Source organism: Pseudonaja textilis, chromosome Z, assembly GCF_049901715.1.
Source record: "Pseudonaja textilis isolate UNSWEBS1 chromosome Z, rPseTex1.2, whole genome shotgun sequence".
Taxonomy (NCBI): Eukaryota; Metazoa; Chordata; class Lepidosauria; order Squamata; family Elapidae; genus Pseudonaja; species Pseudonaja textilis.
In genome coordinates this window covers 50889738-51033916 of record NC_142008.1, presented here as the reverse complement: position 1 = coordinate 51033916, position 144179 = coordinate 50889738, and the positions used below count along the sequence as shown (strand labels likewise).

Genomic DNA, 144179 nt, shown 5'->3' with positions numbered 1-144179 from the left:
GAATGTGATGTGGTGTTTGGGGCACTGTGCTGGAGTAGCTTTCAAATTTCATTGTATTTTGAATGCAGTGACAATAAAGGTATTCTATTCTATTCTAAAGGAAAGGTCTTCACCAAGCTAGATCTGAGAGAAGCTTACTATCGAGTCCACATAAAGGAGGAAGACCAATGGAAAACTGCCTTCGATTGCCCTTTGGGTAGTTTCCAATACCGAGTCATGCCTTTCGGACTCCAAGGCCCCCTGCAGTATTTATGCAACTCATCAACGAAGTGTTAGAACCGCACCTGTACCAGGGATCCTTGTATACCTGAATGACATTCTTATATTCAGTGAAACCATCAAGGAACACATCAAATTGGTCAGACAAGTGCAGAAAAAACTTTTATTTATTTTTTAACAAAGTTTTTATTTTTTACAACAAACATACGAACAAAACATAAAAACATAAAACCATCTTTCAATTATGTACAAACAGCGTGTCAGTTGGTTACTTTCTTTTGTACTATCCTTTTTTAACCACTACTCACAAGTTATATAAATTCTCACCTTATTGATCTAGCTTGTGCTTATATTATATCAATTATTAAACATTCGTTTGACTATTTTTCCATTATTTTATATGAGATATTCTAATTTTCATTATGATTTAATCTTATACATTCATCCAATGATTATATATTTTATATTGTATTCTATATAAATCTATTAACTTTTATTGGAAGGCTTACTAGTCTATTTCTTTACCATTTCTTTTCATCTAACCATTGATAAAATAAATCCCATATCATATAAAATTGTTTATCCTCTTGTTCTCTAATTTCAAATGTCAATTTACTCATTTTGGCACAGTCCATGATTTTCTTAATAATTTCCTCCTGCATAAGTATTTTTTCATTTTTCCAGTTCTTAGTAAATACAATTCTAGCCGCTGTTAAAACATTTACAATCAAATATTTCAATTCTTTATAATATATTTCCAGTATAATTCCCAATAAAAATATCTCAGGTTTAAAGTCTATGTGTTGTTTTGTCATTTTTTCCAACCATGTATAGTCCAATACCTTTTTGCATCTGAGCATGTCCACCCTATGCGGTAATATGAACCAGGTATCTGATGACATTTCCAACATTTATCCAATTTATCCTTGAACATCCTGGCAATTCTCATCTGGGATAAATGCCACCTGTAAAACATCTTATACAAATTTTCTGTATACGCAGTTGACATTGTCATTTTATAATTTTGAGACCAATTTTTGCCATTTATCTAAGTCAATCCCATATCCGAAATTTTTCCCCCATGCAATCATTGTTTCTTTTACTTGTTCTTCCTCTAATTTAAACTCTAGCAAATGTCCATAAAGTCTTTTGATTACTTTTTTATCAGTACCTGCCAAAATTTTATCTAAATCAGTCAATTTGTCATAGATACCTTCTGTTTTAACATCTTTATCAAATCTGGATTGTATTTGCAGATATGAAAACCAATTCATTTTTACACCTTGTTCTTCCAGCACTTGCATAGATTTAAGTTCACCCTTTTCATTCAATATCTCACCATATCTAACTGTTTGTTTCTTTTTATGTATTATTGGATAGGAAAAAGCTTCAATAGTAGATAACCATAGTGGAATTTTTAAATAATATTGCTTTTTTATCTTCTCCCAGTTTAGAAACAATGCTTCTCGAATATAATGTCTTCTAAAATACCCCTGCATTTTAGTTCCCTTATACCAGAGGAAGGCATGCCACCCTAACAGCAAGTCATGTCCTTCTAAATTCAAAAGTCTAGTATTCCTTAATGTTATCCACTCCTTTACCCACATCAGACTTGTCGCTTGGTAGTATAATTCCCAATTGGGCAAAGCAAATCCTCCTCTTATTCTTGCAACTTGTAACAATTTAAATTTTATTCTCGCTTTCTTCCCCTGCCAAATGTATTTTAGCACTATTTTGTTTAAATCTACAAAAGATTCTTTCCCTAATCTGATTGGAATTGTCTGGACTGGATTGGACTGGATTGTCTCATCTTAACTGTAGATATTCTCCCAATCAGTGATAATTGTAAATTTTCCCATTTTATCAAATCTGTCGCAATCTGTTGTTTACGTTTGAGATAATTGTCCTCCTTAAGTGTGCTACATCTTGGTGTTATATGTATCCCTAAATATTTAACCTTGTTTGTGACCTGGATCCCAAAAACTTCCTCCAATTCTTTCTTTCGTCTTACTAGCATGTTCTTTGCTAAAATCTTTGTTTTATCTTTATTTATTTTCAAACCTGCTACTTTCCCATACGCTTCTATCTTTTCTATCAGTTTAGGTGCAGACTCCAATGGATCCTCTAATATAAATACCAGGTCATCTGCAAAAGCTTGTAATTTATACTTTTCTTTTTTAATTTTCATTCCTTTTATTTCTTTTTCTTCTCTGATGTTCCTATTCAGCACTTCCAGTGTTAACACAAACAACAGAGATGACAGTGGACAGCCTTGTCTGGTGCCTTTTCTTATATCTATAAAGTCTGTTAACTCTCCACTTATCATATCCTTTGCAGTTTGTTTATGATATATCGTTTCAATGGCTTGAGTAAATTTTTTACCAAAGCCCATTTGGTCCAACTGTAACAGCATAAAATGCCAATTCACATTATCAAAGGCTTTTTGTGCATCTATAAACATCAGAGCCATTTGTTTTTCAGGATGTGCCTCATAGTATTCCAGTGTATCTATTCTCATATTATCTTTAATCTGTCTCTTCAGCAGAAATCCATTTTGATCAGGATCAATAAAATTGTTTAAATATCTTTTCAGTCTTTCTTCCAGAATTGAAGCAAAAATTTTATAATCTGAATTTAATAGTGATATGGGTCTGTAATTTTTAACTTGCTGTGGATCTGTGTCCTCCTTTGGTACAAGTGTTATATATGCTTCTGACCATGTTTCGAGTATTCTCATCTTTGTCATAACTTCATTCATAATTTCTAATAAGTGAAGATTCAATGTTCCCTGCAATGTCTTAAAAAATTCCACTGGTAAACCATCCGGACCTGGTGCTTTCCCAATGTTTTGCTTTTTTAAAGCTTCTGTTAATTCCATCATTGTTATATTACTTTCTAACATTGTTTCAATATCTTTGGGCATCTGGGGCAAATTTGCTTCCTGTAAGTATTGTTGAATTCTTTCTTCCTGAACATTCTCTTGATGATACATTTTTCCATAGTAATCTTGAATAATTTTTTTCTTCTCCGCATTTCCATAGCATACATGTCCTTGTTCGTTTATCAATTTATATGCTAGCCATCTGCCTGGTTTACTTGCATCTTCAAAATAGTTCTGCTTAGCATTTCTAATTTTTTGTGCTATTTCTTCTTTTTCCATTAGCCCCATTTTATGCTTAGTTATGTCCATTTTAATTTTAATGTCCTTTTTTTGTGGAAATTTCTGTAGTTCTTTTTTCAACTTCTTGTAGTCATCTTCCAATATTTTAAAGATTTTTTTCTGTTTTATATTTCTTTTCCTTGTACAGTCCATTATCAAACCTCTTGCATAAGCCTTCATTGTGTCCCAGAGGTTCTGTAATGATGTATCCTCCTTTGTATTTTCTTTAAAGAAAAAAGTCAGTTCTCTCTCAATTTTCTGTTTAAAGTCTTTTTCCCTTAATATCATATTATTTAAGGTCCATCTAGATCTCCTTTTTTGTCCTTTCCATAACAAGTGTTACTGGATTGTGATCTGCCCAGGTACTTGCTTCTATTTCAATGTCTTGTATATTAGAAAGCAATTCTGTTGACATCCATATCATATCTATTCTAGACCATGATGCATATCTATTTGAATAAAAGGTATATTGTTTATTTTCTCTCTCTCCATGCATCTTTTAAGTTAATCTCATCTACCATTCAAAAGAAGGATTTTGGCAATGTTATTCTAGTTTTCTTTGCTGTTTTTTGTGTTTTATAATCCAATTTGTTATTTATTATTCCACTAAAATCTCCCATCAAACAGATATCAACATAGTCCAGTTCAATTATTTTCTTATGTAATTTCCTGTAAAAATCTTCTTGATTATTATTTGGAGCATAAATTGCTATTAAAAGTGTCTTTAGATTATTGTCCATTATCTCCACCATCAAAATCCTTCCATCATAATCTATATATATTTGTTCCACTGGGATTGTATCTCTAATGTATAACACCACTCCTCTCTTTTTACAATGTGTTAACGCAGTAAATAATTTCCCTAATTTTTGTTGTTTCAATATATAATGTTGTTTTTTAATTTGTACTTCTTGTAGGCAGGTTATATCAAATTTTAATTTCTCTAACTTATGAAATACTTTTGTTCTTTTAATAGATGAATTAAGCCCATTTATATTAATTGTAATCAATTTTTTCTCATCCATTTTAGACTTTATAAGAAGGAATTGTTGCTCTAGTAGATCTTGGTTCTCGTTGTTCTCTGGGTACACCACCTACGGTTCCTTCCTTTTTTTCAATTACTGCTGTACATTCCTCTTGAAATTCAATTAACGACTCTTCTTTTCTTGTATCTTCCTCCCTTCCTCTAAAATATTCCAGATAGAATAACTCCGCTTTTTCAACTGTATCAATTCTGTGTCTTTGTTCCTGCCAGGTAAACATGAGACCTTCGGGTATCAGCTATATGTAATTTATTCCTCTCTTAAGTAAATCTTTGGTCAAAAATAAATATTCTCTTCTTATCTCTCTCACTCTTCTCGGGTCCTGTTTCAGTACCACTGTTTCTTTATCTTTGTACTTTAGTGTTTTTTCTCTTGCCACCTGCAGTATTTGTGATTTTATTATTTTCTTAGTAAATCTGATATGAACTTCTCTTGGCAGTTTATTTCTCATCGCAAATCTTGTATAAGCACGAAAAACCTCGTCCATTCCATCCATCATCTTCTCTTTAGTTACCTCTAATGCTTCTTCCAGGATTTCTGTCATCATTTCAGCAAGGTTTACCCTTTTCTTCTTCTATATTTTGAAATCTAAGATAGCATTCTGATCTATCAATTTCCCATCCCAATGATTGCAGAGATCTGCCCTTATCTCTTTCCACTTCACTCAATTGGGTATCCATATCTCCAATCTTCTTATCTCTTTGTACATCTTGTTCTTCAATTTTCTTAATTCTGTCCTCGTATTGCATCATCATCTGTTGAATATTTTCTATTTTTCATCCATCTTTTCCATTCTTTGCTCAATATTCTTCATTCTCTTTTCAATATTATCCATTTTTACTTGTATCTTTTGAATTCCTTGCATAATCATCTGCAGTGTCATTTCTTTCTCCTTCTCTTGTTGTAGCATCACCTGTATTGATCGTTGTCCTCCAGATGGTGAGGAAGAAGAAGTCATGATTGAAGAAGTTGAGGCTGGTATTTTTCTGCTCATCTTAAAGTACAATAGAAAAATTGAAAAGAAAAAGCAAGAGCAGCCAATTGCCATTCCAGTAAAAAATAAAGAAAAAATAATTAAAAATAAAAGAAAGAAGGGAAAAATCTTCAGGCACTTGAACATCTTAATCCAATTGGTTCCAATTATGTAGGAAAAAAGGAAAAAGATATAAAATGGAAAAAGGATGAAAAAATAAAAAAATTAAGAAAAGATTTTAAAAGACAGAAATCTGTATATTCCCCTTGCCAAAGAGATAAAACAAAGGGAGGAGGGAGGGGAAAAAGTAGTTTTATTCTTGCATAAGTCCAAATATAAAAATCCAACTGGGGGTGGGGGGAATAGAAAAAAAAGGAAAGAGAAAATGTAATTCTGTCAAGAAGCAAAGCGACTATATGTTCGAGGCTCTTTACTAAATCAAAAAACAAAATTTCCAGTTCTCTTTTCAAGGTCACTTCAATCTTCTTTCTTCAATTTCAAATCCAGACTCCAGCTGTCAGTAGTTCCACAGAAGAGCACCTGCAAACAATCGACATGCTCTTCCTACTATCTTTTCAATGAAAAGCACAGAGTCCTTGAATGTAACAGCAAATGTATCAACAAGAAAGGAAGAAAGGAAAACAATGTATCCAAGCCTCCAGGTGGCAGCACTACTTATTTCCCTTTCATTCCCCTTCCCCTCTAATATTAAAATCAGGAATAATAAAAAATATTTTTAAAAAATCTAAAATTATTAAAAAGAAAAAGCAAGAGAATAAAAAACTTTTCCAAAGAGTTATTTTGAAGGGAAAAAATAAAAATTAAAAAGGAAAGAACAGTCCAGTTTAAAAGTTAAAAAGTTGTAACAAAATCCAAAGTTCCAATTAAAAGAAAAAAAATCCTTCAGGTTTAATTTGTGCTTAATCTTGCCGCTTGAGCACTTTTATTTTCACTTTTAAATTTAATTTTTAGTCTTTTAGGGTGTTCATTCCAGAAAAAAATAAGTAGAAAATTATCTCACCAAACTGACCCACTTTCTTTCCAGCTTTCTTCCGTTCTGGAGCTGTCCCAGCTTCAGCAGCTTTAATGGTTGCCTCTCCACCGCGGGAAAAAAGGGCTTCTCCTGGATCTACCAGGGACTTTGCGATGTCCCTGGGATCGACAGGATGTGCCCTCCTCTGTCACCGTCTCTACGGGATGGCTTAGATCTGTTGGGACCGTCCTGCAATGGAGATATCAGCAGCGATCTTAGAGCTTAAAGATCGCATGCTGTATCACTGTGATGCAAGCTCTGCCCTCCTGGAACCACTCCTGAAAAAACGTTTTAAAAAAAGTTTTATTGACTTTAACAGCAAACAAAAACACATAAAACATAAAACACAAAAACCTCATCCTCCTTCATGAATTTACAGACAGTGTATTGGTTGGTTTACCACTTTTTTTTTGTGCATCCATTTCGTAGTCTCCATTGTAGTTATATTACATAATAGCTCATATTATCAATCAACAATTATATAGCCTGATATCATTATTAAACAATCATTTGACTGTAATTTTATTAATTCATACTTTAACGAGATAACTATAATTTACTTAATTTATTTTACAACAAATCATAAAGTCATGCCAAATCTATCTTAATAAAATTTTATGAAGATAGTATCAAAAAAAGAGAAAAAAGAAATATATATTCATTATTTCCTAAGTTTCTAAATATTCTATTATTATATTTTATTATCTTGCCATTGATAGAAAAGGTCCCAAACTTCATAGAATTGTTTATCCTCTTGTTCTCTAATTTCAAATGTCAATCTACTCATTTCAGCACATTCCAATATTTTCTTAATAATTTCTTCCTCTGATGGTATTTTCTCACTCTTCCAATTTTTAGCAAAAACAATCCTAGCCGCTGTTAATACATTTATAATCAAATACTTCAAATTTTTATTATATGTATCAGGTAAGATTCCCAATAAAAAATCTCTGGTTTCAAATCGATATGTTTCTTTGTCATTTTTTCCAACCATATGCGAATTCTAGTCCAATATTTTCTAGCGTCCTCACAAGTCCACCACATATGGTAATATGAGCCAGGTATCTGATGACATTTCCAGCACTTTTCAGATTTATTCTTAAACATTCTTGCTATTCTTGTTGGGGGGGAAATGCCACCTGTAAAACATCTTATACAAATTTTCTTTATATGCTGTTGACATTGTCATTTTGTAATTTTGAGACCACAATTTTTGCCATTTCTCTAAATCAATCCCATATCCAAAATTCTTCCCCCAAGCAATCATCATTTCTTTAACTTTTTCTTCTTCTAGTTTAATTTCCAGCAAATAACTATATAATTTTTTGATCACTTTTTCATCAGTACCTGTCAAAATCCTATCTAGGTCAGTCAATTTATCATAAAATCCCTTTGTTTTAGAATCTTTAAGATACCTTGAATGTATTTGCACATATGAAAACCAATTCATCTTTATACCTCGTTCTTCTAGATTTTGCATCGTTTTAAGTTCACCCTTTTCATCCAATATTTCCCCATATCTAACTGTTTGTTCCTTCTTATATGTTATAGGGTAAGAAAAAGCTTCAATAGTTGATAACCAAACTGGGATTTTCAAATAACATTATCTCTTAATTTTCTCCCAGTTCAACCATAAAGACTCCCGTATATAATGCCTTCTAAAGTAGCCCTGCGATTTAGTTTCCTTATACCACAGAAAAGCATGCCAGCCTAAATAAATCATGTCCTTCTAATCATGTCCTTCTAATGTCAACAATCTAGTCTTTCTTAATGTTATCCATTCTTTAGCCCACATTAAATTTGCAGCTTGGTAATACAGCTCCCAATTAGGAAGGCCAAATCCTCCTCTAGTTCTAGCATCTTGTAAAAGTTTTAATTTTATTCTTGCTTTCTTACCTTGCCATATATACTTCAACACAATTTTATTTAATTCTTCAAAATAATCTTTGCCAAGCCTAATTGGTATTGTTTGGAACAAATATAAAATTCTGGGTAAAATATTCATCTTGATTGTTGAAATCCTACCTATCAATGACAGTTGTAAGTTTTCCCATTTCTTCAAATCAGATGCTATCTGTTGTTTAAGTTTAATATAGTTATTCTCTTTCAATGTAGTACATCTTGACGTCAAGTATATCCCCAAATATTTAACTTTGTTCGTAACTTGAATTTTCAATAGGTCTGCCAGTTCTTCTCTTTGTCTTAATAACATGTTCTTTGTCAGAATCTTTGTTTTATCTTTATTTATTTTCAAACAAGCCATCTCACCATACGTCTCTATCTTTTCCAATAATATTAAGGCTGTCTCTAAAGGATCTTCCAGAATGAAAACCAAGTCATCCGCAAAGGCTTGCAATTTAAATTCCTCCTTTTTGACTTTCATTCCTTTTATATTTTGGTCCTCTCTAATATTTCTATTCAGCACTTCCAAAGTCAGTTCAAATAGCAAAGGTGATAATGGGCATCCTTGTCTTGTGCCTTTTCTTATGTTAATAGAGTCTGTAAATTCTCCCTCTATCATTACTTTTGCCGTTTGCTTATAGTATATGGCTTCTATTGCTTGAATAAATTTTCTGGCAAAGCCCATCTGTTCCAGTAGTAATAACATGAATCTCCAGTTCACATTATCAAATGCCTTTTGGGCATCTAAGAATATCAAAGCCATTTGTTTTTCAGGATGTGCCTCATAATATTCCAAAGTATCCAGGATTACTCTCATATTGTCTCTAATTTGTCTCTTTGGCAGAAATCCATTTTGGTCTGGATGAATGAAATTATTTAAATATTTTTTAAGTCTTTCTGCCAAAATTGAAGCAAAGATTTTATAGTCTGCATTCAATAAAGAAATAGGTCTATAGTTCTTGATTTGTAATGGATCGGCCCCTTCTTTTGGAATAAGTGTAATATAAGCTTCTGACCATGTTTTAGGTATTTTCTTATTTAACATAACTTCATTCATGACTTCTAGCAATGGAATGCTCAACGATTCTTGTAATGTTTTATAAAATTCTGCCGGAAGCCCATCCGGACCTGGTGCTTTTCCATTATTCTGTCTGTTGAATGCTTCGGTTAGTTCCATCATTGTTATAGTACTTTCTAACATTTTTTCAGTCTCTTCAGGTATCTTAGGTAGGTTAGCATTTTGTAAATACTGTTTAATTTTTTCCTCATCAAAATCCTCCTGTTTATATAGTTGTCCATAAAAGTCTCGGATAATTGCCTTTTTCTCCTTATTACCATAGCACATTTGGCCTTGATCCTCTATTAACAGTAATATTTTCCTTGATTCTTTCTCCTTTCTCAGTTTATATGCTAACCATCTACCTGGCCTATTTGCATCTTCAAAATAGTTCTGTTTATCACTTCTAATTTTTTGTGCCAGTTCTTCTTTCTCTATCTGACCCATTTTATGTTTAATTATGTCCATTTTAAGTTTAATATCTTTTTTTCTGTGGCATTTTCTGTAATTCTTTTTCCAGTTTTTTGTGATGATCTTCTAGAGCTTTAATAGTTTGCCTCTTCCTAATGTTCTTTTTCTTTGTATAGTCTATTATTAATCATCTCGCATATGCCTTCATTGTATCCCAAACATTCTGTATTGAAGTATCTTCTTTTTTATTTTCACTAAAGAAGAAGGCCAATTCTTTTTCCATCTATTGTGTGAAGTCTTTTTCCTTTAAAATAGTATTATTTAATGTCCATCTAGATCTTCTTTTTTGTCCTTTCCATTTAATTGTCATTGGATTATGGTCTGCCCATGTACTTGTTTCAATATTTATTTCTTGAATATTAGATATTAATTCTGTTGAGATCCAAATCATATCTATTCTGGACCATGATAAATGTCTATTTGAATAAAAAGTATATTGTTGAATTTTAGCCTTTCTTTCTCTCCATATATCTTTTAAGTTTAATTCATCTATCATTTTGAAAAAGGATTTAGGGAGAGTCTTTCTATTTTGTCTTGATGCTGTTGCTGTATAGTCCAGTTTATTATCTACAATTCCATTAAAATCTCCCATCATAACTATGTTAATATAGTCCAATCTCATTGTTTTCATATGTAATTTTTTATAAAATTCTTCTTGTTTATCATTCGGGGCAGGAGTGTTTTTGGAGTGTTTTTGTATTGTTATCCACTATTTCAACCATTAATACTCTTCCGTCTTCATCAGTATAAATGAGTTTTGTTGGAATAATTTCTTTAATGTACAAGACCACTCCTCTTTTCTTACAATGAGTCAGAGAAGTAAAAATTTTCCCTAGTTTTGGTCGTACCAATAATTGTTGATGTTTTTAAATGTGTACTTCTTGTAAGCAAATTATGTCAAATTTTGACTTCTCTAATTTATGAAAAAAATTTCTTCTCTTGGTAGCTGAGTTCAGTCCATTTATATTCATAGAAATCATTTTTTTTTCCTCCATGATTATACTTTGTATTTAGGTCTAACAGCTCTTGTAGATCTTACTTCACATTGTTCTTTGGTCTCCACTTGTCCACCTACTGCACCTTCTTCGTTTCCCATCCCCCTTTGGTCCTCTTGAGGTTCAGTTGAGATGGTCTCTTTTTCTGTCTCTATTTCTCTTTCAATAAATTCATTGTAGAATATTTCTGCTTTCTCAATTGAGTCAATTCTGTATCTCTGTTCTTGCCATGTAAACATTAATCCTTCTGGAAACAGCCATCTATAATTCACCTTTTTTTTCAATAACATTTTAGTCAGGAATTGATATTCTCTTCTCATCTCTCTCACTTTTCTGGGTACTTGTTTTAAGATCACAATCTCTTTGTCTTTATATTTCAACCTTGCCACTTGTAATATTTGTGTTTTAATAGTTTTTTTAGTAAATCTGACATGGACCTTGCTTGGTAGATTGTTCCTCATCGCATATCTTGTGAAGACTTGGTATATCTCATCTACTCCATCCATCAACTTTTCCTCTGTTATTCCCAAAGCTCCAGCCAGGATTTCTATCATTACTGCAGCCAAATTTTGTCCTTTTTCTTCCTCTATATTTTGAAATCTGAGATAGAATTCTGACCTGTCCATCTCCCACTTCAACATCCCACTTTTATCTTGCTCAACCATTGTTAATCTGCTATCGATATTTCCAATTGTCTCATCTCTTTGTTTGTCTTTCTCTTCAATTTTTTGAAGTCTCTCATCGTATTTCACCATCATTTGTTGAATATTTTCAATTTTTTCATCAGTCTTCCCAATTCTTTGTTCAATACTCTCCGTTCTTTGTTCAATACTCGTTTTAAGTTCTTGAATTCCTTGCATAATCATCGTTAAATCCACTTGTGCTTTATCTTGCTTCGCCATTGTTAAAAGTCATCCTCCAGCTGATGGGGAGGCAGGAGCAGAAGTTGAAATGCCAGAAGGTAAGATTTTCTTACTCATTTGGGTAGCTCAGGGTCTTCAAGCTCTTTTAATCCAGTTAGTAGAGTGGCCAATTATAATCCAATTAGGAAAGAGGAAAACATAAGAAAAAGCCAATAAAAAATAAAAAGCCCAAAATTAAAAAGAAAAGAAAATTAAAAAGAAAAAAGAGGAGATTCTTCAGGTTCTTCTAGACCTTAATCCTATTGTGGGATAGTCAGTTATGATTCAAATATAAAAAATAAAAATAGAGGGAAAACGAATAACACCTAATAATATTAAAAAGTAATAAGAAAAAAAAAAGAAAAAGAAATTCTTCAGGTTGTTCACACCTTAATCCAATTGAAAGGTCTCAAAAAATAAAAGATAGCCATAGAAGTAAATCAAAAATGGAAATGGAAAAAGCAAAAGTCCCAATAAGAAAAAGAAAAGGATATTCTGAGTCTTTCCCTTTAAAAACAATAAAAAGAAAATAAATAAATAAATAAATATACAAATATTACAAGATACTGTGGGATTGAAGAGGAGGGATAAAACAGCTAAGAGAAAATAAAAAAAGGAGCACACTGCATTTTATTTAATTATCCAAGGCTCTTATTATGGCTTCTCCACAAGTTTCAAAGCCAAACTTCAAATGTTCAATTGATAGTAGAAGTCCCAAAGAACACCTGTAAAAACATTCTCCAGTGTTCTTCCCTCTATCTTATCAAGTTCCAGTGTCCTTGAGAGAGAATTTTTCACAGTCCTCTCAGCTTCAAATAAAGTATTTTCAAGCCTCTAGTTGGCAGTGTTACAAAGTTTCTTTAATCCACTCCTCCTTCTTTCCCAGTAAAAGCCTAATAAAAAAAAATAAAAAATATACATGTATATATATATTTAAAAAAATTACTAAAGGGAGCCTCTATTCTAAAAAATATAAGCAGTCAAAAAAGAGAAAAAAGAATAGGTAAATATAGGAGAAAAAAACCAGTCTAGTTACAATTACTAGATCACAGTAGAAGTTCAATTAAAAAAAAGTAAAAGTAAAAAGCCAAGCCTCACTTTGACATTTCTCTTTAAAAAATCGCCGCTATGTCAAATTTTGTCAAGTTTTGTCAAAAATCTTACAGATTTCTTCTCATTCTAGAGTGTCCTTAAGTCCCAAATATTAAAAAAAAAAAAGTCCTCACCAGCCGATACACTTTTTCTTTCTCTCTCTTCCTTCCGGAGCTGTCCCAGCTTCAGCAGCTTAATGGCTGTCTCTCCGCCGATGGTAAAAAGGCTTCTCCTGGATCAACCAGGGATTTTGTGATGTCCCTGTGATCAACAGAATGCACCCCTTGCTATCATCGTCTCTATGGGACGGTTTAGGTCCGCTGGGACCGACCAGGGGCGAAGATATCAGCTGCAATCTCGGAGCCCCGAGATTGCAGCTGTATCGCAGTGACGTAGCTCTGCCTTCTCCCCTGAAAAAACTTTTAGATACCAATTATATGTAAAACTGTCAAAATGCGAATTCCACAAGGATTGCCGCTGGATTACCTAGGCAACTGAATCTCCAGCCAGGGAATTGAGATGGACCCTGGAAAAGTGAAACCTGTGCTAGACTGGCAACACCCCAAAACATGAAAACAACTTCAAGCTTTTGGGATTTTGCCAATTTCTATAGACAATTCATTCCTTCTTTTGCCGAGGTTGCCCACCCTTTGACAGAGTTATTAAAAATGGGGCCATCTCCCACCAAACTGAAGCCCAGTTAACCTCTTGCTTGGACAATGGACTGTCAGAAAGCTTTTGAAACATTAAAATGCCTCTTTGCAACTGAGCCCATTCTCCAACACCCAGACCTGACCAGACCTTTCATAGTCCAAGCTGATGCTAGTGATGTGGCTGTTGCGGCCATTCTTCTCGAAAAGGTTTTTCAGAACCAGCTAATGCCTTGCGCTTATGTGTCCAAAAAGCTGACAGATACAGAGCGAAGATGGGCGGTTTGGGAGATAGAAGCATTTGCAGTGTGATGGGATTGGCTGACTTGGAGGCATTTCCTAGAAGGGGTGAAGGAGCTGTTTGAGATGTGGACTGATCACAAGAACTCAAGGCTCTAAAGACACCTCGGAAGCTATCAACTAAACATGTCTGCTGGGCTCAATATTTCAAGTGGTTCAACTTCAACATGAAATATATCCCTGGAAGGAAAAACATATTGGTGGATGCCCTGTCAAGAAAACCCCAATTTGACAGTCGCCGAGAGGAAATAGTGCAGACTATGATATCAGAAGCTCAACCAACAGGCCAAGTAACCACCTGAGGCCAAGCCAATTACAACCCCAGATGCCTGGAAGACAAACTGACAACTAAGTTGAAAGCAGCCCTATTGACTGATCCCTGGTTTGTGGAGCATCAAACCGAGTTGATAATCAATGAGGGACTGGCTTGGAAAGGGACTAAACTTTATGTACCTGCTAATCTAAGACTAATGGTACTAAAGCATAGCCATGACTTGCGGTTGGGGGGACACTTTGGTTTCTTAAAAACCCTACATTTAGTCAGAAGACAGTTCTCATAGCCAAAAATGAAACCTGATGTTGAAGACTATGTGAAAAGCTGCTCAATTTGTGCCACGATGAAACAGAACTAGGAAACGCCCTGGCCTCCTCCAACAAGTAGCTGAACCAACACAGCTGTGGGAGGAAATCACGATGGACTTTATCATAGAATTACCTGAGAGTGGATGGAATACAATCATTTGGAATGTTATTGACTTATTCTCTAAGCAAGCCCACTTTACAGCCTGTAAAGGACTACCATCTGCAAAAAAGCTTGCAAAACTGTTTGTGAAGCATATCTATAGGCTACACAGAGTACCTCATAGAATAATCTCAGACAAAGGGGTACAGTTTACCACTAAGTTCTGGAGGGAGTTTTTAAGATCTATTGGATGATCTCAAGGATCATCCTCAGTGTTCCATCCGGCATGCAACGCAGCAGCAGAGACAGTGAACGCCATGGTGGAACAATACATTAGATGCTATGTAAATTATCAACAAGAAAATTGGGTGGAGTTATTACCATTTGCAGAGGTTGCTTATAATAATGCAGTGCATAGCAGCACAGGCTTGACTCCATTCCAAATCAACACTGGCATGGAATTTGTCCCTATGCCAGAATTATCTAGAGAACCCCCTACATCCATGTCTGCAACAGAATGGATGAACTCATTAAGAAAGGGAGGATACGAAAAAAGCTTTGACTGAGGCTGCTAAAGAATACAAAAACCAGGCAGACAAACATAGAACCCTCCAACCCCTCCATTTAAAGTAGGAGACAAAGTATTTTTGTCAATGAAATATCTCAGATTGAAACTTCCTAGTAAGAAGTTGGGCCCTAAGTTCTTAGGTCCATTCCCAATATCAAAGGTAATTAATCCAGTCACAGTCCAATTAAGTCTTCCCCAGTTATTGGGAAAAATATATCCAGTGTTTCATAGTAGCTTATTAAAACCAGCGGTAGCATCAATTATAAGACCAATACCAACAGCTCCCCTAAACCTTTAATCATACAGGGTGAGACACATTATGAAATCAAGAAAATCCTTGATTCTAGGTTACATCGAGGAAGATTGCAATACTTGGTATTGTGGAAGGGTTACCCTGTATCAGATGATTCTTGGGTTAAAAGTTGGGATGTACATGCAGATAGGTTAATCAATTCCATGAGGAATTTCCAAACAAACCAAAGGGTCCTCTTGGAGGGGGGAGAGGTGTGGTGGTCTCTCATGGAAAAGATGAGACACAAGTGAGTGTTCTCGGGATGAGAGCCCAGAGCAAATTCCAGTGCTCCCTTTTATTGAGATTTTAGTACATGGTAAGCATAGCAAGTATAGTCACATTGTGGATTACAATAATTAGATATAGTACAGACTTGTTTACAGTTGTCTGAGCTGCTTGATTGTTTCTAGTGTTTGTTTTTAATTTCCTTGCACTATCTCAGTGACCTTTAAGCAAGCATGTATGTATAAGGTCTTAGATTAATCATTACCCAATACCCAAGTCAAAGTTTTATTCCCACATCTCCCGTTTTAATTTTTTGATGATCACGGATGCCTCGGTAGCTTTTTGCCATCTGCAACAGCAGTTCTCCTTCCATAGGCTTCACCCGACACATTCCTAAAAGTCCAGGGAGACACTGGATACAACAACATACACAAAGAGAAAATATAATAAGCAATATCACTCCAACAATTAGGTGACGAATCCATGAACCATCTGGCAACCAGGACCAAAGGACACGTCCAGTCCCTCACCCTCCGATTGTAATGGATTCTCCTTCAAGGTTCGTTCCATATGCTGTATAGTAGCTGTAATGTTTGGAGAATAATCAGAGATATACATGCAACAATGCGTATGAACCACAGCGCAAACTCCCCCTTGCGCAGCCAAAATAGTGTCCACTGCATATCTGGTTTGCGGGACAAAGTCAAGAATTTTGCCTTGCTCTTCTTCAAGCAGCTTTAGCGTTTTAATGGTGTCTTTAAACATAGTAACTGTCCAATTGTTTAAACGATGTAAATCTCAATAGTTCATCATGACTCCTAAAGGGGGAAAAACTTCCCTTGATATTTGTGTCCAGTAATTATGGGTCAAAACAGAGTTTACTTCCGTTGCAGAACGCGCATTGCGGATATGAGCAGTCCCCAAAGATTTTAAAATGACATGAGATGGAATTACTTTCCCAAAGGTGCAGACCCCTTTCCATCGTGCTGGCATGCGATCGTAGCCCATCCGTCCACACAGCAAGCATAGATTTGCTCCCAGGAGATGACCAACCTTATTTGGCTCAGCATAGATTAGTTTTGCAAAGGACTCCATTAACATAGCCAAATAAGTGGACAATGGTGCGTTATTCCCATTTGCACATTTAGGCAGCTGGTTTTCTTCTGTGGTAGGACAGCATGTGGCAGGAATATATAGACACCCATTTTCATTGATCAAAGATGTGATATCAAATTCAGAAATGTTATGTACAAAGTAAGATTTTTAGTTTTCATGTGATCCGGATAAACCCGACTTCCATTGCCAATAACAATTGTTTTGTTGCAAAACGGATATGTTCCCAAGTAAGTCATATTCTCTACTGTCTCATTGTGGGTCCAGCAGATACCCGCCACCTCTTGGATCCGGCTTCCAAGGTGTAAGGTAGTTATGTTACTTGGAGTCCAACTGCTAGACCACGTCCCCGAACAACCATAGCATTGTCCCTTATACCAGTCGCCTTCGGCCAGAGGTACTGCAGCCATTGGAAGCCCTGATGTTTTGTGAGTTGGCATGTGCATACATACCCAACAATCAGTTTTATTATGAAGGTTTGCTAGCTTCTCCAAGTCCTGGATCAACGTGTTTCTTTTCCATTCCCCCAAATTCACCCCCTTGCCCCTTTGGCTGATGATAAGGATGCACACAGCGAGCAGTAACCCAAACAACTGTCCCCTCATCTTCAACGGCAGCGTATCCTCGGCCCCAAGTTATCAGTGGGACAGGTCCTTTCCATGTTGGATCTGGCAGTCTCCTATACCGAACTTTCGGTCTTGGCGTACCTGCAGAAGGGGAGGAAGCAAAATGCCTACTGGCTGCCATAGCAGCAGGGAATCCTGTCATGTTTTAAAAATTTAAAGTGTATAAGGTAATATTAAGAATGTTTTGTATGTAAGGCAAACTATATCCATCCACTTCCCCCATTTTTGTTTTTATATGAAGGAGTGCTTGTTTGAGTGTCTGATTAGCTCGTTCCACAATGGCCTGACCAGTGGAGTTGTAGGGAATGCCAAATTTATGTATAATTGACCATCGATGACAAAATTCCGCAAAGGCGGTGCTGATGTAAGCAGGGCCATTATCATTTTTTATTTCCATTGGTGGCCCCACATGTGTGAAGGTACGGAGACAATGGTTGATTACATGTTTTGTAGCCTCTCCTCGTTGAGGTGTTGCCATAATAAATCCTGAATAGGTATCAACGTTGACATGCAGATGGTGCCATGGTTTGAAAGGAGGGTGTTGTGTGACATCCATCTGCCATAGTTGACAAGTAGCTGTTCCCTGAGGATTTACTCCTTGAGGAAGAGCACTGGATTGGGCACTGCAACTAGGACATTGCTGAATAATAGCTGCAGCTTCTGCAGCAGTGAGACCAAATTGTTTACAAAGAGCTTTGGCATTCTGATGAAAATAGCTATGTGAGTCCCACGGAGTAACAGGGGAAAGCGAGAGGCAGTACATGGCCGAGGCAGCTGCGTCGGCCACGTCATTCCCTTCCTGCAGCTCCCTGGGAAGTGGCTGGTGGCTGCGAATATGTGCGCTATGCAAAGAATGTGTGCGAGAATGAAGACAGCTTTGCAGGGCTAAAAACAAACTCATAAGATTAGCATCAACAGATGGGGAAAGATAAGCAAATTCAATGTTAAGTATCAATTGATAAACGTAAAGAGAATCCACAATTAGATTTAGTGGTTCTTGCGCAAATTCCTGTAAGGCCAAAATAGCAGCAGCTAATTCAGCCCTTTGTGCTGATTGCTGAGGAGGAGTAATCTTTGTTTTCCATACCCCTTCCTGTCTCCATGCACAAGCGCTGTAGGTCTTACCACCGTCCACATAAACGGTCATGCCCTCAATTGGCTGCTTAGCAATAACTGAATTAAAATTTACAGATACGTTTCGAAGCAACTGGAAACGGGGGTCACTGGGGGTATGGCAAGAAATCTTCCCTGGCCAATTTTCAAGAGCAATCTGCAATTCAATGGACTGACTATACCAAATTTCCCACAAAGTGAGGGAGATAGATAAAAATAACTGAACTAGATCTATGCCATATAAATGCATACTGCGATTCCAGTCTTTGATGATTAACTCACTATAAAGCATAGCCATAGTAGAAACTGTTTTTCTGGGAGTATTCTGCAAATGTAACCATTCAATGATATAAACCTGTGTTTCATATAATTGAAATAAAGCTGCCGTAGACAAGGCTGGAGTTTGTAAAATTGCCAAAGCAAATGGAGTGTTGGGAATGCATCGATCAACCCAAAGCTGCATTTACATGTGCCAGTACCTCCCTTTGTTCTGCTGATAAGGTTATAGCAGAATCCGGTCTCGCGGAGTCCTTTAGGGGCAAGAACAAAGGCTGGAGTACCACTGTAGTTAACCCCAGGTAGGGTCTAACCCAATTAATTGTCCCTAGTATTTGTTGTAATTTTACTAGAGAAATCTTTTCCTCAATTTTGATTTCTGGAATGACTGGATGAGCATAGGTTGCAAGGACCTTATGCCCTAAGTAGGCGTATGGCGTTTGACTTTGAATTTTTTCTGGGGCAATATGAAGTCCAAATTGCAATAATACCTCTTTAAGGCAAGGTAACACTGCCTTAACCGTTCCCGGTGGGCCAGGAGCTGTAATTAAAATATCATCCATGTAATGGTAAACCTTCCACCCAGGATGGGAGGTTCTGAACGGAGCCAGAGCCATTCGAACATAAGACTGGCACATCGTTGGACTGTTTAGCATTCTTTGTGGCAAAACCTTCCATTGGTAACGAAAGGTAGGTGCATTGTTATTCAACTCAGGTACGGTAAAGGCAAATAAAATAATCTGCATGCAAAGGGATAGAAAAGAAGCAATCCCACAAATCTACTACAACTAGATCCCAATTGCATGGGATCAAGTTAGGGTTAGGCAAGCCACATTGTAACGCTCCCATTGGTTGAAGGATGGTGTTGACAGCTCTCAAATCATGTAAAAATCTCCATTTTCCATTTTGATAACAAACACCGGAGTGTTATACGGACTAGAAGTTGGCTCAATGTGGCCTAATTGTAGCTGCTCAGCTACCAATTGATGTAAAGCTACAAGTTTTTCCTGTGGAAGTGGCCATTGGTCAATCCAAACTGGCTGAGAGGTTAACAGTTGTAACTTTTCCATTATCCAATAACAATTTTTGTGCGGAACTGTGACAGCAAATCTCTATCCCACAAGTTTACATGCAGAGGCAACACAATAGGTTGAATCCTTGCGGTCTCGCCAGTTGTTCTATGCAATGCTGTCAACCAATGTACACTATTTCTTGCAAACTGCATACCACCTACTCCACGAACAGCCAGAGAGTCCTCAAGCACCCATTCATTTGGCCATTCCTTTTGGCGTATCACAGAGACATCTGCTCTGGAATCTATAAGGCCAGAAAATGATTTTCCTTGAATTTCAATTGTCATTTTTGGTTGGTCTGTAGTCAAATTTTTTGTCAGTGCTAGCAATTCTGCAGCAACTGGAGAACTGGCCATTTCAGTGGACCCAATACTGCCAGTTCGTGGGATCCCAATTAAAGGATTCATAGGAATGTATGGAAGCAATAATAACTGGGCAATAGGTTCACCGGCCATTAATGATGCAGGAGTATCAGTGTACAATTGTACCTTAATAACCCCTTTATAATCTTGATCAATAACCCCTGGAATAACAAAGAACCCCTTTTTTGATGCAGAAGACCTGGGAAGTACCAATCCCACTGTTTTTTCTGGTAGTGGCCCATGCAAATGAGTGTCCTCAATGTACACTTGATTAGGAAAAGTCACATCAATCGAGTGCAACATTTTAAAACCCAAACCTGCACTCCCGGTAGTTGCAGGCAATGCCTTTGTAACAGCCTTGGGAGCGGGACTAGCTGCACGCCCCAAATTTAGTTTCCCGAATTTTGGTTCTGATCAGAGCGACATTGATTTGCCCAATGAAACCCTTTTTGCATTTCGGACAGACCAACTTGGGCGGACGTCCTTATTTTGTTTTTGTTAAACGCCATTCCCCCAGGGGCTCGGCACTGGGCCTTAAAATGGCCAGGCTTCCCACAATTAAAACAGTTCCCCGTAGGTTTCATCCCTCTTTGTAATGCCATAGCCAAAGTCTCCATGTTGTAAGCCTGAGAACCCACCACTGCGCATGCCTTCAACAGATCAGCCAGAGTAACCTCACCTCAAGCCACCAAAGGCTAGAGTTTGCATTTTCGACTGCCAATCTCAGCAAAAGTTCCTTTGCCGCTTCCTCATTGGAGATTTGCCGGGTAATAGCCAATTGTAGTCTTTCTACAAAATCGTTATAAGACTCAGATGCTGTTTGCTTAATTTGAGAAAAAGACCGTGCTGGGGTTCCCACATCCTGGATGCGGGACAATGCCCCAAGGACAGCCGCCATAACACGGGAAGTGTGTGATCAGGCAAATTAGTAGCTTGATCAGCAGTGGATTCAAACAAGCCTGCCCCATAGATTTGGTCTGGCGTATACAGCCCCCCCGAATTTCGTCCCCTGGTGATAGCTTCCCTTTGGTACTCTGAATCAAAAACCACATACTGAGTAGAGCTCAATATCATTCTTTTTTTTTCTTTTGTATTTTTTTAAAAAGTTTTTTTTATTTTAACAACAAACAAAACAACATAAGACATACAACATAAAACATAAAAACATCATCCTTCTTCATAAATTTACAAACAGTATATCGGTTGGTTTACCACTTTTTTTTGTGCATCCATTTCCTAAATGCTAATATAATTATATTACATAATAACTCATATTATCAATCAATAATTGTATAACCTAATATCATCACTAAGAAATCATTTATCTATAATTTTATTAATTCATACTTTAACGAGATAACTATAATTTACTTAATTTATTTTGCAATAAATCGTAAGATCATACCAAATCTATCTTAATAAAGTTTTATAAAAATAATATCAAAAAAAGTTATATCCTAAGTTTAAATGTTCTATTATTATGTTTTATTATCTAACCATTGATAAAAAAGATCCCAAACTTCATAAAATTGTTTATTTTCTTGTTCTCTAATTTCAAATGTCAATTTACTCATTTCAGCACAATCCAATATTTTCTTAATAATTTCTTCCTCTGATGGAATTTTCTCACTCTTCCAGTTTTTAGCAAAAACAATCCTAGCCACTGTTAATACATTTACAATCAAATACTTCAAATTTTTATTATATGTATCAGGTAAGATTCCCAATAAAAAAATCTCTGGTTTCAAGTCTATATGTGTCTTTGTCATTTTTTCCAACCATATGCGAATTTTAGTCCAATATTTTCTAGCATCCTCACAAGTCCACCACATATGGTAGTATGAGCCAGGTATCTGATGACATTTCCAGCACTTTTCAGATTTGTTCTTGAACATTCTTGCAATTCTTGTCGGGGGAAAATGCCACCTGTAAAACATCTTATACAAGTTTTCTTTATAAGCTGTTGACATTGTCATTTTATAATTTTGAGACCACAATTTTTCCCATTTCTCCAAATCAATCCCATATCCAAAATTCTTCCCCCAAACAATCATCGTTTCTTTAACTTGTTCCTCCTGCTAATATAATTTCCAACAAATAACTGTATAATTTTTTAATCACTTTTTCATCAGTACCTGTCAAAATCCTATCTAAATCAGTCAATTTATCATAAAATCCCTCCATTTTAGAATCTATAAGATACCTTGAATGTATTTGCGCATATGAAAACCAATTCATCTTTATGCCTTGTTCTTCTAGTTTTTGCATTGTTTAAGTTCACTCTTTTCATCCAATATTTCCCCACATCTAACTGTTTGTTCCTTCTCATATATTATAGGATAAGAAAAGGCTTCAATAGTTGATAACCAGACTGGGATTTTCAAATAACATTTTCTCTTAATTTTCTCCCAATTCAACCATAAAGACTCCCTTATATAGTGCCTTCTAAAATAGCCCTGCGATTTAGTTCCCTTATACCACAGAAAAGCATGCCATCCCAGTAATAAATCATGTCCTTCTAATGTCAACAACCTAGTCTTTCTTAATGTTAGCCATTCTTTAACCCACATTAAATTTGCAGCTTGGTAGTACAACTCCCAGTTCGGAAGGCCAAATCCTTCTCTAGTTCTAGCATCTTGTAGAAGTTTTAATTTTATTCTGGCTTTCTTACCTTGCCATATAAATTTCAACACAATTTTATTTAATTCTTCAAAGTAATCTTTACCAAGCCTAATTGGTATGGTTTGAAACAAATATAAAATTCTGGGTAAATATTCATCTTGATTGTTGAAATTCTACCTATCAATGACAATTGTAAGTTTTCCCATTTCTTCAAATCAGATGCTATCTGTTGTTTAAGTTTAATATAGTTATTCTCTTTCAATGTAGTACATCTTGATGTCAAATGTATCCCCAAATATTTAACCTTATTCGTAACTTGAATTTTTAATAAGTCTGCCAGTTCATCTCTTTGTTTTGGTAACATATTCTTTGTCAAGATCTTTGTTTTATCTTTGTTTATTTTCAGATCTGCCATCTCACCATACATCTCTATCTTTTCCAATAGTTTTAAAGCTGTTTCTAGAGGATCTTCCAGAATAAAAACCAAATCATCCGCAAAGGCTTGCAGTTTAAATTCCTCCTTCTTAATTTTCATTCCTTTTATATTTGGATCCTAATATTTCTATTCAGCACTTCCAAAGTCAATACAAATAACAAAGGTGATAATGGGCATCCTTGTCTTGTGCCTTTTCTTATATTAATAGAGTCTGTAAATTCTCCCTCTATCATTACTTTTGCCGTTTGCTTATCATATATGGCTTCTATTGCTTGAATAAATTTTCTAGCAAAGCCCATCTGTTCCAATAACAAAAACACGAATCTCCAGTTCACATTATCAAATGCCTTTTGGGCATCTAAAAATATCAAAGCCATTTGTTTTTCAGAATGCACCTCGTAATATTCCAAAGTGTCCAGAATTACCCTCATATTATCCCTAATTTGTCTCTTTGGCAGGAATCCATTCTGATCAGGATGAATAAAGTTATTTAAGTATCTTTTAAGCCTTTCTGCCAAGATTGAGGCAAAAAATTTATAGTCTGCATTCAGTAAAGAAATAGGTCTATAGTTCTTAATTTGTAATGGATCGGCCCCTTCTTTTGGAATAAGTGTAATATAAGCTTCTGACCATGTTTTAGGTATTTTCTTATTTAACATGACTTCAATCATGACTTCTTACAGTGGAGTGCTCAATGATTCTTGTAATGTTTTATAAAATTCTGCCGGGAGCCCATCTGGGCCTGGTGCTTTTCCATTATTCTGCCTATTGAATGCTTCAGTTAGTTCCATCGTTATAGTACTTTCTAACATTTTTTCAGTCTCTTCAGATATCTTAGGTAGGTTAGCATTTTGTAAATAAAGTTTAATTCTTTCCTCATCAAAATCCTCCTGTTTATATAATTGTCCATAAAAGTCTCGAATAATTATCTTTTTCTCCTTATTACCATAACACATTTGACCTTGATCATCTATTCGCTGTAATATTTTCCAAATTCTTTCTCCTTTCTCAATTTGTATGCTAGCCATCTACCTGGTTTGTTTGCATCTTCAAAATAGTTCTGTTTAACACTTCTAATTTTTTGTGCCAGTTCTTCTTTCTCTGCCTGACCCATCTTATGTTTAATTATATCTATTTTGAATTTAATATCTTTTTTCTGTGGCATATTCTGCAGTTCTTTTTCCAGTTTTTTATAATCATCTTCTAAAGCTTTAATAATTTGCCTCTTCCTAATATTTTTTCTTTGTATAGTCCATTATTAATCCTCTCACATATGCCTTCATTGTATCCCAAACATTCTGCATTGAAGTATCTTCTTTTTTATTTTCACTGAAAAAAAAAAGCCAATACTTTGCCCATCCACTGTGTGAAATCTTTTTCCTTTAAAATAGTATTGTTTAATGTCCATCTAGATCTTCTTTTTTGTCATTGGGTTATGGTCTGCCCATATATCTGTTTCAATATTTATTTCTTGAATATTAGATATTAATTCTGATGAAGTCCAAATCATATCTATTCTGGACCATGATAAATGTCTATTTGAATAAAAAGTATATTGTTGGGTTTTACCATTTCTTTCTCTCCATATATCTTTTAAATTTAATTCATCTATCATTTTGAAAAAGGATTTAGGGAGAGTCTTTCTATTTTGTTTTGATGCTGTCACTGTATAGTCCAGTTTATTATCTACAATTCCATTGAAATCTCCCATCATAACTATATTGATATAGTCCAGTCCAATTGTTTTCATATGTAACTTTTTATAAAATTCTTCTTGCTTATCGTTCGGAGCATAAATTGCAACCAGGAGTGTTTTTGTATTGTTATCCGCTATTTCAACCATTAATACTCTTCTGTCTTCATCAGTATAAATCAATTTTGCTGCAATAGTTTCTTTAATGTACAGGACCACTCCTCTTTTCTTACAGTTAGTCAAGGAGGTAAAAATTTTCCCCAGTTTTGGTCGTACCAATAATCATTGATGTTGTTTTTTAATATGTACTTCTTCTAGGCAAATTATATCAAATTTTAACTTCTCTAATTTATGAAAGATTTTTCTTCTTTTAATAGCTGAGTTCAATCCATTTATATTCATAGAAATAAATTTTTTTTCCTCCATGGTTATGTTTTGTATTTAGGTCTAACAGTTCTCGTAGATCTTACTTCACGTTGTTCTTTGGTCTCCATTTGTCCACCTACCGCACCTTCTTCTTTTCCCATTCCCATTTGGTCTTCTTGGGGTTCAGTTGGGATAGTCTCTTTTTCTGTCTCTATTTCTCTTCTTCCAAAAAATTCATTGTAGAATGTTTCTGCTTTCTCAATTGAGTCAATTCTGTGTCTCTGTTCTTGCCATATGAACATTAATCCTTCTGGAATCAACCATCTATAATTCACCTCTTTTTCCAATAACTTTTTGGTCAAAAATCGATATTCTCTTCTCATCTCTCTCACTCTTCTGGGCACTTATTTTAGAACCACAATCTCTTTGTCGTTGTATTTCAATACCTTATCTCTTGCCACTTGTAGTATTTGTGTTTTAATAGTCTTTTTAGTAAATCTGACATGGACCTCGCTTGGTAGCTTATTCCTCATCACATATCTTGTGAAGACACGGTATATCTCATCTACTCCGTCCATCATCTTTTCCTCTGTTATCCCCAAAGCTCCAGCCAAAATTTCTATCATTACAGCCGCCAAATCTTGTCCTTTTTCTTCCTCTATATTTTGAAATCTGAGATAAAATTCTGACCTATCCATCTCCCACTTCAACATCCCAGTTATATCTTGTTCAACCATTGTTAATTTGCTAACAAGATTTCCAATTGTCTCATCTCTTTGTTTGTCTTTCTCTTCAATTTTTTGGAGTCTCTCCTCATGTTTCGCCATCATTTGTTGAAAATTTTCATTTTTTTTGTCAGTCTTCGCAATACTCATTTTGAGTTCTTGTATTCCTTGTATAATCGTCACTAGGTCCATTTGTACTTTATCTTGCTTCACCATTATTTATAGTCGTCCTCCAGTTGATGGAGAAGCAGGAGCAGAAGTTGAACTGCCAGAAGGTAAAGTTTTCTTACTCATTTGAGTAACTCAGAATCTTTAAGCTCCTTTAATCCAATTAATAAGGTAGCCAATTATAATCCAACTGGGAAGAAGAAAAACATAAAAAAGAAAAGCCAATAAAAAATAAAGAATCCAGAATTAAAAAGAGAAGGAGAAAAAGAAGATTAAAAAGAAAAAGGAGGAGATTCTTCAGGTTCTTCTAAACCTTAATCCTATTGTGGGATAGTCAATTATAATTCAAAAATAAAAAATAAAAATAATAAAAAAAGAAAAAGAGAGTAAAACCCAATAATATTAAAAAGCAATGATAAAAAAAGAAGAAGAAGAAAAAGGAATTCTTCAGGTTCTTCACACCTTAATCCAACTATAAGGTCTAAAAAAAAAAAATAACCATAGAAGTAAATAAAAGATGGAAATAGAAAAGGCAAAAATCCCAATGAACAAAAAGAAAAAAGAAAAATATTCTGAGGCTTTCCCTTTAAGGGGAAAGATAAAAATAAAAATAAAGTCAAACAAGAAGAAAAAAAATAGATATACAAATATTACAAGATACTTTGGGATTGAAGAGGAGGGATGGAACAGCTAAGAAAAGGTAAAAAAGAAAGCACACTGCATCTTATTTAGTTATCCAAGGCTCTTATTATGGCTTCTCCACAGATTCCAAAGCCAAACTTCAAGTACTCAATTAATAGAAGTTCCAAAGAACACCTGCTAAAATATTCTCCGGTGTTCTTCCTTCTATCTTATCAAGTTCCAGTGTCCTTGAAAAAGGATTTCTTCACAGTTCTCTCAACTTCCAATAAAGTATTTTCAAGCCTCTAGTTGGCAGTGTTACAAAGTTTCTTTAATCCATTCCCCCTTCTTTCCCAGAAAAAGCCTAATAAAGAAAGGAAATATACATGTATATATATATATATATATTTTAAAAAAATTACTAAAGGGAGCCTCTGTTCTAAAAAAAAACTATTAACAGTCAAAAGGGAGAAAAAAGAAAGGAAAATTAGATAAATATAAGAGAAAAAGCCAGTCTAGTTACAGTTACTAGATCACAATAGAAGTTCAATGAAAACAAAAGTAAAAGTAAAAAGCCAAGCCTCAGTTTGACATTCTCTTTAAAAAATCACCGCTAAGTCAGTTTCATCAGTTTTTGTCCAAAGTCTTACAGAATTCTTCTCATTTTAGAGTGTCCTTAAGTCCCCCCCAAAAAAGATTCTCACCAGCTGATACACTTTCTCTTTCTGCCTCTTCCTTCCGGAGCTGTCACAGCTTCAGCAGCTTAATGGCTGCCTCTCTGCCGATGGTAAAGGGGCTTCTTCTGGATCAACCAGGGACTTTGAGGTGTCCCTGGGATCAGCAGAACGCACCCCTTGCTATCACTGTCTCTACGGGACGGTTTAGGTCCATTAGGACCGACCAGGGGTGAAGATATCAGCTGCGATCTCGGAGCCCCGAGATTGCAGCTGTATTGCAGCGACGTGGCTCCGCCTTCTCCCAAAAAATATCATTCTCATTAAATCTTTCCAGTCATTAGGAATCATGCGTGAGGTAGCCAAACTTGTCAGGAGACCCTTTGTAAAAGGACTTTGAATACCGTAATCTTTAACGGCTTTCTTGATTTCCCTAAGTACTGCCAACGGAATTGGAACCCATTCCACCTGCATGTTGCCTTGAGCATCCACTTGCCTATTAACAGGAAACAAATTCATCTGGGGAATCTCATCAGGCTCTAATTTCCCCTCATTGAAAGCCTGATGCATCATTGCTTGAACTTTTCCCATTTGTGGCTGGGGTTTCTCCTCCACAGGTGTAGGCGCTGTTGGGGGTGAGAAAACATACTCCAGTTTTGGAGTCAGAGGGTACAACACAACTCCTTTATAAGGAGGAGGTTCTACTAAAGGTTTTAAAAGAGGTTGTTGCTGGGTCTCTAAAGCAGTCATAACAACCTTCCAATATGTCAAAATTTCAGCTGTTGCCCGTGGTTCCTCATGAAGGATAGTTCCAATTCTCCTCCACGTGTCTAACTTTAAAGAGCCGCTCTCTGAGTACCAGGGGCATTGCCGCCAGATCTCTTACAGCAGCCTTTTCACATTACCTTTTGAAAGAACTATATGCTCCCCTCCGGATGATTTAAAGATAAAGAAATTTGTCCTGACTAACTTCAGCAGCTCACTAACATGACGTTCCTGTGGCTGAGAAAGTTTCCCCCCCCATGTTTCCTGAAAAATCCTATTGTCCAGCAATAGTTAAGTATGTACTTTACCTATTTCAGGTGAGGAAACACGGAGGTCCGGACACATACCACCTGCTGTGAATCATGTCGGGGTCACCACTTGTGGTGGTCTCTCATGGAAAAGATGAGACACAAGCGAGTGTTCTCGGGATGAGAGCCCAGAGCAAATTCCAGTGCTCCCTTTTATTGAGATTTTAGTACATGGTAAGCATAGCAAGTATAGTCACATTGTGGATTACAATAATTAGATATAGTACAGACTTGTTTACAGTTGTCTGAGCTGCTTGATTGTTTCTAGTGTTTGTTTTTAATTTCCTTGCACTATCTCAGTGACCTTTAAGCAAGCATGTATGTATAAGGTCTTAGATTAATCATTACCCAATACCCAAGTCAAAAGTTTTATTCCCACAGAGAGGGGGTTAAAGAAATCGCATTAACCCCTGGTTGTGTTTTGTTTATTATTTCTTATAGGAGGTGAACTTCTCAAGGGGGGACGCCTGTCAGCTTTGGAATCCTTATTCATCACTGCCACGTAGCTTGAGAAAGTGGGAGGGGGAGTGATTTTTATTGAGTAGCTCTAAGTAGACAAAATAGAATTCTTTTGTTAGTTCAAGGTCATAGAGTGTGGCGCAGAAATAAAAAAGAACTTACTGTCATGCCCCTGGTGGAGACTGACTCTGAGGAAGAGGAGGAACAGCCAACAGGGAGTGGGAGTGTGGTTCCAGAGGTGGTGGAGGAGGCTGGGGAAGGGCAGAGGCCGGCTGAGCAATCAGAGGAGGATCCAAGCCCATCCCCTATCCATCCTAGTTCACGCAGGGAGGTGAGGATTAGGGGAAAGTGAGGTCTACTCAGGAGGAGATTACCATGATCCTCCTCGTGGCTTGCAGCTGGGAGTTATATAATGTAAGTTTGTAACTGCGTAGGCAGAATTGCTGGAGTTTAGAGTTTTCTTTGAAAGAGGTTTATCTTTGCTGGTGTTCTTCCCATGGACTCTCCTTGGTTATCTTCCTGGAATGTATGATTAATTATCTTGGCTTGCTTTGGAACTCTCGTCAATGCGGTTTGTTTTGGTTTTCTTTTTGCCTCATTATTTACTTTTGTGACTTTAAACTGTGCCTAATAAAACATGAAGTTAAGTTGAAGGCATTACCGGACTCTAATGTATGTTTTGGGTTTTGGGTTATTTTGAGAGACTACAGGTCATCACACTTACTTTGGGATTGGTTCATGTGATGTGATGAGAGAAAAGGGGATGGTTTGCAGGTTGGAACATTGTGGGAAGTCCAGGAAACTTTTAGTTTTTTAAATTCCACAGATGTGCCAGGTGCTATTCTAATCAAGATATTTTTGAGATTATTCTTGTCTCGGCGTTAATGATTGGAATGGAGTTTCCCTGGAATGCTGACAGTAACAACTGGTTCTCACTCCCTAAAATTAGAAACAACTATAATCATATTTAGAAACAACTTTATTGGACTCTATCTACAGTATTCTATATTTCACATTATTCTATATACCATTCCAAATTTAGAAATTCATATTGGACTTTTCCAACATGGAGTTCCTCTTTGTATTGGATTATATCTTCCATTATCAACATGTTGATGCCAAATTTTATTCCTGGCACCACCAATTAAAATCATCAGGAAATAAATATGAGAAGATATTGCTTGAAAAGTCCTGGTGGAAACATGAGACAATGCAAGATGGTGGACAAGTAGCTTAGCTCGAATGCAACAACTTTTGGAGTCTAAAATAAAAGGAAATTCCAAAATATTCACAAAGCCAAATATTAAATTGTAATCAACCTTGGGCCAAGGGAACCTTTTGTAATCTACATTTGAAACTAAACATGGCTTTAATGCTCAAAATCTTTTTATCTGACCTGCTTCAACCTTCTGACTACCAGATGTGTCAGGATAGCAGCTTCTAGAATTCAGTTGTTAAGCTAGAACATGGATGTTAAGTCACTCTGGATTTCCCCTTTGACTTTGCCTTTCAAGAGGCCACAAAAGGAGATCACAAGACCCAGGTTATAACTGTCATAAATATAACATATGTAAGGATGTGTGGGGCAAGCTCCCCACCCTTCCACCCTCGTTTCCTCACCTCATGCTGTCTTCACTGCGAGCAATGAAGCGGCCCAGCAATGTGTATGGTGCGTTGCTGGGCCTCCTGCCGCTTTTGCAGTTGCTAATGCGGCCACACTTGCTGGAGGCAGCGGCCTGAGTGGCACCTGCAAAGCACCTGCTTCATGGATGGTGGGATGGTCTATTGCAACAATCACACCATTAGGTAAGGGGAGCCTGGGGCGCATCACTGGGCCTACTGCTCTTTTTGCAGATTCCATTACCAGAAGAAGTGGTGCAGTGGCTAGGGTTGGTGGAGCAGCCGCCATGAGGCTGCCCTGTGTGGATAGCAGGTGTGACCATTAGGTAAGGATGTGTGGGGCACATGGGGCAAATTCCTCCTCCCTTTCACCTCCTTTTGGTCTCACCTCACCTTGTGTTGTCTGCACTGCAAGCAACCAAAGGAAATGGCAGAGATCGGCCGTGCAGGCACTTAAATAGGCTTATTTGGGTGAGAGGGCTTATTTTAGTGCATGCACTCAAAATCATTATAGGGCTTAATTTCAGGGGAGGTCTTATTTTTTGGTAAACACAGTAACATAGTTATTTTGTATTTTAATCTGATTGATAATCTCTCTTTTTCAGTGATGTTCAGATTTATTAGCTTTTAACATTCCGAAACTGGTAAACAAGGTGGAAACTAGCTCCAGATAAGAAAAGTTTGTTAGTAAAGTTGGGGTCTGGCTTATCACTTTTATGAACTCTAAACAACCTTTTTCCTTACCTTTTGCCCCTTCGGACCTCACTTTAGTAAATATGTATGTTACTATCCTGTCCATTCAACTCTCCTCTTTCAAATTGCTTTGTTGGGTTAACTATAAAAGAGGATGTAAGCTAAAGTTCTGAATTCCCTCTTTGAGAGGAATCCCTTTTGTCTGAATATTCTGGTAAGTTGTAATAAAATGATTTTTCTGTCTCGGTTTGTCTTATTTGAAAATTTGCGTGCCGAGCAGTGGTGAGATTCAAAATTTTTTAGTGCCGGTTCTGTGGCCGTGGCTTGGTGGACATGGTGTGGCTTGGTGGGTATGGCTGGGTGAGTGTGGCAGGGGAAGGATACTGAAAAAAACCCATTCCCTCCCCACCCCACTAACTTGCTTTCCAGCTCCATTCTCCTGTGCAGGGCAACAAAAGACGACCCAGGCGATCAACTGGGACTCGGGAGGCAGAGAATAGATAGGGCGGGGCTAGTCAGAGGTGGTATTTACCAGTTCTCCGAACTACTCAAAATTCCCACTACTGGCTCTCCAGAACTGGTCAGAACCTATTGAATACCATCTCTGACATCAAGGCATGAGCCTGAAAAAGCCATATTTAGTCTTCAACAGTTCATTCTCATTTCCTTCAAATTTTGAGTGATTATAATGAAGTTCATTAACCTTTTTTTCTAAATGTCACCCCATGCAGCACCAACTAGTAGCAGACATATTATTGTTGTTAGTTACGAAGTCATGTCTGACCCATCGCAACCCCATGGACAATGTTCCTCCAGGCCTTCCTGTCCTCTACCATCCTTCAGAGTCCATTTAAGTTCCATCAGGCTAACTCATTCTGTATCGTTCCATTTTTCTTTTGTCCTCAATCTTTCCCAGCATTAGGCTCTTCTCCAATGAGTCCTTCCTTCTCATTAGCTGGCCAAAGTATTTGAGTTTCATCTTCAGGATCTGGCCTTCTAAAGAGCAGTCAGGGTTGATCTCCTCTATGACTGACCAATTTGATCACCTTGCAGTCCAAGGGACTCACAGGGGTCTTTTCCAGCATCATAGTTCAAATACCTCAATTCTTTGGTGTTCAGCCTTTCTTATGGTGCAACTTTCACAGCTATACATTGAAACTGGGAAAACCATTGCCTTGACTATATGCACTTTGTTGGCAGGGTGATGTCTCTGCTTTTTAGTATGTTGTCTAGATTTGCCATAGTTTTCCTCCCCAGGAGCAAACATCTTTTAATTTCTTGGTTTTAGTCCCCATCTGCTGTGATCTTGGAGCCAGGGAAAATAAAATCTGTCACGACCTCAATTTCTTCCCCATCTATTTGCCAGGAATTGAGAGGGCCGGATGCCATGATCTTACTTTTCTTAATGTTGAGTTTCAAGCCAACTTTTGCACTCTCCTTCACCTGCATCAAGAGGCTCTTTAGTTCCTATTCACTTTCTGCCATTAGAGTGGTATCATCTGCATATCTGAGGTTGTTGATATTTCTTCCGGCAATCTTAATTCCAACTTTTGATTCATCTAGCTCTTTTCTCATGATGTGCTCTGCGTGTAAGTTAAATAGGCAGGGCATCAGTATACAGCCTTGCTGGACTCCTTTCTCAATTTTGAACCAGTCAGTGGTTCCGTGTCCAGTTCTCACTGTTGCTTCTTGACCCGCATGTAGGTTTCTCAAGAGACAAATAAGACGGTCTGGTACTCCCATTTCTTTAAGTACTTGTCACAATCTGTTGTGTGATCCTCAAAATCAAAGGCTTTAGCATAGTCAATGAAGCAGAAGTTGATGTTTTTCTGGAACTCTAGCTTTCTCCATGATCCAGCATATGTTGGCAATTTGATCTCTAGTTCTTCTGCCTCTTCGAAATCCTGCCTGCATTTCTGATAGTTCTCAATCCACATACTGCTAGTACCTAGCTTGTAGGATTTTAAGCATAACTTTACTAGCATGTGAAATGAGTGCAATGGTGCCATAGTTTGAATATTCTTTGGCATTGCCTTTCTTTGGAATTGGAATGTAAATTGACCTTTTCCAATCTTGTGGCCACTACTGAGTTTTCCAAAGTTGCTGGCAAATTGAGCGTAGCACTTTTACTGCATTGTCTTTTAAGATTTTGAATAGCTCAGCTCAAGCTTTGTTGTTGCTCAGATTTCCTAAGGCCCATTTGACTTCAGATTCTAGGATGTCTGGCTCGAGGCCAGTGACCATCCCATCATGGTAATCAGGAACGTTAAACTCGTTCTTGTATAGTACTGTGTAATTTTGTCACCTCTTCTTAATCTCGTCTGCCTCTGTTATTTTGTCTGCCATTTTGGTCCTTTATCATGCCCATCTTTACATGAAATGTTCCTTTCATATCTCCAATTTTCTTGAAGACATCTTTGGTCCTCCCTATTATATTGTTTTCTTCTATTTCTTTACACTGTTCACTTAAGAATTCTTTCTCTTCTAGCTATTCTCTGGAATTCTGCATTCAATTGGGTGTCTCTTTCTCTTTCCCCCTTGCCTTTTGCTTCCCTTCTTTTCTCGGCTATTTCCAAAGCTTCCTCAGACAGCCATTTTGCTTTCTTGCCTTTCTTTTTCTTTGGGATGGTTTTAGTTGCTACTTCTTGTACAATGTTGCGAACATCTGTCGATAGTTCTTCAGGCACTCTATCAGACCTAATTCCTTAAATCTATTTGTCACCTCTACTGTATATTCATCAGGGATATGGCTTAGTTCATATCTGAGTGGCCTAGTGCTTTCCCCCACTTTCTTCAATTTAAGCCTAAATTTTACAATGAGAAGCTCATGATCTGAGCCACAGTCAGCTCCTGGTCTTGTTTTTACTGACTGTATAGAGCTTCTCCAGAAATAGTCAAACTGATTTCTGTGTTGACCGTCTGATGATGTCTATTTGTAGAGTCATCTTTTGGGTTGTTGGAAAAGAGTGTTTGCTATGACCATCATATTCTCTTGACAAAATTCTATCAGCCTGTGCTCTGCTTCATTTTGTACTCCAAGGCCAAACTTTCCTGTTATTCCAGTTATCTTTTGGCTTCCTACTTTAGCATTCCAATCCCCCATGATGATATTAGTGTTCCTCAAAGAAAGCTAACAATGCTGGCAAAATACTTGCAGGGTTACAGAATCACTGAATTCTCTACATTTATGTGTAATTCCGCCCCCTATTCATATTCCTGGGGCAATAACATGTACTATATTTAGGAAAGTATAAGGAGACTGTTCCTAATCTGCCATATAAAGTAGGAGTTTAGTGTATGTTGGTTGCAACTATATTATGCTTAGCTTAATGCTCTTCAGACATAAATCCTTGTCTAACTTTTTATCATTTAAAAGCAGTTGCATCTTTAACCACTCAACTCTGAAGGCATTAATAAAGATACACAGATATACACTGCTCAAAACAATAAAGGGAACACAAAATAAGACATCCTAGATCTGAATGAATGATATATTCTCATTAAATACTTTGTTCATTGCATAGTTGAATGTGCTCACAACAAAATCACACAAAAATTATCAATGGAAATCAAATTTAGCAACCTATGGAGGTCTGGATTTGGAGTTACACTCAAAATTAAAGTGGAAAAAAAACACTACAGGCTGATCCAACTTTGATGTAACGTCCTTAAAACAAGTCAAAATGAGGCTCAGTAGTGTGTGTGGCCTCCACGTGTCTGTATGACCTCCCTACAACGCCTGGGCATGCTCCTGGTGAGATGGCGGATGTTCTCCTGAGGGATCTCCTCCCACACCTGGACTAAAGCATCCCCCAACTCCTGGACAGTCTGTGGTGCAATGTGGCATTGGTGGATGGAGTGAGTCATGATGTCCCAGATGTGCTCAATTGGATTCAGGTCTGGGGAATGGGCGGGCCAGTCCAGCCTTCGACTTACAGGAACTGCTGACACATTCCAGCCACATGAGGTCTAGCATTGTCGTGCATTAGGAGGAACCCAGGGCCAACCGTACCAGCATATGGTCTCACAAGGGGCCTGAGGATCTCATCTCTGTACCTAATGGCAATCAGGCTACCTCTGGCGAGCACATGGAGGGTTGTGCAGCCCCCTAAAGAAATGTCACCCCACACCATTATTGACCCACTGCCAAACTGGTCATGCTGGAGGATGTTGCAGGCAGCAGAACGTTCTCCACGGCGTCTCCAGACCGTCACGTCTGTCACATGTGCTCAGTGTGAACCTGCTTTCATCTGTGAAGAGCACAGGGCGCCAGTGGCGAATTTGCCAATCTTGGTGTTCTCTGGCAAATGCCAAATGTCCTGCACGGTGTTGGGCTGTAAGCACAACCCCCACCTGTGGATGTTGGGCCTTCATACCACCCTCATGGAGTCTGTTTCTGACCATTTGAACAGCCACATGCACATTTGTGGCCCGCTGGAGGTCATTTTGCAGGGCTCTGGCAGTGCTCCTCCTGTCCCTCCTTGCACAAAGGCGGAGGTAGCAGTCCTGATGCTGGGTTGTTGCCCTTCTACGGCCTCCTCCACGTCTCCTGATGTACTGGCCTGTCTCCTGGAGGCGCCTCCATACTCTGGACACTACGCTGACCGAACAGCAAACCTTCTTGCCACAGCTCGCATTGATGTGCCATCCTGGATGAGCTGTACTACCTGAGCCACTTGTGTGGGTTGTAGACTCCGTCTCATGCTACCACTAGAGTGAAAGCACTGCCAGCATTCAAAAGTGACCAAACCATCAGCCAGAAAGCATAGGAACTGAGAAGTGGTCTGTGGTCACCACCTGCAGAACCACTCCTTTATTGGGGATGTCTTGCTAACTGCCTTTGCTTTCCACCTGTTGTCTATTCCATTTGTACAACAGCATGTGAAATTGATTGTCAATCAGTGTTGCTACCTAAGTGGACAGTTTGATTTCACAGAAGTGTGATTGACTTGGAGTTACATTGTGTTGTTTAAGTGTTCCCTTTATTTTTTTGAGCAGTGTAGTTGGTTATATACATGCATACATACACACAATGGCACAAAGAAAATCTGCTGCTTTATCAGTTGAAATAATCATGCTTCATTGTGAGTTATAGGATCTAATTTTAACAGATACATTGTGTTCTATTTGTCTAATTTTAATAAAGTATGGGGCTGCTTTACAGCACAGAAACGGAATAAACTGTAAGGCTAATTAATTATTCATAACACAGACAAAAGGGATAGTTCTCCTCTCCTTTTCTCATAGCACCAAGGGTGTTCAAGAGTTTTCAGTGACATATACAGGCACTTGATACATCAGAGACAAAGGCCACCATTTAGATCCGGGACATTGAACTGAATAAATTATAGTTCAGTTAACCTTATTTGAGTTATATCCCACCTTTTATCAAGGAGCTTAATGTAGCATTTTTTATTTTAAAAAATTATATCCCCCCAAAAAACTCATCACAATAAGTCTAGGAGGCACATAGTGTGCAGTTTTGCATATTTTCCCAGAACAGCCCCTTGAGATCCTCTGGCCACAATAATTCAGAAAACTATGGCAATAAAATTGTACACTAAATGTATAATTAATGTCTAATCTGATGGGTATCTTCATCCAGAATCTTCTCAGTGGGAGCTGTAACACTTTAAATCCAACAAGGGACATTGGTAATTTTGTATTCTAGTCTCCAAGCTCCGAACTGCAGTCCCTCCGATCATTGCAGTGGGCCATTACCTTGGAGGATGATAGGAGTCGAAACTGTCCGTAGTCCAGACCAGTATGAACTACTGAACTATCTACATTGATAAAGCTGAGGTCAGTCAGGCCTTGCTCCCATACTCGCAAGGACTAAAAACCAGGATTACCAAAATTGGGTTTTTAAAATTGGTTCGTTGTGTAGAACTAGGTTTATGTGAGCGCGAAATTAGGTTTATAATGAAACCCGGTCAACAACTCTAAGATACACACCACAAAAAGACACATTTGTCCTACTAAATAAACGCCGTTCCCAAGAGACCAGGGACGTCCCAGTTTTTTAAAAACAAACGGATAAGAAAAGGAGGAAGAGTCTTATTGACAGAACCTGCCCCCCTCTTTTTTTTTCTTTATAGGTTCTGCTGTACGCCAAGACCAGATCGGTGAAGACACGAGGAAAGTGAACGGCCCGATATCCCCGCGCGCCATTTTAAGCGCAAATTTTGTATCCTTCTGTTCGTGGCTGCTGTCACACAAAGTACCCTCTTTGTTAAAATAGCGGGAACAGGAGACGAAACGTTTTATATTCACTCTCTTGAATGCCATATCGAGGTAATAATACTCAACCGACCCAATCCACCCTCTACAGATTCACAGTCGAACTATTCCAGTGACGCCCTAACTCTCTGTGAGGGAAAAAAACACTAGTTTCCTCGTCCCCTTACTCTTTCCCTCATGAAGCGCCTGCGTGCAATCCCTCCAGCCGCGTCCCGCCGTTTACTTAGTCGCCGCGACGTGTGGAGTCCGCCTTTTTCTAAGAGGAAATGCACAAGACGACAGGCGTGGAAATGGCGGATGGCGGCGGCAGCAGCAGCTTTAGGTGGGCCCGGAGCGAGAGAGAAGTTTAATTAGGGCAACCTGGCTTTTTAATGCAGTGATTGAGTTTGGGGGAGGGTGAAGGAAATTATCTCTGGTTCCTGTGGTTGGGGTTTTTCTCAATACAGCTTTTTTGCATTGTTAGCTTTACAATAATTCGAATAATCTTCCATCGGATTTATTGCCAGCGCTGTGTGCAAAAGTTGCGAAGTGGGGAATCTGCGTAGGCGGTAGAGTGGCGTCTCCGCTTTCTTCTGGAGAAGGGTCAACGAAACTCGGCTACCTTGACATCTTCCTAGTTGCATTAAACCCTTCAATATCTCAAAAATTAAGAGGATAGAAGTCAAGTTTTATTTATCTATTTTTTCCTAATTCCTCCCCTTTCCCCTTTCAGTTATTCCCGAAGAAGAAACTTTGGGTTATTATATAGTATCTTTACTTGAATGGCTTTCTTAACACTGTCTTCAAATGTTTATTTCTTTTTTTACAAAAACGAACTGAAACAATTGAGGTTGAGCTTGTTTGGAAACAAAACCACTAGCAATTCTTATATTGTAATTATGTTGACCAAAGAAGAATTGATGTCTATAATTTGGTGAACCATAGTTGAATGTGAGTTTCTAGGAAACTCATAGTTGGCTTCCTGAAAAGCTCATTTGTTTCTCAGGTCCAGCACACTTTGCCTATTCTGTTGCCTAAAACTAATTCAGAAATATTAGACAATTAATCTGCATGCATTTAATTTTGTTTGTTACTAGAAGTTGGGATGGAAACCCAAATTGGACAGACAATATCTGTAATAACTCTTTAAAAAATGAGTGTAGGGACAGTAACCAAGTGTTCTCTTTGCTAGAAATTTCCAGTAAAATTTCATAACTTAAACACTTCTGAAACAGTCATAAAAGATAAGGATAAGCAGAACAGAAATTTTGTCTCTGAGAAAAGAGGAATTGCCATAATACAGACATAATGCTGGTCAGCTGTGACTACATTCTAAGCATTAAACTGGAAAATGAGGTTTTGATAAAAGGAAGAGTATCGAAGAAGAGAGTATCAAGCGTGATGAAAAGGGAATATGATACTGCTTTGCAAAATATGCAGCAATCAAAGGGTAGGAAAAGAAGGTATAGGAGTTCTTCATTGAAAGGAGACATACAAAAAACATATACTAGTTCTTTACTAGAACATGAACAAAAAGCAAAGTTTCACAAAAAATGCAAAGAATTTAAAGAAAAAAATGCCAACATTCCTTGTTAATGAGAGGATTACACAAGGAGATGAAAAGGATGGGACTTGTAATGATTGATTTAGGTTCTGAAAAGGTATCAAGAAACCTGCAGAAAAGCCATAGCCACTTAGCCTCAGAATCAAAATTTCAGCATAAAACATGTAATTTTAGGAAGAGAATTAAACCAATTTGACCAGTACAAAAGTGGAACAAAAGTCAAAGAGTAAAAGGAACCGTAACCGAGAAGCATGGTACTTCAGTAATAATAGATTTAAGGTCTGAAAAAGCACCAGAAAACCTGCAGAAAAGCCATAGCTGCACAATTTTATTTTGCACCAGAACAAAAACCGGACAAAAATCAGAGAATAAAGAGAAGCAAATGTAAATTAGAATGTATCATACAGAACATAAGGGTATTAAAATATAGCGAAAATTTCCCCAAATCACAGATACGTGTAAAGTACCCAGTCAGTGTGAGGTCAACTGCTGTGTCACATTTTTCAAATAGCTGTATAGAAGGAATAGAGAGTCTAATGAAAATGCCATGGTGAATTTTGTAAAACAAAAAGAACTGACTCTCAAAATTGTAGAACAATATAAAAGTTTCAAGGCAAGATTTATTTGATTCTATAGCAGACTTTGAAGAAAATAAATGCAGAAATAATTTAAAAGAAGGAATAAATATGATGGTAACACAAATATTTTCAAAATCAAAAATGTTTACTAGAGATGGTGAAAAACAAAGTTAGAAGTCAGAAGTGTTACAGAGATCCTGGAATATAGCCAATGTATTTCAAATAAGAAAATAAAGAATAAATGGATTGTAAACCTAAAGAGGAGCTGTTGGTTACTAAAACAGCGGGAATTAGTAAGGAAGAGACAGATGGAAAAGATGAAATGGTGTCTTCAACTGATTTTAAACAAAAAATCAAAACATTTAATAAGGATGCTTATTCCCTTTTCATCTGAATACAGTATATATTTTATGACTTTAGGATTGAATTTCTATTTTTTGCAACTATTACTCCCTGCTTGAATCTAAATTTAAAAACTTTAAAATGACTAAAATTAAAATTGGGATAGTATAATGAGTAAAAAATTAAGTTAGGTTATATTTGCAATTGAAATGAAAACATTTTACAATATTAAACTTTCTTCAAGAGATGTTGGTCAAAGCTCCAGCCTTGAAAGCAAGCATTTGAGACCGAGTTAAGCTAATTCCTGATAATTTAATGCCCATGCCCATGCTGTTTCTTCAAATTTGAAAGTGATTTCTGTTTTGGATGGACTTTTAAAAACATTTATCAATGTAGCCAACAGTGTTAGTATTTCATGATCACTCACCTAACTACTACCATAATTGGGTCTGACCTGCTTTAGCTTTTTCAAGATCAAGTAGGGCTTCTGTCTAGCTGGATACTAATTCTTTATATAGAATGGGTAATCACATCTGGGCATACTTGTCTATATAAAGCTACTTCTTTTATATTTTGGCTGGAAACTATAAACACTTTTCTAAAAATTAATAACTTTTATTAATTCTCTTAAATGTGTCACTTTTTTTGCAGTCTGCTGTATTTTACACTAAATTAAAGCTACATTAGAATTAAAATTCCCTTGTGTAGGATTTATACATGATTGCATAATTATTTATTTTAATGTTTACGGTTACTTTATTAAAAAACATATGTAATAATCATATTATTGTACAGATAATCCTTGACTTGCTATCAGTCGTTTAACTACTGTTTGATATTACGACAGAGATATTTCCTAGAGATATTTATGACCCATTTTTGGAGTTACAGCAGCTACAGGCCATTCTCCTTGTGGTCACATGATTGTAGTTTGGATGCTTAGAAACCAAGTCATCTTTACAGTTATTTGCAGCTTTGTGTGTTCGTATAGCCACAATTTGTTACTTTTTTGTCAGTTTCCAGCAAAAATAGATAGGGAAAATAGTTACTTTTAAAAACTGTGGCATTCAGTGAATGGCCATTATAAAAATTGCTCATATCTACAAATCAAGACATGTGATGTCTTGATTTACAATTGTAATTCCAGACTCAAATTACAGTTATATGTTGATTTAATTAGTACCTGTACTAATTAAAATAGACCTAAAGTAAATTTAGATGATGCTAGATATTTTTCTATTTCTAATGGCATTAAATAAACAATATTTATAAATATCTTTTTATAGTGAAGTATTATGTATATATATGTATATATATATATATATATATATATATATATTAATGATTATTTGTTTTTTTTAATCAGGAGAAGATACCCTTGACATTTTAAATATGGAAGGATGCCATGTACACTCCTGACTATTTTAAAGAACTGCAATATAGAGACAGCATTAGAACAGTCTGCGGGTCTACTAATAACAGAGGCAGATGAGATCAAGAACAACAATTCTGTTAAACTTTGCTTTTGGAAGCAGACTAAAAAATATTGTAACACTACATTCTTTGTCAGAAATACTGCATGTCCAGAAAATTTTGATATAAGAATACATAAAAAGAAAATTGAAAAAAGCACATTGGTGAAATATCAGAATGAAAAAATTGAATAACTTCTTATGTATAATGTTCCGCCCTGCAAAAAGAACACAGTAGTAAAATCATTTGATTGTTATTAAGACGTCGTTACAATCTACAGGTATCAAGCCTCAAAGCTTTAAAATTAATTGTGGATCTCCGCATACTGTGTTTGATCAAGAAAAATCCCCATCATCTAAGGGCATGGGACAGGATGAACTTAGAAGTATCCCTAATGTAATACATGATATAAAGTTAATCACACAAAAAGACGTTTTCAAGAGAAGTGTCCAACATACTAAAAGTCAATATGGAAAGTGAATCATGGAAAATAAATTGTCCACGGATTTTAAAAAGCCAAGCAAAAAAACTAAAAATGCCAGAGGACCTAGAAGAATCATCAGTCATGAAAGTTCTTATAAATGAGGATATTTCCACTGAACATGGAATACCAGTAGAAGATAATACTGTTGCCATAGATTCTGCAGTAATTTCAGAAAAACTAGATTATAATGAAACAAGTATCCTATCTTTATTAGATTGTATACCTGATTTACCTGATTTAAGTCTGGAGCTGCCTTCTCAAAATCAAGTTGACACCATGTCTAGCAATGAAACAGCAGACCAAGAGCATGTCATTACATACAGTTACAATATTTTTGAGAAATCGGTAGTTCTCAAAACAGACAAGAATGAATTAAAAGAAATGAAGACATTTATTGACTTCAGTAAAATGGATGAAAAGAAAACCATAACGGAGACACTGGATAGTGAAAAAGTATGAACTGTAATAGTAATGCTGCTCCCTATATGAAAAGAAAAAGGACATGTAACATAAAAATGAAAAAAACTGGTAGGAAACCACAACTGTATAGCTGTCAAAGGACAATCCCAATTAGTGGTAAAAATATATGGCTTCGTGAATCATGCGCAAGGACATCCTTGTGGGTTTGTAAAAATCATGCATTGGATTCACATACAGGATATTTAGAAGAAACTGATTCAGTAACAAAATGCAGCAAATTGGAGGTCCATAAGCCATTGGTAGATAGTTGTAAAATATCTATAAATACAATGGAATGTGTTGAAAGTTCAGACTCTGTATTACATAAAGGGAAGACACTTTCACCTATTACCGAGAATAGGTTTTCTTCTGATGATATGGAAAGATCTAAACAAAGTACACTTGGTACTGAAATTGCAAAATCAAAAGTGATTTTGAATTTATTAAGGAAAGAAGTCAAAGAAAAAAATCTAAATATTCAGAAAGGCTCATTTGCAGGCATTAGGAAAAAGAGGACAGATAATCCAAAAGCATCAGTTACCAAACAAAAAACAGTGTTGAAAAATTTGGCATCAGGAACTTGGTCAAATTTCAAAATTCCTTTAGTTAAGGATAAATGTAATTTTAGAAAACCACAAACTGAAACATCATCCAAAAAAGATGCTGACAATTCTTCAAATGTTTTAAAGAATGCTCTTTCTCGAAAAGAAGGTAGAATTGAAGTGGCTTCCTTTGTCAAAAATTCTAGCTCACAAATCCAATCTGAACAGGAGAATTATACGTCTGCGCTGGAAAAATACATACATCAATTCAACAGTGATATCTCTGGAAACTTTTCTAAGAGAAGAGTTTGTAATACTTTTGAGAGTATTTTACATGAGAATAAACTAAAATCACCAACTTTGAATACTACTCCTTTCTCTTTGAGTACTGAAAATATAGAGGAACAAATGCTAAATTCTGCTTTGGCCTCAGGAATTATTGATAAAGTTAATGTCAACAATAAGTTGGCACAGGACAATGATGACATTTGTACAGATATTCTTAAGGCTTACGAAAATGATATTCTTGTGATAGATGTTATTCAAGATGACCCTGACCTGTTTGGAGATAATGTTGAGAAAGAAGATGACTATGCAAATATTCATAATACTAAAAACATTTATACTAGTGACTTTTCAGAAAAAGATCTGGAATGGAAACCGAACTCTTCTCAACTTTCAAAAAGCAAGCATTTGAAATCCATTAGGTAGGCTTGTTGCTTTGAATGTTGGTTTTAGGGGTTGGAATAATCAAGAGAATACCATACTATACTATATTAAAATTGTTCACAGAGAAATTTGAAGCATGTCAACGGTAACTGTAAAGCAAACATGTCTTCTAATATCTTCTAATATTAGGATTTTATATGATTGTTTTGTTTTAAATATGCAATAGCACTTACATGTAGTAAAGAATCCAGCTGTTTATGTTCAGACTTATTTGAGTTCAGTTCACTTTATTATACATTACAGATAGAAGTACAAGGTAGATTGTGTTCTTAAATGTGAAAATTAAATACAAATTATTTTGCATTATTTTTTTTCACTTAAACACCTAGATAAATCTTCATGCCTAAATGGATATGTCCATAGTGCAATAACATCCATTTTAGATGGTGGAACTATCAATATAGTTTAAGTATTTTAGGTTTGACCCTTATGAGATAAGGTTATACAATAAAAAAGCCTAATTTTAGAGAGGAACAATTCTCCAGAATTATTGGGTATTTAATAAAAAAACAAGCATAACTGAAGAACCAACTTAGAAAACATTAACTTTGACTTTAAAATAATAAAATATTGCATTCATGCATCACATCAACAGTTCAGACTAAGATGTTACTTGTATGACCTGTGATAGAATACTCTCTTGCCCATAAGATCCACTTTCCTCTCCAAACTATTTCCTTCAGATTCTTAAAAGACTACTCTCATTTATTTGTTCTTGATGTTACTTCATCTTCTAGATGAAAATTCTTTATCTAAGTGGCATTTTCTGAACAAATTAGTTGGAAATGTAAAAGTAGTTTATTTCTTGGTTATTCAGTACCTGCATCTGATCCCATGTTATTCCTGAACCAAGTTGCATGTATTTGTTATAATGATTGAAATTGATGAAATTGCTGTACGTGTAGCTACTACATATAATGAATTTGGTGTAGTGCAGGGGTCTCCAAACTGTAGTTTGTGGCCTATATCTCCCCCTACCTCCCAAAGGTTCCTTCCAGCCTGCCAGCTCCTCCTATGTGCTGTGCTTTGATCCTTTCCAAGCAGTGCAGGGAGTGAAAGCATGGTTATGTTCACCACTGTTTGAAAAGGAAAGTAGGATTTCCATGATTTCTCCAATGTGGGGAGAGGGTGCTGGAGAATTGCTGGATGAGGAAGGGGAAGCATAAGTTATGAGTTAAGTAGAGTGTGTTATGCTGCACTGTTTTAATAGGATAAGAGCTTGATACATACAATTTAAGTTTTATAAAATCTTTCATTTACAGAGAAAACTTCATTCAAAATTATGAAACACTGAAATTGGATGAAAACGCTGATGGTTTGGTGATACAAGGTAAAGAGTTTGAAATGGAGAAAAAATAGTTTACATAATTTTTGACAACATAGTTAATTTGCATAATTGTGTAATAAAATAAATTGATGCGTATAATATATAAGTATAATGCACAGATCTAGCAGTGGCGCAGAAGATTTTGGAAAGAATAGATTGTTATTTTATAGGGGAACTCCAAACAAATACAGTTATTATAAGGTAGTCTTTGACTTGTGACCAATTCAAAGTTATGACAACCTCAGAAAAAATGCTTTACCTATATTTGAATTCAATTTTGGTTCTATTTTTATTTTATTGGAGAAAATTAAAAACAATTTCATTTAAAAAAAATGAAGACAAAGCACAAAACAAAGCATTAAAAAAAATAGTTTACATAATTTTTGACAACATAGTTGTCAAACTATCAATAGAATAGAATAACTTTATTGTCACTTTGAATGTATATTAATTGGCATACATTAAAATGCAATTTTGTTGCATATAGCTCTCAAAGGATTACCACCATTACATAACCATGACAGAATAAATAAATACTAAATTATGCATATTACTATTTATATTATATGACACAGAAACGATACAGTCTAGTTTAGATATATTCATATACATGGCGAGAAAGTTTTTACCAGATAGATGCATAGGGAAGAAAGCTGTTACAGAATCTAGTAATCCTGCTAGAAATATTTCAAAACCTCCTCCCAGAAGGGAGCAACAGAAACAGACCATAAAGTGGGTGTATGGCAGGGGTGGGCAACTATGGCCCTTTTATGAATTATGGACTTCAACTCCCAGAATTCCTGAGCAAGCTATGCTAGCTCAGGAATTTTGGGAGTTGAAGTCCACAAGTCATAAAGGGGCCATAGTTGCCCACCTCTGGTGTATGGGGTCTCTCACAATACTTTGAGCTCTAAGCATATAGTGCTTATGAGCAATATCCTCAATAATGGGAAGCAAGCTTCCTATAATAATCTCGACTGTCCTTACCACTCTCGGTATGGACTTTCTATCTGAGGCACTGCTGCCATCAAACCAAACAGTGATGCAGTTTGTTAAAGCGCTCTCAATCTTGCTCTCTCAATCTGTAAAAAGTGGCCAGGACAGAAGGAGAAAGATGTGCTCTCCTCACCCAAGAGAGGAAATGAAGACAGTGGTTTGCATATTTCATTGAGGAGGATGTGTGGAGACACCAAGTCACATTGTTAGTTATCTGCACTCCCAGATGCTTAATACTGTTAACCCTATGCTGGCTCTTTCTAAAATCTACAATGAACTCCTGTGTTTTATCAACTTTTAGAATCAGGTTACTTTAATTGCACCAGTCCACCAGAGCCTTCACCTCTTCTTTATAAGCATCTTCATTGTCATCCTGGATAAGACCCACCACTGCTGTGTCATCCACATATTTCCCAATGTGATTTGTATGCAGATTTGGCATAGCGGTTATGGGTCATCAAGGTGAGCGGTAGGGGACTCAAGACGCAGCCCTGTGGGAAACCTGTACTCAAGGAGATGGAGTTGGAAACATTGAAACATCCCTCCGGTTGAATGTTGATCAATATTACAATATTAATTTCCCATCCCTTACAAAACAAGCCCACCCCCCAATTTTTAAAAAATGAAACATATTTGCAAATTATTAACTTGTAATCGATATACATTAATGACAAAATAGTAACAAAAACAATAATAATAAAAAGGCAAGATTAAAGTTTCCAAACCATCTATTAATATACTCTTATTCTAATCAACTTGTAGAAAATTTCCCATGGCATTTTATCTATTCCAAATCATTCTGAGTTAACAGTAATTCTTCCTGAATTAAGTTTTCACATTTGTTTCTTAATACTATCTCTTATCAATTGTGTGGTTAAACATAATAAATTGAACTTCCAAAGTCAGTCTATCTTCACAAAAAATGTCCAGATAAAATTGTTTTCCAGTTATATGTAATAAATCCATGTCCTTCAGTCCTGGGAAAAATCTATCACTTCTTCACTCACTCAGGTTGCTTCTGTTATAAAAAAATGCTGGCTTGAACTTCAAGGAGGTGTATACAATCAACTCTGTTCTAAGTCTGTACAGTACATTTTTCCCCCAACAGATCTGCTGCTTTCAAATCACATTCCTTTTGGGGACCTAATTTATCAAGAGCTACAGACATCTGAATATTTTCTATAACTATTATCAGTTCATCAGGCTTTTGAAAAAACCTTTTCATTAAGGATTGCATATTACTAAATGGTCTTTTTTCAGATACCAGCCACATCCTGTACTTGAACTAATGAAGGTCATACCTTCTACAGATGTGGGATCATAATTTGGGTATTTGGCAACTGACTCACATTTACATATGATTGCAGTAGTTTGCAATCATGTGATGATGATTTGCAATCTTTTTTCAGCTTTTTGCCAAAAAAATCCTTTGGGGAAGTTGGATTTGCTTAACCACCAGCCCTGTGATTCAATAATTAGTGATTTGTTATCTGACCTTGGTAAAAAATTGTTGTAAAATCGGGTTCAGTCATGTGATTACTTACGACTTCACTGACTTTGGAATTGTGAGTTATTCAGATATCTAAAATTCAGTATTTATGCTTTTCTATTAGCAAAATATGTTATTTTCATCCCAAGTTAGGGTTAAATATTCTTTTTCCAAAACATTCTGAATTTTATAAGTTTAAAGTATATAAAATCTGAAAAGATTCAGGGGTAATAGAATAGTGAGATATCTCAGATGCTGCCTACCAGAGCTGTTTTGACCTTGCCTGTTTAGATTTCTTATAGAATCCCTGCCTAAATTGTTTTACTATAATATCAGTTTCTTCTCTTATGCTTTTCCAGCACACTATTCACTTTAGTCCTCTAATGCATTTTACTTAAATAGTCCTTAATTTAAATAAGAATAGTAAGGTATTTCATATCTTGTCCAGAAGCCAATGTCAATTGAGAACTAACAATAATCAGCGTATGGGAGGTAGTTAACCATATTCAGTTATATTGTTCTTTTTGTATGTTCCAGATTTGAGTTTTATTTTTAAAACCGGTTCAGACTCATTGTTATCACAAGTCAGTCGATAATCAATTGCATCTAGTATTTATTACTTTTCAGTCCATTAATTTAAAGAACAATTAACAGAAAAAAAATATTGTAGGAAATAAATTTTGTTGTTAATATTGTTAACTCTGTTTTTGTATAAAAAGTTATGGTCCAATTAACATGCAAGCCAAACATACATTTTATGTATAATGCCATAATGCTCCCCTTATCTGTGGCTTGCTTTGTATTTGTATAAAGTTTTGCATTGTGTCCTAAATATAAAAGGAAAAGAAGCATGTAGATTAGTAGCATTCTCCTCCTGTTGGATTTGTTGCTATATAATGTGCTTAGAGTTAGGTTTATGTTAGTCTTATGATCAGAAGACATAACCAGATATAATTAATGACTCTATACAGCTTAATTAAAAATATGGCATCAGTATATACTTTGTTTTTTAGAGAACTAAGAATTTTATAGTTTATTTGTAATTCTTGAGGATTTACCATATCTGAGTTATGTCTGAATTTTTTTGAAACATCAAATCACAGCAATTCATAAGAACTTTAAATTGCATTCCAGTTAATATTATTTTTTGGCCAACTATTTCCCCTTCTTTAATATGTGTATACTGTATGTGTATATGTAGAAATTAAAAATTAATTAGCTTGGATTTTAAAAATGTATAAACCTTTATTTTATGAATTTGGACATATTATTAATCTCTACTGAAGCATTTAGGGCTTAATATCAAATGAGTTCCATAGTGGCATATTCTCATTATAATTACAGCTTCTTGTTTTGAATGTATAAGTGGCCACCATTAATCAAATGATTAATAATGTCATATTATCTGGTACCACAAGTTTCTGTCCAACATAGAAGTGTCATTTTAAATGTAGAGTTATTACTTTAGGAATACTGAAAAAAATCCCATTTTTCAGTTAAGCATTCTGTTTCTATCGTTGCTATAGTTCAAAAGTACACATGACATAATTTTTCTCAAATGATGAAATTAAGTCAGGCTCTAAATGGAATCAATTTTATAGGAGGAATATCAGGATTATCTCCTGAAGATGGACAGCTGTCAGAACTGAATAAACTTACCAAGGTTTTTGATACAGATGAAAAGGTATAGAAGTACATTGATTTTGTTGCATAATAATAATAATAATTCAATGTGTAATGAATACTGCATTGGGGAGTTTATCTTTTACAAGTAATATTACAGATTAATAGTGTTGGAAGGGACCTTGTAGGTCATCTAGTCCAAACCCACCCCCACCCAAGCAGAAGACCCTACACCATTTCTGACAAATGGCAGTCCAATCTCATGTTGAAAGTCTCAAGTGATGAAGCTCCCCAACTTCCGAAGGCAAGCTGTTCCATTGGTTGATTGTTCTCACTATCAGAAAATGTCTCCTTATTTCCAGGTTAAATCTCTCCTTGTTCAGTTTCCATCCATTATTTCTTGTCTGGCCTATAGGTGCTCTAGAAAATAGCTTGACCCCCTCCTCTCTGTGGCAGCCCCACAAATATTAAACCACTGCTATCATGTCTCTCCTGGTCCTTCTCTTCACTAGACTAACTAAGTCGAGTTTCTGTAACCGTTCTTCATATGTTTTAGTCTCCAGTCCCCTAATTATCCTGGTTGCTCTTCTCTGTACTTTTTCTAGAGTCTCAACATCTTTTTTATAGTGTGGTGACCAAAACTGGATGCAGTACTCTAGGTGTGGTCTTACTAAGGCTTTATAGAGTGGTATTAATACCTCACTTGATCTTGATTGTATCCCTCTGTTTATGCAACTTGGGATTGTATTAGCTTTTTTGGCTGCTGCTGGCTTATATTTAGCTGGTTGTACACTAAGACTTCAAGATCCCTCTCACAGTTACTGCTATTGAGCCTGGTTTCACCCAATCTATATGTGTGCTTTTGGTTTTTTTTCGCCTAAGTGTAAGACTTTACTTTTTTCTACATTGAATTTCATTTTGTTAGATAGGGCCCAGTGTTGAAGTCTTAAGTGTTCAAGTTGCACTTTTTTTCACATATGTATGTATGTATATATATATTTTCAAAAATAAATCCCATTGAGATCAGTAGTTCTAATTCCAAGTGGAATATACAAAGATTTGTAATGTAAAGTTTGCTGTCCTAGCATATTGACTTGGGAGAAAGTTATCTAAAGAAATGGGCTTTATTTGGAATTGACATGTATCGGTTTGACTGTTAGATACTGAAGATTGCTAAATATACATATTTTTCCAAAGATAGTTTATGACCTTTTGTGTGGAATCTATTAGTGCTATTAAATAAATTTATTTTGACATATGGAGTATAGAAAAGGAATGAGGAGAACATACATAACTTTATGGTAACATGGCTTTATTAATAAGATGATTTGCCTAATAAAGTTTTTGAATTACCTTTTGAGAGCTACCAGGAATATGCATATTGCTTTATAAAAAATGTCCAATAGAAAATTACAGTAGAAGAATATAATCAAAAAGAATTATTTCTCTAGTTCTTTTTTTAAAAGCAGTTTATTTATACATTTTCACATTACATACAGATGTGCTGAGTGAACAGCATATTGCCTGGATCAGGGGTGTCAAACTGGATTTGTTCTCTGCAGGCCATGGGGGGGGGGAGCAGCAGGGGGGCAGGACGGATGCCTCCTGCAGCACCCTGTCAGCCAAAATGAGGTGTGGGGCTCCGCATGTGGGCCCCCTGCACTTCATTTTCATTGTCCATGGCTTCCTGCAGCACTAGGCCGGTTGAAAACCGGCTGTGTGGCTCATTTTCAGACTGTTTTTTGGCTGTTTCAATCCATTTTGGGGGTGTATTTTGGCCCATTTTGAGGGCTGTTTGGGGGCCAGTTTTTGGCCCAGTTTCAGCAGGTAGAATGCTGCAGGAAGCTATGGAGGGTGAAAACGAGGCACGGGGGATGCACGCTGCTCATTTTAGCTGCCAGAGGCATCACAGGCTGGTCCTTTGGTGTTTACAGGTCAGCCCCATGGGCCGGATTTAAGTACCCCATGGGCCACATCCGGCCCTTGGGCCTAGAGTTTGATACCCTTGGCTCCGGATCATTTTGTTCATATAATAATACTTTTCCCATTCCTAATTTCTACCTCTTATTATCCAACCATTTGTAAAACAAATCCCATGTTGGAAAATATTCTGTATCTTCTTTTTCTTTCATCTTTAATGTCAATCTGTCAATTTCTGCACAATCTAAATTTCTTTTTAATTACATCTTCTAGAAATAGTAATCTTCTATCTGAGAGTTATCTATTCTATCATCCATGTTAATATAGAAGCTTGATAAGCTCCAAATCTGTTAGTCCAAAGCCCTCATTATTTTTAGTTTCTTGTAACATTTTCAATCTTATTCTTGCTTTTTTCCCTTGCCAAACGTATTTCAAAATTATTGTGTTTAGTTCATCAAAGTATTTTTTTCTAATTTTATGGGGATTGTTTGGAATAGAAACAGTAGCATTGGCAGAATACTTATTTTTATAGTTGCAATCCTTTCTACCATTATCTGCAAATTTTTAAATTTTTCCAAGTTTGCTTTGATTTCTTGTAGTAGTCTTATATAATTATCTTCTTTGATTATTACACAGCTTGCTGTTAAATATATTGCCAAGTATTTTACTTTTCAAACTATTTGTAGGTCTATTTTTTTTATCAATTTACCTTTCTGTTTTTTTGTAAGATTCTTAATTAAGATTTTACTTTGTCTTTGTTTATTTTCAGTCCTGTAACTTTCCTGTATTCTATTTTTCCCATTAATTTGGGACCCATTTCCAATGGTTCTTCTAAGATAAATACTAAATCATCTGCAAATGCTTGTAATTTATATTTTTCCCTTTTTATTTCCATATCTTTTATTTCTGGGTCTTGTCTAATATTTCTATTTAACACTTTCAATGTTAGTATAAATAGTAATGGGGATAACGGGCATTCTTATCTTGTGCCTTTTTTAATATTAAAATTCTTCATCAAGTCCCCATTAATTATTACTTTTGTCATTTGCTTGTGATATATTGCCTTAATCATGTTTATAAACTGCTCGCCAAAGTCCATACAATCTAACTGTTGTATCATAAATTGCCAATTTATATTATCTAAGGATTTCTTTCTTTTTTTGTCAAGTTTTTTTTATTTTATATTGCTTATACAAATAAATGCGTGAACAGTGGGTATCATACCTTTTAGTACAAATAAACATATAACTCATAGTTATTACATTTCATTTTTAATGTTTCATATTGTTTAAACATATCTAATCCACCATTCATTTTTTAAACCTCCCTTTTATTACATATATTTTGTCATATTAAAATATGTATATTGTTGTTCCCCTTATTTCTAATTCTATTCTAACTTTTATTCATGTTACCACAGTATTCAAAGACATTTCTGTCTTCCATCTTTCACCTGCTTTATAATTCATATTTCCCTTATTTAACTCTTCACATCTAAATATATTAAAGTTTCATCCTTCATTCTTTCATTGTTCAGTTTTTCAATAAATCCTGACAATACAATTCTAATACCAATCACAATATATTTTAAACATATAGGGTAGATCTATTCATATTCCTTCCATTCATCCAATCAATGTAATTTTTCTATTAATACACGTTTATATTAAAAAAGTATTCTTTCATTATCTAATTACTCATAGCTTAATTTTATTATTTCACTGCTAATCATTATATTATTTAGGCATGTTAATAATACCATCATTCATTCTCTAATATTTTCCAATTAATGCTTAGTTGTTATTCATAATTCCCATATTTTACTCTTCATATCTATTTGTATTAAAATATTGTCCTAATGCCTATCACAGTACATACAAAATAATTATCCAGTCTATATAATTCAAATGTTAATATATATGTTTTGGTTAAAATATGTTCTTGAAGGATCTCCCTTTTTTGTTTTTTACTATCCATCGTCTCTTGGCCTCATCAGTACCTTAAGTCTTACTCTTTTTTTTAACTTGACTCCCATATTCTTCTCTTAGATCTTTAACTCTTATCTATATATGTATCCTGACTGTTCAATCCAACTTTTTCTCCCCTTCCTACCCTTTTCCACTGTCTAATTTTAAAGCTATCTGTTCTAACCACTATCCTTTTCCAAAATATCTTCCTGTTTCTCCCATTCTCTTTTTAAGTATTTTAAGTTGTTTTCCTTTCATTTAAATTCCTTAATCATTATTAATTTTGTTCATATCTCTTCCTTGTTGTCTTCTTTTCGCTGGTTTTTCAGTTCTGCTTTTTCCTCCATTCCTGAACATCCTGGTCTTTGCTCTTTGCCCCTTGTATAATATTTTCCAGTTTTTTGTCTATGCCATACAGTAATTCCACAGTTGCCTTATGTTGTTTCTATATAACCATGGTGGCGAACCAGTGGCACACGTGCCAGAAGTGGCACACAGAGCCATTATTGCCGGCACACAAGCACTCGCCCAGAAAAGGTCTATTGCGCACCCAACAGCTGATTATCAGATATCTGGTGTGGGGGTGTGGCGGCATGCAGGAGATACTCGCACATGCTCAGAAGTGTGCGATGCATGCGGGGGTCATGCATGCATGCGCAGAAGCGCACAGCATGGGTTGCGCAGGTTATGCGTGCATGCATAGGAGGCATGGAGGGGCTTCTGGGTGATGGCACGTGAGCACGAGCAGGCAAGCACGCATGCAATTATCAGCACAGGAGCCCAAAAAGGTTAGCTACCACTGCTATATAAGATCCTTAATGCTTTAGAGCATCAGCTCCATCTTGCTTAAAATTCCACTCATTTTCACCTTGCATTGTGTATTTTATATTAGTAGATCCCACTTTTAGCCAAAAGTCCAGGAACCATTTATTCAAAGCTAAGCTTACACAAATCACAATTCTTTATATAATTAGTCAAAGCCATTTAAATAGACGAGGGGGTTATCCAAACCTCCTCAAATCACTTTTATGAGTTCAATCATATAAGATTCAGGGGTCTTTTAAAGTTCTTATTTAAAAGTCTCCAGTGATCTTAGGGTAGATGAATGTAATCCAATAAGTGTTTTCATAATCCTTCAAATGGTTATTCCCAGGCTTGTATATTTTTCCTCTCATCAGCAGATGGTGCTCTGTACTATCCGTAGTTCCAGCATTTTAAAATGCCTTCTCAAAACCACAGCTTCTCACTTTAAGAGTCTCAATTTTCTATATTTTTAAGGAATAAATTAATCACTTTTCAAAATGCTTGTTCGGCGTTTAACAAATAGTTCTAATAGATAGTTCCCCTGAATTTCTTTGGGGTCAAATTTTAACTGAAAATATTCTCTTATCCAGTTCACACACTGTTCACCAAAGTCCGCTCCTACACTGTGCTTAGATGGTCGTCAACTGTCCCAGCTTCGTGATAGCCATCTTTAGACTGCCACTTCTCTTTGCTGTGGCATAGAGGGAAAAAAGCCCCAGGATTCAGCAGCAGAGTTGTGATCTTTCCTGTGATCTCTCAGACCACCTCTTCTTTAGCTTCGCCACCCCTGCAAACAGAGAGAAGCCAGCACAGGCATGGAGAGCTTCGTTTCCTGTGACTGGTAATGCGGCGAAGCTACAACCCTCCATTATCAAAGGCTTTCTGTGCATCTAAAAAAAATCAATGCCATTTGCTTTTCCAAGTATATTCATAATATTCCAAACTGTTTAAAATAAATCTTACATTATTTTTAATTTGTCTTTTTGGTAGGAACCCATTTTGATCTGGTGAATAAATTTATTCAAAAATCTTTTTAGTCTCTCTGCTAAAATTGATGCAAATATTTTATAATCTGCATTTAGTAATGATATAAGTCTATAGTTCTTTATCTATGTCAGGTCTGAGTCTTCTTTCAGGATTAATGTTTGCTTCTATCCAAGTATTTGGTATCTTAGCTTCCAGCAAAACCTCATTATAAACCTCTAACATTGACAAACTCAACGTATCCTGTAATTGTTTATATACTTCTGCTGGTAGTCCGTCTGGTCCTAGGGTCTTGTTATTTTTTTGTCTCTTTATCGCTTCTGTCAGATCTATCATCCTTATTTTTTCATTTAGCATGTTTTTAATATTTTCAGTCACTTTTGGTAATTTGGCTTTTTCAAGTATTGTCTTATCCTTTCCTCCAGAATTTCTTCTTTGTCATATAATTCTTCACAATATTCCTGAATTATTTTCTTATCCTCATTTTGAAGCGGTGTGTTTCCTTTCCCATCTAGTAGTTTATTAATCAATTTCTTCTCCCTCTCTTTTTTCAGTTTATAGGATAACCATCTTTATGGTTTGTTGGCATTTTTGAAAAATGTTTTCTTCTTTTAATTTGTTGCGACAATTCTTTTTCTATTAAATTTAGTGTTTGTTTTATTATTTCCATTTGTTCTTTTAAATTTTTATTTTGTGGATCTTTTTGCAATTCTAATTCCAATTTTTTTATGTTCTGCTTCTAATGTCTTTTGATGTTGTTTCTTCTTATTCTCTCACTATATAGGTTATGGCTAATCCTCTAATGTATACTTTTGTTGTATCCCATAAATTTTGTAGTGAGGTATCTTCTTTTTTTGTTTTCTTTAAAAAAGAATTCCATTTCTTTCACTATTGTTAGCATAAACTTTTTATCTTTTAATATAGATTGTTTCAATGTTCATCTCTACCTTTTCTTTTCTCCTTTCCAACTGACTTTTATTGGGTTATGGTTGGCCCAAATTTCTTCTGCCATGTTAAAAAATGTCTTGGGAAGTATCTTGGCTTTTTCCCTGATCTTACTACTTTTGTAGTCTAATTTTGCATGTACAATTGCATTTAAATCTCCTACAACACAAGTATTTCCATATTCCACTTCCAATATCCTTTTATACAGCTTTTGATAGACTTCTTCTTGCTTATTATTTGGTGCATGTATTGCTATCAACATCTTTTTTTTAATTCATCACTATCTCCACCATTAAAATTCTTCATTCATATATATTTGTTTAGAGTTTACTGTTTCCTATATATATAGTGCTACCCCTCTTTTCTTTTGTTGTGCTGATGAGAAATATAATTTCCCAATTTTGGGGTACTCCAGTAATTTACTGTATTGCTTTTTTATGTGGGTCTCCTGGAGGCAAATTATATCTACTTTTAGTTTTTGTAATTGCGTAAAAAAAATCCTTTTTATGGAGGAGTTCAATCCATTTATATTTATTGACAATATCTTGCTTTCCCCCTCCATCTCCTTTATTTATATATAGGTCTTATTCTCCTAGTTATTTTTATTCATCTCTGATCCTTTGCCCTTACTTCTTCTCATTCTGGTCTCTGTGCTTCTCCTTCTTGTTGTATACTCCTCTCTTCTCCTGTTGATTCCTCTTGTGTTTTTTTTTTTGAACAAATTTTATTGATTTTCCAAAACAATACACAGACAAACAAAACATAGAATATAATGACGTAAGAGTTTTTTTTTCTTAAAAAGCCAATACAACATCTTATTTAAAGACAGAATTATTCCAAGTTATCACATTTCCAAACAAGCACAATTTGATATATATATTTACCTTATCTGTTCATCTTCATATCTTATCCCAAACTTCTCTTTATTACTTCCTTTCCTTCTGTTTATTCAAATTATATCTCTTTAACTTTAGATTGTGTACATTTTTTATATCCATCTGTCTTATACATTTTCATTATTCTCTTCCAATAAAAAAAAAACAAACAAGACATAAAACATAAAAACATAAACATCCTTTCTGAAAGTTGCTTGATCCCGGGTTAAAACTCATCGTACAGACACCTCTTCAAAAATCATGTTCCTTTTATATATCATTCCATATCTTATTACCTTTTCCCATTTTCTATATAGCTTCTTCCTTTTTTTAACTCTCTTAGTTTTATTCTACTTATCTCAGTTCAAGTCATAATATTTAACATTCTTTGTCTGTTCTCAGCTATCCATTCATTTTTTCTCTTTAAACAAAACCTCTCCTGTACACTAATTAGAGTATGACGCCTTTAACTCTTTCCCCTAACCTAATAATACTTAATATCACACATAACTTATATTGGGATTCTGTTTAGCACATCCTAAAGTCACACCATATATTATATAAAAAGAAAAAGAAAAAAGAAAGAACGACAACAACAAAGAAATTTATAGATATATAATATAGGTAATACCCCTGTCAAAACCATTTTAATCGTACCTATTGATACTTATTTATATATTTATATCTTAAACATTTTATTCTATAAATGCCTATAATAACACAATCTTATGTACTTTACAGAATCCCTTTTTCAATTAAGTTTACCCATTGTCTCTAAATAAATTTTGTTTCTTCAGATCTTGCTTCCCATCATTGAGACTTCTCACCCCTTCCTTTCTCCCTTGCTTATTCTTTTCCTTACCCTTTTTCCCCCTTTCACCTCCCTTTTCTTCTTGTGCTTTCCCCCTTCCTGTTGTTTTCTAACCTTATATCTACCCTTCAACTCATTTTTATCTTTTTTGGTTGTTTTTTTAGGTTTTAAAATCCCTTTTTCCTTTTCCTCTTCCTCCTTCTTCTCCCCCAATAGGGTCACATGTTCATCAAAAATGGTTCCTTCTTTGTCCCAATTATCCTGCTGTGCAATCAATTCTATAGGAATGCACCGCCATTTCTAGAGATTGAAAAAGAATGTCCAAGGTATCTTTCCAGTCTTGTTCTTCCTTTTTATATTTTAGACATTCAGTTTTAAATTCATCCAAAAGTGGTGCCATTATAAAGAGGAGAAATTTTTCCCAAAACAACCACCCGAGTGTTTTTAAACAAAGAAAAAAAAAGTTTCCCAAAAGATGCAAAGTCACCAAACAATCCAGATAGACTATTTCATTTAGCACTTTTTCTCTTCTTCCATTTCTTTTTCTGGGGTTGCTATTAAATCACAAAATTCCAATTATAGTATGTCTTTTGAAGTCTTATTAATGTTCAAATGGCTCTTTAAAATTCTAGGCAGTCTGCTCCTTATTTTCAATTTCTACTTCAATTTTTTTCCTCTCCCTTCCCACTCACAGCAGAAGAAAAAATTTTCTTTAAATATTTAGAAATCCATATCCCTTTGGCATTAGCATAGTCTTTAGCATTTAGCATACCTTCAATGCGGGTTTCCGATTTCTCTCAAAGCTGTTCCATTTGGAAGGAGAGTGAAAAGAAAAAAAGTTTTCCCTTTGATATCCATTCGCTGCTTACTCAGTCTGGGAGCAATGTGTCTTTAGTAGGTGTTAAATACCAGGATACTTTCACTGTTCCTTTGTCCCGGTCAGCAAAATCAGTTTCATTTCTTCACAAACCCCTCCAGCACATTCCTTTTCCCGGCTGGGCTCTTCTAAATGGCCAGAGACCGCCGTTCAGTTGCCATCGGAGAGGGAGATTTAGCCGGCTAGGGAAGAGAGATGCGATGTCTCTCGTCCCTGCCAGAATCCCCCAGTCTTCACCACCTTCTACAAAGGTGGCTTAGCCCCGAAGCCAAATGGCTCGAGGCACTCAGGCAGTGAACACAGGCAGAAACCGTGCAGAGTCACGGAATCCTGCCTGCACCGAAGCACCACAAGCCGGAAGTCCCGATTCCTCTTGTGTTTGATGTTCCAACTCCTATTTCTTGAGCCTCATTTGCAACAATGTAACTATCAGAATTCTGTTGCCTTATCTAGAAAAACCAGTCTGTACCTTTTCCCCTCCCAATTCACTAATATTTCCTCTGGTACCAACCATCTAAAATTTGATTCTCTTTTAATCAGTTTAGCAGCCAGAAATTGGTATTGCTTTTGTAAATTTCTTACCCTCCTAGGGATCTGTTTTAGAACCACAATTTCTTTCTCTTTAAATTTCAGTGGACCATCTCTTGCCCTTTTATATATTTTATCTCATTGATTTTTTTAACAAATCTCATGTGCACCTCCCTCAGGACCTAATGTCTCCTTGCATAAAGGTAAAGGTTCCCCTCGCACATACATGCTAGTTGTTCCCTACTCTAGGGGATGGTGCTCATCTCTGTTTCAAGGCTGAAGAGCCAGCGCTGTCTGAAGATGTCTCATGGTCATGTGGCTGGCATGACTAAATGCCAAAGGCGCATGGAATGCTGTTACCTTCCCACCAAAGGTGGTCCCTATTTATCTACTTGCATTTTTACATGCTTCAAATTGCTAGGTTGGCAGAAGCTGGGGTAAGTACTTCAGCTCACTCTAGGGGTTCAAATTGCTGACCTTTCTGATCAACAAGTGTTCCCTCTTCTTGCAAAACTCACGTTTATTCTACATACATATATCTCCCCTCCAGCTTTTGCTTTCCTATCCCTAAAGACTTGCCAATAACTCTATCATCACTTCTGGGAGGTCTTCCTTATCCTACTATATTTTGAAATCTTAGAAAGTTGGGCTGCCTTCTCCTTTTCTAAGATTATAAAGGTCCCCTCTAAGTTCTTATTTGCTTGTGTCAGCTTTTGATTTTATTTCCTCCATTTTTTTTCTTGGTTTCTTCCGATTTGTTTTCTATTTTCTGAATCCTTTGTTCATTTTTTGTTATCATTTGTTGAAAATTCCCTAGTCTCATGTCCGTATTCTAAATCTCTTCTTTCATCCTCCCCCAAGTCACCCTTCATCTCATTATGATTCTTCCTTGCTTCCTCTTTCTGTGAAACAATAGCTTCTTGAATAGATTGAAGCACTGATTATATTTCTTTTTGGAAAGTATAGTAAATCTTCTGGTCATGAACGCTTCTGACCACAATCAAATCGGGTTCCAACCAAAAAATTCACAAAATTTTTTAATCTGGTCACAAACACATACTCGGGTGGTGATCAAACACGACCCCTAATCCAGAAACTCCCAAAGACAAAACATTAGAAGACAAAGAAATCACGAAAGTTATGGAACGAATTATGGTCATGACCAGAGGTTCGACTGTATTTGGTTTTTTCTTCTTGTAACATTGTGTCTATTGATCTTTGGTTTGATGGGCTGCAGATATCAGTGTAGAAGGTGCTTTCTTTCCAATTTTAGTTAGATTTGGAGCATTCATTTCCCCCCACTTCCTTTTCTTTTATTATCAGTCTATAATCTATTTTGTAATCAGTACCATATTATAATTATTTCAACCTTATATTAATTCCAATATTAAAATATTAAGTCTATTAGAAATAAATTAGAATCAGGAATTTTATAATCCATTTTTCCTTTCAGCATCTTGTCCAAGTTTATGTATATTGTTTCACTTCTCTTCTTTTACCTCTCAGAATGTTCTACCAAACAATGTTTGTAATCCAAAATGGCCCACCAAATTCCCCACTCTCAGTAATAGAAAAAGGTCAAAGAAGCAAAAAGCTGTTCAGATTCAAAACAGTTCAAAATAATTCCACAACATCAGCAATGTTTATAATACACAAAAGTTCAAAGATCTTCAAAAGCTCACCCTCTGTCCCCAAACCACAAATAGAATGACCTTGCAGCTGTTTTGTCTCCAGTCCACTTATCTATTCTAAATATTTTTTCTTCTTTCATATTTCCCAAGTTCACTTGTATCTGTTTAATAACTTTTTCCACCAGATGTCCCAGCTTTAGCTTCCAGCTTCTACAGTGAAAGCTTAATTTATCTAATAGTTCACTTTTTTCCAGATATTCAAATAAAAAAGTATTTCTAATATTTTAAGTTACTTTTCAGATTATTATAGCTTCCAGTCTGGTTTTTTTCTTTATGATTTACTTCAATATTCTCCTATTAAAATTCTGATTATTTTTTGGATCTGTCATCTGTCTCTTTACATAATAACTCACCACTTCTTTTTAGAGGTGGGAGTGAAATCCCTTCCTCTTGTCTTTAAAGAGTCTTAAATTTCAAATAGTCTCTTCATTCAGGAATAAATCTCCAAGGTAGACATTGGGAAAATCCTCACTCAGTTCCAGTACTCTGCTCATCTTTCATTAGCTAGTGCTTTGTCTTTTGGTTATCACAGCTTGGGTTGGACCATAATAGCAGTCTCTTCTTCAAGTACCCTTGGATCCACTGTCACCCCGCAATTGACAAGGTGTCCCTCCTATCTTCGCCACCCCTCCAGGATGACTTTGGCCTCTTGGGGCCTCCAAGCGGAAAGGAATCAGCTGGGTTCCACAGAGCTCCACTTACCCTCAGCTGTCTCGCCACAATACCAACGCAGAAGTCTCTCCTCTAGTTTTTTTTTAAGAATATGAATTGCTTTTAAAACAAAAATAATCTCTAAATTTTATATAACTTTATTTTGATGTTCATTTTACAGTATGAATTTTCAAAGAAATTACTTGCTAAGCGAGAACAGAAAACAAGTGTTCAAGACTTTGCAAAAATGTATGTATTCAGATAGTAATATTCAAATCAGTCTTAATTATGTGAAAAAACAACAACTTTCTCAGATTAATTTTCCTCTAATTTTAAGATGAAAATTAGATGTAACTTCCAAATACTAACTACTCAGAAACTCTTAAAAAAGACTTTTTGAGAAGTACATTACCAGATTGAGAACCACCAATAAAAGCAGTTTAGCCTCTAATGTTCTTTACTGTAATGGATTGAGGGGACAGCCAGAAAAAAGACTTCTGAAACTCTACCATAAAATCTGTTAATTTTCACATATGAAAAGCTTTTAGTTAGAAAATAGGATGTAGATATTTTGGATATTCTTGTAATTTATTGAAGTCATTGTATCTAATACTTCTTAAAAATGGGTTATAAATTATATTAATATGTTCCAGTTGATCATTTTCAATGTTATCTATATAGCTGTTATTTGCCTATGTGATCTGGAATTGGTGGACCTGTCCTTGGTCCCCTTGTCATGATTGGATCACAGTCTGGTGGCAATGAGTTTCTTAAGAGCTGTATCCCCTCCCTCCCACAGGGAGGCAAGACCTATTAGATTGGTTCTCCCCCTTCGACTAATGGATCGGATGGGTTCCAGGAGGAGCTGGGGGTTATAACTGCAGATCTACTGTGCAGTCCAGCCGAGCTCTTAGTTACTGTTTGGAATAGGAAGATGACTGAGGCTCTGGATAGGATTGCGCCCATGCGACCTCTCCTCGCCTGTAGACCCCTCTGTGCCCCGTGGTATACAGAGGAACTGAGAGGAAACGCCTAGAGTGCTGCTGGCAGCAAACAAAGGATGAACTCGATTGAACATAGGTAAGAGCCTATCTTGTGGATATTCATGAGGCGAGATGTAAATACTTCACCACACTAATTGCGTGTGCAGATAATCGCCCAGTAACCCTCTTTAAGGTGAGCCGCCTCCTTCTGGGGAAGGAGGAGATTGAGGTTCACCTGAAGGGACACGCTGAGGAATTTGCAGATTTTCTGGAAGACAAAACCACTCGACTCCGTTCCCAGTTAGATGCCAGCATGGCTGCTGATCCAGTGGAAGCTTCTGAGGCAGGTTCTTGCCCTGTTATCTGGGAACAGTTTGACCCTGTTGCCCCCCAAGGAAGTGGACAGGATCCTAGGGAGTATGCACGCAAGCACCTGTGTTTTAGACCCATGTCCCTCCTGGCTTGTAAAAGCTTCCCAGGAGGTGACAGGTGGGTGGAATCTGGCAGTGATTAATGCTTCCCTACAGGAGAGGGTAGGGAGTGGTCCACCCTCTTCTTAAGAAGCCATCGCTGGACTCCACCCGGTTGGATAATTTCCGACCTGTCTCTAATCTCCCCTTTTGGGGGAAGGTTGTTAAGAAGATGGTTGCACTGCAGCTCCAGAGGTTTCTGGATGAAATGGATTATCTCGACCCCTACCATTCAAAATTCAGGCCTGAGTTTGGGACAGAAATGGCATTGTTCACACTTTTGGATGATCTCTGGCAGGAGCTGGCTTTCAATACCATTGACCATGGTTTTCTCTTAGAGCGGCATTGGGATGGGAGTGGGAGGCCTTGTGGTTCACTTCCTTCCTCAGCGGCCGCTCACAGTGTTGATATGAGGGGAGAGATCCAGTCCTCACCCACTGCTTTGCCGGGTGCCGCAGAATTCGATACTTTCTCCACTCCTGTTCAACGTTCATATGAAGCCTTTGGGTGAGATCATCCGTCACCATGGACTGAGGTATCACCAATATGCTGATGATACTCAGCTATATGTCTCGGCCCGTGGTGAGTTAAGTGATGCTGTGTCCTCCCTCTTGCAGTGCGTAGAGGCTGTTAAGGGCTGGATGGGGAGCAACAGGTTGAAACTAAACCCTGGCAAGACTTAGTGGCTCTGGGATTTGTTGGCTCAGGGAGAATTGCCATCTTTGGTCCTGGCTGGGGTGGCACTACCCCAAACAGACCCTGTGCATAATCTGGGAGTTCTCCTGGACTCACATCTCCTGCTTAAAGAGCAGGTGATGGTTGTGGCCAGGAGGGCCTTTGCACAACTGTGGTTTGTGCGCGAGTTATGCTCTTTCCTGGACCAACAATCCCTACTCATAGTCACTCATACCTTAGTCACTTCCCGTCTTGACTATTGCAATGCACTCTACATGGGGCTGCCCTTAAAGAGCATCCAGAGGCTTCAATTGGTGCAAAATGCCCTGTTTTGTGCAGACCCTGGTGTGCATATGTATCACCTCTCCTGCGGGAGCTGCATTGGCTGCCAGTTTGCTTCCAAGTGCAATTCAAGGTGCTAGTTGTCACCTTTAAACCTCTTGTTGGCTTGGGACCAGGTTATCTGAGCGACCGTCTCTTGCCGGTTACATCTATCCGACCCATCAGAACGGGAAGGCAGGGAATGTTGCGGGTCCCATCCCCAAGGGAGATATACCTGGTGGGACCCAGAAGAAGCGCTTCTCTGTGGTGGCTCCCTCTCTCTGGAACATAATTCCCCCAGAGATTAGAATGGCCCCCACTCTAATTCTCTTCTGGAATGCACTGAAGACCTGGTTCTGCCAGCGGGTTTGGGGAACCCAGAACAGGATGGAACCCATTAAATGGCTTGTGTGATCTGCTGTCGCTGGAGTGGGAGGTTGGGAGTGATTTTATTATATTATTTGATTCTTTTTAATAGTTATACTGTTTTAAATGTGGTTTTACACCTTGTAAGCCACCTTGAGTCATCATGGGCAATATAAATCCATTAGATAAATAAAATTGAAACATTTGAAACTAAATTAATTTTGAAGGCAACCTCCACGTACAAACCATTGCAATTATGAAATATGAAAAAAACAGACAGTGGATAACAGTACAGCTATAACTTTACTTTGATTGCACTTAGCTCATCAGTTTCACCTGCTTAATAATAGTTCATATCACAGATGTTGTTGGTGGAATTAAGATGCATAACTAGCCAGTAAAACCACCTTGGAAACAACAATAAAGAAGGCTGTAAGATTGATTGATTGATGCAATTTATAGATTGCCAGACCCCCTTTTGCTCTGGGTAGCTGACATTGAAAAGGTGTCTAAAATATAAAGTATTTTTGATAAATGGTAAAGTCCAATTGCTACTTTACTATGTGTAAAGGAATGTATGTCCTTTAAAAGGAGCATTTTGCTTTTTTGAAAGGAAGGGGATACAGATTTACAGATGATAGTAGAGATCAATTCCGTAGCCAAGACACTCATCTCCAGAACAAAATGCTTAGCCGATGAACAACACCAAAAAACCGAACTACACACTCTCACCAACGTACTTACAGCCAATGGAGTCCAAAGAAAGAAGATTACCCACCTAATCCAAAAAGAAACCCCAACCAAAATCCAAGACAGAGAACAGGAAAATGGCAAAGCCCTCCTCCCATATATAAAAGGCACTACAGACAAAATTAGCAAGATCCTCCAAAAACACAACATCAAAACAGCATTCTGCACAAACAGAAAAATATCCACCATCCTAAGAAACCCCAAAGACAAAATCGAATTAGAAAACCAAGGAGTATACGAAATCCCCTGCACTGCCTGCCCTACCACATACATTGGACAAACTAACAGAAGAATAAGTGCACGCATTGAAGAACATAAGAACTCAATCAAAAAAAGAAGAAACGACCTCTTCCCTGGTCCAACACCTCAAAGCCACAGGACATGAAATTGATTTTAAAAATACCAGAACCATCGCCAAAACCGAACACTTCAACAGCAGAATAATCAGAGAAGCCATAGAGATAGAAAAACGCCCACACAGCATGAACAAACGAGATGACACCTCCCGCCTTCCAGTCATTTGGAAACCCGCCCTCATGAACAGACGAGTACCTAACATGAAGAAGGACACCAGACCCACACCCATGAGAGCCACACAAGATGCCACCACCACACTTCCATGTAGAAAACAGACTCACACCCACTCAGACGATGAGAAACGACCATGGACCAGAAGCTGCACTGCAGCTGCATCACTACCCACTTCAAACCCCTCTGAGCCATACATGAAGCAAACCGACACCCACTATGAAGATGCAGCAGGACCACGAACTAGAAGCCAAACAGCAAGATCACAACTCTCCAGCTCAAATCCCCCAGCAACTAAGACTAACCTGAGCACAACCAAGCCCCCACCTGAACAGAACACGCCTCCAACCAATCAGAACACGGCTAACCCCCAACCAATCAGAACAAAGCCAAACCCCTACCAATGAGAACACACCCCCACCCAATCAGAACACAGCCAAGCCCCCACCCAATCAAGTCCCACCCCACTGGCAGTTAAAGGAGGAAGCAGCTGCAATCTCCATTACTCTGAGAAGCACAGAGCCGGAGACAGAAGCCTGAAGATGATGAATGAGACTTCATCGAAACGTTGCCTAGATACTTCGAATCTTACGCGGGAGAAAACCCGAACAACCAAAGATCCACATACAAATACCCGAGAACCTCAGAAAACATATATATATATATATATATATATATATATATATATATATATATATATATATATATATATATATATATATAATATATATCTAAAGAAAGTAGTTTAAGTATTGCTTAATATATTTTTACATAAGCAGTATTCTTATCTTCAACTTTAGATTTCAGATTCCCAAGGAAATATCCTCCTTTGCCCTTATCAACTACTATTAGTTATAAAACTTGGAAAAGAGAAAAACATCCAGAGGTAAGTTTCGGTACTACAAGTTTTTATAACCTTAAATTAAGTCCTATTTATTTGTTTAAATATATTCAGTTTGTCAATATCTCTAAGAACAAACATAAATAATTTATATTTATGCAATAGTGTATTAACTTCTGAAAAGTTTGCCTAGAAAGATCTCACAATGATTGCCACTCCAAATGTTAATCGCCAATAAGTTTTTTTTTCTCATAAAGATAGGGAAAGACAGGAGAGTAGGGTCACAAAGGGTTCTAAGTGATATAACATCTTTCTGATTTAACACCATGGTGGAAAAAAGAGCATATAATAAATTATTGTATTTCCACAAAAATATGACCTATCCAGAAATTTAACCCTGGCATGATTTCCCATGCTGCTCGCAATATAAGCCCTACCCCCAAAATAAGCCCTACTTAAGAGCATCATCAAGAGAAACATAGCCAGCATAGGAGGCAGCGAGAACATGCGTGGGGGCCAACAGTGTCTGGAAGTAATGGCAGCCTGGCACTCTGGGACTGTGCAGCCCACAAAGCACAGGAAAGTTCCTCCAAGAAGCAGGCAGTGGCAGAGGCATGGGGGAGGCATGCAACTCGTCCAGTCTTCGTTTGCTCGGTGTGCCAGCAAAGCTGGAGGACAAGGTTGGATGGCAGGGACTGAGAGGGCAGGGACTGTGACATGGCGCCACCCTTGCCCCACCGCTTGCCTCGCCTCATGGTGGCACCAGCAACAGGCAGAGGCACAGGGGTGGAGGAGGCATATGCACTGCGCAGCCTGCCGGATGCACCACGCAGCCACCTATCTTTGCTTGCCTGTGGCTATGATGGGACAGGCATCCCCGTGTCACATCTGGTAGGCTGAATTGCATGCAGGGGTGAGATTCTACCAATTCGCACCTATTCACTAGAACCAGTTATTAACATTCTAAGCAGTTTGGAGAACCAGTTGTTAGAAGAAATTACTGGCCTAACCCAGTAAGGAAGGCAGGAAGGAAACATTCAGCTGTTGCTTACAGAAACTGCCTCTCCGTTAACCCTTATTACATTCTGGCCAAGACTAGACTTCCTGTCTCAGGAACGTCTCTGCAGTTTTTTCCCCCTCCTTTGCTAGTACTTGGCTTGTGTGGAGTGACTATTCAAAGTAATGGCACTGAAAAAAGTGACTTATGACTATTTTTCACACTTACAACTGTTGCAGCATCCCCACAGTCATGAGAGGTCAGGCAAGGAGATGCATGCTTCAATGTGAATAATATTGAGTTGGCCACACCCAGCCAGTAACATGACCACCAAGCTATGTCAACCCAGTCACATGACCACCAAGCCACACCTACCACCTAAGCCACACCCACAGAACCGGTTGTTAAAAATTTGAATCCTACCCCTGGTTGCATGGCTCTCCCACCAGGCAAGTGGTGGAGTGGGGGAGATGTCACACACAGCCCTTGCCCTCTCAGCCCACGCCATCTAACCTCATCCTCCAGCTCTGTTGCATACTCCCCAAGTTTGCTCTTGGGTAACCTGGGGGCAGAGACCTTAGAGAATAGACTGGGAATTGCTGGATTGTGGGGATGGTGGGGGTTGGTGGTTGAATAAAAGTTGTCAGTGTCCACTTAGCACATGTTGCTTGCGCACCAACCATGGGTCATAACACAATGTCTCTTCCTTCAACTCTCCTGCTCTTAGCTATTGCTAAGTCTTGTTATTATCTATTTTGCTATTTTTTTTAATATACAGGCCATGTACTGCTTTGTCTTCCCATGCCTCTTTATTTTGTTTGGTTTTTCTTGTAAGCCAGTACTTAGTAGATCTTCCTGTGTTATAGCTTCAGTGCATCTTCTCCATCCTTCAGATATTCTTCCAATGCCCTTTTTTCTTCTTCAACTATCTGATATACTTGCAATATTCCAGCCCCACCTATTTGTCTTGGTAAATAGAGTCTGTCAACATTTTTCTGTGGATGAAGGGCATGATTCATTTTCATTATTTTATAGTCTTCTATCTAGGGTTTTTGGTTCTGCTTGAATCCAATCCACTGTTCCGGCTGTGTAGCTAATGACTGGATTTGTCCAGGGATTAATTTGCTTGATGGTATTCCCTCCACTGAGTTTGGACTTCTTCACTCTCTTGATATATTTATTTTTAACCTTTTTCTTGACTTCAGTGTGCTTTATGTTGAAGGATGCCCAGATATTTGTAGTGACGGTCTTCATTCAGTTCTCAATATTATTTCCATAGAGCGAAGGTCGGCAACCTGCAGCTCTGGAGCCGCATGTGGCTCTTTGGGCCCTCTGCTGTAGCTCCCTGTCGCGGCAATGGCACGGCCAGAGCCTTAAATGTGGGAACCAAGCACCCCTGCACTTGCCTTTGCGCGGCAACAGCATTCCGCCTTTGTCGCAGTACATTTGCTGTTGCCACCAGCAAAGAGGCTGGAAGCGAATGGCAGAGGCAGATATTGCAGGGTGGGGGCCATCCCCCAAGCCTGGCCTTCCTCCTCCCTTGTTGTCGGAGCCAAGAGAAAGAAGGAGGCGGCATGAGGAAGCGTTCCCCTCCCCTGCCTAACACCGAGCACAACAACCCAGTAGGAGGGGGAGATGGCCTGGCAGAAGCATCCCCATTGGCAAGTTGGATGTCAGAGAGGCGTGGCCCGGCTCTTACAGTGGGACGCTGTTTGGCACCTCCAGATGCAGCGAGAGCTATGTTTTTGTTCACTTTCTGTTGCCTGTGCCTTTTCCGGGCAGCAATGGCTGGGGCCATGAAGGGGAGGCAGCAGAGGCATCTGGGCTGCTTCCCTCCCCCACAGCAAGCTGGGCCTGGAGAAGCACTAAGGGTTGTGGATGAGCACTGGAGGATCAAAAGATGCACTCTGATGTTGCCCCAACACGTGTTTCCAGCATGCATTCCTCTATCCCAAAGTATGATTGAGTGGAGGGGAAGAGAGCAGGGGGAAGGATAGGAGGAAAAGCCCTGCTGGCTTTCCTTTGATTGGGGTGGGGGGAAGACCCAGTACCCCTCCATGGCCTGCCTGCTGCTCTCGCAGCACCTCTTTCTTTCGCTCTCTCCCTCTCTCGCATTGTGTTGTAATGGGCTCCAGGAAGAGAAGGGGGTCCAGTCCCCGATTTGACATATGCTTCACAATGGGGGAGACTGGATCCCCTCCTGGAGCCCATTACAACACAATGCGACCCTGTCCCACTCGCCCCTGGCAACTCTTTTTCTCTCACTATCTCTCTCTATCTCTCTGTCTCTAGGGGTGGAGAGCAAGTTGTACGTCCAGCACCATCAAAGTCGGAAGTAGCCGCCTGCCCTTTCCCTCCAGTCAGGCAGTGAGAGGGAGACAGAGGGAGACACATTCAGCTCGATTCAACTCTGTCTGCTCTCCTCTCTCTGCCGTGCCCAGTTTTGCAAGGATTCAGCCGACACTGCCTTGGTAATTGGGGATGGGGGAATTACATCCCATTCTTTGCCTGCCAAGCATCTTTGGGGGTGCCCAGGAACTATATTTTCCAGCCACTTTGGACTGATCCATCCACTTTGCTGGATGAATATGCATGCCTGTATGAGTGTGCTGCTGCTTGGGATGATGCTTCTCTGAAGTGTGTGCGGTGATCTGCAGTAAGGCAGCAACCTTGTGGTGCTGTGATGTAACATCCTGACAGTCACTCCTTTTGCAATGCAATGTTTATTTTGTATTTTTCCAGAGACAGAGAACGAGAACATAGTAGAATTTCTTTACAGTTATTCCTGGGTGTATGGGTTGGGAAATGGAGGTGGGGAGTGGGAGGGAAGAAGGGAGGCAAAGAGTGAGGGAAAGAGAGAGGCAGAGAGAGAGATGAGGGAGAGAGGGGGATGAGAGGGAGATAGAAAAAGTGAAAGTTGAGAGAACGAGAAAGGAGAGACAGAAGAAGGGAAAGAGATGAGGGAGAGTGCCAGATCTGTGTATCTATCATTTCTTCAGTGGAAAAAGAAAAGTGGGGGAGACGGATAAAGAAATCCTTTCTTGATGTAATCTGAATATATTTAATCTTATATCAAATTTGTATAAGCCACACATGATACAATGGAGGGAGAAAACCCAGATGGCCAGAACCCATCACCTCTGAGAGGCACAGCCAGGAGATAAGAAGATCATAAAAATTCCACAGTGAGATGTGTCCTGGGAATCTCTGGAAAAGTTCATTTTAAAAAGGGGATGGGGGGAAATTAGGTATGCCCTGGGAAACTGTGAAAAAGATCATTTCTACAGAATGGCTTGGGGGGAATTAACATAGTGGCTTTTGTTTCCCTAAATACACATCAAGATAAGGGGAGGGGTTCTAAACTCCCTTATCCCTGTATGCCTGAGGGACCTCAGGCGCTGCTTTGAACTCCTACATGAATTGTCTCATCTCAATAAAGGATTCCTTTTGATACATTTGGTTTTCAGAAGTTCATTCTTGTAAATTGAATCGGAAAAAGTTCTGTAGCCTGATACAGAGAAAGAAAAGAGGGAGAGGGAGATAGGGAGATATAGAGAAAAAGAAATACAGGTGAGAGAAAGATAAGACAGAGAGGGAAGGAGGGAGAAAGAGATGGGAGGGAGAGAGTGGGGGAGATACTTATTTCCCATAGAAAAGAAAAACGAGCCACAAAACCTGGGTAGGCATGTGACTGTGTGGGAGTGAATGATATCGAGTTGGCTATCCCACCCAGGTTTTGTGGCTCCCAGTGTTTTGTTTTCTGTGGGAAATGGGCTCAAGTGGCTCTTTGAATGTTAAAGGTTGCAAACCCCTGAGACCCCTGCCATAGAGCATCTTTCAATATTTTCTCTGTTTACTGGTGAACATGACACATTTGTCCAGTCTAAACTCCCTTGCAGTATACACAGACAGTGTTGAGCAGTGCTATTTCAGACGATGTTTTTCCATACAACTTTGTTCATATAAAGGAGGTGAATAGTCTGGCAGATGTTTTTAATGTTTGATAACCATGACCCAATTATTCAGTATTGTTGAGAGAGGAATCAGTGCAATAACAAAGTGGTCATCATCACTTGTTCTTAGCTTCTATCAATCTACTAGCATTGACCAATAACCATGTCTTTCATTGTGCCATTAATCTTTGCCCAAAATTTCTGATATTTATATTGATCCCCTTATTTCTTCTTATTTATAATTTATATTGATTATCCAATTATGTGGCAGGAAATCGAATGCCTTCTTGTAATCAATCCATGCTACCTTCAAGTACATTCATACTTGCAGTTTTCCAGAATCTTGTCAATTAGGAGTTGATCTTTTGTTCCTCTGTTGTCTTGAGTGGTTTCCTTTCTGCTTGGATGGAAAGAGCTTATTTTCAAATAGAGGCGTTGGATTGCATTTGAAAATCATTGGCAAGCTGATAATTGACTTGTAGTTTACCTGGTGCTGCTCCTTTCCTGGATAGTTCATTATTAGGTAGCTTTTGCCAGATGTTGGCCACTCTTCAATTTCACCTTCTTGCAATATGTTGTTAAACTGCTTGACAACAAGTGGGTATAACTCATCTTTCTCAGAGCGCACAAGCCACACAACCACATCAAGGTATAGCTTCACTAGGGATTGCGCTCAATGTTTATTAGTATACCATCAACATTGTTATCGTTTTCCTATTTGTCTTCTCGTCAATCATGAGAAAATATGACCAATTTCATGTTATCCAGATATTTCACACTGTGCATTAGAGGTTTTTGTCTACTGTATCTGACTGTCAAGGCATATGAGAAAAACTGCTATGTGTGTTATGTTTATAAACATTATTTCTTTAATTGAGATTTATAAGGCAGCTACGTAATACTTGGAGTGATTGTGCATCATTGCAAGCTGAATATAGGTAGTCCTCAACATACAACCATAATAGAGTCTACCCATTACGGACATATGTTGTGATGGTCATAAATTGGGTGAATTACATGACTGACTGGATTTTATTCTCTTTTTTGTGGTGATCATTAAACATGGCAGTCATTAAATAAGCCCATTGTTCATTATGATGTGGTTTTTCTAAAAACCTTTTCATTTTGTCAAAAACATCATAAAATGCAGTCACATCATTGCAAGACACTGCAAACAGCTGTAAATCTAGCTGTGTTGCTGAGTATCTGAAATTCAGTCACATGACTGGCAGTGACTGTTGGAACTTGCTTGTTCCAATAAGTCATAATTTTGAATGGTTGCTAAACAACTAGTTATAAGTCAGGATACATGTATCTTTGTCTTCTTAAAAATTATTTGAAAAAAGCTACTTTTAGCCCATAGGTTTTGTGCCACCAGTTCACAGTAACATATAAGAATACTCACCTCCATTTTTAGGAAGAAAAAAGTTAATATAATTGCTTCTGCTGCATTGGTTATCCTACTAATTTAGCTTGATGATATTCATTATCAGAATTTAGAGGGGAAAGATCTTAAAATTTTGAGTTGTAATAGAAATAAGTTTATATACTGTCTTGATATCGTCTTCAAATAAATTGTATTATAGATAAATTCCTGAATTGAGAGGTAGATTTCATTTCTTTTTTTTTCCCAACTCATTTTACTACATTGCTTCCATTATAGAAAAGAAAAATAATATAATAAGTTTAACATTCTTATTGTTACTTACAACAAGGATGTCAAACTGGATTTCTTTGAGGGTTGGATCAGCATTGTAGTTCTCCTCCGCAGGCCAGCTGGGGGTTGGGATGGATGCCTCCTGCAGCACTCTGCTGGCCGTTTTCAGGTCATTTTTGGCCCATTTTTTGGCTCGTTTTCAGCCCATTTTTCAGCCAGTTTTTCAGACACTCCAGACTTACAAGCTTTGATTTCAAAAAGTATATGCCAGAGAAATCTTACTCTTTGACCTTCTTCCACTTTGGTTTTAAATGAATCTGAAAACAAAAATGCTTTATCTTTCTTTAAATAATTTTGCAGACTAATTTAGGATTGACTTTACCTCGTGGATACTGCAGATACCATTTCAATTCATTGCATGGCTGTAATAAACCAAACTGCTGGCTGTCGCATGTTCTTATATCAAGAGATGATAAGGTAAAACATGTCCCATGTCAGTATAAAATGTTTTGCTAACTTTCAACCATAAAAGTAATCATCAAAATCACCATAAGTGTTTGCCTTTTAAGAAGTCATTGATATGATTATTGAATCTTTAAGTTCATTAGATATTTGTTGATTTGCAAAAGTGTATGATAAAAATGAATAGATTTCAGTAAAATATAAAGTTCAGTATTTGCTGCATGCAGTAAGTGTGGCCTACAGTAAAAGTAAAACAAATTAGAATAAAAAGAATCAAATAAAGTTCAGCTTTGATTTAACATATTTCTTTTTTTTTTTAAATAAACTTTATTAATTTTACTTTTTAAAAAAAAAGACAACAACACAGCTATAAATTATATACAACAAAGAGGCACCAGTCTTGGCGTAAGCCAAGAGGGAAAGAAAGGAAAGTTTGAGAGAGGAAAGAGGGAAAGGGAAGAGAAGGGGGAAAAGTGGGGAAAACAAGGGTAGGAAAGACAATTATAATAAAACCATATTTTGTAACTGTCAGTAAGGTCTTTTCTTCTTCAAAGCTATCGTCAGCCTTAGTCTTCTTAGCGGTGAACTATCTTTGATTAAGCCAAATATACAAAGGATTCCAATTGCTAGAATAAATTGAAGATTCTTTATTTTTTAATGCTTGGGTTAGATTGTCCATTTCTGCACATTGTAAAATTTTCTGAATGACCATAAGTTCAGTGGGGATGGAAGGTAGTTTCCAGCACTGGGCAAATGCCAGTCTGGCAGCGGTTAAGATATGGATTGTAATATACTTTGATTTTTGGATATTCGTTTATCAAAAATTCCTAGAAGGAAGGACTCGGTTTGTACTCAATCTGTTCCATGGTTATTTCCTCTAGCCAGTGCCTAATTTTTGCCAATACTTCTGGGTTTCCTTGCATGACCACCACATGTGGAAGAAGGTACCTTCTATGTTTTGACATTTCCAACACTTGGGGCTCGTGTTGGGGTTCATCTTGGCCAATCTCGAAGGAGGCAGGTGCCATCTATAAAACATTTTATATAAGTTTTCTTTATAAGCTGCTGATTTCGTGATCTTAATGTTCCTGTTCCAGACCTTTTCCCATTCTGCTAGGGTAATGCTCCGACCCACATTTCTGCTCCACGCAATCATATTTCCCTTGACAATTTCTTGTTCCAGTTCTGTTTCTAATAAATATTTGTAAAATTTAGATATATTTTTTTTACTTGGTCCTAATAGAATTTTGTCTAGAGTCTGTAATTTATTGTAGATTCCAAATTCTTTAATGTCTTGTTTGTATTTACTATGAATTTGAAGGTACACCCACTGATCAATTATAAATCCTCGTTCTTGTAATTCTTGTCGTGTTTTTAACTTTCCTTGTAGGTCTAATAAATTTTCATACTTAATCATTTTGGTTATATCCAAATTATTAGGGTGTACTTGATTTAACATATTTCTGATTAGCTGTAATTATTATTGATGATTGATTGATAGATTGATTAGCCCTTGGGGCATATCAAAAGTATAGTCCTAGAAACAAATTATTACTAAAATTTGATAAAAGCAATTTGAAATGGAATTGTCTGAAATGAAATTGGAATAAAATATAATTTAAGATATAAAATATGATAAAATTATATTTTGGTGTTACCCCAGCAATCTACCCTAATCAGCCCCATGTATGCAGATCTCAACCGAACCGTTTCACTTATATACTCTGCTGTGTTAAATATTATTTTCAGGTTCTGGTCGCACATAAGGTAAGTTGTTTTGATATGGGGAATCCCAATAGCTCAGGGGTGTCACGCTGGATTTCTTCGAGGGCTGGATCAGCACTGTAGTTCTCCCTGGGGGGGATGGTCGGAATGGATGCCTTCTTCAGCACCCTGCTGGCCAAAACGGGGTGTGGGGGTCCACATGTGGGCCCCCCTGAGTCTTGTTTTTACCCTCCATGCAGCACTCTGCCACCTGTTTTGGGGCCATTATTTTGCCCCATTTTCCGGCTCATTTTTTGCTCATTCTCAGGCTGTTTTTTGGCTCGTTTTCAGCCATTTTTGACTGGTTTTCGGCCTGTTTTCAGTCCGTGTTTGGCCCCATTTTGGACTCTTTTTTAGGTCATTATTCAGCCTGTTTTCAGTGAGCAAAGTGCTGCAGGAGGCCACGGAGAGTGAAAATGAGGTGCGGGGGGCACACACAGCCCATTTTAGCCTCCAGAGGCACTGCAGGCCAGTCCTTTAATAACTCCAGGCCGGCCCTGTGGGCCAGATCCGGCCTGCACCCTTGAGTTTGACACCCCTGGTGTAGATCATCTGTAGCAGTTAGAGATGAATTGGGAATTCATACAATTCATGCACTATCCAACATTAGAACATATAACCACTAGTACAAAGTCAATGAAATGGATAGACTCCCCAAATTATTTCTTCTAGAGCAAATAAAATCACAATCATAAATCTCTTGAATCATCAAACTAACAAATTTTGTAAGAAGTTATGGCCTTCCTGTCTCTTGCATAGTAGAAGAATGATTTTAAAAAACAGCTGCCCAAAGAATTAAGGATATAGAAACACAAAATGATATAACTCCTTAGTAAGGTGAGTAATTTGAAATGGCCAAGCAAATACATAGCTATTTGAAATTACAACTGCTAAAACATTTTAGGGAGATATTTATATGAGCAAAATTTGAACAGCTTGACACAATGGTCATATATGGGAGATTCCATTCTATACCCCAGAATGGACATCTCTGCATTTGCAGAGCAGCAGAGGTGGAAGATCTGGCTCACATCCTATTTGATTGGTGCCTGTATAAGAGGGTGAGAGACAGGTGCCTTGGTCTATATACTTGGTCTATATATATCCTTTGGGACACCTACAGAATATTACTGAGTTATGATTTTTGGCAGCCAGCTCGAGTTCTGACCAGATTGAAATGGCAAAATGTATTTTTTCTTTAATTTTATAATTTTTATATTGTCTTCTTGTGTGCAACATCTCAGCTTGTATATGAACAATAGGATTCCTCTGGGCAAGCTTCATGGCTGCCTATATCTGCTTGCTGGGAGACCCTCTGGGGTCAAATCCACCCTGGAGGGGTGGTGAAGAAAGAAGAAGTCCTTCATTAATCTCAAGGAAATCACAATTTCCTCATTAGATCCGAAGAAAGCTCTCCTGAACGGCAGTAGGGATGATGGCCATTTTGGCAAGTGACAAGCTGTGACAACTGGGACAATAAAATTTGTGCTGGAGCGGTTTGTGGACAGAGCATTGAAACTGGGTGAGAAACTTCCAACTTTTATTCTAAATATTTAACCCAAGTAAAAGAATTCCAAAAAATAATCTCCAAGAGTTAAGAAAGCAGCAATTGGATACATGGAGAAAAATCAAAGATCCAGATGCGAAAGAAATGTCTAAACGGAAGCTTTAAAACATAGAAAGCCTGGAAAAGATTTAACAACAACTCAAAAAGTGATTATTGGGAGAAACTGCTTTTCTCATTTTTACTTTTAACCCTCTGATCTGTTGACAATTAGCTGTTTGATTTTTGCACCTGTTTATAATGTTGGAATTTGGAGCAGGAGAGCCATCTACTGGAGGAAGAAGATCACTGCAGCATGGGAAATTCAAGTGAAAGTGATCATTGTTTAATATAAATAAAGGAAAGGAGGGAAAGTAAACAACACCTGGAGGGCGACTTGACCTTGATTCTATTTCAGTAGGCAATCTAGATGTTTGGAAATATTTAGTGAGCTTTTTGAAGATTTTAAAGACAAACTGAATTGCAAATAACAAAAACACTGTTGAAACTGTTCACTGGATGGTAGATTTGAAAGACTTGAGGAAATTTGGTGGGCTAATTTGGATTTGGATTACTAACACTACTTGACAGAACATCCTATGAGATAAAAGAAGAAAAGTGGTAGAAGAAAAAAAGAAAATTTGGACAACTGGGAAGGTATAAACTGGAATATTATAAAGACTGTAAATTATTAAATAGCTTTTAAGGATGATAAATTTAGAGGATTTGGTGGTATAATTCTGGGACTGACTAAATTTTATTAATAATTGGCTTTTTTGGAATTTTTATATATTGGGACATTAGAACCTTAGTGGCATATTGAGTAATTCTTAATATATAGAGGTTAGAAGGTGGACAACTATGATTAAGTAATCTAAGTGTATTATTATTACTAACAGTGTGAAAAGTATATTGAAACTTACAACTTTTTTTTTTTGAATAAATTTTATTGAATTTACAATTAAAAAAAACATAACAACATTACATATGCAACAGAGAGAGAAAAAGAAGAAAGAAAGAAGGGAAGGAGAAAAAAAACAAAAAACCAAAAACGCTCGGTCTTGCGACCGAAAAAGGAGAAAAAGAAGTATAAAAGAAAGAAAAAAAACAAAGAGACGGAAGAAAAAAAAGAAAATACGTTAAAACCAGACAGATATCCTTTTTGACAGTCTGCAAGATCCAATTCTCCTACCTTACTTTAAATATACATCTTATCACTATTTATGCTTACACTACCCATTATTCATTGAACAGTTTATCTCTGGTATAACCAATTATACCACGCATTCCAATTATTATAAAATGCTGAAGACTCTTTATTTTTAAGAGCTATGGTTAAATTGTCCATTTCTGCACAGTCACATATTTTCTGGATGACCATTTGATCTGTAGGTAAATAGGATGATTTCCAGCACTGGGCAAATGCTAATCTGGCCGCAGTTAGAATATGAATTATAATATATTTCGTCTTTTAGAAAAATGTTTATCAGAGATCCCTAGTAGGAAGAACTCTGGTTTGTATTCGATTTGTTCTTTGGTTATTTCCTCCAGCCATTTTCTAATTTTTGCCAGTATTTCTGGGCTTCTTTACAGGTCCACCACATATGAAAATAGGTTCCCTCTATGTTTTTACATTTCCAACATTTTGGACTAGAGTTTGGGTTCATTTTTCGCTAACCTCGAAGGGGATAAGTGCCATCTATATAACGTTTTATACATATTTTCTTTATGCCGGATTTTGTAATCTTAATGATTCTATTCCAGATCTTTTCCCATTCTGTTAATGTAATGCTTCTTCCAATATTCCTACTCCACATTATCATGTTCCCTTTCACTATCTCTTGCTCTAATTCTACCTCCAATAAATATTTATAAAATTTGGAGATATTCTTTTATTTGATCCTAATAAGATTTTATCTAAGTGTTGTAATTTGCTATAGATTCCAAACTCTTTGATATCTTGTTTGTATCTGCTATGGATTTGTATATATAACCACTGATCAATTTTAAATCCCTGTTCCTGTAAGTCCTGTCGAGTTCTTAATTTTCCTAAAGGGTCTAATAAATCTTTATATTTAGTCGTTTTTGTTATATCCAAATTGTTGGGATGAACCATTGCCTCCATTGTTGAAAGCCAAATCGAATTTTTAAATAATGTTTTTACATATTTTTTCCAATTAGTTAATAGTGAATCTCTAATAAGATGTCTATGAAATACGACTGTTTAGTTTTCCCCACATCCCATAGAAAAGCGTGCCATCCTCTCTGAAGGTCGTGCCCTTCCAAGACTAGAGTTCTTTTGTTCCGTAAATTGACCCAGTCTTTTAACCATAATAAGTTGGCTGCCCAATAATATAATTCCCAGTTTGGGAGCGCTAGCCCACCTCTACTTTTGCATCTTGTAAGGCCTTAATACTGATTCTAGCTTTTTCCTTGCCAAATAAATTTAAGAGTTACCTTATTTATATCATCAAAAAAATTTTTGGTAATTTTATTGGGATTGTCTGGAATAAGTAAAGGAGTTTTGGTAAGATGTTCATTTTGATCGTGGCAATCCTGCCCAGTAGAAAGCTGCAACTTATTCCAAGATTCTAGATCTTTCTTAATTTGCTGTAACAGTTTATCATAATTATTCTCTTTGAAGCGATTTACTATGTGGTGTTAACCATATGCCTAAATATTTGACCTTTTTGTTCCCTGTATCCCCATGGTTTTTTTCTAATTCTTTCCTCTGGTTCTCTGTTAGATTTTTAGTCAGTAATTTTGTCTTATTTCTGTTAATCTTTAATCCTGCTACTGAGCCATATTCTTCTAGTTCTTTTATTAGATTATGTCCTTTTTCCATGGGATCCTCTAGGAAGAAAACCATATCGTCTGCAAACGCCTGTAATTTATATTCCTCTGCTTTGACCCTAACTCCTTGGATTTCAGAGTTTTGTCTTATCCGCGTTAACAATGATTCTAAAGCAAATATAAATAAGAGGGGTGAGAGAGGGCAACCCTGTCTAACGCCCTTTTCAATGCTTAGTGGGCCTGTTTGTTCGCCATTAATTAGTATATTGGCTTGTTGGGTATTGTAAATTGTTGTGATAATATTCTCGAATTTAGTGCCCAGATTCATGTTATAGATTTTTTGTATTAAAAAGTGCCAATGTAAATTATCGAATGCTTTCTCCGCATCTAAAAACATGAGTGTAAATTGTTTCTCTGGATGAGCTTCATAATATTCTAAGGCGTCAATAACGGTTCTTAAATTGTTTTTAATTTGGCGGAATGGAAGGAAACCATTTTGGTCTTCATGAATGTATAAATTTAAAACTTGTTTTACTCTATTCGCTATAATTGAGGTAAATAATTTATAAACGAGCGTTTAAAAGTGAGATTGGTCTATAATTGTTGATATATCTGGCATCTACATCCTCCTTGAATTAACGCAATCAACGCCCCCTCCATGAGTCTGGCATTTTGGCAGCCAAAGTACTTAGTTAAACACTTCCAGCATCAGAGGTCCTACTAAATCTATTGTGGCTTTATACAATTCTACTGGAATCCCATCTGGACCAGGGATTTATTATTACATTGATTTTCCATTGCGGATTTTAACTCAGACCATGTAATATCCTTATTTAGTAATTCTTTGTCTCCTTCCCCTATTGTTTTATCATTCGTATTCTCCAGATAAGTTCTTATTTTATCCTCATTGATTTCTTCTTTTTATATAGTCTTTGAAAATAGTTTAATATAATATCTTTTTTCTTCTCAATCTCATGTTGTGGGATGCCTTTCTCGTCTATTAGTTGGTGTATCAATCTCTTTTCTTTTTCTTTTTAAGTTTATAAAATAGCCATCTTCCTGGTTTATTGGCGTGTTCAAAATAATTTTGTTTGGACCTTCTCAAGCTAACTTCTATTTTATCTTGTTCAATTAAATTCAGCTTATGTTTGGCTAGTATTAACTGGTTTTGTAGTCCTTGGATCTTAGGGGTTTTTTGTAATTGTATTTCTAAGTCTTGGATTTGTTGTTGTAACACGTTTTGTCGGGCATAAATTCTCTTGTTTCTCATAGCATTATAGGAAATTGTTGTGCCTCTTATAATTGCTTTCATAGTATCCCAAATGTTCTGTTTTGAAGTTGTTTCATTATTATTATCTTTTAGAAAATAGTTTAGCTCCTCTTTCAGTTTATTAATATACTCTTCTTCGTTTACAATTTCGTTGTTTAGTGTCCATCTTTTTTTTATTCATCTCCTATCACTCCAAATTAGCTGTATTGGGTTATGGTCAGCCCATTCATTCGGTAGGATTTTAATTTCTTTTATTTCATTAGCCAAGTCCAAAGAAAAAAGAAATTAGGATTTTAAAACAAATTCCAAAGAGAGTGAGGATGATAAGACAAGATTATAAATTTTTAGCTAATGATTTAAATAAAAAAGGAATCCATTTTAAATGGTTAATCCCTGAAGGGATGTTAATTACGTGGAAAGAGAGGAAAATCAAAATAGAATCGATAGAACAGGCCCAAGTTTTTCATCAACAGCTCACAGATATGAATAGTCAACCCACCAAAGAAGAACCTAAAACGAGACCACAGGAGGTCCGATATCATCACAGAACCCAAAAGGAACGACTTTCTCTAATTTCAGGAAGTGATAATCCACAACATGGGAGAGAAGAGCAAATCCCACAACAACAACAACAAGAGAACCGAATCATTACTAGGCAAAAATCTAAGCAGAAGTAGATAAATGGTGGAGGGGAAGAAGTTGCTCTCCATCAATATAAACGGATTAAATTCATTATCAAAAAGAAAAAGGATATTCTCAAAACTTATTCAACATAACGCATGATATAATATGTCTTCAAGAGACACATATTTCGAAAAATGACGAAAGACATCTAATTTGTCCAAAATTAGGTAAACTTTTTACAGCACCGACCGACAAACACAAGAAAAAAGGAATTGCAATTTATGTAAAACAAGATGTAAAGGCAGAATTAATCTGGTCGGACCCCGAAGGAAGAACTCTGGTTATACAAGTTTGGATAAACCACATCACATTTTTACTTGTAGCAATCTATACCCCAAATGATGACCAGGGAAATTTTTAAACACCTTCACCAAAAAATAGTAGGCTTTGAAAAAGAAACATTTGCTTGATTGGCGATTTTAACTCCATTGCAGACTACCAGAAAGACCATAGTAATATGGGGAAAAACAAGAAGGGGAAAGGGAACTTTCTGCGGCATGTAAGGAAATGTTGAAAGAGCTAAATTTAAAAGATCTATGGAGGGAACGGAATCTTGAAGGAAAACAATTTACATACTATTCTAACCCACATAAGACTTGGACCAGAATTGATATGGCTTGGATGAAACTTACAACTTTTAAGGACTAGAAATTTAGTGGACTTGGAGAGATAATCTTGAGATGGATTAAACCTGATTAATAATTGGCCTTATTGATGTTTCTAAATAATTGGGATATTAGAATTATGGTGGAATATTGAGTAATTTTTAAAATATTAAAATGTTAGTGACTCAGAGGGGGACAACAAATGTATGAAGAAATGTTATCAATGACTAAATGTATTTATGAAGAAAGTGATAAAAAATTAGAAAGAGAATGGTATTGTTTAAATACAAAAATGAGAATGTACTCCAAATTGGGGCGGGGGGGAAGATAAGTACAAATTGGAAAAACAGTATTATACACACTGATTTATAAAAGAATCCATTACAATTATAATGTGCATGTTAACATTAGAAGTTGGAAGACCAGGATTATATTTAATTGTATTATTATTGTTAGCACTATGTAAGAAGTAAATTGACCCAGTCAATACACTATCCACAAAATATGTATGGCTGTTAAAGGAAAATTACAAATAAAACATTTATTAAAAAAAGAAAAGGAGAAATGGAGGAAATAAGAATGATTTAAAATGCCTAATAGTTCTTTGCAGACAAAGTGGGAATAGAATTTTTGAATACTTAACCATAGATATTTGAATATTTTCAGTACTTGCTTTTATTTTGTTTTACTATACCAGAATTGATCTACCTATTTGAGAATTTTCCCTGTTTGTAATCTATTTATAATAATAATGATAATAATAATAAAATCCATTGCCAATTTTGCAACGACAAAGTCGAAACTGTTTCACATTTAATATGTGAATATCTCTCTTATTCTTCTCATTTTTGTTTGGCAAATTCTAATAAATAAAATAAAATAAATAAAAACAAGTAAAAGGGGCTTCTCCCCTCCACAAGGGCATCTTCCGTGTCCCCCTGAAGTCTGGATGGGCCCAGAGGGGGGAGGAGGAGGCCCCTTTTCCGTCAAAAAGGAGCTCACCCTGATTTCTGGGCTCCCCCAGGAGGGAGGAGGGGGGCAGCCGTGGCCATTAGGGGCTCCTTGTCGGCTCTCCAGAGGCTGCACCCGAACCTGGGTTTCCTCTCTGGGGGGCTATGGGGACGTTTCCCTGCTTGGCGAAGGGTGTTGTGTGAACAGGATCCTCGCAGAAAGAAAAGCCTCTTCAGCTTCTTCTCAGTTGCAGTCGGTGGTCCAACCTGCCTCCCCTGAATTGAGACCCTTTGGGGCTCCATTGTGTTTCATTGACTCACCGGCCAGCAAGCCCAACCTCAGAGGACAAACCCCAGTTAAGAGTCGCCAGGCATGGCTGGAGTCCCTGGGTGGAGGAGGCTGGGTGGTCAGCATAAGAGATGGTTTGTGGCTTCTTTAGCTGACTGTCAGTTGGTGCTCCATTCAAAATTCAAGAAAGAAATACTTAGACTCCATAGATTAGAGAAAAGATATCTTTTACTGAAAATGAAGTGGTAGCATCGGTAGGATTCTGAATCTGAGAAATAAGTCGCGCAGATCACTTATACGAAGTGATGGAAATGTTCCCACCCCCCATAGTTCAAAAGATTCTTCCAATTAAAAGTTCTGAATATGATCATGTGGACATCTTCAGGTGGTGATGAGGCCTCTGTCCGTTAACCTTGGCATATTTTGATAAAGTTTGCAGCTGCGCAGAGAAAAGAAAGCTAAGCGAGAAATAGAAATTTAAGCAGGAATTTATACTCCCCCCTCTCCTCATTTACACAACACAAGAATGTAACACCTCCAGCTCTCTTCCCAGACGTTATCCCCCCTCCTCCCCCCGTTACTTATGGCAGCCAAAAGATGCCAAGCAGTAGTAGAAGATCTTGAAGGCTGACATTCGACCCTCCTAGAAAAAAGACGTTAGTCCTGCAAGAGAGGAAAGAAAAACATAAAAGATACTGATTAACAATCAAATACATTTCTAGGGTTTATCAGGATACTTCGTGCGAAAGTCTTTGATCAGCTTAGGGGCTCTAACATCCTTCTCATTGACCCACTCAGCTTGGGAAGAAGGGAAATATTTCCAAGCTACGAGGTATTGGAAACGACCCCTCCATTTTCGAGAGTCCAAAATTTCTTTAACTTCAAAATGTTGTTCCCCTTCAATCAGCAATGGTATAGGAGGATCAGTCTGGGTTGGTCTCAGACCAGAAGTGTGTTCAGGTTTCAACAAGCTAACGTGGAAAACCGGATGAATTTGTCGAAGAGTTTTTGGTAGTTTCAATTAGACTGTCACAGGATTTACGATCTGTTCAATCGTGAAAGGACCCACATATTTAGGACCAAGTTTCTTCGACTTTTGAGTGGTTTGTAGGTATTTGGTGGAGAGAAAAACTTTGTCACCCACTTGATAGGTCTTCTGTGGAGTTCTCTTTTTATCTGCAAACTTCTTATGAGATTGATGTGCATCATCTAATGCTTTACAGGCTACTGGCCAGTTAAATTGGAGTTGAGATATTCATTCATCTAGCGACTGGATGTTAGGTCTTTCTCGAGGAAGCTCAGGTATGGGTACAAAGTCTTGTCCTGGCGCCACCTTAAAGGGGGTGAATCCAGTACTATGAACAGAATTGTTGTATGCCACCTTGGCAAATGGCAATAAGTCAGCCCAATTATCCTGTTGATAATTTATGTAACATCTGAGGTATTGTTCTAGCACTGCGTTAGTCCTCTCACAGGCCCCATTGGTTTGGGGATGGTGGGCGGAGCTTAAGCCCTGGGTGGAGCCTATTAACTCCAGGAACTCCTTCCAAAAGTTCGAGGTGAATTGAACCCCTCGGTCAGAAATTATACGTTCAGGAACGCCATGCAGTCTATAGATATGTAGTATAAACAGTTTAGCCAACGATTTTGCAGAGGGAATCTTGGAGCAAGGTATGAAATGCGCTTGTTTGGAAAACAAATCGGTTACTGCCCATATGACCGTGTTTCTGGTGCTCTTGGTTAACTCTACTATAAAGTCCATAGAAATTTCCTTCCATGGAGCCGTTGGCCTAGCCACATTTTGTAACAGCCCTGCTGGCTTACCAGGAGGCCTTTTTGCTGAGGTGCAAACTAAGCAGCTAGCCACATAAGTTTCAATGTCCTTCAACATAGGCCACCAGAATTGTCGCTTAACGAGGTGTAAGGTTTTCATGAATCCAAAGTGACCAGCCGCTTTAGAGTCATGGGCTTGTTGCAATAATATTTGGCTTCTCAGTGTCTCTGGTACATACAACTTTGCTCCCATCCAGGCCAACCCATCTCTAACTGTACAGTTATTCGAATGAGCCAGGAACCATTCACCCAAGTTTTAGGGCCTCCTTTAATTGCGCCGTCAAATCATTCGATAAATCCATGTTATGTCTCCCCTTTAATTGCAGGTGAGCAAAACGAAATAAAGCAGTTCCAGAAATATCACAAACCATAAAGCAAACCTCACAAGAGGACTGCTGAAGTATTTTCAGTCCTCAGCAATAAATCCAAACTCTGTCCGGCAATCCTGACGTGGCTATAAATCCCAATGCCTCAAAGAGTTCTCTTCGTGTGTTCACTCCCATAAATCACTTTGCTTCTGGCAAAGTTCACCAGCCAAACTGTTTTCTTTTATCCTCTAAGGGGCGTGTTAATCTCCTTAATTAGTCACTGGCTCAACGCCTCCTTCCCAATTGAGATTGACGTCTCAATCTCCGTCTATTTCTTACATCAAGCCAGGATCTTTCCAAGTTCTCTTCTTCACTGGAAAACTCTCGCATGTGTTCCTGGTTAGCTATTCCCAGCTGTTGCTCAGCCAGAGGATAAGAATCAGAGGAGGTCGAAGGTCCTGACATCTCTATTAAATCAGGTTCGTCTCTCCTAGTTAAATCCATTTCCTCATCCTGGCTACCATCCAAGTCACTCAGCAGTGCCAGCTCATATTTCACTGCCATATCCTCTTCGCTCGAGCTCACATCTGCCAACGGAACAGATTCCAACTCTGGAGTCACAACAAATGCACTTCTTGTTTTTTCTTTTGCGCTCTAGTGACCATCAGGGCGGCTAGTTGTTTGGTTGAGACAATCGGCCGTATCACTTCCTGATGAACACTGTTATATTGAGGCAGTCTAGATAAAGCATCCGCCATAAAATTCCTCCCCCCCAGGATGTACTTCAGTGAGAAGTTAAACCGCTTAAAATACTGGGCCCACTGAACGTGTTTAGGAGACAGTTTTCGAGGCGTTTTTAAGGCCTCCAAATTCTTATGGTCAGTCCATACCTCGAACGGGTGTTTCGCTCCTTCCAAGAAATGTCTCCATGTCAATAGAGCCCAGCGAACTGCAAAAGCTTCCTTTTCCCAGACGGCCTACCTTCTTCTGGTTTCAGTTAGTTTACGGAAGGTGTAGGTGCAGGGTGTAAAATTTCTTTCTCATTGATTTGAAGTAATACTGCTCCAACGGCCACATCACTTGCATCGGCTTGGATCACGAATGGGGCATCCATGTCCGGGTGCTTTAGCACTGGTTCTGCAGCAAACAGTCGTTTCAGCTTTTCAGAAGCAGCTTGGCATTCCATGGACCACTCCAGCAGCTTGCTAGGCTTTGGTTTCGTCTCCCCCTTAGTTTTTAAGAGATTGGTGATAGGCATTGCTATCTTAGCAAAAGACGGGATGAATTGCCAGTAAAAGTTGGCAAATCCCAAGAAGCTTTGAAGTTGTTTTCATGTGCGCGGTGGGGCCCACTCCAACACAGCCCGCACATTCCCTGGATCCATTTCAATGCCCTCATGTGAAATGCAATACCCCAAATAGTCGATTTTCTCTTGATGGAACTCACATTTGGACAGTTTAGCATACAATTTAGCGGCTCGCAGTTTCTGCAGCACTGAACGCACCAGTTTCACATGTTCACCCCAAGTTTCCATGTAAATAAGGATGTCATCAAGGTAAACCAAAAACCCCTTGTATAAATGTTCATGTACACCTAATCATCTGCATGAATATGGCTGGAGCCCCTTATAGGCCAAATGGGAGAACGTTGAACTGGAAACAACCCATTGGGCTGTTAAAAGCGGTTTTCTACTCATCTCCTTCTTTAATTCGAATTCGGTAGTATGCTTCTCTCAAGTCCAACTTCATGAAAATTTTCCCTTTAGCCAGGTGGGCTAGCATGTCCTTCATCAGGGGGAGGGGGTACACGTTTTCCACGGAAATTGCGTTCAGGTTTCTATAGTCCACTACCAAGGTGGACTTGGTAGGACTTCTATAGTCCACTACCACTACTACTTGGAGCCATCTTTCTTTTCACGGAACAGCACTGGGGCCGCTACCCAAGGTCTAGCGGGTTGGATGAAACCATGTTTCAAATTTTTATCGATAAACGATCTCAGCTCTTCCAATTCCTGTGGTGTCATCGAATATAGCTTTGGTTTCGGGAGCGTCACCCCAGGCAAAATTTCAATACTACAATCTGTTGACCGATGAGGGGGAAGCTCATCTGAAGCCGTTTCTCTGAACACTTCCTTTAAGTCCCAATATTCTTTCGGAATTTTTTCCTCCCCCTCCAAGTCCTCGGTACCTGTGGAGGCTAGCTCAACCAGATTCTGAAGCTTCTGCTGGGATCGCCCCTCCCTTTCCGGTCACTGATTAGTGCATATGCGCACTGACCCCTTCCTCCAGTTCACATGGGGGTTCCACTTCTGGAGCCAGGGCAATCCCAGAATTAACGGTTGCTCCATCCCAGGGGCCCCAATAAAACACAGTCTCTTTATGCTTCCCCATGGTCATTTCTAGGGGTTCCATTATCAAACATGGAGGGCAACCTCCCACCACTGATCCATCCAATTGGCAAAAGGCTATGGGCGTTTCTAAAGTTTTCAGTCTGATGCCCATTTCCTCAACTACTCTCATGTTGATTACACACCTCGTGCACCTAGAGTCTAGCAAGGCTAGCATCTCCCCTTCGATCCCTGAAGTGGGGACCCTCAATTTTACTGGAATGGTCATGGGGTCTTTGTTTGGACTTACCAGGAAGCCGTCTTCCAAGTCAGATTCACTCTCTTCAGGGGAGGTCGGAGGCCCCAGCTCCTCTCCTCCCGGAGGGGTGACCTCTACAACCTCCCCGTCTTTAGCGCGGTTTTGTGAGGCCTGGCTGGGGGGTTTTCAGGCTTCTTCCCTTCTTTTGGCACCCCCTTTGGATCCAGCTTGACCCTGCAGTCCGCAATCCGGTGGCCCTCCTTCCCACATTGAAAACAGGCATTGGATTTGGGTCTTGCCATCGCTCCTCCCTTCGGGGGCTTTGGGGCCTCTTGGAAACGGGGGGGGGGAGGCTTGCTCCACCCAGAGCCCCCCCACGTCTGCTTCAGGTCAAATCTATTTCCACTTCTTCTGCCAGCAAGTACCACATCTGCAACTCATTGGGGTCCCTTCTGGAAATGCATCTCTGGTATACGTCTTCATTTAGACCATCTTTATATGCTTCTATCAGGGCTCCCTGGGACCTGCCTTGGATATGGCACGCCGGCTATCTAAACTCTTGGGTGTAGTCGGCCACTGACCTCCTTCCTTGATTTATGGTTTTCATCCTGATCCTGGCCTTTCGCTCCACCAGTGGGTCCTCAAATCTTGCCCGCGGCGCGGTCATGAATACGTTATAGTTAAGCAGTTGGGGAGAGTTATCATTATACAAAGTCACCATCCACTCTACAGCTATTCCCTCCAGGGCCCTGGTAACACATCTCACTTTGGCTGCTTCTGAGGTGAACTCCTCCCCATATTCTTCCATATAGCTCCAAACTTGTGCTAGGAAGAAGCCCAAGTCTTTGGGATTTCCCCCCAAATTTCACTTCTAATGGAGGCAGCTTGAGAGCTCTGCGCCTTCTAGGGATCACACCTCCCACTGTGGGCCCTGGGGCTGTAGCTGGCTGCTGCGCTGGCTCAGGCTGAATTATGGGGGTGGGGGCAGCTTGGCTGCCTCTGGCTGAGGCTGCTCCCCCTTCCCCTTCATACCTTGGTGCAGCGTGGGGTTGTCCAAATGCCTCATTGAGGAGATGCCTGGCTTGGTCCAGTAAAAATTCTCTCCTTTCCCTCTCTTGCCATGGCTCCTCTCTCCCACGCCGTCAGGTAGTGGTGATTCCAGGAGGGGTGGGGGCTCTTTGGGATCCTTCCAGCCAACCCCCAATGACCATCTGGGCTTCACAGCTGGAGCCTCTTCCAGGGTGAGCTCTGCTAGCAATTCAGCTGCTGGCACCTCCGGTATCAGCAAAGATTGCCCTCCCATAGCGCTCAGATCCTCCTGGTCACTAGCTGGAGATGACATGATGATCAGACCCCCTCGGAAGAAACTGGATATTTTCTCCGGGTGGGTTGGTGATGAGATTCAGAATAATGTCAGTTGGTGCTCCATTCAAAATTCAAGAAAGAAATACTTAGACTCCATAGATTAGAGAAAAGATACCTTTTACTGAAAACGAAGTGGTAGCATCAGTAGGATTCTGAATCTGAGAAATAAGGCGTGCAGATCACGTATACAAAGTGATGGAAATGTTCCCAACCCCCATAGTTCAAAAGATTCTTCCAATTAAAAGTTCTGAATATGATCATGTGGATCTTCAGGTGGTGATGAGGCCTCTGTCCGTTGACCTTGGCATATTTTGATAAAGTTTGCAGCTGCGCAGAGAAAAGAAAGCTAAGCGAGAAATAGAAATTTAAGCAGAAATTTATACTCCCCCCTCTCCTCATTTACACAACACAAGAATGTAACACCTCCAGCTCTCTTCCCAGACGTTATCCCCCCTCCTCCCCGTTACTTATGGCAGCCAAAAGATGCAAAGCAGTAGTAGAAGATCTTGAAGGCTGACACTGTCTGCCTCAGCTCTACCTGGTCCGCTTCTAGGGTTAGAATTAAAAATGTGTACCTGGTGTGTATCCTCTGCCAATGGAGAAGAAAAGGAAATCCTTTTTATAAACTAAAAAAGAGGGGAAACTCCCTGATTCCCTGGTGACCCTCTAAGTGTTCAATATCCCCCTCCTGCCCCCATGCAATTGGGGAAAAGTTGGCCTGGGCTTTGGGCCTCCCCCTCCTTGGTGACCCTTCAGTAGAGGTCATCTGTCCGGCTGTCCAGGGAAGGGCCTCCCAGGGCAGGTTGCTCAACCTTAGCAAAGATGTCTGCACTTCAACTCCCAGAATTCTTTGTCCAGCACCCAGGGTCCTCAATCCTCTTTCCCGGATTTCCAGAAAAATTGCACAAACTGATTACAAAGCTAGACATGACCGAGTTGCTAAATTAATCCATTGGTCATTATATTAAAAAATACAACTTACCTGTATCTGAAAAGTCATGGGAACATAAAGTGGAAAAGATTATCGAAAATGAGAAGGTGAAGATTTTGTGGGACTTTCGAATACAGACTGATAGCCATTTGGAACACAGCATGCCAGATATTACAGTTGTTGAGGGCCAAAGCATGCAATTTATTGATATCTCTGTACCAGGAAATGCCCGAGTCAAAGAAAAAGAACTGCAAAAAAAATCACAAAATATCACGATCTGGCCATCAAAACTACATGGTTATGGATGAAACATGTAACAGTGATACCCATTATTGGGGCACTTGGTACCATGTCCAAGAGTTTTATAAAATATATCAAGAAATTGCAGCTGCCTGCAATAACATCAGCAGAACTTCAAAAAAACTGCACTACTCGGAACATCGTATATTTTAAGAAGATACTTGGTTGATACCTAGAACTCTGGCAGCAACCCATATCAACTATTAGCACCAATCACTGGTATTTGTGATACATTTTTAAATGTTGAGTTTCATGTTTAATGAATAAAAGATAGTAATAGTAGTAATAATAATAATAATCTTTATTGTCATTGTACATATATACAACAAAATTGATTTTGCTCCTGCAAGTGCTATCCATAACAAAATGTAATACAACATAAATAATATAGAAAATAGTCCTTATGCAAGTAATTAGGGGGAAACCAGTCCTATGTTTCCATGTATGCATGGAGTGATTGTATTTACAGATCTGACAGCCCATGGATAAAAGCTGTTTTTAAACCTGTTTGGCTGGTTATACTTATGTATCTTCCATCCGATGGTGAAAGTGAGAAAAGACACTGACCAGAATCATCCCTAAGTATCTTCCTTACTCTGCTGAAACAACCAAACCTGGTGATGTCATCCACTGGCGTTAGGGGACAACCAATGGTTTCTTTTGTTGAATGTATCACTCTCTGTAGTGCCTTCCCGTCCACAGATGTTGAACCATCATACCATACTGTTATCCAGCATATAAGGATATTTTCTATCGTGGACTGATAGAAAGAGGTCAGCAGCCCTTATTCCACCTGATTTTTCTGCAGGACTTTAAAAAAATGAAGTCTCTGTTGAGCCTTCTTAACCACCAGGGACATGTCGTATTTCCAGATGAGGTCTTGATTAATAAGCACTCCCAAGAATTTAAAAGAGGAAACCCTCTCCACATAGCCCCCCTTGATATACAATTGGGCAAGTTCTCTGTGCTTCTGGAAATCTAGCATCATCTCCTTTCTCTTGCTAGAGTTTAAATGTAAATTGGTTTTTAAACACCATGTGAATAGCTTCCGGACTTCTTCCCTGTATGCTGATTTGTCCCCTCCAGTTATAAGACCCAGCATCATTGTATCATCTGCGAACTTTATTATGATGTTGGATGGATCAGAGGATATGCAATCACGCGTATACAGTGAGTACAGGTAGGGGTTGAACACACAGCCCTGAGGGGTGGCCCCTTACTATTTATGGATGGTCCATCAGGAAGTCTTTAACCCAGTCACAAGTGAGGGGAGGGAAATTCAGTCAGCTTTTCAATGAGGATGCCTGGTAAGATGGTATTAAAGGCCAAACTATAGTCTATAAAAAGCATTCTAACATAATTCCCAGATTTTTCAAGGTGTCTTCAATGCAGTATGTAGAGCAGTGGCGATGGCATCCTCTGTCGCCCTTTTGCTCCTATAAGCAAACTGATGTTGATAGAAATTTGATGGAAGACAGGACCTGAGGTGTAAGACCAGTCTCTCAAAGCACTCCATCACTAGATGTCAGTGCAATGGATCTATCCTATATCATTCAGGCTGTTTATAGCTGCTTTCTTCGGAACCAGGATGATTGTGGCTGCTTTCAAGCATGATGGAACTCTAGCCAATTGTAGGGAGATGTTAAAGATCCTTGTTAGGACCTCTGTTAATTGGTCAGCACAGGTTTTTACTACTATACCCAGCACTCCATCTGGACCTGCAGCTTTGTTAGAATTTACGGCTTTCAGCACAGCTCTCACTTGATGTTCATGCAAGGTGAGTGACTGGAGGTTAGCAGGCCATTGGGCTAGAGCCACAGAGACAGGTCTATTAACCTTAAAGCAGGTGAAGAAACTATTCAGCTCCTCCACCAGCAGGGCATCAGCATTGGCTGTTTTCATCCTATTGCCCTTGTAATTGTTAGATGATGTAGCCCCCACCACACCTGTCTTGAATTATCATCTGCCAGATACTTCTCTACCTTTTGTTTATATTTCGTTTAGCTGCCTTGATGCTTCTCAAATTTGCCATGGCCTTTATTCGTCTTTATTTCTTGCCTTGAAGGTGGAGTTTCAGGCTCTCAGTGATTATACCCGTTAACATCCAGGGTTTATAGTTACTGTAAACTCTGATTCGTTTGTTCACATTATCTGTGTATGTTGCAGTATATGAGAGTACAACATCAGTGTATTCTTGCAGCTCCAAATGTTCAAATATGCTCCACTCGGTATCTCGAAGTTGTCCTACAGCTGGCTGAGTGCTCCCTCTGCCCAGATTTTAACAGTTTTCCTGACTGATCATATCCTTTTCCTAAGGGGGATATACTTTGGGCAAAATAGCAGAGAAAGATGGTCAGACATGCCCAGATGGGAGAGGGGGAATGCTTTATACACCTGTCTTTGAATACACATAGTCTAGAACGTCTTACCTCTGGTGGTACACTATGTACATACTGCACAAACTTAGGGAGGACAGCCTTATGACAGGCTTGATTAAAATCCCCAGACATGAAAAAAGCACCTTCAGGGTAAGTGCTGCTGCCTCATAGCATCATGTAACTTAGAAAGTGCTGTGCTTACATTTGCATCAGGTGGAATATAAATGTAAGCACAGCGCTTTCTAAGTTACATGACACCATTGAGAGGGAGCAATGTTCTATAAACATCACTAGAACATATCCATATAAACATGCTTTGAATTGTAGTCTCTAAAAATAATTAGTTTACAATAAATGTATAATAATAGAAGAAAACTATTTTGTGGGGTTTTTTTGACAAGTCGAAAAATAGTTTTGGTACTATTTGGACTATAAGGTAAATACATAAATTTGCATTGGTTTTTTTTACCTTTTTTATTTAGCAAAAAATATTAACTTTGTGGTTTTATTTTATTTACTAGCTTTGCAGTGAAATAATTAAGAAATACATAAGTATTGGTGGTGTAGCTTTGCTGCAACGGGCAGGTAATATAAATTCAACATTACTACATATTCAATACGTTGAGATTGACATTGTTGATTTTCAGAATATACTATATATTAATAGCTCAAGAATTATCCTGATATTTCACTATACTTAACACTGAGTAGAAAGTTGACATTACAATAATCTAGTTGAGCTTAGAAAAGAACCACTTAACTCAGTCATTTGATTTAGTTTAGAAGCTATGGATTTCAGATCCATAAAGCTGAAGCCAGTGTATTGTCTTTAAATCTTTATCCTAGCACAGTATAATAGTTCACAAATAATAGGAAATTAGGAATTAATAGGTTGCCAAATTCCTAGTCATCAGAATTGGTAGATTGGTATGTGGATTCCAAACATATAAAAATCTTCAAGCAGCTATCCAAAGACAATCAGAATTAGAATTCCAGCTGGAAAAAAATGTGTTATGGCATGAGTTTCTGGTATTAAAAACTTTATCAATCATGAATACATAAAACAATACATAGATTTTAATCCCGAAAACAAACATTGCTAGGGAATATATATGGAATTAATGACTGTTCATAGTTAAAAGAAAAAGTCAAAAGTCATTCTTCAAGATAAAGTTCTATAGGCAAGGTCACTGTATTCTTAAAACACTAGACATTTAATTCTCAAGTTTATGGTTTATTAACTATTCTTTCATCCCATTTCAAACTTAAGATGAAGAGACAAAACAGTGAATATTAAAATAGCCAGGAATATGAAATACTCAAAGTTTTAGCTGTTCTAGTTAAGAAAGTAAATGTTTTTAGATGCATAACAAAAAACATTTTGGGTTATAAAATTTATATAAATAAAAAGTATAAATTAAATATGATTCATTGTTAACTAATATTTCATGGAATAATATTGATTTATAAGAAATAAGATTACAAAAAGTGTATGAAAAATGATACTCTAGACAAATCCTTTTCTGCAGTAAAACTTTCCATTGTATTCTTTTTATGCATTTTACTTCCTCAAAATCAATATGGGTAATGTTGACTTACAACCACACTAAGGACCAGAATTTCCATCCTAAGCCATTGCAGTCATAAGTTAAGTTACTGTGTTACTAGATTCAATTTTATTATCATCTTAATGATGATTGTAAAGTGAGTGACTTTGTTTAATAATGGAAATTGGCAAAAAAGGTAACAAATTTGATCATGTTACCTTAGGATGCTGCAACCATGTAAATGTGACCATGAGATTACTTGACTTCTGGGATGCAGTGGTTTGCAATGGTCATCAGTCTGATTATAGGTCATAAAGCATCCTTTCTGGGGTTATTGTAACTTTGAACCATTATGAAACAAACAAAATTGAGGATTATCTCTAATTTTAGCAATAAATTACTTAAATAATGCTTGCGTTCACCTTTAAATTTTTTGTTTTCTTTAGTACATATATTCTCAGATTACTGCAAAAAAGGTACTGCTGTATATCACTTGGATTCACAAATGTTTCACAATCTCCTAACATCTTTGCTTCAGTTCTGTTTGCTGAAAGAATTTTTTCATGTAGTGCAAATTGGCATCAGGATTAAAATATTAGTAAGTGATCCTTCAGTGTATTTAATAACATTCTATATATTGCAATGAATTTAATTGAACCTACTCTCAGATAAGTGGAGTAAGATATTAATGTAAAAATATTCTGATTAGATAATGATTATTCATATTTTTAATTTATTGTATTAGCTTTATATTTACATGCTGTTTGGATTTTGGATTGCTCTTTAGCTGTTGATCTAGTTTAGAATTGCCATGGTAGTACAATGAGTTTCTTATGATATCATGCCAAATGGATCTGAAAACAATTTGGAAATGATAGATATGGTTAGTTTCCACAGGATCATATTGTCTGATCTTTAAATTCTGTTTGTGATAATTGCACAGAATTTGAATTCAAGCCATTTCATCTATTATATCAGGCTCATTAAAAAAATCTTCTTGAACTTGTAGACATGAAAATCTTTAAAGGGATGGTATTTACATTTGCTTATCTTTTTGTAAATTTAATATTTTATATATTGAGGTGTTTTGGTTTTTTGTTAAGCCAAGTATAGATATTCTGGTCAAAATGTTTGAAGAAGTGGCTTTGATGAAAGTAAAAGAGGCAGTACCTGAATTATTTGACATCTTTTGTAAGGTATGATTTGGATTAATTAATTTCTTCTTAGCAACTTCATTTCTAGAGACTCTATTTTCAATATTTCTATAGTGTCTCTGAGAAAATGGTATATTGGATATAATCTCACAAATAACACTTTTTTATTTATATGGTATACCAAAGAACAAGAACAGAGTCATGTTTTTAGATTGATATATATTTTTAAAATGGTTTATTGGCATTTTCTAAAATGCAACCGAAACAAAATAAATTCCAAAAGATGGAGAAGGTTCAATGAAAATGACCATGTTGAAAAGTACTTTGTTGAGTATAGCTCAAAAATATGAGAAAGGAGCAAATTTTTTGAAATGCAATAGAAATACTGTAGAATCCATTGGAGTTGGGCAACTAATAAATTTGAGTGAATAATAAATAAAAATATAATTGTTTGATTTTGCTAAAATGGAAAATGCAAGGAAGATTTGGCAGCAATTATTTCAATTAGAGTTGTCCACTTAAATTTTGGCATTTACCACTAATTGTAGACTTTGGTAGAGATTGAGACTATATAATATTAGAAAGAAAACAATTGTTATTATTTTTCAACACTTTTAAATGAAAATCTAAAAGTGTATGTCATTAAATAATATTATAGTTTGTTTGGATATAAAAACCTGCTTTGAATCTATTCGATGATATGATTGTTTCATATTAAGCTATATTATGACCATCTTGTCAATATAGTATTATATTGCAGCCCCTGGTTAATTTAGCAGTATCTGGGTTGAGTATTTGGAACTATGATAATGTTGTCACCAACTGTTAGTTTGACATCCCTAAATATAAACACATAGCGTATATGGAGCCATTGACATATATTATCTATTTTTTCCTTATATTTGTAAAGAATTTTGCAAGCACTTAATTGTGGAAATTTTGAAAAAGTTCTTGTATCAATGTATTTTTTGTTACTATAGCTTATTGATGCTGGAATGGTTCTTGAAAGTGAACATATTAGACATATCACCAACTTACTAAACCAGTTACATGTTTCCACTCAGGAAATTACTATGCTTATGTCCAGGTATGTACTTTTTAATATTCTTTAATTTAAAGCTTCAAATGGATAATATTTTGAATTGTAAATCTCCATAAAGCTGTAAAATATCAATCTATGCCAGCTATATTTATTCATAAGTAATTATGATCTTATTATGTTTTTAATGTCGTTCATACCTATTCCTCAATTTATGTACTGAATTGCTCAAAAGATATATGAGGGAAATATCTTTAACTACCAAATTACTGTATACAGTTTTGTATTCATGATCTTTGTAATATGATACTAGAAGTTGAATATACAGGTAGTTCTTGTCTTTCAACTACAATTGACCCCAAATTTTTGGTCGCTAAGCAAGACATTTATTAATTTAGCTTTGGCCCATTTTATGTTTCTTGCCACAGTTGTTAAGTGAATCACTGTAATTGTTAAATTAGTAATATGGTTGTTAAGTTAATCTGGCTTTCCCATTGCCTTAGCTTGTCAGAAAGTCATGAAAGGTGATCGCATGACCCTGGGACACTGCAACCATATCAATTGCCAAGCATCTGAATTTTGACCATGGGATACTGCAATGGTCATAAATGTGAAAATTGGTCATAACTCACTTTTTCAGTGCTATAGTAACTTTGAATGATCACTAAATGAACTGTTGTAAATTGAGGACTAGTTGTATTTGATCATGCCTTAAATATTTATTCACAAGTTTTCTGTGCTGATGGACTCTAAAATGACCCCCACTATTTCACAGATTAAATAAAAACATAACAAGTAATAAACAAGCAGTTTAAATTTTAAAAATACCACTGGCACTAATCTTGCTAGCAAGAAGGAACCAAGTACATCCCAAGGGCTAAATCCGTATGTTCAAAAGAGAGGGCAGCAGATAAAACATTGCCTTTAAACCTTTTCCCATCAATCTCTTGAATAGACAAATTATTAAAATTCCTTTACCAAATAAGTGTACAAAATAAACTAGTTCTAATTAAAGAAGACAGTTCGGAAGATAATCATCACAAGTGATCCAGAAAGATATGATTGGTGGCACTGAGTGCTATTGAGAGGTTGATGAAGAGGACTACATCCCACCATCCAAGTCCTGACAAAAGTCATCCAGCAGAGCACTTCTCAAGTTCTTTATATATTCTCTACATTATTCACAATCCACAACAGCTGCTATCCCTAACCTTCAAATTCCTGGGAGTGATCCTAGCCCCTTACTTCAGAATTCTGCATCATAACCACACAACCACCAAATGCAGCATTATTCCTGAGTTACATATATGACAAAAATAAATAAGGCTGTTCACTCTTTGAAACCCAAAATTAATGATAGCTTAATATAGATGCCAGTATATTAATGATAGCTTAATATAGATGCCAGTAATGGACAAATACAGGTACCAAGACAAAATTAAAGGCAATGGCTGATAAATAGCAGTGATAAGGAAATGCTTTTGAAATAATTTCAAAGATCATAGCCATCCCTCATCTTCATCTCCCATCTTTAAAGTATTCTGGGTAAAAAAGTCCATCTTGAAATCTTCTGTAGTACTACTAGATACAGTTTTCTGTGTATGCATTCCGATGCTCACATGTGTTAGAGTAATCACATTAAAAGTATATTTTGCAAAGTATGTGTTGTTGAATCCTAATAAAATAGAGGAACAGTTAATGATTTGACAGAGATAAACAGTTTGAGCTTCCTAAACTACAATGGTTATTTGGATACAGCTCCATAGACTTCTAAAAGTTTATGGGAAATTGTGTGTTAATGTGTAGAATGGAAAAACTATTAAAAATATAAATACAATCATGTAATTATAATCTGAATTAATTTCAACAGTTGAGTTTTATTTTTATTGAATTCTGCCTCCATTTTTGAATGTGGCTCCTTAGAATACTCACCAAAGATAAAATAAGATTTTTGGTATGAAAAAGCTGCACTTATGCAGTGATTTAGAGTTTGACCTATTGCCTTTTATGCTAAACACTGATCAAAAGATTTTTTAATTGCAGCTTACTATATAAAAGTTTGTTCTTAAAGATTTCAGGAAATACATTTTCACAAGGCCATCTTTTGTGATTCTGATTCAACAATAGCAGAATTTAAGGTACCATCTATATATTTATTTTGGGACAGCATTAATGATTAATTATTATGTAAAACTTTACGATTCACAGAGTAAATTATTGCTGTCTCAGTTTTTATTAGTTTGTTATTTATTGTAAATTGAAAATGAAATAATTTAAAAATTGTGAAAATAATAAATATGGAAAATAAACTTCATTTTTAAAAAATAGTTAATCACATAGACTAGTTTTCATTTTCATGAACTATTCTCTTTATCCATACCTGTCTTTTATGTTATGTCAGTTTACGACCACAATTGAGCCCAGAATTTTATGTTTGTTAAGTTGAGATGCCCATGTTACTGTTTTACTCAATGACCCCAACTTTCCCTGTTGCAATTATTAAGTAACCTTAAGCAGTGTGGAGGATGCCTCAGGAAGGGGAGGCCCAAAACAGGCCACATATGCTGGGTAGATGCAGTGCAGTGCTGAACAAAGGAAGTTACAACCATGCCTGAAGTTAGGTCTGTTGCAGTGCCCCTGTGATCACAAATGGCAAAAATTGGAGTGTTTATCTGTGCCCTTCTCTCACAACTTCAAAGTGTGCCCACCCTCATCCCCATTATCTTCAGCAGTCTAAGCAATCTGCAATTATTTAGGCCTCTAAAACACTGTTTGTGTCACTGCTGCCAGATGCCACCCAGCTATTTCACCTGGTATAGGTTGTGTCATGCTCCTGGTGGAGACTGACTCTGAGGAAGAGGAGGAACAGCCAACAGGGAGTAGAAGTGTGGTTCCAGGGGTGGTGGAGGAGGCTGGGGAAGGGCAGAGGCCGGCTGAGCAATCAGAGGAGGATCCAGGCCCATCCCCTATTCATCCTAGGGCACGCAGGGAGGAGAGGATCAGGGAAAAGCGTGGTCTACTTGGGAGGAGAGGACCATGATCCTCCTCATGGGTTGCAGCTGTGAGCTCTGTATAAGTTTGGAACTGCGATTCACAGACGCTGGAGTCAAAGTAGTGCTTTCCTTGGATGAGGTTTATCTTAGTTGGTGTTCTTCCCATAGACTGTCCCCGGTTATCTTCCTGGAATGTGTGATTAATTATCTTGGTTTGCCTTGGAACTCTCATCAATGCGGTTTGTTTTTGGTTTCCTTTTGCTTCATTATCCCCATATGAACAGGCTCCATTCCCATTAGACCTGGAAGCCTATGGAAAGTCTGTTTGGGTGAGCTTCCAGAGGCTTCCGAAGACAGGGAAGGCTTCCAGATGTTTCCCAAAAAGTGCACACAGCTGATATCCCCACATCAACATTTTTATCATGATTATGGGGATGCTGCAGCAAACCAAACTTCAGGCATGGGTTGTTAATACACCGTACACAATTATTAGGCAAGTTGTATTTTGGAGGATTAATTTTATTTTTGAATAACTACAGTGCTCTCTGTCAATCCAAAATGTTAATAAACCTCAAATCTGAATATTTAAGAAAGTAAATGTGAGGTTTTGGCTATGTGTGTACAATTATTCTGACATTTCAAAAAAAATCAATGATCAATATAGCCAATATTTGATCAATATTTCTTTTTAGTAACAGTCATAAGCATTCATGGAATCTGTCAGTTTCTTGATCTGTTGACAATCAACTTTTTATGCAGCAGCAACCACAGGCTCCCAGACATTGTTCAGAGTGGTGTACTGTTTTCCTTCACTGTAAATCTTCTGTTTAAGAAGGGCCTACAAGTTCTCAATTCGGTTTAGGTCAGGTGAGGGCCATGTCATTATTGTTTCATCTTTAAGGCTTTTACTATCTAACTACACTGTGGAATATTCCGATGCATGCAATGGAGCATTGTCCTGCATAAAAACCATGGTCTTCTTGAAAGATGCAGACAATTAGATGCTCTGGGATTCCTGTTTTCCTAAGCACACTCCATAATTTGATATGATTGATACAAAGAACTTTCTATCCATGAAATACAGGCTGATTTCTTTTTTGCATTCTTAGGTTTCTCAGTTTTCTTTCATGCATCAGTTATGTCTCTTGTTCTTTCCAACTTTGTTTTTTCTTGAAACTATTACTATGTATCCATTGGAAGCTTTCAAGAAGAGACTGGACTGCCATCTATCAAAAATGATGTAGAGTCTGCTTGGGCAGGGGTATGGATTAGATCAGTGGCCCCCAACCTTTTTTGTGCCATGGCCCGGTACCGGCATCACAAAATGATCCGCGGCCCGGTACCGGCATCAGCACGCATGACAAGGCAAGGCGAGCCAAGCAACTGGCCAGCCAGCTGTCCCCTGCTTCTCCCCGCCACCTTCAACTCCTCCTTTGTACCTTTGTCGATGGGCTTCACTTCGGGACGCTTCAGGACTGTCGCTCGGCTTGCCTTGCCTTGGATGCTGAAAGAATCCTCGCGCCTTAGTTTCGTTCGAAGCCCCCCCCCCTTTGATGAAACTAAGGCGCAAGGATTCCTTCAGGACCCAAACGCCGCTTTCCAACCAGAAAAGCTCACCCAGAAGCACTTTCTCGTCAAACAAGATGGCGGCGCCCAGCAAACCGGCGGCCCGGTAGGAAATGTTCCACGGACCGGTACCGGTCCGCGGCCTGCTGGTTGGGGACCTCTGGATTAGATGACCTACAAGTCCCTTCCAACTCTGTTAATCTATATCTGGATCCTTTGTTCTTCCATGTTTAATGTCTTTAAAAATATCATGGTAGTCTTGTTTCTTCTAATAATTCTTTATTAAATTTCTTCCTGAGAATGTGTCATTCTTGGCTTTGCTTGTTTTCTATTGGCAATTTCCATCATCTAGCTGATACCTAATTTGCTGTTTAGGTCTTTGTGAATCTCTTTTCACGTTTTTTTTTAACAATTACTTTGATGAATTGAACCTTACCATAAAATTCCTCAACCTTCTGCATCAGTGTTTGTATAAACTTGAATAACTGATTTTCCATTATCTTTTCTTTTGCAATATAAAATGATACCTTTCTCGTTACCACTAAAATGCCAATCTGCTTCAAGCATCTTCCTTTATCATTGCCAAATATAGGTGCCTGCTTGCTTCAGCTGATCAGCTGGATGACTTTGTTCTCTAATAGGAGTATTTATATTCTTGGCATACACTATTAGCATTTTTTACTCATTTTTTACTCATACTACCACCATGAAGCAGTATAGAGAACTGTAGGACATACAGGTATTTAATGGGGAAAAAACATGAAAAGCTTTTCTTCAGACAGATTCTCCTTTCAGTAGTGTAGTTCAATTTTAAGAATAGTTATTGTTAAATAACAACAAATCATCTATACTTTATCAAGGTTTTGGAATGAATGGTAAGTAATTTTTTCATTTTCTCAATATTTTCACAGTTATATATTACAAGGAAAAACCTTTAAATTATATAAAATTTGTAGAACTTACCAAATACAGCTATTGATAAGCAATTCTTTAAGGAGACAAAGCCCACTTAAATAATTTAGTTCTATTTCAAAACAAAAAAGCTACTTATTAAGCTTATAATGAATGTGAATTATTGTTAGTAATGCTATTCATCTTTTCTCACTTTTGAACAGCTTTGTAAAGAAAAAAGTGACTGGGCTAAATTGGGAACTTTGTATGTTAAAGTGACAAGAGGATGTAAAAATGCTGATTATCTTGAAAAATATTCATGGCATGTAGCCAGCATACTAATCAGTTCAGTGAAGGAAGAAAAGCCAGGCATTCCATTTTGTGAATTTGCGACTGCAGGTAAAATGAGCAAATATTGTCAAATATTACAAAGTTACATGCAAAGGAAAACAGATTCTCTTTAAAGTTGAATGTGGGTTCCCAAAAGTATCAGTTCAACTTAATCTCCTCTGCAGTGAAAATTATGAATGTATCTTCTGTTTCATTGCTCATCATTCCATTGACTTTAAAAAGCAGGAACATTTTTGGTGAATATATATGAAGGAGGCCTCTGCCCTTTTGTTCAATTCTTATCTAATGTCTGGTAGCAAATAAGAATTCCATTATCTGTTGATAGTTCTCATGAAGGAAAAAAGTCCAATAATCTCAATTCTTTTCACTAGATAAATGAATGAATGAATTTATCAGACCATTGAGATTACATTTTTTAACTCAATAGCACTGATCCATGTTCTCTCCCATTTTTCTCATGAGTTATATATAAAGGCAACAGCAACTGCAGATAGAGACTGCCCTAAGGATCACACAAAGCACCTCTAAGCAGCTTCTACAAAGGAAGCTGCTGGGAATGGAGTAATTCAAATACTAGTGGCAAGTGATGCTATCCCTTCCTTACTATCAGTGGAGCTTCTCCTTATTCAGAATTTTCCAATAGATCAGATTGATAATTATGTTGACCTCTACCATACTTACAATTTTAGTTCTATTGAGTCATTGAGTCCCCATTAACTACAGTTAATGAAATACTTGCAGTGTACTAGTGTTAAATGAAACACAATATCCAGGTAATATTCAGGAGCAGTCCCATATAAAACAGTACAATAGCCTGTCCTTAAGATAATGATGTCATAAGTTACTGGTGCCTTATTCCAGGAAGTTAGATAAAGGTTTCTCTAATTGTGTCTGCCCTGCGTCTATCTTCTAGTAGTTGTGAGTATAAGAGATCCCCTACATATTTTTTTCTGAGAAAACATCCTGTTTAAAGTGCCTTTCAGTGCAGAGGAACAAGATGTTTCTGGACAAACAAAAACTTGGACTTGCTTAGGTTCAGCTTGTTTCTCCCTTTCAAATGTCACAGCCTCCAGCTGTATCTCCTGCTCAATGTTGCTACAATGGAGGGTCTTTTCAGATTGGATATGGATCACCACCATTGTGTACACTATTCCTATTAATTGTGGGGGAGGAACCATCAAACCCATGATTGTTCTAATGTGGAGGAGTTTTCTCACCATTTAATATCTCTATGAGGAGAAGTCATACAGATAAACTGTGGCAGTCTTAATCCAGTGGTGGAAGGTTATGAGAAGTTGGATGGGTTGAAATAAACTTAGATTGAGTTCTAGCAAAACAGATACTGTTTGTCCAGAAACATACTGACTTTATTTGTCTTTGATGATTGGCTGGGTTGGAGTCATACTTTCCCTATAGGAATGGTTCTATGACCTGGAGTTCCACTGGACTTACGGCTCCTGCTAGAATAGCAGGTGGAGACACAGATTAGATTAATATGCCATTTGCTACTCTTTGTGGATCAGGAAAGTCGTGGTAAAGATAACAGGTTCTTCTCATCACCGTTTATACTACCATACTTCTTGATAACTAAATTTAGAGCAACAGTATGATTTCCATTACCTTTCTGAGTCCGATGTATATTCTGTATTCTATGGGATGTGTTGCATTGCATCTTTATGAATTACCTGGCATTTCAGGAGATTAACAATATGCAAATAAATAAGATACTTTATAAGCTTTTAAAATTTGCCTGATCAGAACAGAAATGTTTATGCATCTGATAATTAGAATGCGTAAACATTCTGTACATGGATTAAATAGTCTGCACTTCAACTGAAAATGCACGTTTGAGAAGGTCTGAACTCTATATTGTATGTTCCAGGCTGTTTAGGGAGAAAAGTGGAATAAAAATGCAAAGCTGAGGGCTTTCTCTGACAATATGTTTGGATAGGCAGGAGAGGGGAAAGAAGGCACTAGGAAGATTAGGAGCAGGCAAACCAATGAGATACACCATTGACAGAAGGAGTTGAGAGCAAGGTGAAAAGGGAAAACTTTGGTAAGGAGCAGGCAGTGTGTAGGGGAAACAAGAGAGGTGCAATGTATATTTGTCTTGTCATCTTAACCCACTAACTAATTTCAGAATTCCTGCAGATGATTTTTTTAGTTGAACATGGAAAAATCAAAATGTTCAGGGTTTTATTTCTTCAAAGCCATGGCTAGTTTGACAGAACTTCCAGAATGCAGTTTTACTCAGCTCTTTATCAAAAGAATGAGTTTTAATTTCTGGATACACCAGCCAATTTTACAGGATTGCATGGATGAAATTAAGGGAGATCTCAATGTATTCTACTCTGATACTTTTCCAAGAAAAAAAATGGAACAAATAATAATTTCCTACTTGAGGAAACTCAACCTTTGTACATTGTCTGCTTTCCATATCATATTTATGTATATTTGTTTCAAAAAATTTATTTCTTTTGCACCATTTAAAAACAATGCTAATTATCTAAGATAACTGTTATTAATTTTTTAGTTAATGTTGGTGCTCATCGTGATGAAAGAGACATTTCTTCATTAGGACGGATTGGCATTAGTGTCATGTTTTCATATTACAGAGTACACCAGTGGTCAAAGGTAACTTACAAAATCATAATGCTTATTATGTGAATTTTTTAATTTGAGGTGTGAGCCATACATAAAAAATCTTACATATTGCTACATGCCTTGCAAGCCCATACATGTTTTCCTACTGAACAGCCATCAACCAAGATATCAGTGGAACAAGAAATAGATTACTCTTCCTATTTTCTTCCAAGTATATGTTGGGGGGAATTTTTCTTTGTGCAAGTGAGATTGAGATATTTGTGTAAAATAAAGTTTAAAAATAAGATACCTTAAACATATCTCTCATTTGGTGCCTGTGGCCCAGCTGCTCTCTGACATCCTTGCTCCCAAGCCTTCATTGCTCCCTAGTTTTAGGTAATTAAGTTGCTGTTGTACTTTACACCTCACCGCCGCCCCGCCCCCCCGGGGCCATGCATGAACTCCCTCTGGGAAATCTACACTCACTGCCCATGCTTGCCTAGAACCCCTGGCCTCAAACTATGCCCCCCCCCAGGCCAAAGCAATTTATCTTGCCTACAGTCTGCCATGCTCAGCAAAAGAGCCACAAGGGGGTGGCGCAGGTGGGCTGAAGTGGTAAGAACCCCCATCCAGAAAATGTTGCAGTGGAGAGAAGCAGCCGGGTGGAATCTCCAGCATCTCAGATCTTGCAGCCAGTTCTTCCAGCCCTTGGTACTGTGTGAGCTTGGTCCCGAGTCTTTGGCCCAACTTGGCTGCTTCCATATGCCACTGCTCTCGCTGATGGCCTGCTGGGAGAGAGTCTTGTGTTACACAGTGAAATTTAGCAGCCGTGAGCCACCACTTTGGGTTTGAACCTGTAAGTCACATCGGGAAAGCGCTGTGGTGGAGAGGAACAGCTGGATTGAGTGCTGCTTCTCTCCACCCCAGTGCTTTCCGGAAGGGACTTGCAGGTCTGAACTCAAAGCAGTGGTTCATGGCTGCTAAATTTTGCTAACTTGCTGTGCTGTGGAAAACACTCTCAGCCACACCAGCAAGACCTGTGGAGGAGCGAAGCAGCAGTGTCTCTGGGCAGAGAGCACATGGAGCATCTCCCCGAGTGCCTGAGGCACTCTCACCAAGAAAGGCCAGAAGAAGTGGCCACAAGATCAAGCAACATCTTGTGGCCGCTGTGCTTTTTCTGGCCCTTGTTGGTGCTGGTGGACTGCCGGAGAGCATATTACACAGCACAGCGAAATTTAGCAGCCATGAGCTGCACACTTTGGATCCTGTAAGTCCCATCCGGAAAGCACTGCAGTGAAGAGAAAGGAGCATTCAACCCAGGTGCTTCTCTTCACTGCAGCGCTTTCCAGGTGGGACTTAGAGCAAAGTGGAGGCTCACGACTGCTAAATTTCACTGTGCTGTGCAGGACATTTTCATGGCAGGCCACCAGCAAGAACAGCAGTGGGGAGAAGCAGCCTCTGACCTGGAGAGCATATGGAGTATCTCCCTGAGCACCCAAGGCACACTCAGCACCAACAAGGGCCGCAAGATCAAGCAACATCTTACAGTCTCAGCGCTTTTTCCTACCCTTGTTGGTGCTGGACAAGCCTTGGGCAGTCGGGGAGACACTCCTGAGGCACTGGCCTGACCCAGCTGCTTCTCCCTCTCTGAAATGTTTTAAGAAAGCCAGTTTTTTCCCCCTGAAATTTAATTTTCATCACTCAAAGAAAAAATGTTTAGCCTGATAATGTCCTTTTGGTTTTGCTTTTTGAAGATGCATGTCTCAAGCAGGGCTTTCCACATGATGTTTGACTTGGCTTGTTCTATCATTTCAGAAGTAGAATGGTTTATAGTAAGATGAATCTTTGGGAAGGAAAGAGAGGGAGGGTGGGAGGGAGAGAGGGAGAAAGAGAGAGAGAAAGAATATAAAATATATATTTTATGATTTATTTGGCACTGATATTCAAAATGAAAATTCTCTTCTTTCAAATACATTGCAAGCAAGAAATGTAAATAAATATGTAAATGTAAATAAAGGCTGAAAAACTTGCGATAAAGTCAATTAAAGCATTTGAAATGCTTAGAAAGGAAAAGGGTGCATATGAAAGAAAAGTCAATGGATTAATTACTTCAAACCTTCAAAAATAAAAAAAAATGTAGAAAATCATTGATTTGTTGCACTTCCTCAGGAAAGACTTTTAGAAAGCATCTTAACAAATTTGAATAAAAAACTAATAATGGATTGTGAATATTTAAAAACAGGTAGCCAATTTCAAGACATGAATAAATTAAAATTTCTCAATTTTGGGGAGCCAGATTCCTGGAATATCGAAGAAGTAGTTCCATGGAAAGCAGATGAAGAACAATTGCTTGTATTTGTTGTTGCTAGTCGCGAATTTGTGTTCAATCCATCGTGACCCCATGGACAATGTTCCTCCAGGACTTCCTGTCCTCTACCATCCCCTGGAATCCATTTAAGATCACGCTTACTGTTTCAGTGACTCCATCCAGACACCTCATTCTCTGCCGTCCCCTTTTTTTTCTCTCAATCATTTCCAGCATTAGACTTGTATTCAGTGACATTTTAAATTACCAAATTAATATTAACAATTATCGAGATTTAGAAAAATTCCCAGAAATATGCAATTCCTGACAGTATTCAAAAAAGCTAAATAATGTTGTCAGAACAATTGCTGTAGGTTCATCAGAAGCGGAAAGGGTTTTTTCACAAACAAACATCATATGTTCAGAGAAGTAGCCTGTTTTCAATATAACGAAACTTAATGACTATTAGTCTAATTGGCCTACCTCTACAAGAATTGGGACCCTATTCCTACAGTCAAAAATGGTTAAGAGTCACATGGCTGATGATGCTAGAGTAAAACTGAAGGAAAATGCAAGTGAGAACACTAATAAACAGCAATTTGAAAATATCTTAACAGTTTTATTGTTTTTTGTCAAGTATTTAATAGTTTTTCATTAACACTTTAAAACTCTTTCTTGTAACAAAACCTAGCTTTGTGTACGTTTTTATTGTTCTTATTTAAGTATTGAATGTATGAAATAATAAACTACCTTTTGGTGTATCTTTTTTTATACTTAAAACAGTCATTAGGGCAAAGAAGTGATGTCGAGTTGGCCATGCCCACCCAGTCACATGCTGACCCAGCCACATCCACCCAGCCAGTCATTAGGGCAGAGAACCAGTTTCTTTCAACATATAAATAACAAGGAAAAAAATAAAGGAAATAATCCACTAAATAGAGAAGACTGCAAAGGATTAACAGGCAGCGGAGATAAAGCAGAGCACACAAAAGAAACTATACCTCAATCTACTAAAAACATAACTGTAAAAGAAACAAAGATGGAACAAAAGATAAAATAAGCCAAAAAAATGGTAAAACACCTGTCTGATCTTGATGAATATAACTGGGACCTGATGGATTACATCCTAGAGTTGTAAAGAAGCTGGCAGATGTCATCTCAGAACCACTGTACCATATCTTTCAAAAATCCTGGTGCACCAGGGAACTACCAGAGGACTGGAAAAGAGCTGATGTAGTTTCTACCTTCAAAAAAGGGAAAAAACATACACCCAGGAAACTATACAGACTAATCTGCCTAACATCAATACTTGGGAAGACACTGGAAAAGATAATCAAAAAATAGATCTGTGAACATCTACAAACAAGTAAAGCAGGTGTGTCAAACTCTAGGCCCCTGGGTCAGATCTGCCCCATGGAGTGTTTAGATCTGGCCTGCAGGGCAGCCCTAGAAACAATGAAGAACTAGCTCATGGTACCTCTACCAGCAAAAATAGAGCTTGGGAGCCCTCTGCCAGCAAAAATGGAGACTGCTTGTGAGGGCGGCTGTTTCCCCTGGCAGAGGGCTACCAAAACAAGCTAAAAGTAAAACAAAGAAAAAGGAGAAATGTTTCCCCTTCTTGGATTTGAGCATCCAAGAAGGGACAGAAAAGGGAAAGAGGAAAGACAAAGAAAAAGAAGAAATGATGGGAAGAGAGCAAGGAAGGAAAAAAGAAAATAGGGGAAGGAAGAAGAAAGGAGAATGAAGAGGGAAGGAAGAAGAAGGAAGGAAGTCAAGTCCTGCCTTAGCACTTGGTCACCAGCAGACAGCAAGGCTCCTCTGGAGGACAAGGTTTTGGCGCTCTCCCTGGTCTTGCTTTCCTCTGCTGGAGACAATGGATCCCCAGCCACACCTGGGCCACTACAGATGCCCTGCCATGAGTGATGTTGAGTTGGCCATGCCCAGCTCAGCCATGCCCCCCCCCCAGGCCAAACATAACCCTGATGCGGGCCTCAATGAAATTGAGTTTGGCATCCCTGGAGTAAAGTAATAACTAGATATCAGCACAGGTTTGTTAAAAACAGATCATGCCAAGCCAATCTTATTTCATTCTTTGACCAGTGAAATGCTGTGGACATACTACACTTAGACTTCATCAAGGCATTCAACAAGATAGACCACAACCTACTTCTTGGTAAGCTAGAAAAATTTGGGATAAATAGCATCATTATCAGATGGACTTGAAACTGACAAACAAACCGTACTCATTGAGTAGTCCTTAATGGAACTAAGTCTACATGGAGGAAAGTAAGCAATGGGGCACCACAAGATTCCGTCTTAGGCCCAGTACTCTTTAAATATCTTCATATATGACTTAGATGAGGGAATAGATCAAATTTGGAGGAACTTACCAAATTTGCAGATGATACTAAACTGGAAGGAATAGCCAATACCCTAGATCAGGACTGTCAAACTCCTGGCTTGCAGGCCAGATATGTCACAGGCTGGCCATGCCCACACCCGGTTTAGCGAAAAGGAAAAAACTCCCAATACTTCATGTGACGCCATGATGATGTGAGTTTGACTCCTCTGCCCTAGATGATAGGCTCAAGATCTAGATGGATCTTGACAGACATGAACACTGTGCTCCAACTAACAAAAGGCAATTCAATGTAGAGAAAAGTAAAGTCAAAAGTAAAGACAAGAAAAGTCAAAAGTACACATATAGTCGGGAGAAACCAGGCTTAATAGCAGTAACTGTGAGAGGGATCTTGGAGTCTTGGTGAACAATCAATTAAATATGAGCCAACTGTGTGCAATAGCAGCCAAAAAAGCGAGTGCAATCCTAAATTGCATTAACAGAAAAAAGATCATGTGAGGTACTAATACCACTCTATAAAGCCTTAATAAGTTCACACCTACAATACTGCATCCAGTTTTGGTCCCCACACTATAAAAAAGATGTTGAGACTAGAAAGAGTGCAGAGAAGAGCAACAAAGATGATTAGGGAACCGGAGGCTAAAATATATGAACCATTATGAGAACTCTGGATGGCTAGTCTAGTGAATAGAAGGACCAGGAGAGACATGATAGTGTTCCAATACTTATGGGGCTGTCACAGAGAGGAGCAGTTCAAGCTATTTTCCAAAGCACTTGAAGGCCAGACAAGGAATAATGGATGGAAACTGATTAAAGAGAGATTCAACCTAGAAATGAGAAATATTCTGACAGAACATTCAACCATTGGCACAGCTCGCCTTAGAAGTTGTGGGAGCTTCATCAATGGAAGCTTTTAAGAAGAGACTGGATTGCCATCTGTCAGTATAGGGGTCTCCTGTTTGGGCGGAGGTTGGACTAGATTATCTACAAGGTCCCTTCCATTTCTGTTATTCTGTTAAATCAATTATATGTTTTCCCAACTTTGCCCCTATAAAAATACCTAAAAGTTTACATTAACAGCTTCCATATAACTGAATTCTAGTCTTGGCAGTCTTCTGAATATCCTTAATAATATTAAAAGATGGAAAATTTTATGAATGTCTGTGCTTAATTAACAATTCAAACTGTGAACTTATACTATTTCAAAATTCTGTTTTATTCTGAAATAAAAGTGTCATAAATGTCCAAATCTTAGAATAATGTAATAAAATGTTTAAAGGAGCAATATTGCCAAAGTTAAAATAATTCCTAGTTTCAGTGGGATTCATGGACCTGCTATATCCATAGTTACAGTGCACAATTTCTTTCAAGGATCTATTTCTTGGTAAATGAGGTGAGAAAAACGTATGCTGTGCTGTCTTTGATTTTGTGTGTTGTATGCACTGCACTGCAATTGTATTAATTGAAGATATTCCAAACTTCAAAATTGGTTTCAATTTTATATTGATTCTAGAAGGTAGGTTTTTAAAAGGCGTGCTATATTCTGATTACCTTTTCTAACTTGAAAACACGTAAAAGATAGAGCCTTCTTAGCTAAATTATTATTGAATAACGAATATCCATTTTTTAAAATCCATGTTAGTTTCAAGTAATTATTAAACATTGCTGAAGCACTGATATAGCATCTTTATTTCTACGTCTCCACTTTGGAGAGCAAAACATGTTGGTGCAATTCTGGGCTATCCTGAATAAATTTATAGACCAAAAATAATTTCCAACAGTAGTGTTGAGTTGGCATTTGAATCATTTATAACTGCAAAACTATTATTTTAACATGCCAGGAGCATTATTGTTTCTGAGATAAAGATGCTAACCAAACTTAAGTGTGAACCAATGTTAAAAAGCATGAAATTGTTTGCCATTTTCATTCCTGCTTTCTCCATCTTTATATTAGGCCAAGAAGGTTCTGGATGTGTTTCATGCTTTAAAGATACACTTCACACTTCTTAAAGGACTTCTTAAATCAGAGCAATCGGTATCAAGATGTCAAGTTATTAATGTTGCTATAGAAATCTTTCTCAAATGTGGGAACCTTGATAGAGCACTGTGGGTATTGAGAGGTAAGTTTAAATTAACAAAATTGGATTTATTGATCAAATGTATATAAATACTTACAGTTTGCTTCTAGGTCCAATTCAGGTGCTGATTTTGACTTTTAAGGCCCTTATCATGGGGCCAAGTTGTTTGAAATACTGCCTCTCCACAATTCCATCTGTTCATCCATCAGATCCAGCAAGAAAGGCATGATGTGTGTCCTGTCTTTCAGGGAGTTACATTTAACAAGTCTGAGAAAATGGGCCTTTTTTATCATGGTACCATCTTATGGAATATTCTCCCCCTCTATTCCTCCTTATTTTCCAGAAGTTCTTCAAAATCTAACTTTGTCATCAGGCCTGAGGTTTTTAGGGGACCAGTGAGTTCTTGAAGTGGCTCTGTTGCTGATTGAATCTCATATGTGATACATACATACATTCATACATACATACATACATATATGTTTTCTTAAGTTTTCGCGGTACTTACATGTATGGCATTCAGCTTTGTTCGGGTATTTTCCCACGTCATTGTAGTTGTGCTTTTAAAGTTGTAGCAACATTTCGGCAGAATCTTATCTGCCATCATCAGGCTTCTGATTGTGTCCGTCTCTGAGTCAGGCCCCCACAGTTGTTTCAGTTTTAAATTTGGGGCAGCCTATTGCTGTGCCAGAATGGTTTTTTCTTCATCCTGATTGGTTGGGAATCTAGGTCTGTGTTTATTGGTCTTGGAGTTTGCTGTGTTCTGCTTGATTGGTGTTTCTAATAACTTCTGTCTGTTTACTGGCTCTTTTTGTGTCTTGATTGGTTGGCAACATTGTGTTCCTTTATTGGAGGGCTTTTGTGCAGCTTGGCTCCGGGTAAATGGATGGCTATCATTTGTTAGGAAGCTAGGTTTCATCTGGGTGCCTGGTTGAGGTGTGTTTGAGCTGGAGGTATCAGAGAGGATGTGTTTGTGCCCGGGTGTTTGCCTGGCTAGTGGTGTGGAGATTTTTTTGTTTGTGAGTGCAGACTTCCAAATGATTGAGTTTGGTGGAATCATCTCTTCTATTCATGCTTTCAGGTCTTTTTTCAATCTCTATGGCTTCTCTGATAATTCTGTGGCTGTGGTTTTCTATAGTGGCTAGGCTTTTGGTGCCATTGAAGTTGATGCTATGACCTGTGGCTTCCATGTGTTGGACTAGTGAGGAAGTGTGTTCCAGCTTTTTGACTGTATTTTTGTGTTCATCCAGGCGGGTACTTATTCTTCTATTGGTCTGTCCAATGTATGTGGTTGGGCATGATGCACAGGGGATTTCGTATATGTCTTGGTTTTCCAGGTCAATTTTATCTTTGGAGTTTCTAAGGATGGCTGGTATTTTTCTGTCTGTTTTGAAGGCAGTCTTGATGTGATGTCTGTGTAGTATCTTACTAATTTTGTCTGTAGTACCTCTTATGTAGGGCAGGACAGCTGTTCCATAGGTCTGTTCATCTTCTGGGTCTCTATTATGTCTCAGTGTGTTTTTGTGGATCAAGCCGGTGATTTTGCTTTTGTGGAAGCCATTGGCTGTCAGTACTTTAGTCAGGGTGCATAGTTCAGTCTTAATGTGTGTGTTGTCTTTGCTAGCAGCAAAATCCACCCTCTACTTTGGGACAAGATAAAACAACTTACAACTTGGAGAGCTGAATCTGAAACCACTTACAAAAATGATAAACTCTTGAAAAAATTAAAGAAATTAGAACATGACAAGAAAACCCCCAACAACTCACAACAACACCTGAAACAATTAGTATAAAACATTTCCAACAGAAACAGATGTCCTAACCAAAGGATTCAATTATGCTATAGCACCCCAAAAAATCCCTACAGAATCCATCATATGTGCAATAGAATCCAGCCTAACCAAATTAAATGCAGATGAAGCTGATAGAATAAGACACCAAGTTACCAACATCCTATGCACAAGCAAACCACCCAAAAGCAACTTGCAGAAAGAAATTAAAGCGCTAAAAACCCTGAAAAGAGATAGCAGCATAATCATACTTCCAGCAGACAAAGGGAATGCCAGTAGTAATGGACAGAAAAGACTATGAAACAAAATTGACAGACCTACTCCAAGACCCCACATACAAACCCATAAACACAGACTCAACGACATATCTGGAAAAATTAACCAAGAAGAAAATTAAAACCAGCCACATGAGCAAAGAGATCCAACAGACGATCATCCCAAGAGAAAAATCTTCCAGGTGCCCCAAACTATACGGCCTCTCAAAAATACACAAAGAAGGCCTACCTCTCAGACCCATAGTCAGCTCCAGAGGAGCACCACTACAAAACCTAGCTAAACACTTAGCAAAACAGCTACAGCCCCATGCTGAAACAGCAGCTTCACATTTACAAAACTCATACCACTTCTTGGAAATGATCAAAGATCTACATGTGGAGCAAGAAGATCTGCTTGTAAGTTTCGACGTGGTTTCACTATTCATTCAAGTCCCGATAAAAGAGACCCTTGAAATAATCAAAAATAAATACCAACCGGCTAAACACCTCATGGAACTAACAGAACACTGCTTAACCAACACATATTTCATATACAAAGGACAAAGATACAAACAAATTGAAGGAGCCCCTATGGGATCACCACTGTCACCCGTCATTGCAAACCTGTTCATGGAAGAATTCAAATCCAGAGCCCTGGCCAATGCCATCCACAAACCCAAACTATGGTTAAGATACTTCGATGATACATTCGTGATTTGGCCCCATGGAAAAGAAAACCTAAATAATTTCCTAACACACCTAAACAGCACACACCCCAAAATCAAGTTCACCATGGAAATGGAAACAAACAAACAACTACCATTCCTAGATGTACTAATCTACAAAAAAACAGATGGCACACTAGGACACACTGTATACCAGAAGAAAACACGCACTAACCGCTACCTCAACACCCAATCCCACCACCACCCAGCACAGATAAATTCCGTGGCTAAAACACTAATTAGTAGAACCAAACTCCTGGCAGACAAGACACACGTTAAGACTGAACTATGCACCCTGACTAAAGTACTGACAGCCAATAGCTTCCCCAAAAGCAAAATCATCGGCTTGATCCACAAAAACACACTGAGACACAATAGAGACCCAGAAGATGAACAGACCTATGGAACAGCTGTCCTGCCCTACATAAGAGGTACTACAGACAAAATTAGTAAGATACTACACAGACATCACATCAAGACTGCCTTCAAAACAGACAGAAAAATAGCAGCCATCCTAAGAAACCCCAAAGATAAAATTGACCTGGAAAACCAAGGCATATACGAAGTCCCCTGTGCATCATGCCCGGCCACATACATTGGACAGACCAATAGAAGAATAAGTACCCGCCTGGATGAACACAAAAATGCAGTCAAAAAGCTGGAACACACTTCTTCACTAGTCCAATACATGGAAGCCACAGGTCATAGCATCAACTTCAATGGCACCAAAAGCCTAGCCACTATAGAAAACCACAGCCACAGAATTATCAGAGAAGCCATAGAGATTGAAAAAAGACCTGAAAGCATGAATAGAAGAGATGATTCCATCAAACTGTAAATCATTTGGTAGCCTGCACTCACAAACAAAAAAATCTCCACACCACTAGCCAGGCAAACACCCGGGCACAAACACATCCTCTCTGATACCTCCAGCTCAAACACACCCCAACCAGGCACCCAGATGAAATCTAGCTTCCTAACAAATGATAGCCATCCATTTACCCAGAGCCAAGCTGCACAAAAGCCCTCCAATAAAGGAACACAATGTTGCCAACCAATCAAGACACAAAAAGAGCCAGTAAACAGACAGAAGTTATTAGAAACACCAATCAAGCAGAACACAGCAAACTCCAAGACCAATAAACACAGACCTAGATTCCCAACCAATCAGGATGAAGAAAAAACCATTCTGGCACAGCAATAGGCTGCCCCAAATTTAAAACTGAAACAACTGTGGGGGCCTGACTCACAGACGGACACAATCAGAAGCCTGATGATGGCAGATGAGATTCTGCTGAAACGTCGCTACAACTTTAAAAGCACAACTACTATGACGTGGGAAAATACCCGAGCAAAGCCGAATGCCATACATGTAAGTACCCGCGAAAACTTAAGAATATGAATGAATATATATATCATATATCATATATCTTGATGAGTTTATTGTTTTTATTTTATTTTTGTTGCTATACACCATCCTAAGTCACTTCTTGTTAGATAGGTGGCCATGTAAATGTAATAAATAAATAAACTTGTATTTTTATTATGATTTTCTACATTTAAATGTGTAAAAATATATATATTTATGGTTATATAAATATTTATGGTTTTATTTTAGCATAAGCTGCCCAGAGTAACCTTCAGATGAAACAAACTTAATAAATAATTAAAAATAATTAAATAAATAAAAATCATATTTAGAAGGACAGGTATAGTTCTTGGAATATATTTAGAATAATGTCATAACAAAGGCATATGCTATGTTTGAAGCATTTTTATTCCACTATTTAGCCAAAAAAGTATTTACAAAGAGGCTACAATAATTACTAAAAATATTCTTATTAGCAGACTTAAAATCTAAAAGACAAATTTCAGGAGTATTAAATAGAGATAAAAAAGCTTATTTTTCAGTTATGTTTTTCATTATTTAATGAGTCTCAAAATAAAGAAGAAATACAGTGCATGCAAACATTTAGACACCATCCTCTCTCATGACATTGCATATTTTCATTAATTCCGAAGTGAACAAAAGCTGAGAAACTTTTACATGTTAAATATCACATCTTTCCTGAACTTTTGCACATAACTTCAGACATCTAATATTTGGCACCTAACTTTACTTCACAGAGAACTGTCGTTTAGTTCCATTTTAATTAAGTAGCTTTTCCTAGTTTCTAATACATTCTGTGCAATGAAGGACTTGTTCTTCAAAAATATTACATAACAAATTATACTCAGACATGCCCTTGTTTTGTATCCTTGCCCTGTGATGTGTTGTTTTTAGTAATGCTTATGGAAATGTTTCAGCAACTGTTCCAATAATCTAATATAAGGACGCTGTTTTTGTAAGGATACTGCTACACTCCCTGAGACTATGTAATGTAGCTCAAAAAATATTAGGAACCTAAATTTCTGCTAAAGACCATTATAAAAGCCTAGTATTATTTGAGATTAGTCCTATAATTTTGTTTCTTGCTCTATGTTCTAACAATTTTTTAAAATCGGCATTAATTAGGGGCAGAATGGATAATAAATACAGCAGCATGGCCTTGTGAAAAAACGGATGTCCTCAATCGACATAATCTGCTATATGCTGTAGCATCTGAATTAATTACAAAAAAACGGTATGATGAAACGTTTGAAGTCTTAAAAAATCTCCCAGGTTTTCAGAATGCTTGTGGTAAGTTGTTAGTTACGTTACAATACTTAAAATAATGGACTTTTAGTTTGAATATGTGTCATTGGCATTTTCATTTATTTTTTATTGATTTGTTTGTCAAGCATGTTTGAGAAAATAAATATAAGTATGAATATAACATATAAATATATATAAACAGGTATAAGTATATACATAAAAATGAGTACAAATAAATGGATACATGGGAATAGTAGGACAGGAATGGTAGGCATGCTGGTGCACTTATACACGCCCCCTTACGGACATCTCAGAAATGGAGTGAGGTCCATGGTAAGCAGTTTAAGGTTAAAGGGGTGGGGGTGTGGTGTTGAGGATGTAACAACAGAGTCAGGTAGTGAGTTCCAAGTATTGACCACTCTGTTGCTGAAGTCATATTTTCTGCAATCAAGTTTGGAATGGTTCACTTTAAATTTGTATCTATTGTTTGGCCATGTGTTATTGCAACTGAAGCTGAAGTAATCGTTGACAGGTAGAATGTTGTAGCGGACAATTTTGTGTACTAAGCTTAGATCAGACCATAGGCGGTATAGTTCTAGGTTGTTCAGGTCCAAAATGTCAAGCCTGGTAGCATAAGGTATTCTATTGTGAGCAGAGGAGTGGAGTACTCTTCTCGTGAAATACCTCTGGACTTGCTCAATTATATTGATGTCTGTTAACATTGTGGATTTCAGGCAGATGAGCTGCATTCGAGAATTGGTCTGGCAAAGGTTTTATATACCCTGATTTGCAGTACAGTGTTACCAGAGAAGAAGCTTCGCAAAATTAGGTTAACAACTCTTAATGCTTTTTTGGCAATGCTGTTACAGTGAGCTCTGGGGCTTAGATCTTTTGAAATGAGTACTCCTAGGTCCTTGACAGAGTGAGAGTCATCTATCAGGTCGTATTCGCCCAGTTTGTATTTAGTGTTCTGATTTTTGTTGTCAATATATAAGACAGAGCATTTGTTGATTGAGATTTGAAATTGCCAATTGTTCGACCATTCTGACACATACTCAAGGTCGCTTTGTAGGGTAGCAGTATTGTCAGTGATGTTAAACAGTTTTATGACATCAGCGAAGAGGACACAGTTGCTTATAATATGATCACAAAGGTCATTTATGTAAATTAGAAAGAGAGTGGGTCCTAGAACATTATCCAGAGGTGCTGTGATTTGGGATGTATAAATTAAATCTTAAACAAATATTTGTGTTTTCAGTCACTTAATGAATCAGGTTTCCTAATTGAATTAAATTGAATTGAATTCTTTATTGTCATTGTACATTTATACACAGTATACATACAATGAAATTCACATAACACCCAGAGACCAGACTCAATACGCACATACGCGACAATCCCCAAACACCTCCCAACCTGCCAAAATTCCCTGCCTCCCAAAAACAAATAAGCATCCACACAACAGACCAAGTAATACTGTCCAACAGCTCACTGATGGTGGTCCTTAAGTTCATTGTTAAGTGCAATTATAGCTCTGGGATAAAAACCATTCAGAAACCATGTGGTCCGAGTTTTAATTGTTCTGTATTTTCTGCCAGGATGGGAAGAGTCCGGGGTGGGATCCGACCGGTGTAACTACCGGTCCAGTGATTTTACGTTTTCTGCGTGGATGTGCGCTACATGCGTGTTTATATCATTATCAGCTAGCTTCCTGGACAGCTGAGCAGCACTGCATGCGGATGCGCAGTGGTAGAAAAGGCACTTTTTTCCTGCTTTTTCAACCATAGCTGTGCTGCGCAAAGCAGCTGCGGTTGAAAAAGCAGGCAATAAAGATCAGATAGGAGCCCAGGCGGGCAGGTGGGCCAAAAGAGCAGCAGACATAGTACCAATTCTATGTAATCTCTGTTTGCTGCTCTTCAGAGCAACTGGTTCCACAGAGGTGGACAGAACCGGTAGAATCCCACCCCTGGAAGAGTCTCTGAGAATGTTGTGCAACTTCCTAAAAACAGCGACATGCAAAGATGTCATCTAGGGCTGGTAGCTGGAGCCCAGTAATATTCTGGCCAGTTTTAATGATTCTCTGTAGAACTTTTTTGTCCACTACGTAGCTGTTCCCATACCATACAAGAATGCAGTATGTCAGGACGCTCTCAGTGGTGCTGCAGAAGTAGACACTGAGATAGAATTATCTTCCTTAGCATTCTCAGGAAGTACAGCCTCTTCTGTGCCTTTTTTTACAAGCATGTTAGCATTTATAATATAGCTAGTTCTACTTATTCACAGAGATTCTGTGCCTTCTCTGCAGGACCTGTCCTTTGGATAGGCCTGAAATCCAGATGGTCATCCTTTGTCAATATTTACTTACCAAAAATGATAAACAATGGCCCTAGTGCCTAAAAAAAACAGTAGGAGCGATTTCCAATTTTGGAACAAGCTGGCAGAAACCATCAGAATTCATGATGACCTGGTAGTGGTGTTTTAATGACCAATTCAGTTGGTTTGAATATCCTTGAAATTTCAATTGCACTTTGTAATTGGTCCCAGATTTTGAATACATTCTTTAAATTAGGCTATTGAGGTATCTTGATTCAAAAATTGTTGCCCTGTGTTACACTATTTTGACTAATTGAAGGATACAAACTGACAGGAGATTTTGTACCGGTATATATATAAGATTTATTAAAGTCCTTTTATTTGACCTCTTAATATAAGGTATATGTAACAATTGTGCATTGTGCTTGACTCTTATTTAAGAAGCTTCAGTATGAAATTGAAAGAGAAAGAAGTTTCTTGACTGTTCTTGGCATCCATATAAAAACTAAAATTAAAAAAAACATTTTATATAGTTTGCATCATTTCACTGATGGAAGAAGTTGTATGCTTCATAGCTGAAAAATATTCCTAAATTTTCTTTTACAGAATCTCTGGATGTATCCCAGTACTTCCGTTTTTTTAATAAATTGCTAAGTGCTTGTTCAGAAAGCAGGAACATTGAAATATCATCTACTGTAGTAGAATTCATGTTTGCAAGAAATATTCCTATTGAATTTAATTTACTTCGAACATTAATCACAGCACTAGGAAGAAGCTTTTTGTGGCTTAAGGCCAGGAAACATTATAAAAGTAAGCTTTCTTAAAAACATGTCATTTTTTATGTTAGACCAACTTCTTCTGGAAATGTATGCGCTAAAAAAATTTTATGGTTACATTAATATTGAACACTGTCCAGAGTAATTTGGAGAACATATACTTGCATGTCTTTTTAAATTTATGTTATAACTGATTACGCAAAATCTGTTGTAGACTAAGGAGCAAACAGTAAAATTATTTGAGATTATTAAAAGCATTGTGTAAAACATGTCTAAATTCACCATTCTATGAATGGAACAGATTTTTTTTGGTGCATCATGCCTGAATTAAAACATGTTTTGGATGTTCTGATCTGTTTCTGGGAAGAATGGATTTCATATTTTAGATGCATATTAAAAACACATTTATTCTAGGCTTGAATGGTTTGAACAGGATAAAGAGCGGGAAAAGCAAGGTTGGAATTTTCTTGGAGAGCACATAGAGAAGGCCTTAAGGGAAGGTCTGGTAGCAGGCAGGTCAGCATGCTAGCCCTACAAAGGATGAGGCAACATACACTAGTAATAATCTACTTGCCCTGTAAAATTACTTGGGGATTCTTCTAGATTTTGTGTTGATAAACCTCCAGAACAACCGTTACATTACAGGTTGTATTTATATTGAACTCCAGCCAATTTGAAATAGTTCAATAAAATTTCTAGAACATAATGGTAATTTGGGATCATAACAAAACATATTTTCTACCAATAATTATTAATATTTAGATATTATCTGTTATTATTTAATATGTTACACATATATTTTCAGATAGACCCATTTTAAAAAATTTCGGGTTATTTTAGAAGAGATTTATGGCAGAAAAAAATATTGCAGCAACATAACTTTGTTTTGCTTTTTTTAAGAAAGGAACAAAACCCTAGCCAAGTCCTAGATTGTTTAAGAATCAGTGGAAGAATAAACTGGATATTCCACTGTGTGGTAGTGATGAACATACTATTGCTAAAGTAGTGTTATCGAATTTAAATCTGGAAAATGAACAAGTAAAGCATTGTATGATTCAATGGGCAAGTAATTTTGGATATAATGCTTGAACAGTGGGAGAATTTGTGGAATAAAGATTTAAAGTTTACATTAAACTATAATTTAAAAGAAAATTTCCATAGGACGGTGTATTGTTGGTATTTAACTCCAGATAAATTGTCAAGAATGTATAAAGGTACCTCAAATGAATGTTGGAAATGTAAATGTTTATCATCTATGGTGAACATATGATAAAGCAAAGAAGTGTTGGAGTAGGATTCATATCTTAATACAAAAAATTCTTAGAGTTAATATAGAAAGGAAACTGGAAATTTTTCTTTTGGGTTTAATGGAACGAGACTTTGAAAAAAAATGGAACTCTGATGTTATATATGTTGACGGCAGCAAGATTACTCTATGCACAGAAATGGAAGGTCACCTTGATTCTCACAATGGCTGCAAAAACTGATGGGGTTTAGCAGAAATGGCTAAATTGACTGCTTTGATCAAATAAAAAAATACAAGTTCTTTCATTTCTACTTTAAAACCACTTCTGGATTTTGTGCTTCAGTCGAAAAGAATGAAACTTTGATTTTGGATTTTACCGATTAGATAATTTGTTGTTATAGAAATGGTTAGTTTCTATTACTATGAAAAAGTGAAAAGCTGAGGGTAGATCCTAATGCCTTATTTTTCTGAACCAAAGGAATCGGAAGTCAATGCCTTTTTTTTTCTTTTTCCCTTGGTTTCCCCCCACTACCCACTTCCCTTTTTCCTTTCCTAATTTACCTAATATTTGCTTTTGTATTATTTTCGTATGCCATATTATAAATTAATAAAACAACAATAATAAGAATAAGAATCAATGGAAGAATGTTAAAAATGGTTTACAGCTTCTTAGTTGTACTAGCATATCTAAAACATCTGAGCATTCTAAATAAGCTATGAGATTAGCTATGCTAATTCTTCTTTTCTTCTCTTTCCCATTTACCAAAATATCCAGAGATCAACAGTATGAAAATGGAGAAAGTTTAGAGCTGTCTATATATTAAAGCAACCTTAAAATGTGTAATAAGCTACAGAAACAAGAGATACATGTTTACTAATATTAACCCTTCTAATATATTTTTTTTGTCATTTTTAGGTGCTTTAGCATTAGGTTGCTATCCACCACCAGAGGGAAATCTTTATCGTAAACTTTTACTGATTCCTTCATATATGAGTGAAATTGAAATGCTATTAGCAATTGAATTTTTTTTAGTTTCAAATGCTAGTTGTATTCAGAGTCCTGGAGCTTCCAGTCAAATACTTCAAATAGTATTAAAAAGGTTAGTATATATTCCAAAAGCATGTCTAATTAGCTGAAAAAGTTGCTCATATATTGATTTACCCCCTGCAAAAGATGTATTATTTTATTATTAATTTAGATAATTATTTGACAGCCAACTCTGCTATCATTTCTAATCACAGAAATGAAATGTTGCTACTGAAAGTCTTCCAGAACAATAGAAACAATAATTCTTGTGATTTTGAATTTTTTTCTAGATGTGAAGATAACAATATTCAAAACAATGATGAATATCAGAATGCTTCAGAGAGACTGTTTCAGGCTGCTCAGATATCTAATCCAAAGCTTTTCATAAAGCATTTGACAGTCAATGTTAATAAGGACCAAATTTATAGTTTGGAGCATATTTCTGTTGTTACATGGTTGAAAGAGAATATGAAATGGGCAGGAAAAGCCTGGCTTTTTAAATCAAGATTTAGTTACAGTAATGATTGCTTAAAATAAATCAATAAAGGTTGTTTCTGTTGTTTTCAGATTCTTAATAATTCAATCTTTTGGTTTCTAACATTAAAAAAACAATTCAGAATATGGCTTTCTAAGCATGGTCATTCAGAAGGACTTGTTCTTAATCATTTAATCTCTTTTTTTTCTGTGTCAAAATATGCTTACAGTTCAGAGTTAAAATTACAGGTTTCATAATCTTCACCCATCTTTCAAAAACAAGGCTGTTGCCATGCAAATAATAAGTTTATAGTTCTGAAGACAGTATATAATAAAATTTTATAGTTTGGGACATACTTGCGTAGTTAAATGGTTGTCTTTTTATTATAACTTTCGTTACAGTAATCATTGTTTAAAATGAATCAATAAAGTTTGTTTCTGTTGTGTTCAGACTCCTGCTTACTTTGTTCAATATTAGTTTCTAAGAAAAGAAAATAATACAGAAATTCGCTTACTAATGTGATCAGACGGACCAGTCTTTTTTTTTTAAAAAAAATAACTTTTATTAGATTTTTTAAACTAAAAAAACAAAAACAAACTACTATTTGAGATAGAAAAGAGTAAAAAGAAAAGAAAAGCCAAAATGCTGAAAAAGTGAAGTATAAAGAAATGATTTCTGATTTTACATTAAATAGATAAAAATTCTCCAGTCTAAGGTTGCAAAATAACTTGCATTTTTATATTACTACCGTATTATTGTTTCTAATGATCAAACCCATATATTATAATTTCATTTTTTTCTGTTTCACACAAAAAGTCCAAAAAGTCAGTCCTCATTAAAATTTTCTCAATGTCTTCTTTCATCAAAGCTATCATTTTTGCAGTCTCAGCCACCTCCATCTTTACATTTGTAGCTACAAATGTATGTCCAGTTTTTCTACTACATTATTTTTCTATAATGTCCAGTTTTTCTACTATTGGGTATATAAACACTGCCATTATACAAAAGAGCAAAGTCCATGAATTTGTTGTTTGTCCATCAGTTCCCTAGGAACATCTCTGATACCAGTATTAATCTTTAAATCTTCTGAGTATATATAATTGAATCTAAAACTTTTTGGCTTTTTTATATGTCCATGTAAAATGTTCCCTCATGTTGAAGTATCTCTATATATTTTAGACAATGTTTCTGGTGATAAATACTAACAGTACATTATTTTATAAAAGTTCTCTTAAGATTGTAATGTAAATTTTAATCCTTTCATCCACATATTTTCCAATTGTTCCATTTGTATATTATAATCAACATTTTAACCCATGTTATCATACATTTTTTCATTTATTCTATGTCAAATTTTAGTAAACACTGATAGATTTTAGCAATAACATGTTCATAATTTGTACATAATTCTGTTTCAAAATGTTCAGAACCAAAAATCCTTTTAGTTATTATAAATCTCTAGTACTTCTACATAAGAAAATCAATGACATATATACATATAATAGGATCTTATTTTGAAATCTTGGAAAAATTCCAATATATCAGTACAGCTTAACCATTTATGTTTAGTTATAATTTTTCATCTATGTTGATTGTGATGACAAGAAAGACCAGTTCTTGATAAAACATTTCCTATATTAAAATGTGTTTCTAGTTTATTTTTAAAATTTGAGGCTTCATAATCTTTAAAAACAAGGCTATTGTCATACAAACCATGATTTTATAGCTCTGAGGACAGTATAAAATAAAAATCCACTATTCAAAGTAAACAAGGTAGGTTTTAAAAAGAAATTAACCATGAGCAGAAGCTTCAAAATATTGAAATTATTAAACAGAAATAAAGATAAAGTCTTTTGAGTTGAGCTCAGCTCCAAATGTCCCGATGTAAGTTTTCTGTTCACAACAGTTAAGGAGTAGTTTCCCTCTGCTTTATTTCCCTGTTGAATCTGCTTCTCAGGCTAGCAATATTCTGGTGTTGCCAGATGGTATTCCATGACTAGATCAAACCTACTTACTAATCTAGTATACGAAATTAGAAAGGTAGTACCATTTAGTACCATTAAATCTTGATACAACCAAAATCCAGGTGAGCTTTTAACATTAAAAGGTCTCGAGAGACTGTTCAGTTGGTCTTTCCTAAAGAATGTTTCATAATGAGATGTCTAATATTAAATGTAGGGAGTAAACATAACTTTAGCCATTGTCTAGCAGGATAAAGGCTTCTTCCGCATGTTTCCAACCAATATAGTCCTGAGCTTTCTTTTGCCAATTGGGCCCTCAATACTTGCTGATGTCGTCGATCCATCTTGTTTTAAGTTTCTTTTGTGGACACTTTATCTTTTTATTTTATTTTACAAACATTCCATCTTTTCTTTATACAGTGTGTCATCTGGGTACAAATGTCTTGTGCATAATATTTGTGGTTAATACAATTTCCTTACCATAACAACAACAATTACATTCTTATTTTGAACTAATATACATAATATATCTTATTATTTTAACCTTCCCCTTTTTAATTCCTTCCTCTCTATATTCATATACACCCTATATATCTCTCTTCAATGTTCATATATTTAATTTCTAATTTCCATTTTTCTTTCCCAACCATTGATAAAATAATTCCCACGTCATATAATCAGATTGTTATTTTCTTTTGATTGCCAGTGTTATAATCTATTCATTTCTGCACATTCTGATATTTTCCTAATCACATTATCCTCTATCAGAATCTTTTCACTTCCACTTTTGAGCAAATACTATTCTATCTGTAGTTGATACATGAATAATTAGATATGTCTTTTCTTTACTATAACTTTCTGGTATTATCCCTAACAAAAAAAAATCAGGTTTTAGGTCTATATGTTGTTTTATCATCTTTTCCAACCACGTGTATTTTTGTCCAATATCTTTTAGCTTCAGTGCCTGATCACCACGTGGCAATATGTTCCAGGTGTCTGGTGACATTTCCAACATTTAGCTGATTTATCTTTAAACATCTTTGCTAGTCTTGCCAATGCAAAATGCCATCTGTAAAACATATAAATTTTCTTTATATGCTGTTGACATCGTTAATTTATAATTTCTGTCCCATAGTTTCTGCCATTTATCTAATTCTTATCGCATAGCCAATTTTTTTTGCCCATGCTGTTGTCTCTTTCACTTGCTCTGCTTCCTATTTAACACCCAATAAGTAGTTATACAGTTTTTCTCTGTTGTACTGCTGTGAGAGTCCAGGACAGGGAAAACTCTGCCTCCTTCACCTTGGGACTGAGCTGTTTAGACCTGCCAAGCTGTTCAGACCTGCCTCTGTTGCCATGGTTACCCAGCTTTCAATTCAGTCCCTTGTCAGAGTTGCATGTGTGTGAGCTGTCGCAGAGCATAACAGCAAATTCAAGCCTTAATCCAAACTTCTGGTCCACTTCATCTGTGTTGGACTTTGAATCCTGCTCCCGGGGATCTGGTAGAACAAGCACTGTTACAAAAGGGGTTGGGAATTGGATCTTCCCCCCCCCCTGCTCCAGGAGTGATTCCCGGGCCGGAGCTTCAGCTCCCAGTGCTGTGGGCACTACAGTGGGCATCAAAAACTAAGTTATCCCAGCAAGCCTGGGCTAGTGCTTATGATTGGGGCTAATTGATTCCAGGCAAGCTTATTTCCAAACTAACAGTGCAAGGAGCCCTGCACCACCAGGAAGTCTTACACCAGCTTAGTGCCAATCAGCCAGTCAATTTCAGCAGCAGAGCGGCGCAAAGGACTAATTTATTTGAGTCTCCCGCCCTTTGGCAAACAAGGGCTATTTGAAAAGGCCTCACAACGGGGTTTGTTTCGCTCGCCTGGCCATATTTGGGGGAGATGAGGCTAAAGAGGCAGCCCCATTCAATTAGCTTCATTGGGCCAGTGTAATTCAAAACAGAGGGCACATGAGATCTGTTGGCCAAATCAGGTTGCAAAGAGGCCCTATCCCCTAGCATTTCACAGGCCTCATCAGGAGACAGGCCAAGGCCCATTCATCAACTCAGGAGGAGGAGGCCAAGATTCAAGCCAAGGCTGTCGCAAAGACCAAAACAGGAAAAAGTTGAGAAGACATGAGGCCCTGGAACAGCAGTTTGCCAAGGGTCTGGAACACAGAGGGGTGGGGCCAACCATCACCCCATTCTGGTGATTTGTAGGACTCCTGCCATAATGTAGCCAGATCAGAATCAGAACTGGGTGTATTCCAACTTCCCCAGACTTGGTCACCAGACGGGGCTGGTGAGTCAAATTCTTCCATACCACAGGATCTTACCGAAGTAGGCCCTAGCAACAGGCCTGCTGCTTGGGCAGAACCTTCTACTTGCTGGAATCAGCCAAATATATGGCAGAAGCCAATAGTTGAGGCCACTTTTACTCCAACTGCTGCAGACCTTCATCCTGGAGGTTACCCATGAACAGAGGTCCCAGACCACATGAAAAATGTGTCTGTAGCCATTAGGCAGGGGATTGTTGATATTCAACAAATCTTAGGACCTACTGGGTTAGCACCTGGACTAGTCAGAGCCTCTGTGCAAGCCTTCCCTCAAGAGGAAGCCCCACCTGGGAGGACAGATTATACTAGAACCCCTGTGCAGGCCTTAACCTCTTTCCACAGTGAATGTCTGGACTACCAGGAAGCTCGTTCCATGGGTCAATCCGAACACAGCTATTCTGGTTCAGAAGAGGAGGAAGGGGAAGTGAGGGATTCTAATCTATCTGAAGATGAAGGCATGAAGCCTGAACAACTAGTGTTCATGTGCTTATTTAAAAGCACATTGTTCAAATCCCTTTTGTATAAGGACAAGAACACGGCCCATCTATCACCGAATGAGGCCACTACAGAACCTTCCTCAGACTTACAGTCCTTCAATCTATGAGAGGTATTACCATTGCCCAAGCTTTTCCTCAATGTGGTACTTAAGCAATGCACCTCTCCAGGTTCTGGTCCTAACCCTACCTCAAACAACAAAAGGTTTTATAATGCGGGTCCAAATTTGGCCAAGACCTTACAAATGCCCACTGTAGATTCTCCTGTAGCTATTTCAGGAATTCCTACAGAGCCAGAAGATGTGCTGAAAGGTGGTCTGAGCAGACTCTGCAGAGGAGCCATCAGGCAGCTGCCTGGACAGTTTGGGCCTTGAACACGGACTTATTCTTCATGTGGGCATTGTTCTGCTGGCTAAGACAATTACAAGAGTGTATACCAGCAGGGGATATCCAAGCGCACCAAGATACAGATAATTGCTGCCACTGAATTTACAGTGGATGCAACACTTAATTCTGCAAAGATTGCTGCCAAGGTGATGGCGTCTTCAGTGGCAACACGAAGATTACTATGGCTCAGCAACTGGCAGGCGGACTCTAGAAGGAAATGGAAGATCGCTTCAGTCCCACTCAAGGGGGACAAATTCTTCGGAGATTCCCTGCAGCCTTTCCTGGTAGAGACCAGGGACAACAGGAAGATACTATCTTCCCTCTTCAAAAGATCCAAGACTTGGCTGTCTCCATACTTCTGTTCCTCTTCCTTTCGACAAGATTCTGGTTCCAGATTTTCGTGAATTCAGAGGTCTTTTCCAGCCCAGCAAGAGCAGCAGCCAGAACATTCAAGTAGACAACAACCAGCATCCCAGGGCAAGCAGCCCTTTTGAGGTGGAGGGGGTTGTCCTTTCCAATGTTCCAAGTGACCACATGTCTAACCCCACTTCCCATCAGAGGCCACCTCTCCATCTTTGCTTCTCAATGGGAGAATATAACAACAGATGCCTGGGTTTTGCAGACTGTGAAGTCAGGCCTTCACCCTGAATTTCTCTCCTCTCCTCTGAGGTTCTTTATTCGTTGTCCCATTTCTCAGAAACCGCCATTCAACACTAGTGGATATCCAAGCTATCCAAGCAGTACCAGAGGATCAGCAAGGGCAGGGATTCTATTCCTGGTTATTTGTCATCCCAAAGACTTTGGGGGGGCGGTTGGAGAGCAATCCTGGACCTCAAGCATCTGAACAACTATATCCTTTACTGGCGTTTCAACATGGAGTTGCTCTAGACCATTCTAAAGAGCATTCAGGAGGGTGACTTTCTCACATCAATAGATCTGATGGAGGCTTACGTCCATGTGCCAATTTGGCCTTACCATCACAAATTTCTCCGATTCCACTGTAATGGACAGCATTACCAGTATTGCGCCCTGCCATTCGGGCTATCTTCAGCTTCCAGGGTATTTACAAAATTACTGGCTTATTTATGAGCCCTGTCAGTGAGAGTTCAATGTTACCTGAATAATATATTAATACAATCGTCCTCAGACCTCACTGCCAAGAGAGACTTTCAACTTACTTTATAGGTGCTGCAGGGGCATGGATTTTCAATAAATATCAAGAAGAGCCATCTGCTTTTGACCACCCCTTCTCCATCTGGGAGCGGTCATAGACACAGTCTCCTGCAAAGATTTCCAGTCTCCAGAACAACAAGAGAGTTTGCAGTTCTTAGCGAAGAAGATAGGATACCAGTGTACAGTGCCCCTGTCACTACTGTCACAGCTCCTGGGAAAAATAGTATCTTGTATATCCATCATCCCATGGGCTTGACTTCATTCCTGGTCACTACAGTGGTTCCTCCTGCCCTGTCAAAGGCCAGGCAGGAGCCATTCATCGATCAAGGTCCTGGTCTTCTTTCGGTTATCCAATCCTTCCAGTGGTGGCAGTCCCAAGCCATCAGCAGGGGCAGCGCATCTACAATCAGAAATGGCGCAGGGTCAGTGGTTACAGTTGGACAGTACATGACCAATCAGTTGGCTGGAACTCAGGGCCATCCACCTGGCCCTCAAGCAGTTTTGGGACAGAATAGCAGCGACTCATGTCCTAATACTGACAGACAATGTCGCTGCCAAGGCCCACATCAACTGTCAAGGGGGAACCAGATCCAAAAGCCTCATGCAGGAGGCAGAGAAGTTAGCTCTTTGGGCAGAGAGACACCTTCTGTCCCTCAGGGCGTCTCAGGTAACCCTTTTTATCAGTTTTTCTTCTGCTCCTGTTAATATTTATCCAATTCTCTCAGTTCTTTATAATGCTCTGCTTTTGCATCTTTTTCATATCTAAAATGTATTTGCATATATGAATACCAAACCATATCAAACCCTTGTTCATTTAATTCTTGTTTCATTTTCAGCTCACCCTTTTTATTCAAAATATCTTTGTATCTATCAATATTTCCCCTATTAATAACATTTAGATGTATACACTCTTCCCTTGTCGAAAGCCAAACTGGAATCTTCAAATATTGTTCTCTTGTTTTCTCCCAGATTAATAACAAAGCCTTTCTAATATAGTGTCTTTGAAAGTAACCATGTATCTTACTTTTCCCATACCATAAAAAGGCATGCCAACTCAATTGTAAGTATATGTCCCTCCAATGTAAATAACCTCAACATAATTCATTCTTTCATCCATGTTAGGACCACAGCTTGGTAATATAATTCCCAATTAGGTAATCCAAACCCTCCTTAGTTCTTGCATCCTGAAACATTTTAAAGTTAATTCTTTCTCTTTTCCCTTGCCATATATATCTTAATATTATTCTATTAAGCTCTTCAAAATATTTTTTCTCCAGTTTTATCAGAATTGTTTGGAACAAATATAGTAATCTAGGCAGTATATTCATTTTAATTGTTGCTATTCTCCCTATTAGAGACAGTGGCATATTTTTCCTTATTTCCAGATCTAGCTTAATTTGTTGTTTCGACTTATAATAGTTATCTTCCTTGATCGTTACACATCTTGCTGTTAATTGAATCCCTAAGTATTTTATTTTCTTAATAATCTGAATATCTAATCTTTCCATTAGCTCTTTCTTCTGTTTTTCTGCAACATTTTTCACTAATATCTTAATCTTCCCTTTATTTTAAATTCTGCCACTTCACCATATTCCTCTATTTTTCCAATTAACTTTGGTTCTGTCTCTAACGGTTCTTCTATTATAAAAACCAAATCATCTACAAAGGCCTGTAATTTATATTCTTCCTTTTTTATTTCCATACCTTTTATCTCCCTATCTTGTCTAACATTTCTATTTAATACTTCTAACGTCAATACAAATAGCAGTGGTGACACAATGGTGACAAGGGGCATCCTTGTCTTGTTCCTTTTTTAATATTAATCTTTTCAGTCATATCCCCATTTACTATCACTTTTGCAGTTTGCTCGTGATATATATCGTCTTAATCATCTTAATAAACCTTTCCCCAAAATCCATTTATTTCAATTGTGCTAGCATAAATTGTCAGTTCATGTTGTCAAATGCCTTTTGTGCATCCAGAAAAATCAGTGCCATCTATTTTTCTGGGTGTGCTTCATAGTATTCCAAAGTGTTCAAAATTATTCTCATATTGTCTTTTATTTGACTCTTAGGCAAAAAGCCATTTTGGTCTGGATATATAAATTGATTTAAGAATCTCTTTAGTCTTTCTGCTATTATTGAAGCATATATGTTGTAGTCCACTTTCAATAGAGATATCGGTTTGTAATTTTTTTCTATTGTAAGTCTGACTCTTCTTTTGGTACGAGAGTAATGTATGCCTCCATCCAAGAATTTGGTACTTTCACCTCTATCAATAGTTCATTAAATACTTCTTTAAATACTTAACATTATATCATAAAAAGAGTTCTGTAAAGTTTTATATAATTCTGCTAGTGGTCCACCCGGACCTGGTGTTTTACTGGGTTTTTTAAATCTTTTTATTGCTTCTGTTAATTCCATCATTGTTATTTTTGCTTCCAATGTCGTTTCAATGTTTCTGATATTCTAGGTAAATCTGCTTTTTCTAAATACATAGTATTTTTGTATTACTTCCTTTTTATCTTCTATGATAGAGCGTTCCTTTGTTGTCTATTAATTGATTAATCTATTTCTTTTCTTTCTTTTTTTTCAGTTTATATGCCAGCCATCTTCCTGGCTTATTTGCATTTTCAAAAAGTTTTTGCTTAGATCTTTTGATTTTTTTCTGCTAGTTCTTTTTTATCTAACTTGTGCTTTGTTAAATTTATTTGATTTTTTTATGTTCTTTCTTTTGGTTTATCTTGCAAGTCCTTCTCTAATCTCTTATATTTTTATTCCAGTGATTTTTGTGTTTGTCTCTTTTTTCTATTTCTCCTTCCTGTATATGTTATAGTTAACATTCTAATGTATGCCTTTGCATACATATATTTTGTAGTGAGGTTTCTTCTTTACTATTTTCTTTTTTTTTTTTAAGTGTGATTACTTTATCAAATGGGATCCATTCTTGATCTGCCAATCCATTCTTGGTCAGTCCAAGGCCTTGGTCTGCCTGCCATCAGTTCTTGCTATGTGACCAGCCCATTTCCATTTCAATTCTTTTACTCTGTTGATATAGTGTATTTTTGTTTCTTCTCTATTCCATGTGCAGGTCTTTCTATCTTGTCTTCTAATGCCAAGCATGTATCTTTCTATGTGCAACTCTTGTATGTGCCTTCAGGGCCTTGGGAGAAGAGAATAACATCATCTGAAAATCTTAAGTAATTTAAATAGGTGCTACTGATTTTTATTCCATCTTTTGCGCAGTCAAGTTTACGAAATACTTTTTAAAGGCAAGCTGAGAAAAGGATAAGTGATACTGTAGCCTTGTTATACACGTCATTCGATGTTGATTTCCACTTTAAGACTATTACGGCAAATTGTTGCCATTGTTTTTTCATATATTGATTGGAGTAAGTTTATGTAAGCAGTATCAATGTCTTGGTTGAGCAATGCCTTAATTATTCCTTGCTGGAATATTGACTCAAATGCCTTTTTGTAATCAAAGCCATGCACAGTGGCCTTTCATTGACTTGCTGAGCAACCTGGATATGATCTGTTGTGCTGCAACCATTTCTGAACCTTGCCTGCTCCTTTGGCTGTGTATTATTTAATGTTCTTGATATTTCTTCTGCTATTATCTTAGTGAAAACCTTTTAGACTGAAAGAAGGTTTATTGGGCAATAGTTTTTAAATCATCTTAGGCCCCTTTTTTGTGTATAAAAATCACATCATTTGCCATGTATTGGGTATTTTTTCTTCTCTGAGGCATCTTGAATATAGTTTTGTTAGTATCTTGTGTAAATTATAGCTTTCAGCATTTCTTGTATTTCTAAGTTTGCATTTTGCTCTAATGATCCTTTTGGTTTTTTTTTTAAATTTTCACAACCTCATGTTAAACTGATGTGTTTCTTCTTGGATACGTTTTCTTCCACAGTTCAACATACTCCAGTTTATTAGTAAAACTTCCGGTATTCTTTATTGTCCATTGTTTTTTCATTAAATGAATAGTTTCATCAAATTTTCAATTATAAAAAGTGTTTTTCTCGAAATGTTAAAGATTTAGAAGATTCAAGGATATTTTTGACCATTTGTTCATTTTGATCAGTAATGTTCATCTCTTTCAAATCTTGCAACAGAGTAAAGAGATTTGATTGATTAATCTCAAAATTGGCCCGGTTTGACAGTATGTGCTCTGCATGATAAAGGCCAGGTGCATCACGCACTGGCTATGACCACACCTGGTTTAGCAAAGGGGGAACCACTGTGAGTCCACGACTTTGACACCGCTATATAGGGAGTAATATAGGGAGTTAGATATTCTTCAGGCAAAAATATTCAAAAAGAAATATTCTTCAGATACTCAGGCCTTGAAATAACTTTTGAGTTAACACCAGCTGATTATACCACACTCATAACTCTAATTTGAATTGGTACCCAAGCCATAACATTTTGTATTAAGCTTTTGTGCAAACTTGCCTTGTTCAAATTTGAGCTTTGAAGGCATGAACAATTATTGGATGTGTATGTTAATTCTATAATTATTCCTTAACAACTCTTATTTTCAGGACTATGAATTATTTCATTATCATAAAAGATGTAAAGCAAATCTAAATCTCAAAGAAACATTTAAATTAAGAGCTTTTAGTAGTGCAGACTTTTTCTTTTGTGATCTGTTTTATATAGTTTATATATAATGGGGTTTATTCTAACGAACTCCAACACTGAGATGATTGGCAACTTAAAGATTCATTCTCAATTCCTCTTATTTTCCTATGTATTCAAAGATCTATCACTTGCATCTACATCAGTGGTTCCCAAAGTGGGCGGTACTGCCCCTGGGGCGGTGGGATGCCTTAGGGGCAGTAAGAGGCAAGGGGCTGGCAGGGGGTGATAAGGGGTGGCAGGGGGTGTTCGAGGTGCGGGGCCCACAGGCTCACTGACTGCCGGCCACGCAGCCCATTGACTGTTTCCATAGCCAGCTCCTCGAATGCAGAACTTGTGCGTGGTGAGCCTTGCCAAGCCTGGGGGGGAAGAGGTGTGGGGGTGGAAAGAGGGCGCCTTAGCTTGCAGGCTGCCCTCTCCGCTGGAAGCAGCGGACACGTGCCAGAAGGCCCGAAAGCAAAACCCTCCCAAGGCGCGCAGTGGAAGGGGTGGGTGGTCCGGCGTTAGGGCCCCCTTCCCTGGAGGAGAACAAGGGAGCGCTTAGCACCCACCCGGCCTCCGCCTCTCAGCCAGCCGGGCTTGCGTGCAGGATGCGAGTGGGTGCAGCTGCGGCTCTCCAAGGTGCGTGGCTCGGTTTAGCTTGGCTCTACGTGGCCATCCCCGGCCTAGAACCTAGCCTCCCTCTGCAGCCCGGTTCTTCCGACCGAGCCCTGCGCTTGCTTGCTTGCTTGCTTAGTTTCCAAGTGATCGTTCCCTCTGCCTCCGCTGGTCTGGGCTGCTTCCGCACGCCTTCCTCCTCCCGGGCGGAGTATAAAGATGGGCGAAACACTTCAGTTGGAAGTTGGAAGTTTCTGAGCATGTGCAAAGTACCTCCCCTTGCTTGGCCAGATGGAAGTGGACCTTGGGTTGAAGCAAAGAGGGTGAGGTCGGCTGCATTGCTGCCGGGAGGTTGGCATTGCAAAATTGGATGCCAAAGGGGGCTGGAGAAGGGGCAGAGGGGCAGCTGCAGGGAGCTGGAGAAGGGGCAGAGGGGCAGCTGCAGGGGCTGGAGAAGGGGCAGAGGGGCAGCTGCAGGGGGCTGCAGAAGGGGCAGAGGGGCAGCTGTATTAAGGAGCAGGAAGATCTTAGCCATGGTTTATTCATTGACTAAGCCGGAATAAAAAAGCATGCTAAACTCTAAACCAGAATGGCTGGGTTGATATATTCAGCCCGTGTTTCTCAACCTTGGCAACTTGTGTGGACTTCAATTCCCACTCTGGCTTTGCTCTACTTTCTCAAAGTGTCACTGCTGTCTCATTCTTTCTTTCTGTCTGTCCGTCCATCCATCCATCCAAAAGGACTGCCTGCCTATCTATTATCTGTCTGTCTGTCTGTCTGTCTGTCTGTCTGTCTATCTATCTATCTACCCATCCATCCATCCATCCAAAATGTCTGCCTGCCTACCTGTCTTTCTGTCTACCTACCTATCTACCAATATAAATCTACCTACCTATCTACCAATCTACTTACCTACCTACCTATCCATACATTCATTCTAAAGTTCTGCCTGCCTGCCTATCTACCAATCTATCTACCTATCTCTGTCTGTCTGTCTGTCTGTCTGTCTCTATCTATCTATCCATCCATCTATCCATGTTCGAAGCACCAGCCCCACAGGCACATTGGGAAAGTAGAGCAAAGCCAGTCTGGGAGGGAGGGAGGGGGAGAGAGAGAGAGAGAGAGAGAGAGAGAAACCTGATGCATCAGATTGATATGAGGCCTAGTTTAGACTGAGGCCCTTTTCCACATTGAAACATCTTTGGCTTCTATTAAAGGTTTTGTGGACAAAACATGGTCAAGACTATCAGGAAGCTCTCACATTTTGTTGAGGCTTTAAACAGGATCCACTGGACCAGATCTCCATTCTAAAAATTACTTTTTCCCAATGTATTACAGCGCCAATTCTGAAGAAGGCAAAACCAAAATGTACTGGTAAATTACAAGAAGAACACACACACACACCCTTCTAAACCTTCTAGAGCAGGTGATTGGACTAGAATAGATATCTCATATTTCTCCTCCCTCCCTCCCTCCCTCTTTATTTCTTTTTCTTTGTCCCTTCCTTCCATTCCCCCCTCCCTCTTTCTTTGTCCCATTTTCTTTCTGTCCTTTTCTCTCTCTCTCTCTCTCTCTCTCTCTCTCTCTCTCTCTCTCTCTCTCTCTCTCAGGCTCACCCCATTGACTTGACTTGCTTGGGCAGGTCCCTCCAGTGCAGTGGGCTCAGTGGGGTGAACCTGTAGGGCCAGCACCTCGAGCACGGCAGTGTCGGCATGTTTGAAAAGTAGAGCAAAGCCAGAGGTAGGTAATTTTTGCTGCAAAGAATCACAAAAGCTTCTGGGTTGTGTACAAGAAGGGACACACATGTCAGTGCAATTCAGCAACATAAAATAAAGAGATACAAATAAAACAAATCAACAAAGCATCTCTGATTTTATTCACTGCTAGAATCTAATCAGAGATGCTTTGCCGATTCTAGTGCAATGACCTGCTCCAGCAGGGTTAGAAGGGAGTGTGTGTGCATGGCTGTCAAAACTCCAAAAATGGGTCAAGTACCTCTGGGGAGGCCAGTCATAAATTAGACACTTGCTAAACAACGGGCCATTAAGTGAGGACCACTTGTATTTGGTTTTCCTGTCACCTGGCCATGACCACCCAGTCACATGACCACCAAACCACACCTACCCAGTCATGTGACCAGCAAGCCATGCCCAGCCAGCAAGCCACACCAGCCAGTCACGTGACCAGCAAGTCATCCCCACCCAGTCACATGACCAGCAAGCCACACCCTCAAATTAGGCCACACCCATAGAAATTTGAATCCCACCCCTGGGTGGGGCACCGAGGATGAGTTTGTAGCACCAGGGGCAGTGGACTGAAAAAGTTTGGGAACCACTGATCTACATTATACTCTTTGAAAACTCATAAAGCGTTCTCAGTTGTTCAGTGTTGGGGGAATCAACATAATTAATCCTTCACTAATTGAACAATAAATTTACCATTATATATATGGATTGTTGGAAGAAATATCCTTCTGGGTTCAGTTCCAAGTGGGGGAAAGGACACTGGAAACATGGAGGCTGTTTGGAAGGTTTAATATCAGGATCACATGGTCTGTAGCTCTAGAATGAAAAGGAAGAGATCAGGGAAAAAAGGGGCTGAGGTGCTGAGTGCCTGAGTTTTATACCCTCTGTTGGGATTTGAATTGGAGCTTGTATTCTAATTGGTTGTCAGACCCCCTCAGGGGGCCATGCAGGAGCAACTCTGTAGGCTGTCCTGAATTCCAGGCTTGCTGAGCCTTGCTGGATGATTTAGGCCCTTAAAAGGGCTTTTGGCAATTGCTATAGCTTTACCTGGAGATTTTTGTTATGTAAAGTATTCTGGCCAGCCCAGGCCTTAGTGGCCCACCCATTAGCAAAGGTGAGGGTGAGTTTCTGCTTCTGAGGTGAGTTTCTGCTTCTGAGTTTCTACTCTTTTTAGAGGAAATATTCTGCCTTTTTAAATATTTCCTAGGCTATTTCAACTTTCTAGTGTTGAAAGGTGTCAAAATGCCTTTCTTTCGAGGATTCGATTTTCCTCCTGGGAGAGCTCTGGTGCAAGGATACGGACAACTGCTTGAAAACTGGATCTTTTTATTTTTCAGGAAGGAGAACAGCGAGGGTAAACTCCGCGGGGTGCGGAAGGCAAACTCCGTGGGGTGGCCAGATTGTATTATTGGTTTTCTGTAATCTCTTTTAGCTTTAAGATAGTTTTTCATATTTGTTCTGTGACAATCTCCTGTCTGCCCCTTTTGCAGTTTATATTTTGTGTCTTTTATCTGTTTGTTTTGCTTATTTGGTATGTCCTGTGTTTGTAAGGGTTTTCTAAATTATCTTTTGTTTCCTTTTCCTATTTGTCTAGTTTTCTTAATTACTTAGGCTTTTGTCTATTGGGATTCTTTAACACTTTTTATTTGATTCCTTTTCCTATGTAAGTTTGTTTTCTGGCTGACCTGACGTTCCCCTTGGGCTTTTCCTGTTTTTTGTGACACTACTGTCTTCGTGAAGTTCCCTTTCCACAATCCTTCATATTTTTTTTTCTAGAAGGCGGTCCCTGATTGAGTGTCTGGGTATACTTGGTATTCGTGATCAATCTGGATCATCATCATGGCCGCCTGTCTCCCCTTCGATTTGCTCTTCTGAGAGGGGATACAGGCCTTTAGGCAGCTAAGGCAGGGTGGTATGCATCGACAGAGGCAACACATGAGGGCTCCAAAGACACAAATAGTGACTATGGTTGTTATAAGGATTTTGAGCCAATGGAGATCTGGTATCCATGAGAAGAGCCGTGAAAAGTCTAGGAATGATTGCTCATGACCAATATTTTGAGCTAGCTCTTTCAGGTGGTGGATGTCCCTCTCTATGAGTCCTGAGGTTTCGTCTAGGTTGAAGCAACACATCCCGTGGAATGTTTCGCAGCCATAATTATGCTTCAAGAGGAGGAAGTCTGTTGCTGCCCTATTCTTCAGGGTGGCTTCTCTGACCTCCCTCAGTTCTCTGTTAAGGGCATCCAGGGCATGGGAGGTCGAATTCAAGCCTTTTGCTTGGGTACATGCTAGGCTATTCAAATTTCTAGAATTTGCACTGCCAACCCAGGTACCCCCACTAGGTATATTGTCAATGAGACATATTCTGCTTTGATGAGAAGGGAGGCTTTGGAGTCACAGTCTGAGTCTAGGGTTTGGAAGGCTTTCCTGTGCTGTCTCTGTAAGGATGGCATAAGTATGGTTAACCTCCCCAAGTTGCAAGGGCCGTTGGTGGCATTTGCAGGAAGGCATGAGTAGGCTTTTAAACCACAAAGGAAAAATCACCCTGGTGGGAGCTTCAGGTAACTATATGAGAATGATATGGTCTCTGTGTAGTTGCATTTTAGTTCTGTGTTGCTAAGGCTGGTGCATTCTGTGACCCTTTGGGTAATGCCCAGGGGGGTGACCAATGCACCCAATGACATTAAAGCATCACTCAGAGGTGATTACTGCAGCAATGTGTAGGGTGTACATGGTGTGGTCTTTGGTTTTTGTTGAGTGGCTCCAGCTAAAAATGTTTTTGTAGGAGTCAGGAAGGTTTCTAAATGTGGTGTGGTTAATGATGTTATGTGGTCTAGTTGCTACTCCCATTAGGCATGTGGTTAAGATGTCCTTGACTGATTTCCCTCCTGCTAAGCAAAAGTTAGTGGTGTTGAGCATTTCCCTTGCTAAATATTCCCATACGTTTCCTTTCTGAGGGATAAGCTTTGGTCCCAGGAACGCAGTTGCTTGTGTTACAAGTGTTACAATTGTTACAGATAATAATACATAGTATATATTGCATTTCATGTTTCCCATTGCTAGATTCCTTTTCTTCCCCACCCCCCGTTTTTTTTTTGTACAATGTAAAAAAAAGGTAACAATAAAATGTAAAAAAAAAAGGTATAGGTCAAGTCTCAAAAATTACTAAAAGGTATGGCTGAAGTCTCTTCCTTGTTAAAAAAAATACGAAGAAAAAAAGGGAGAAAAAAGAAAAAAATGGAGAAGGTGAGAGAAACATTTTAAAAAAATAAAAATAGAGTTTTATAACTCAGCACCTGGGAGTCCACTTTTGTGTAATTCAACGTTTGCACTTGGTTCCTCAGTTGTGTGGTTCAATGGTGTTGAAGAATGCTGCAAGCGTCCATTGATCTGTGTCCAGATTTTTCTTGAGTTTGATGGGTGGGATCGATTGTGGTGGAGTTTGGCTATGGTCTATGACTGCTGGCTTTGCATGTGTCCAAGAGTCTCGTTCTGCAACCTTTATGGTGGTGTGTGTAGTTAGTAAGACTTGGTAGGGTCATTTCCACCTGGGTTGTAAAGGTGAGGTTCTGGTGAAGAACTTGACCCATACCCAATCTCCTGGCTCATATGGATGCAGCGCTTCTTCCAGGGGTCAGGTCTGTGTCAGCACACTCTGGGTCCAGAGGGTCTGCAGTCTCTTTTGCAGGGCTCTTGTAAGATGAGAGAACCATATCCCCTCTATCTAAGCAAAGGGAATGAGGATCTAGCCCTTGTAGGGTACCGGGGAGGGGGTTGACCAAAAAGGATCTCAAAGGGGGAAATACCTATATCTTGTCTTGGTCTACTTCTGATATAAAAGAGGGCAATTGGGAGCACTTGTGGCCAGGAGAGGTGTGTCTCCTGACAGAGTTTGCCCAGTAGGGTCTTCACCTCTTTGTTTGCTCTCTCCATGGCTCCTGATGATGTTGGAGAGTAGGGCACATGGAGGTTTTGGGTAATGCCCAGGGCCTGGAATATATGTGTGAGGACTTGTGCTATGAAGTGTTTTCCCCTATCCATGTCCAGAATGGTGGGGACCCCGAACCTAGGCACAGTGTCTTTGAGGAGATGTCTGGCTGTTTCTAGGGCAGTAGCATGGCGGCATGGGAAGGCCTCTACCCAGTGGGTTAGTTGGTCCTTGCAGACAAGAGCATATTGATACCCATTTGCCTTAGGTAGCTGTATATAATCCATTTGGATCTTTTCAAATGGTTTCTGTGCCCAGGGTCTTCCTCCTTCATGAATTGCTTTTCTGGAGGTGGTATTATTTGCTTGGCAGGTTTGTCATGTCGTGGCTATTCTTGTAGCCTCACTATAGGTTCCAGGTGCATACCATACCCTCCTGATGGCATCTACCATAGCTTGTGTGCCACAATGTCCCTTTGTATGTAGTCTTTGGCAAATTAACCTAAGGAGACGTCATGGGGCTATGGGTCTGCCATCTGGGACTCTCCAAAATCCTTGCTCAAAAACTGCTGAATTTTTTTTTCCATTGTTCAGATTCCCCTTTATCTAGAAATTGTATGGTAGTTCTGGTTTAGTTGTTAAGGCTGGTATCATGATGGTGTGAGGTAGAGGTTTGGTTGCCACCCATTTGGATGTTGCATCTGCATATTGGTTTCCTTTTGTTATTGTAGAGTCATCTGTTTGGTGGGCTTTACAATGGATGACTGCTAGCGCTTGTGGTAATTGGATGGCTTCTAATTGTTTGGCTACTAATGGTGCATGTACTATCTGTTGTCCAGCTGAAGTTAAAAAAAACCCGTTGTTTCCATAGAGCTCCTGTTGCATGGCAGACTCCAAAAGCGTATTTGGAATCTGTACAGATGTTAGTAGATCGGTTCCTTGCAGCTCCGCAAGCTTTAGTTAAAGCTATAAGCTCAGCTGCTTGGGTGCTGTGGGAGGGGGGAAGGGGGGAAGCCCAGATGATTTCTTGTAGGGAGACTACAGCTGCTCCTGTTACTCTTTTGTTCTCGTGCATGTAGGAGGAACCATTTGTGAAGTGTTCAATGTCAGGGTTTTGTAGCGGGGTATCTGTTAAATTGGAGCGGGGTAGTTCAGCGTCATGCACTAAATGGAGGCAATCATGGAGATTACCTTCCTCCTGTTCTGTGGGGAGCAGGGTATCTGGGTTTAGAGTATTACATCTCTCAAATGTAATGTGATCAGAGGTAAAAAGTTCAGCTTCATATTGAGCCAAACGCTGCTGAGTGAAAGCTTGTGTCTGGCTCTTTAAGAGAATCACAAAAACTTCATGGGGGACTTTTAGCAATAGTGGATGTCCTAGTACTAAATCCTTAGATCGTTTCACAAGTTCGACTGTAGCCGCCACAGCTCTTAAGCAGGGGACAGCCCCTTGAGCTACTGGATCTAGGGTTAAAGAATAGTAAGCGACTGGTTGATATATGTGTCCAGAACGCCAGAAACAACACCTAATTTTTCATGGATGAATAAAGTGAAAGGTTTCCTATAGTCAGGTAGCCTGAGTGCTGGTGCTGATGCCAGGGTTTGTTTCATGGTCTGAAGTGTTTTGTCCAAAGGTTTGGACCATTCAATGGGGTCAGGCATGTTTTTGCCTGTTAGTTGAATGAATGGTTGGGCTAATTCCCCAAACGAGGGGATCCATGGGCGGCAGAAGCCCAGTACTCCCAGTAAGGCTCTTACTTGTCATTTTGTCTGGGGTGGTTTCATGGCTAAAATGGTCTCTATCCGGTTAGGAGCCAATTTTCTAATTCCTGGTGCAATGATGTAGCCCAGGTATGTTATTTCTTGTTTTAAATATTGTAATTTGGAAAGGGAGGCTTTGTGCCCTCTTTCTGCCAGGGCTTCAAGTAAATATAGGGTGTCTGTTTTACATGCTAGCTTGGTCTGAGATGCCAGCAGTAAATCATCAACATATTGGATCAAAGTGGACTGCTTTGGTAGGGAAATGGAGGAGAGGTCTGCCCTTAATATTTGTGAGAATAAGGTAGGGGACTCAGTGTAGCCTTGTGGCAATCGAGTCCAGGTATATTGTTGGTCTTGCCAAGTAAAGGCAAATAGATATTGGGATGCTGGGTCCACCGGAATGCTAAAAAAAAGCAGAGCACAAATCTATGAAAGAAAAATAGGTGGCTGAGGCTGGCACCTCGGTGATTATAGTTGATGGGTTAGGCACTATGGGGGCTCTTGGTATCACATGGTTATTAATGAGGTGCAAATCGTGCACAAATCTAAAGATGGGGTTTCCATCTTTGTCTACTGTAGATTTCTTTACAGGAAAAATGGGGGTGTTGCAGGGAGAGGTACATTTAATGAGAACTCCTTGCTTTAGGTATGCTTGTATTAATTCCTTTATGGGGTGAATTGCCTCTGCAGGGATTTTATATTGGGGCATGCATGGAGGTGGTCCATGTTTCACTTGGATAGTAACAGGTGTTGCTCCTTTAAGTAGTCCCACTTCTGATGCATCCCAGCCCCATAAGGAGGGTGGCAGGCTTTTTAAATCTTCATGAAGCCCTGTGTTACTGGTTATCAGCATGATTCTCTTGTGTGTGCCTTTTCCTGGGATCTCCAATTGCAGCCCGTTTGCCACATGTTATGGTAGCTCCCATTTTACATAGGAGATCCCTTCCTAGTAGGGATAGTGGAGACTGGGGGCAAATAGTGAAGGAATGGTCTACTGTGAAAGGTGTGGGTGTCTACTGTTACGTTGTGGGTAAATTCTACAGGGATTATTTCCCCCCACCCCCACTCCCATTATGCTATCCCAAGGCCCTTCAGGCACTGAAGCTTTATATGGTGGTTCAGTAATTAATGAGGTGGTGGCTCCAGTGTCAACTAAGCAATTGTATTTTTTTCCTCCTATAAGAATGGTGACAATGGGTTCCCCTTCAGGGCCGTTTTTTTAGGAGAATAGCCAGCCTGTTAAAGGTAGCCATGAATTCAGTGTTTTCATTCTCATGTTCTAGTCAGGAAAGGGGCAGGTCATTTTCCCTTCTTTGCTCCCATTGAGGTCCATTGTTATGATTTATTTAAGGAAAAGGAGCGCTTGGGTGGTGCATGATGATTAAAGCTTTGTTGTTTAGTGTAATGGACTGGATTATTGCCTGACTTCATGTTTCTAGGTGGTGGGTGATACTGGTTGCGGGAAAGGCGTTGCCTACATTGCCTGCTGAAATGCCCTTCCTGTCCGCACCTATAGCAATGCTGGCATTTGCCTTGTTACCATCCTGCTTTATCACAATGCCAGCATTTCCTTGAATTATAGGGGTTTTTACCTGGTGTTTGATGGCATTTTGTTGCATTACAGCAAACATTTTTAAGTCCTCATGTCTTTCTATCCTCCTTTCCTATCTTTCTCTTCCTCTTTCAGTTTGTCTCTTTGATCATAGACAAAGTTAGCGATCCTGCGCAACTCTGCTATTTCTAAGGTTGGCCAGTTAGAGACAAAGCAGTGGAAATGCTCTCTGATATCCATGGTGGACTGGTCCACGAAGGCTGAAACTAAAATCCTTTGGTCCTTCAGGCAGCTAAGGTCTAGATGGGCACATGCAATAGCTGCTTCTGACAGGCAGACCCAAAAGGCATCAGGGTTTTCCTTTTCTCTTTGTGTTGTTTTTTGAAATTCTGACCAGTTTAAAGTCTTTTTACCTATTTCTTCTAAAGCTTCCAGTAAGTTATTTTTTGCTCTTGTGTATTCATCCCAGTGATTGGCATCATTGTAGTCCCAGTCAGGGCGATGTACTGGCCATGCAATGCGGGCTGGGGCTGCCTGTCCAGGGATAATTGGTAGTTTAGCTATTTGGTCTTAGCTATTTTGGCTATTTGATCTCCCTTAAAAGTGGGGATCTGGAAGGACCTTTTCTGCTTTTTTTAGACAAACTATTTCCAATTTTGTTTGCAAGCAGCCGGTATGGGCCCCTTCTAAATGCACAGGGCTTTTCTTGCGGGATGCACCGGGACTATTTTTCCTCTGCTTTTTTATTTCCTAAC

At 38.0% G+C, this 144179-nt stretch overlaps 1 protein-coding gene across 5 annotated transcripts; it reads left to right on the top strand.

The window, feature by feature from the left end:
• The first annotated feature begins 37741 nt into the window (after window positions 1-37741).
• TOPAZ1 (testis and ovary specific TOPAZ 1) lies at window positions 37742-123004 on the top strand. Of its 5 annotated transcripts, none has more exons than XM_087917755.1 (16): window positions 37742-37839; window positions 44930-44997; window positions 66049-66134; window positions 73057-73173; window positions 93278-93341; window positions 94750-94901; window positions 95407-95499; window positions 96438-96544; window positions 98568-98634; window positions 102171-102345; window positions 104831-104931; window positions 111499-111664; window positions 116904-117068; window positions 119943-120146; window positions 122275-122458; window positions 122676-123004. In XM_087917755.1, exons 1-16 carry the CDS (start codon window positions 37784-37786, stop codon window positions 122920-122922), a joined length of 2052 nt encoding a protein of 683 aa, XP_087773881.1. In that variant the 5' UTR covers window positions 37742-37783; the 3' UTR covers window positions 122923-123004. The 5 variants fall into 5 exon arrangements, with proteins under 5 accessions (XP_087773881.1, XP_087773883.1, XP_087773879.1 ...); XM_087917753.1 differs by lacking the exon at window positions 37742-37839 and adding an exon at window positions 42297-43645; XM_087917757.1 differs by lacking the exons at window positions 66049-66134; window positions 73057-73173 and adding an exon at window positions 49081-49163 and having other exon boundaries at window positions 37744-37839.
• Window positions 123005-144179: the final 21175 nt, after the last annotated feature.

Bases quoted from the DNA above. Each gene is read 5' to 3' on its own strand.
- TOPAZ1 (XM_087917753.1), top strand. From the start codon at position 42,393: ATGAACTGTAATAGTAATGCTGCTCCCTATATGAAAAGAAAAAGGACA. The intron at 93,342-94,749 runs GTAATATAAATT...TGTTTTCTTTAG, and splicing joins AGCTTTGCTGCAACGGGCAG to TACATATATTCTCAGATTAC. The intron at 111,665-116,903 runs GTAAGTTTAAAT...GGCATTAATTAG, and splicing joins AGCACTGTGGGTATTGAGAG to GGGCAGAATGGATAATAAAT.